The sequence below is a fragment of the Diadema setosum genome, chromosome 15, assembly GCF_964275005.1.
Source record: "Diadema setosum chromosome 15, eeDiaSeto1, whole genome shotgun sequence".
Lineage (NCBI taxonomy): Eukaryota > Metazoa > Echinodermata > Echinoidea > Diadematoida > Diadematidae > Diadema > Diadema setosum.
The window spans coordinates 36,301,054-36,445,232 of record NC_092699.1 but is presented as its reverse complement, the minus strand read 5'-3'; the positions used below and the strand labels follow the sequence as shown (position 1 = coordinate 36,445,232).

The following is a 144,179-nucleotide window of genomic DNA, read 5'->3' as shown; positions in this document are numbered from 1 at the left end:
TTATCTATATCAAACAGTTTTTCTAAGGTCGTTGAGAAACATTTTCATACATTTTTATCTTACCCTTTATAATTGGTTTGTTCATAATGTCACAAGGGCGTTGCCCACGGAAGACTACCATGACTACAACACAGTGCCCGATGACTCCTGAAATACTTTTCAACCAAATCAGTTTAATTTGTAGTTTATCTTGTCAAATCAGAAAACAAAGCAAGTGAAAAAAGACAAAAAGAACAAAAGATATATTCCCAAATACCTGATACTCTACACCACAGACCCGCACACACTACAAAAGCTATACGGTGAACCCGGACTAAGGACAACTAATTAATTGGTAAAATACTTCAAACTAAGCGAGGAGCGTTTCTATAGCACAAATACAGTAGGGCCCGACGACGGTTGCGTGCACGTTTGGCGAGGTCGAAGAGGTCGTCGCGGGCGCGTTGTGTCCAGTGAGATGCAGTACTCTGCGGAGTCCCCCTGTGAGGGTACCGGTCCAACCACGGTGTCTACCGGAGTGCGTCACGCCGGCCTTATGGGAAGCGGGATCCGTGACGTCCGGGGCGGTGATGTGGCGTTCGGAGGTTGTATATCAGCGGAGACACGGTGTTGCGACACGGATTGTCGCCCCTACACGGATTGTCGCCTCCTGCTCGGGGCTACAATCCGTGACGGGCGTTGGCGGCACGGCTTGTCGCCCCCTACACGGATTGTCGCCCGCCCTCGAAGCACGTTTTGCTGGGTAATATCGTTCTGGACATAATCATTGAAATACTAACACATAACTTACATGGCTATATCCATGCAAACATGCCATGTAAAAAGTCATGGTAAGGTTTCAAGGAAGTGTGTATGTGCGCGTGCACATGATAATTTAGTGTCCGTTTGTGCGTGCGTGTGTGTGTGTGTGTGTGTGTGTGTGTCATGGAAGAATGTGTTTATTATGTCAGTTTTTTGCGTATGCGTTTTCTAGCTGCGCGTGGGGAGGGATACCTAGTAAGCTGTTGCTGGCATAAATGTTGATATTGATTTTATCAGCAGCTTTGAATTTGATGAGTTTGTTTGGCAGATTTTTATAATTATGAATTCGGAGTGGAGCTTGCGTGCGGGCAGATGCTGCTTTTCTGCATACGGTCCATTATGTCTTATTTATCAACATTGGGAAATCGTTTCATCAGGAAGGAATGTGGTATCGGTTCGGGTGTGCGTCGGTATGTGGGAAGGGGGTTACATTTCGTTATTGCAAAAGTTTGTTACTCTGAAGGCTCATTCGTCCGAAGGCTCATTCGTCCGAAGGCTCATTATTCCGAAGGTTCGTTATTCCGAATTTCATTTTTGGATCAACGAACCTCTAGGTATAGGGAATTGTGTGTTTCGGATATTAAAATGAAGCCTCGGAAAAAACGAAACTTCGGAATAACGGAACCTTCGTGTGTGTGTGTGTGTGTGTGTGTGTGTGTGTGTGTGTGTGTATGTATTTGGGTTGGTGAATGTGGGCGTGGGATGATTTAGGTTTTGTTTAATCAGGGGTTGGTGGGTTGGGGATTGGATTTGAAGAAGGATAGTTATAAATGGTATGACAGATGTTGGTAGGATTTAATATTTAGGATAGATGTAGGCCCTAGATTTGTTTCGGATGGGGAGGGGAGGGGGTGGTCGGGTTTTTTATGACTGATTTCATTCTAGATTCATGTAATGTATTTGTGTGTTTTTTTTTTATGTATATGCCCTTGTAAGTAAGAAGGTGTTACATGATCCAAACCAATGTATTCAAGGAATATAGGTTTGGTAGGGCCCTACATGTCAAAACTTTCTCGTGAAGAAATTGTTAGTAGGGTTGGTCTATAATCGAGTTATCTATGTTGAAGTGAGATTATTTGTGGTATAAATTGACAAATGGATTTGTTTCTGTTTCGAATTGCTATTTGTAACTTTTTTTTCATGTTACACCCAGAATGAGTCGATTTATGAATGATTTGAATGAAATCAATGAATATCAAGGAAAAAAGTGTTGAGTTGGTTTATTTGCATTATGAGGATTTGTTGAGTGTTTGTTGGTGTTTGTTTGTACAGGGAGGTGTCTCACCTCCCTGGTTTGTATTACGTATGTATTAGCGGTGTGCAATGGCAGTTCGTTTGTGCTAAAATCAACTAACGATTGACAAATTTTTTACGGCGTGTGGAAATTATTCGCTCATGCATAAAGCATGCCAAACCTATTCTGGGACAAAGAATAGTGGTATGGACGTTCTAGTTTATAAGACTGATGGAAGAAAATGACTGCAGTGAAAAATGAACAAAGACAAATAACATTTGGGGAGGGTACCTCCCTCGTATGTATTTTCTCTCGGTCTCTCTCTCGCCTACCCTGCCTCACCGCTGATATTGGTTCACACACCCATACTATTTTTAGATCAACGCTGGTGTGAATTTTTTAAACACGTGCTCATACACTCTGAAGGCGTTTGTATTGCCACAGTAGCGCCGCTATATTCCACATACACACGTAAGCATACAGGCACACGTATACACACAGACAAACAAACCACTACCACTGTGACCACCACACAGGCACAGTTTCTACATATTGTGTTATTATACTCCAAACACACACACACATACACATAAATTACCAGTCATACCCATCCCACCAAAGCTTAACACCGGAGGAACCACCCCGAGCCCGGGGCGACAATCTGTGACGGGGCGACAATCCGTGTCGCAACATTTTTTTTGCCAACACGGATTGTCGCCTTCGAGGTCAAAAACTGGGAACTGCACAAGCGTCACGGATTGTCGCCAGGCGACGATCCGTGTAGGGGGCGACAATCCGTGCCGCCAGCGCCCGTCACGGATTGTCGCCCCGAGCAGGAGGCGACAATCCGTGTAGGGGCGACAATCCGTGTCGCAACACACGGGCTGCCGGTCCGGCGGCGTCACCTTTTACGACAGATGCGTCCGGAACTGGCGTCCCCTATGCGGTTGTACAAATACAATTAATTCCGTCAAAAATCTATCCCACTATCATAATATTTATGCGTGCCGGGTCATTACTACTCGCCACAGAGCTTCTGGCAGACGGCGGTCATTTCATAATGCTCAGTTTACACAATTGCTGTAAAACAGCCGTCTACATATAACAATTATAATTATATCTCCCTACTCCTCACCTCTTTATCCACCCTTAAACACAAAAGCATAGTTATTTTATCCAGTTGTGTGCACATAAACAACGGCCTCAGTTTTGGGACAAATACAAAAATTATACTACAAAATCCAATGCGAGTGTCTTACGCGACATACTTCCTGAGTATCTTCCTATACAAAACAATATACTGGAATTTAGTGCGTGTCTGCGCACCGTGCACCTTGTATACAATAAATAATATCTTTCTGCGCACTTCCTATGACATAGTGATGCTTCCTTAACGACATCATAACCTCTTATCATTAACAAGGTATCACTAACAGTGCCCTCCATTACTCCCAAATTTATATCCACTTAAAAGAAAAATATACGCACTGACCAATAATTACATTCAGAACAAAGTTTATAACGCTGTTATTCATCTCTTACTGTTCAGGGGCCGCGGAACCGGAGGGGGGGGGGGGGCTGGGGGGCTGCAGCCCCCCCCCCCCCCCACACACACACATTTTGGATCGTGAAAAAAACAAGAAAAGAAAAAAAAGATCGCTTTATCCTGATTTTAAACACGCAAAAACTCCGTCGAGTGGGAGGGGGCATCCCCCTCCCACACCCTCCCCCTCTACCTCAGTAGACTTTGTACATACACATAGATGATGTACACGCGGAATAAGAGCTAAATGCCGTGATTTTGCTAGTAACACCTTCCTGAAAAAAAGTCCAAATTATTTCCAGAAATATATACATATATTTGTTGGTTTTTTTTTGGGGGGGGGGTGGGGGAGCTAGAAAAAAATCCAAGTATTGCACCAAAAGTTTGCACCAGATCGCTGAATTTCAGGTCTGAAAATGTAAAATCACCTTCGTGTGGGAGGAGAAATATCCCTTTTGTATATACACCCTCGTGAGCATGCCTTTTCTGTTTGATTGCTTAAAGGGAAGATAAACCCCAAGAGCAATGTGGATTGAGTGAAAGCAGCAACATTAGTAGAACACATCAGTGAAAGTTTGAAGAAAATCGGACAATCGATGCAAAAGTTATGAATTTTTAAAGTTTTGGTGTTGGAACCGCTGGACGAGGAGACTACTAGAGGTTATGACGTATGAGTGGACAACAATACCAAGAAAATATAAAGAAAATTCTACAAAAATCCATTTTTCATGAAAATTACAAATTCCATCAACTTGATATTGACATATGTTAGGGGTAGCAATTATTCCCCCTGCTTTCTGAAAGACGTTGGTCCATTGCTCTTTCATAATTCTAGAAAAGTGAATTTTTGTTGAATTTCCTTTATATTTTCTTTGTATTGTTGTCCACTCATACGTCATATCCTCTAGTAGTCTCCTCATCCAGCGGTTTCAACACCAAAACTTTAAGAATTCATAACTTTTGCATCGATTGTCCGATTTTCCTCAAACTTTCACTGATGTGTTCTACTAATGTTGCTGCTTTCACTCAATCCACATTGCTTTTTGGGTTTACCTTCCCTTTAACAGACAACGTTTATGAAATTAATTGTAACAATAGATTAATACAAGAAGTTTATATAACAAATTGTACCACTTTATAGACAAATTGTTCAATAATAATCCACATCAAAATATCCTGCTACCTTAAACAAGTGGGGCCGTTTCTAGTCGATAAAAGACGGAAAAAATGCATCATATTGCACCATTTACAACATAAAAATGCAAAAAGTTCTCACCGTGGGAGGGGGAACACCCCCTCCCACACCCTCCCCCCCCCCCCCCGTTCCCTCCGCTCGCATAGTAACCACCGCCCTCCCAATATCACAAGATCATTATTGAGGCTACGCCGCGGTGCATCTAAGCGGGGGGTTTCAAGTCGATAAAAGACGCAAAAAGATGCATCAAATTGCACCACTTACAACATCAAAATGCAAAAAGTTCTCCCCGTGGGAGGGGGAACATCCCCCTCCCACACCTTCCCCCCCCCCCCCTTCCCTCCGCTCGCTCGGGTTCGGTCGCTTGGCTTCCTCGCATAGTAACCGTCACCCTCCAAAGATCACAAGATCATTACTAGTATGCAGGCTACGCCGGTGCGTCTAAGCGGGGGGGGGGGGGGGGGGGGGGTTGACCTTGATACACCCACCACCCACCTCCGGCTGCGCAGCCCCCCCCCCCCCCAAAAAAAAAAAAAAAAAAAAAAAAAAAAAACTGAAAAACGTTCCGCGGCCCCTGCTGTTCAGTACATTTGACTTGTATACTCACTTCCTAACCATTACTACTAACTGGATACACTTTGCTTCAGAGTGCTTACTCTAAACCACAACCATTAATTAGTGAAATAATAAACTGTGTCACCACTTACGGATATACTGAAGTTTGCTCGTGTTGGTCCGGGGATGCACAGTGAGAAGCCTTCTGATGAGACTAGCCTTCTGATGAGACTAGCCTGCCAGCCTGGATTGCTTTCCAGTGAGAAGTCCTCGGCTCCTCTCTTTAATGTCTCTCTCACTCTCTCTCTCGTGCACAGCTCTGCCCCGTCCACATGGAGGAGCGCTGCTGTCTCCACCACTCCTCTCAAATTATCTGCTGTAGACTGCCCAGATTTAGTGTTTGGACCTTCGACAACACCTCGGTCAGCTTACCGTGCCAAAATTTCATCCAGTCCCCAGGCCAAATTCCCCCCATATCCCAGCAACCCAATAACATTTACATCAGTCCCGTAGGGTGGGATTTCACGGAGCACGCGAACGATTTGCGAAGGACGCGAATGACAAAATCCAACATTCGGAAAAGTTTTTCTCCGAATGTTTTCCGACAATGAAGCCGAAAAACTGTTCTTGCGCAATTTGTGCGAAGTTTCCACGACGTATGTGCGAATGTCGTGTGTACCATTGCTAAAGTACAGCATGTTACGTACACGAAGAACACGCGACGGAAATGCGAACAACGAAAAATTGTCAATAATCATGGGAGAAAATGTACCCAAGGAGAGGTGGAAGCTGTCTTGAGTTGAATTTTTTCTTTCCTCTATTTCTCCTTTCTTTTTCTCTCATTTCTCTATCGTGTGCTGGCCTACATTTTTTTTTTTTCCCAGGACATATCTCCGCTAGTAAAGCCTTTGATCATTTTTTTTTTTTTTTGCAGTTCCTCCAACAAGAAATCTTTATAGTTCAAATGAAATTTTACATACTTTAGATTAATTTTAAGTGTATTCTACGATTTTTTTTTGTATATTTAAACATTTATTTCTCTTTGCTAGTCTTTAATTTCTTTTGTTACTATAGTTGTTAATAATTGTTTGATGTTTAGATGTATGTTACGATTTTTATTTGTAGAAAACGTATAGGTCATACATCCCCCAAACGTGCGCTAAACGTTCGCGAGAATGTCTCAAAAGGTACGCGAACAGTTTGCGATTACGTCGTAAAATGATCGGAAAAACTTCGCAGATTTCGCGTAACATACGCGAGACATCCTCCAAAGTTTCGGAGTCTGTTTAGGGTTTCACGAACATTTTGCGAACATCGCGCGTGTCTTGCGAAGGTCTTGCGCATATGACGAGGCTTTAAAGACACTTTCGAGAACAATTCACGAGCAAATCACGACCAAGTGTGCGGAAAAGGTTCGCAAAAAATTTCAAACTTTTTTGAAATTCTCGCCGAAGTAAAAACGACATTCGCGAACAATTGACGACGCTTCCGAACCCTCACGTTCGTTTGGCGATCTTTTGAAGACTAAAATACGAATGCTGGATTTTGCTATTCGCGTCCTTCGCAAATCGTTCGCGTGCTCCGTGAAATCCCACCCTTAAGGTGCGATCACACATCGCCGGTTTAGATGGCGGTTCATGGCGGTTCTCAAACCGCCGTGAACCGTGTCCCAATGATGGCGGAAAGCACTTTGACTACGTTCTCAACACGTTTTGAACACGGAGCAAACGCGGATTGACGCGGTAGTAACACGTATCGTCCCGGAAGGTGGAGGAGTCCATACCAAGCCCATGTAGTTGGATGCAATCAGAGCCCTTTCACTTGTCCTCAATGGGTTTCAACAAGGAGCGTTTTGCTTTATTAGGTATATAAACACAATTTGAGTGATGCAACAAGCAATTATCTTCAAGTTTCAACGTGACTTTTCTCTTTCTCTTTTAATCTTTAAAATATCCGAATTAACTGTCATTAAAAAGACATACATATCAAAGCAGAATCCAAAATAGTTTCCAAAGTTTCCTGATCATTTGTAGGTTTATTTATCAAGTGATGTACAAGTACTTGCTTGTTTCAACATCTCTCTTTTTTTAATTCTTTGTTAATCAAGTTTTTCACATAATTATTTCGCGTGTTGAATTTAAGATCTTGTTGCTTGTTTATCCATGTTTTCACAAAATTGCTCCTTCTTATATCTTTCACAGCTTCTTGTGAAATATGAGCCTAGGAGAGTTCCTAAATTGTAAGGGGAATCTTTATGTGATACCCTCGATCCATTACGACAAACTAATATGGCAAACGTGGTTTATGCCGCCCCAGAACTGTGGAACAGCATCCCAAGTGATAGAACATGCAAGTTCCATCAATAAGTCAAAAATGTTTTTAAATACTTAACTGTTAAAATAGTAACATAGTGATTGTAGATGATGATTTATGCAGCATGTTACTGTTTCTGAAATTACCTTTTCCTGTTTATCTTTTTGTTCCCCCTCTAAAGCGCATAGAGACCTTGCCAAAGGTATTATGCGCTATATAAGAACGGTAATGATGATAATATAATAATAATATCTTTAATAACAGTCAATAAAAAGACATATTATGTACATTATACATTATCAAAGAAGCATATACAGTATTATGTGTATAGTTTCCTCTTTACTTACAGGTTCATGTAACATAATAATGGTGTTTGTTTTTTCAAGTTTCAACATTGCTTTTCCCTCTACTCTCTTAAGTTTCAACATATCTGTATCAACATGCAGTCTTACAAAAATGGCATACATAATCACGAAAGCAGAACCCAACATATTTACATAAGTCTTCTGTGTGTAACACGTTGCTGGCCATCTTAAAAGCTGTTAAGTTTTGACTGAACTTACCTTTTAATGTAAATGATGTACTATTCAACATACCTAACAACTTTTTGAACATTAAACTTTATTTGTTACTGTATATGTGTTAAAGAAGTAAGGAAACTGTAGCATTCAATATATTTGCCCGATCTTGCATTATGGGTTCATCTTTGCGTTTATCTCCATTTTTTATTGCTCCACCACGAAGTGTCGCCGGAGCCATTATTCTCTTTTAAGTTCATTGTTTCTTTTCGCTTGAAAATTATGGCGGTGTTAACACGGTATTATCACGGATCTTGCGGTGCAAAGACGGAGGATGCCGTTCTTAACACGATGAACGGCGATGTGAACACGGTCCATTTCAAACCGCCAAGACCGCCACGAAAAATTAAACATGTTTAATTTTTCTGGCGGTTCCCCGCGGTTCCCGGCGGTTCTCGGGGTTCATGGCGGATGGGTGACGGATGACCACGGTTTGTGTACGGTGTAAACACGGTCTTTGGCGGAGCACGGCGATTTGCTGAACCGCCATGAACCGCCATCTAAACCGGCGATGTGTGATTGCACCTTTAGCATTTTACCTCTCACCTACTGCTTCCCCGGTGCAAGCCATTCCAGCCTGCTCGGCACAGGTGTGCCGCCCGCACAAACAACATGCCAATCTCGTGGAATCAGGGCACGAGTGACACCTAATCAATTTGATATTTAGAAGCAAACATTCTGCTGAGTATGCTATTGTTCAAGTATTAGATAAGGTAATAGAATGTTGGCGGATCTTGCGGTCTGTCGTGCCAATCGTGTTACTTGTTAAGCTAGGCTGACACTTGCACGACTTTTTGCCACGATTTTGTCGTGGCAAGTCGTGCCATTTTGGGGCACGAACTGGGAGGCTCCCGCACTGTTCACGACTAGTTCACGCATAGTTCACGACGAGTTCACGAATAGTTTACGAATGCGTGCCCATCAGTGTCCACATTTACACGAACTGGCACGACGAGTTCACGCATAGTTTGCGCATAGTTTGCGCATAGTTTACGCACTTCCCGCATTGGCACGACGAGTTTGCGCAATTCGGACGGTGTCGTGCCGACTTGGGCACGCCATATAAGAAAGGGGCCTCCCCAACCCCTGGTCATTTTTGGATTGGCTGTGGAAGAGACAACATGCTAAATGCCAGAGACACAATCATTGCAGAGAAGAGAAGATGTATATACCTGGCAGCTGCTCTAGGGCCGTTCTCCGAAAAAATGTACAATTACAGTTGTTCAAATGACAAATATTCAACATCAGAGATTTCATTCATGTTTTATCAATTCAAAAAGTTTGATTCGTTAGGAGTACAAAACAATCAATGGGTGATTTTTGAAAGCTCATATTTTTTCTACAAACATTTCCAAACGCAGAATGCTCTTTTACATGTTAGCACCATATATCAGCTACGTTACCAGAGGTACACTGCAAAAAGTCCGGTGTTAAATAGTGAACACCGAGCTGGTGTTAAATTTTCGGTGCTCATTTATGGTGTTAAATTAACACCCCCGGGTGTCATTTCCAAATTTTAAACTGTTTTTTGAAGAGTTTCTTAGTAACTGCACTTCTTGTTGATTTTTAATTTAAACAAGACGATCAAGAATTTTACATTAAAATACTAGATTTTTGAAAAAATGTGAAAATAATTTTACACCAAAGTAACACCAGCTGGTGTGGTCCCTTATTGAAGCTGGACTGGTGTTAAACCATTGATATTAACACCAACAAGTATCAAATCAACACCATGTGGTGTCATTTTTTAATTAACACCAGTACAGTGTCAAAATAACACCAGGTACAGTGTCAAATTAACACCACGAAGTGTCAGGTGAACACTTTTCAACACCATCACAGTGCATTTTTAACACCTGTGGGTGTGGTCCTTTATTGAAGTTTGATCGGTGTTAGATTTAACACCCGTGGTGTTAAATCTAACACCCATGTTTTTACAGTGTAACATCTTAGAAAATCGTTGATTGTCTGATTATTTCTCCCTTTCAAATTACAATGCTTATGTAAAACTACAAGCTTAAACATAAACAAACATCATGAAAACATTTTGGAGTCAGCCGTGATCTAATGTGGAATAAAAATGATCCTGATTTATAAAGTGAAGGCTAAATAAAAAGCAAGAAAATAAATATATTTCGACTTAAGATATGTTACGCTAATTTAACTTCGTACCTGCATTTGAATGATAATTATCAATAATCTCATTGATTATGTATGAAACATCATGAATAAGTGTTGCACTTCTCATAAATAGCAAATACCAGGTAACATCTCTGCCAGATTAAATACATTCTGGATCGGAAGAAGAACGGTGTGTGGAAACATATCTGACGCATCAAAAGTTCCGTTATAGCATACGTTTCAGACCAAACACCAATCATGCCAATAAATTCATTTTAACTTGTAAGAACATCACAATGTGACTATTTTCGTTAAGATACCGCACTTCTAATCGTAAAAAAAAAAAAATGATTTCGTCATAGGTAGAAGATTAGATAACCCTTCGACAAAACTTTGAATGATACGTTAAATACGAGAACCAAACAAACACAAATCCACAATACTTTTTATCTGATATTAGTTCCGAAATTTTGTAATGACATGGAAGAGGTAAAGATGAAGTTGGAAAAGATTTCTATGCTCATGATACACACAAATTCAATTTTCCTTAGTTTGTTCCTGTCCGTAATAAATTAGGTCTCACGAATCGACAAACGATGGTAACGTATCTGACAAAGCATTTATGTTTATTGACACATTTAACTACCGATTTACATCAAACCCAGATCACTCAATCATGTGATTAAAAGAAACCTGATGCAAAACACTATAGACGTCATTAATCCTATAGTCATTTTCAGAGCATTATGCAACCAAGAAGTGCTCTTGACTTTAACCATAATACTGAGCGCATTTTAATAAAATGCGCTCAGTTTTCTTCAGTCTTCTTATATGTAGATAAGATGCAAAATTATAATGAACAAAGGTACAGAGCGTTCATGTAGCCTCGTTTGCTGTGAAGTTGACAGCATAAGGTGGGTACCAGACTTCAGCCCCTAAAAGTCCTAAGTTGATTTCTACAGACAAAAATTCATTGTGGTATACAAAACGCTCACACACACACACACACACACACACAAAAAAATCTCAACAAAGCAGAAATAAAATGGATTTCTAACATATATCTGACGGCACTTTTTGTAAATGCCATAATTCTAAGGGATTATATTATGGTTCTGTTGTAGATTAGGATTCAGTTTTTAACCTTTTGCAAGATAATCAAAATCCACTTATTCTATACCTACGAAAAGTTTATTTGATGAAAATCGGTTTAGAAATGACTGAGATGTCCATAATAAAGTAAAAGGTAGATGTTCAAATAAAAGTAGATCAGCCATTACATTTTGTTATTACCTCTTTCTTTTACTTTATTTTGGATATCTTGGCCACTTCAAAACCGATCTTTCATTAAATAAACTTTTAATTCCTTTTAGAACTGCATGTTTTCTTATCAAGTCGTATATAGAGCACAATGTCAATCGGTTAAATCCGCGCACAAAAGCGCGTCGCGCTTAATTTTGCTGCACGATACATTTCATTGGTAACGTATCTGACATGTTTGATGGTAACGTATCTGATGGGCCGTTACCGTTCTCATACTATTATTTACAAAAATATTTATTTTCTTGAGCAATTTCTGTTTTGTGATTAATTATACCTTAAGTTTTCAAAAGTACCGGAGCTTTGCTTTCATATAACAGCATACTTTTTTCTAAATGACGCAAATTTTAAGTAATATCAACTCATCGTAGCATTAGGTTTCTCACAGTTTCCACGGCAACGCTGCGACGCGCACCAATTCTTGAACATGTCGTTAACTCGACGTGAGCTGTTTATGAACTATTCGTGACAGTCGTGGCATGATGGCGCGCACTGCCACGCACTGGCACGCATCCTCCTGCATCGTCCCGACGAGTTCACGACGAGTTCACGAACAGTTTACGCATAGTTCAAGACCCGGTCGCGAAATTTTGTCGTGACCAAAATTTTGAACGTTTGAAAATTCTCGTCCCGACATGGCACGTAATTACGACGGGTTTACGCACACTTCACGCCAGTTTACGACTACTTTGCGCACTGCCACAGAATCGTGCAAGTGTCAGCCTAGCTTAATAGACAAGTTTTGGACGTTTCAAAACTTGTCTAAGATCAACGTGATTGCCACGACTGACCTCAAGATCTACGACAAGATCCACGACTACTCCACGATTAAGACCACAATTTCAAAAGTGGAGCAAATTGTGATAGACATACACAAAAATTCTGCGATGAGTTAATAATGGTCTGTCATGGCGTTCCAAACGGATCGCCCGAAGTAATAGGAACGTCGCATTTGATAGACTTCGCAGCCTATCAGATTCCAGATCAATCTAATCTCCAAGCACACCAGCTCAATATGCGCTCATATTGACATAACAATATGCCTCAGTAAATGTTAGTCCTCTGCGTTATGTACAATATGTCAGTGTAATTCAACACCAGAAAGGGCACTTGAATATTTGGTATTGTGGAGATTTACAAAGCTGTAGGCCTACATACTTCACGATGGCTCTGATGAATAATATGTCGTGCTTTTCCAAAAGTGCAGAGGTAAACAATATTAGCAAATACAACTATAATGTTTATTATGCATACTATGAATAATTCCTTCTCCCTGTATAACTTAAAGGTCATATCCCCCTTGCAAAACGTCACGAAATTAAATTTGCATGGTTGAAGAATTGTGTCTTCACCTCAGAGTTCGTTAAAAAAATGAAAAACTAACCTAATATCAATCGAGAATCCCCTTCCCTTTTGTACCGAAACGGTTGGATTTTTCTCCCCTGGTGGAATATATTCAATAAGTCTATATAGGAAATCTATAGTATTGCTTTCCCCTCATTCAAATAGAAGTTTACAGTCTTATCATTCTGAGGAAAGGTCTGAATTGCCTGCCTCTGCAATAGTTTTGAAAGGAATCTAATTTCAGGATTGCAAAAGGGGCAAACGAACTGACGACAAACAAATGCCACTCGTAGGTGCAGTGTTGACATAATGATACGTATTGATATAATCATTTTCGAGTGATTACCGTCCTAATCTGAGCAAGACTAGTATAAAGGACAAGGGTTATTTCTTCTTCTTTTTTTAATCTACAGTCGCTACAGTAGTACACTTTCACTCATTCATTCAGTTGTCATTCATGTCTCTATACATTTCTTTTTATCGGCAATTTTTCTTGAATATGATCATATAGGATTATTGGGCATTTTATTCGTCAAGTAAGTTTTTTTCCCCCTAATGACCCATTAAATCGTTATTTGTGGCTATTTATTTGCGTAAATGCGTATCAATGAATAAGTATAAGTTGACAGAGATGGTTTTAATAGCATGGATTTGAATCTGAATAGGATTACATCGGTCAGGTGCAAAACAAAACGGTACCAAATAAGAAGTGCCGATCACTTGTGGCTGGCGAACCAACCAAAGTGTATGGATAGGCCACGTCGATGCATGGCAGCACGGTGAAATACACATAAAACGTGATAAATTAGATGAAGGGGATTGAAAATCACGGCGCTCAATATTAATTCATGATCGCGATGATGGTCTTGTAATGTCTTGAATTATCGTAGAATTTACGAAAATTCACAACTCAACCAATTATCAAATTATGTGTTTTTGCAATGGAAGGCCACCCTATCCTCAAATTGACTTTAATAACAGAGTAAAATCAAGCAACCAAGCAAGCAAAATGAAATATACGTAGGTCTATATATCTTTTTAAATACGTACAATTTTCAAAATTTTTCTATCCTACTTTGCAATTAGGCCTACCCATGTAAAGTATATTGGGAAAATATCAGCTATTAAATCCTCATTATTTTGGACAAGCAATAAAACGCGCTAGCTTGAAAAAAAGACAAGCAAGGAATTGTGCATTGTTCGATAAGAACGCTAAAGTACATGCGGCTTTACTCATTCTAAACAATTCTGATATTTGGTGGATCGTTCTCTATCCATCAAAATCCCTTTAACCTTTCTGTAATCATGATCAAACTCTTATATGCATCAAAATCACTGTGCGTGCTGGAGTGACCTATATACTGAAGAATGTTCAATGATAATAGCATTAATGACGGTTTAATTGCTGCAACGCTATATTCCCCACACTCTTTATACGAAGCTACACTAAGAATAATGTGTTACGTATCAATTATATCGATTATTTTATTACATTAATGAGTCCGCCTTCTGTATGGTCCCATGTGACATGTAAAGTCAGATTGCAAAACGTAATCTTGCTTGAGTAATAAGTGGCATCGAGTAAAGTAGTCTAGATCTATATCACTATTGCCTTCAGAATTCGTTATCGTTATAGACTAGACTATGTCACATTGTACCAATCTGATAAACACTTGTATCGAACGATATCTAAAATCGCACGCAAGCTTTCTGGAGAGTCTTCCTGATCACACTAGCCCGAATTCACGAAGACGGTACAAATGAAACCATGGTTTAAACCATGGTTTCATTTGTACCACCTTCGTGAATTCGGGCCTTTATGTTTAAAACTTAGCCGAGTATCTGCTTCTGGTGTATAAATTACTTACAGTCTGATAGCAGGTCTACACTGTACTTGTTGGCCAGACACACGTATATTTCGCGTTGATATCTTATGAGGTGCTCTTCTGTCCTTTCTTTGCTGGGTCTAACGCAGGCAGGGACGATAAAAACTTCGATCTTAGAGGAAATATTTGATTATGAAGAACATCCTATCCAATCCAATCCTTTCCTATGCAATCCCGGCCTATATCCAGCTATATCCAGCCACAATATCCAGGCCTATCCAATCCTAACACTGCAGTGCGAAGCCCCTGTGATATCCATGAACGAAATTTGCGCAAAATAACACTCCGTCTATTTGAGGTATCCAAGAGTTTGTCCGGCGAGAGCGTCTGCGCTGTAGAATTCTATAAAGGTTGTAATATCTGGTGTTCATACCGCATTTCAGCTCCACCACTTCAAACACTCCTTTGAAGTAATTACGTCCACCAACTCTGCTACACTTGCTATGAATGTATTGTCTACTATTGATGAATCCGACGTCAGAGCACTGTAACTTTTGGCGGCCATAACGGGGGGGGGGGGGGGGGGGGGCTTCCAAAGCAGAACAAAAACACTTTCAATTTGGATATACAATGAGCCAGATGCGTTGCTATGTCAGTGCGCAAATTATCTTTTGTTCGGCATAATTGAAGCCCAAAGTTAGATACATGTATTACCATAAAAAACAGCACCTAAACCGAATTGGTCTATATAGAAACTCTCAGGTTTTGTTTTCCCCATTTATAATACACATGCGGAGAAGCCCCAGGGGTAACTATCATGTACTGGAATTCATATCAGTATCTTTTCGCTTTTGTTGTGAAGAGATACCAAGTTCTTTGCATGTCAAAATGTTATTGGCAATGATCACACCTTAACCCTAACTAGGCGGGGGGGGGGGGGGGGGGGGCCTCCCCCCCCCCCCCCCGACGTTCCGCGCGTTTAACGTGAAAAGGTATCGCCGTACCGTTTCATGACTTTTTTCTTACGAGTCTCCCGCATCTTTTGACACCAAATTTGCGATGCCCGGGCGCGCGGTTTCGAAGTTGCGCATTATTGTACGTGCATGTCAGACCAAAAATTGCTCAAAAACGTGAATTCGTGTACAATTTCAATGCAAACTGTGCGTACAGGCAAATTTCATAAAAGCATAATTATTTTGGGGTTTCATTGATTAAAATCAATTAATATATTTTCCTGTTCGAAACAATGTCGCGGACAAGTTTCATCTAAAAAACAATGAAAAACATAAAGTCGAAAAAACAAAGAAATACACAAGAAATTAAAAAAAAACAGTAAAATACTGACGAAATTTTTTCTGGTGGCGCAATTTTTTGTCTTATGTTTGCTCAAGACACTAAAAAGAATATTTACACAAAAATGTGCCCATTTTAAGCTTTATTTACTGATTTATACCTAACTGTCTGATTTCATGCATCATTATGCATAAATTAGCATAATTGAGCATAAATATTTTTTTTTAATTCAACTTCGTGGTACTTTAGATTACGTCATAGGCAATGTGTGTGCCAATTTTCGTCGCAATCGCACGGTCGACGGCCGAGATCTGGAGGGGGGGGGGCCTGAGAGCCCCCCCCCCCCCCCCGGCCCTATTATCTACCTAAATAGCCCGGCCTAGTTAGGGTTAAAGGACACAATGATTTTACAGTTCACACCACATTGTATCCTACAGGAGATAGGCTGTATGTGGGGAAATTTGGTTGTTCAATCCTTCAAAAAGGGTAATATCAAAGAGATGTTGTGAAATTCGACGTCCTACAAACACAAACACTAAAAAGAAAAAAGAAAAATTATAGAGGCTTGTGAAATTATCACTCTTACACTTGTGAGAGCTGAAAACTTGTACCTAATTCAGGACTTTTTTGTTAATCGTCGTCATTTAATGAAGTATAGGCTCTATATTCGCGATATAATTCCCAGTAACTTTGGACAGTTGCAATATTAGTCAAAAAAAAAAATACAAGCAATCAGCACTTGAAAGCTAAGAGCAGAGCAACCAGTGATCAACGTCGCAGCTGATGCCTTCATATAATTCACTCGTTCTTGTGGTACAACAAGGGAGGTGAACATCCCTGTTACTAGCAAGAAATTGTGGTTTTTACCCACTGCAGAAACACGTCTAGTGTCAAGTAAACCCATGTTGTAATTACTACTGCGAGCAGCTGTTAACACGAAATGTAAACACAATTATCAATAGGCCCTAAGTGCCAGCGTAACTGTAACGCCGTTTGATACAACGTCTAAACACAACGCACACGTCGCAAGTGTTGGCAGTTCGACAGCTATGTCAACATGTGCCATTTGTCAACAGCATTTGCTAGTGAATGTAACAGGGAATGAGCTAATTTTGATACCGGTGATATATTCAAATGAATGGCTACTTTCCTCCGAAATCTCACTTTTGAATATGCCAATGGCTGAAATCCGATTGTAATTGCTTTGTCAGGAAAGCCTCTGACAAGTTTTCGCCTTGTTTTTGTCATTGAATTACAATGACAGTCTCCTTGATCACCTCCTTTAACTTGCTAATACTGTTGAGACGAATCTATCACTGTTTTGTAGCAACAAAGGTGTTTGGAAAATTTCTTATATATTTTGATTAGATGAAACCTCTACCATACTAATACGATCAAATTTTACTCTATTTCTTTTTTTAGGCCAAATTGAACAAGGTGTGAAATGATACCTGTGTGTTAGTATCCCCTTAGTTAAGCCGTGGCTGTGGCCAGTTTTGATGAATCTTCTTCCAATAATTGCACTGGAGCGAATCCCCATAGATTGTGGGTCCTTCCCATGTGGCCAACTCATTCCACAATGACTGACGCTGACCATTAAAGTGAGAATACAGTACATACAGTACAGTAATCTGTTGCAGACACACCCGTTGTGCCTCTACGCCACAGGATGCAATGAACATCAACCTCCAACAACTTCTTCTATAGACAGGAAATGTATAATTTTCCAATATTGTTTAAACCGTATCATTGCAATTATACATTGACTCATTGCCAGAATGACAATGGCCCATCCACTTGCAGCATGTGGCTTATCCGACCCCCAACTCTGCAGAAGAATTTGCTATGTCATTTATATTTGTATATTTTCTTTTTTTTCTCTCCCTTTTTCGGTCATTTGTTGTACCCGTGCTCCTCATCTCAATCTGTAGCTCGATTGAATCTACGCTCGACAAGCATGCTTTTAAGTAGGTTCCTTCATATATAATTATATATATATATATATATTATATGAAGAGTTTGTTTGCAAAAACCGATAAGTCCATATTTGCCAAATGGAGATATTTGCCATTAAAGGTGAAGAAAAATAAAGAGAATAATAAGAAAATTTTTGCTTCTTTTGACCATAACTTCAAAAATATAGCTTTATATGTAGTGATCAATATATCATTTAAAAGGTATTATTTTGTACTTCATGACAGAGATCGTACTTCAAAATCTACAAAAATGGACTTATTGGTTTTTGCAAACAAACCCTTGATATATATATATATATATATATATATATATATATATATATATATATATATATATAGCATTCATTCTCAGATTCCAACTTTCATACATCGACCACTATAAGTTTTATATGTTTGCAATATTCTGTATATCTCCCAGCTGGTTATCATGTATTTCATTTTGTGATATTAGCTGGATATCATGTATTATTTAACTTTGTTATTTGATATATTTTTCATCGAGAAATATGAAAATAGAATTGAAATTAAAATTGGACAATCCCTAAAGTAGGTTCAAAGCTCTCGAGAGTGAGAAGGACATGTTTGACTCCACTCCGAGTCAAAACACTCGTCTTGTGTATACAAGCAAAGTTGAATGTGCATCTTGCTGTCTCGTGGTCAGCATGTGTGTATTCAAGACTGCATGCAGTAAGTGAGCACCCTCATCACGATGGCTATGGGGATGCTTTTTAAAGCACAATGTATCGAAAAAGAGAAGATGAGAAGAAGATATAAGAATAAACTATGAGAAGATACGATACAAACGTAAGCTTGAGCATTATCGAGGCAAAATCGTCTTATTCAACAGCGACATCAACAACAAAACCAACATAATTCCTTACACTTCCTCTTCTCTTCTTCCTCACTTCCTCATCTCTCCTTCAAGAGATCTTCGCTTTCCAAGCGCCGGGTTGGTAGCTTTCAGTCTTCCTTCAAACCAGGGACAACTTTAGCCGAATGCAAGGAGTGTTTAACCTCATCCCAGCGAGCAAGCTTGTCTACTATGATTCTACCTGTTTTGTGGATCGCGTGAACATCAAGCAGTCACGAATTTCCGCCAAGGGAAATGACGCACTTTTCTTTTCTTTAGTTTTTTCTTTCTATTTCTGCCTGTAACATTTTCGCGTTGAGTTGACTGTTAATTAATTGCCGGATCTAAACTCTGGAACTAATTTCCGCAAATATCCCGGCAGTTTGGCCTTAATTTTTATCAAACTTTGGGATGTACTGCTGCAGCTATGAGTCCACTTTTTCTCTCGCAAGGGGTACAAGTTTTTTTTTTTCTGTTGACGTGTTGGTTCTTGTGTCTGTGTATGTGTGTGTTTGTGTGTGTGTGCGTGTGTGTGTGTGAATGTTATTAGTACTGCTAATATATCCACATATATATGCACATATATAACTCACCCGTTTGTGTCTGGTTTACAAAATTTACGTTATTTAGAAATTAGAGACAGACATCAGAAAATTGACATTCCCGAAAAAAAGTTTGAGAGCTATTTTCATGATGCCTAGAAGTTCAAAGCTTATTGGAGAGCTCAGAGAATTTCAATTTAAATCACTTCATGGAGGGATATTTATGCTAAGGAGCACTTTTTTAAAAATTGGTTTTGTTGCTGATAACTTATCTTCTTTTTGTAGTTAAATTTCAGAAACTTACTCGCATTCATTTTGGAATTGCATTAAAATTAAAGAATTTTGGCAGGATATGATGGAGTATTGTGACATAGCAGAATTAAGAAGCGTACTTTGGCAAAATTATACACATGGGCATAGAAAGAAATTATCATATGCTGTAATATGGTTATTTTGATAACCAAATTTATTACTAGTATATATAAGCATGGGCGTAAATCCCGGGGGGGATGGGGGGGATATATCCCCCCCTGAAATGGAGGAGGGGGGGATGGCCTGTACAATCATCCCCCCTGAATTTTGAGGGGAAAAAATGAGGAAGCAGAAATGTGATTGCATCAATTTTGGCATATTGCATGACGTTTGTACGCCGGCCTTCAGACAGGTAACAGAGCTGAACAGTTTGTAGGAAAATGTATAATTTTCTCAAGCGCTCGCTCGCTTCGCTCGCTCGCGAAGAAAGTAACATCGACATACACTGTAAGGTATGGCTCAGGCGTTGACAACGTCAAATAGTATAGGTCTACATGTAAACATGCCATGACGCGATTAACTGGGGACCATCTGCAAAATATGTACGAAAACACACAAACAAACAATAACAACAACTTTATCGCCATAATTGAATCCCCTCCATTTCCTGAATCATTCCTGAGAAACGACAGTGACTGATGACTCAGTCAGGATACATCTATGGGTATACCAAGGAAAGATCAGGGACGTCGAATCTATGGGGGGGGGGGGGGGGGCAAAGGGGCATTTGCCCCGCCCCAAAGGAAGTGTTTAGACAGACAAATCATTTATCCCCCAAGCAATTCCCGAGATAAGGACAAATCTCGAACTTTCTTAATGGAAAATTGTCCAAATATCGCCAGAACTATGCACCAGATCGTTACATTGCAATCATGAACATGCAAAAGGTCCGCTATACAGGATAAGGGATAAACTTTGTACACATAGACGTATATTCCCTAATTTATCAAAGAGTGTGCAGCAGATCTTTCACTTAACAAAAGCAACCTAATATGTATAGAGGCGTCGATGGGGGGGGGGGATGATTCTCAAATAAAAGTGGGACAAACAAAAGCGAAAAATATAGCTACAAACGGCAGTTTTTTTTTGAGTGTAAAATGTTAAAATTTTAAAGCTCGCTCGCTCGCATTTAACCGCTATCATATGCCATTCTCCTGATGTTGCCGCCAGTGATTGACAGCAGGTGCACCCGGTGCGCCCCCCTTAATTTCCAAATTAAACGACAGTTTTTAGGACTGGAAAATGTCAAAATTTTCAAGCTCACTCGCTTCGCTCGCTAGCATTTAATCAGTATGCCATTCTCCTGATGTTGCTGCCAGTAATTGCCGGCAGTTGCGCCCGGTGTGCCCCCTTAATTTCCAAAGCGAAAAAATACAGCCACAAACGGCAGTCTTTGGACTGTAAAATGTCAACATTTTCAAGCTCGCTCGCTCCGCTCGCTCGCATTTAACCGCTGTGCCATTCTCCTGATGTTGCTGCCAGTAATTGCCGGCAGTTGCACTCGGTGTGCCCCCTAAATTTCCAAAGCGAAAAAGTATAGCTACAAACGGCAGTTTTTAGACTGTAAAATGTCAAAATTTTCAAGCTCGCTCGCTCCGCTCGCTCGCATTTAATCGCTATGCCATTCTCCTGATGTTGCTGCCAGTGATTGTGAGCAGGTGCGCCCCCCTTAATTTGCAAAGCGAAAAATATAGCTACAAACGGCAGTTTGGGGACTGTAAAATGTCAAATTTTTGAAGCTCGCTCGCTTCGCTCGCTCGCATTTAATTATTATTCCATTCTCCTGATGTTGCTGCCAGTGATTGCCAGCAGTTTTCGCCCGGTGCGCCCCCTTAATTTCCAAAGCGAAAAATATAGCTACAAACGGCAGTTTGGGGACTGTAAAATGTCAAATTTTTGAAGCTCGCTCGCTTCGCTCGCTCGCATTTAATCATTATGCCATTCTCCTGATGTTGCTGCCAGTAATTGCCAGCAGTTTTCGCCCGGTGCGCCCCCACCCCTTAATTTCCAAAGCGAAAAAATACTAGTACAGCCACAAAGGACATGTGGGACTGTAAAATATCAAAATTTTCAAGCTCACTCGCTTCGCTCGCTCGCATTTAATCGTTATGCCATTCTGATGTTGCTGCCCGATTGCCGGCAGTTGCGCCCGGTGTGCTCCCATAATTTCCAAAGCGAAAAAATACAGCCACAAACGGCAGTCTTTGGACTGTAAAGTGTCAAAATTTTCAAGCTCGCTCGCCCCGCTCGCTCGCATTTAACTGCTATGCCATTCTCCTGATGTTGCTGCCAGTAATTGCCAGCAGTTGCGCCTGATGCGGCCCCCCTTAATTTCCAAAGCGAAAAAGTATAGCTACAAACGGCAGTTTTTAGACTGAAATATGTCAAAATTTTCAACGCAAAGAGATTTCGCCGTAGGAGGGGGAAACCCCCTACCATACCCTCCCCCCTCGCTTGATTCGTTCCCTCACATAACCGCTCCTCCTAAGATCAAATCCTGTCTACGCCGATGATAGGCCCCATTAATAGGCCTTCACAGTGATGTCGCACAGCAAGAGCTGAAATACCACGATTTTGTCATTCAATAATATATTGTGAATATTTCATTTTCTTATTGTTTTTTTAAAGAAAAGAAAACAAAATTTTCACCACAAGTGAGCACCAGATCGCTGAATTTCAGGTCTGAAAATGCAAAATCTTCCTCGTGTGGGAGAAGGATACCCCCCCCCCCCCCTCATACACACCCTTCCCCCGTTCGGTCGTTCCTCTCCCTCTCACAGATATTTCCGAAAAAAAAATGTTTTCATACTTTTAAGGTCTGATTTTCCGCCGAAAGTCGTCTGACAAGCAAAAAAAAAAAAAAAAAAGCAACAAGAACAAAAAGTCTTTATGTTGTTGGTGCTACTTTTCTCCCACTTTATATTTCATGCAAAAGAGTGGGACATCCGATCCCTGTAAAGTGTGTGTGGGGGGGGGGGAGGGGGGAGGGGGGAGGGGGGCACAAAGCTTCTCCCCCCCCCCCCCAAAAAAAAAAAAAAAAAAAGGCTGCGCCGGTCCGGTTATGGGCTTGTAATCGTGGTGATGGTGACCATCCCCCCACTCCTCAGTATGGATTTACGCCGTTGTATATAAGGCACGGTCACAATTAAGTTTACCGTCATTGGTGGAATAAAGAATATATTAGGTACATTAATATTGTTAGGGAAAAAAATCTCCATTACAAGAAATAAATCAGGTTTACATTTATTGAAATGGGAGTCTTTTGAACATTACACGTAATAATTTTCATTCCCCCAGGTGTTTTTGTGTAACATTTTTTTTCCTCATAACGGCGATACCTTTGATCTCTTTCTGACAGGTATAGGTCTTTAGGTAGTTTTAATAATTTCTCTTCTCTATTCTTTTCTATCATAACAGGGGCGATATTTGAGTGGTAAAATAGTAAAATTGTAATAGGTAGGGTGGAAAGGAAAGGATGAATAATCATGTATGGGCGGAGTGGGGTTTCCTTTTCTTTTTTGTTTTAGTTTTTCTCTCTTTTTTTTTTTTTGGGGGGGGGGTAGTGTAAAGTAAAGCAGTATATGGTTAGGAAGGGTAGTGAGGTTAGTTAAGGGGTTGGGTTTTATTAAGATATGATATACCTCCATTTTTCGGTCATTGCTGTATTGTTCCCATTTTAGTTGTTATATTGAAACATGGAAATGTATAATCATTTCAGTTATCTTTAAAAGGATTATTCCCTTAGATTTGTACAGAAATACCAAAGAGAATTGATGTATTTTGTATGATTTGATTGGAAATGAATAAATATCATGTGCATATACAGTGCGTATAAAAAAAAGGTAATCAACTTTGGAGGGCTACAATTTTATAATTGTCAGCTGTGGAGAGCGGAATGTTAGTTGCGAGGAAAGGGGAACTCTTCCTCTTTCCATTGATACCTAACTATGTTGACAAATGTCATGCATGACTGAGCACATGAACTTTAAAGACAACAATGACAACTTGCCCTTTTTCCAAGTTAGCGTGTTATTGTGAAACAACAATGCATGTTTCACTGCATGGATGAGATCTGTCACTGAAAGTGGTCAAATCATCAGGCCAGCCTGCATGACTGCAGGTTCGTGTTTAGGACTTCTTCTAACCTTTTATGTTTCATGCCCTTCAACATGGCCATGTTGATAACTTTTTCCTTTCCATAAAAGGTAAACCATTATCCATTTTTCTCTCTTCATATTCAAGACATGGTTTGTTGCTGCCAGCTGTGTTTTGAATATGAACAGACATACACAGGCCTCTGTGGGAGTGACCATGTTATCGGACAGGTGGCCATGTTAACGATTATGGACCATGTAGCAGAAACCCTAAGCACAAACCATAAACACAAACCTACATTCGTACAGGCTTGCCTACATGGCCACTTTCATTGACGATCTCATCCATGCAGTGAAACATGCATTGTTCCTTCACAATAACACGCAAACTTGGAAAAAGTGCAATTTGTCATTGTTGTCTTTAAAGTTCATGTGCTCAGTCATGCATGACATTTGTCAACATAATGAGGTATTAATGGAAAGAGAAAGAGTCCTCCTTTCCTCTCAATTAACATTGCACTCTCCATATCTGACAATTATAAAATTGTATCACTCCAAAGTTCGATTACTTTTTTTATACACCCTGAATATATATATATATATATACACATATATATATATATATATATATATAAACACAGTATGTCCCCCCCCCCAAAAAAAAAACAAACAAACAAATAATAATAAATAAATAAATAAATACAACGGGACCCTCCGCAATGATATCTTTAAAAATAGTAAATCAATCTAAATACAAATTCAGGGTATGAAACTATAACTCATTGCCCACATCTTACAGAAAACCCCATTCGATTTGCTTCAGTGTTCAAAGAGAAATGAGGAATTTTGTAGAGGATGTCGGGAATCTCTTCCCTCCAAGTTCTGTCTATTATTCACACACAAGAGCACTGAATTGCTAAAATTGGAAGAATCAGACTCATGACATGCTTTACAACAATCCACATTTCTCTGTGACTACTTAACCAAATTGAATGGGGTTTTCTGCAAAATAGAGCTAAAATGTTATATTTTAAGACCCTGAAGTAGCATTTAGACAGGTCGATCATATTGGGTGTTATCAAATAGAAAATCTGATTGTAATTTTTGGGGGACATACTGCAGTATCTCAACAACAAAAAATTACAATCAGATTTTCGCATTGATAACACCCAATATGATTTATTTTTTTAAAATGCTACTTCAGGGTCTTAAGATATTACATTATTAGCTCTATTTTGCAGAAATCCTCATTCGATTTGGTTAAGCGATCACAGAGAAATGTGGATTATTGTAAAGCATATGTCATGAGTCTGATTCTTCCAAGTTTAGCACTTCGATGATCTTGTGTGTGAATAATCAACGATAATAGACAGAACATGGAGGGAAGAGGTTCCCGACATCCTCTACAAAATTCCGTATATCTTTTTGACCACTGAAGCAAATCGAATGGGGTTTTCTGTAAGATGTGGGCAATGAGTTATAGCTCCATACCCTGAATTTGTATTTAGATTGATTCACTATTTTTAAAGATATCGTTGCGGAGGGCCCCCTTGTAATTTTTTTTTTTTTTTTTTTGGCTTCAGTGGTCAAAGAGAAATGAGGAATTTTGTAGAGCATGTCAGGAATCTCTTCCCTCCAAGTTATGTCTGTTGTGTTCACACACAACACAAGAGCATCGAAGTGCTAAATTTGGAAAAATCAGACTCATGGCATTTTTTACAACAATCCACATTTCTCTGTGACCGCCTAACCAAACTGAATGGGGTTTTCTGCAAAATAGAGCCAAGATGTTGTATTTTAAGACCCTGAAGTAGCATTTAGACAATTTAATGGGTGTTATCAATGCGAAAATCTGATTGTAATTTTTTGGGGGGACATACTGTACACGTGCGAGACAGCTGTTCCTGTTATTGTCCCACACACACACACAAAAAAAGAATATCAGGACCATTTAGTTAGCGTTGCAAATCTACAGCTCTCCATCGAGGCAATCCGTAGCATTTTATAATAATGATGTGGTTGTTGTTGTTGTTTTGTGGTTTGTTTGGGTTTGTTTGTTTTTTTGTTGTTGTTTTTTTTTTTTTTTGTCTAGGGTAGAATTTTCATCGCGTATGTGTATTGTATACAATGAAAAAAAGTAACAGTGTAACCCTCGGCATGCCATAATTCATTTCTTGTGCATAAATGTTTGTGTGTAAAATTTGTGCACATTTGATTCATTTGCATAGAAAGGATTAAAAAACGTGACTTTTCTTGATTCAGTCAAAGAACAAACTCGGAACCGCCGCGCAGCCAGTCCTACCATGTGATTAAAGTTCTTGGAAAAGATCTTTTTTCGGACGATGTCCCTCTCGACCACTGTCGACCCAGGTATATCTCCAAGTGACTTTCTATATACTAGCCGTGTTGAGGTAGGCATAATAATAATAATAATAATAATAATAATAATAATAATAATAATGATAATAATAATAATAATAATAATAATAATAATAATAATAATAATAATAATAATAATAATAATAATAACAATAATAATGTCTTATTTACCCAGGGTAGCCTTTTTAGTGTTGCCACTGCTCTGACCAGAGGGCCCTGCCATTACTATTACCCTAGCGTTGCCAGATACCCATTTATACACCTGGGTCGAGAGGGACATCGTGGATAAAAACATCTTGTCCAAGGACGTAAGCACTAGGCGGGATTCGAACTCGGGTCCTTCGGTCGGGAGTCGGGAGTCTTATCCACTACGCCACAGCGCCCTCTATCAAACAGATACGTCATCAATATCAAAAAAAGTGCAATTTTCTACTCTGCAGTCAGAAAGAACATATAGTGTTCGCAGTGTGACACACAATGTGAAACACAGTGTGAACATATCTCTTCATATTGTTAAATTCGAGCGTTTTAACAATGTGAGCACATTGTGAATCATCTTCTTCTTGCGTAAGAGGCAGCGGCAGCTAAGTAATTGTCTCACTTGTTCTAGCCGAGTTACAGTCTCCTCCGGGGTAGGGTGTGTTAAGTCAGGGAGGTGCTAGGTTAGGTCCATGTTTTCAGGTGGTCGGAGGTCAGGACACTCACTCAACATGACATGTCCTGGTGCACCACACTGGCAGGTTGCTGACGAGCGTGAATCATCAATTCACTGTGTGAACACTGTGAGAAATCATCTTGTTCATCAGTGTTCATGCGCATGTGCCACTGTTAAATTTAAAGGGGATGGTTAGTACCCGATCAGTGGGAATCAGTGGGAATGCTGAGGGATGATTGTTCCAATCCTTGTGGGATTCATTTAAGAGTACATTATATATCTACTGTTGTGTGAAAATTATTTGCTTCAGAACGGTCTCATATTCAAGTAATGTGCTTAATGCCCCGTCACTGACCAGGCACGCTAACCTGGAAACAGACCATTCTGAAGCAAATACTAATTTTCACACAATAGCAGATATATAATGTACTCTTAATGAATCCCACAAGGGTTGGAACAATCAACCTCCGGCATTCCCACTGATTCCCACTAATCAGTTACTAGCCATCCCCTTATGAGCGTTTTCACATAACCGACTAATATTGTGTGAACGTGTTTGTGAACACGCTGTGGGACACTGTATTATCTCCAGCAGGTGTGAATAAGAAAGAGAGAATGACGTTACTTAAACTGCTGAAGAAAATCTACATACATACGTAAGCGTGAATACAGTACACGCACACTGACAGTCACGCACGCACGCACGCGCGAACACACAACCATATAATTTATGTGTTTATACGTATGTGTATGATATACATACGGTAGGTAATTTTGTCTGACTGTGACAACAAAAAACAAATCACTGTTACCCAAAGCGTCTCTTCCACCAATAATGCTTTGTATTTTTGCATCGATTCAAGTGCTGAACTCATCGTCAAGATTATTCCAGACTATACAAAAATTGTTCGTAGAGATTTTTCATCAAAATTTGATGATAACCTAAAAAAGTTCGTCTATCATCTACTCGGTTGTTTATAGGGGATATGTCATAACCATTCTAGAATTTAATTGGAAACGCAATGAAAAGTCTCGAGAAGCGTTATTCTTGCTTTAGGAGATAGGCCTACATGTTAATTCCGGCTTTGTTGTAATTCGAAAACATAAAAGTTTGGCAAAGAATGGCTACATGCGTTACTTTAATCAAACAGCATTGTGATGCAACATGGCAATTCCATATGCAATGGAATACACATGGAACACAAAGAAAGAAATGCATTCACTTAATTACACACTGTATACCTATACCAGAACATTCACCACCAATGGTAACAAGAATTTTAAACTGAGTTGCCCGTAAATGTAACAGCATTTCAGTAAAACAAGTTTCTAACATATCATTCATGTTCTTATTACAATAATACGTCAAGAGTTCTACAGAAGAAGAATAGAATAGAGATATAATTATGTCTTAATCTATCTTCAGTATAAAGGTTATATGACTGTGTGTATTTTAATATTTAGATCTGCCCTTTTTGTATTTAGAGGTACGTTGTATTCTTATTTAGTGGATAAGTTTGCACAATCATGTTTTTTTATCGGTTATGGTATATAACAAATAGTGATCTCTTTAAGCCACAACCTGTTTACTAGGTCGTACTCGAACTAATCAAAATACTTACAATCCTTTCCCTCCGTATAAGTAATAATGCAGTAACGTTTTATCAACTATCAACCTGCTATACATAATAAATATACACTCTTAATATTTTCAAGGAGGTTCAAGAGAACGGAATCACAACTGTCGTATTTCCTTTAAGTCAAGTTCGATGCCGCCACTCGGAAGTATTTGAAGCATGTGGCAAAATGGATCTGCTGCGCAGATAGGAAGACAGATTGACTCATGTCTCATCGCATAACCTGTCTTTGTGATGGTAATTACTTTTTCGCCATCCCTATTAGTAAAAGATAGGTGATATAATTATAATGGTAAAGACACGGGGATGCGCGAACAGAAATCGCGCAAAAAATAACGAAATGAAGATGAAAATTACTCGACTGGCCGTGCCCGGACACTAATCTGATTATCTATTAATAAAGAATTATACTCGAAAAGTGATAAAAACCTGCTTTCCGGAAGGGTACAGTTTTAAACACTTTCACATGATACAGCTCTGATTTACACTTTTGCACATATTTTGACCTTTGTTTAATGTGCTTTGTCATTAAGCGAGATTTCGTGTCATTTAATAGATAAACAAGCAAAATATAGCCAACATAAGTTAACGTTCAAAATGAATCTCGATTGCTCAGCACGACGGCGGCATCAAACCCCGTCATCAAAGGTACAGACGCACTTGTGGATTTTTGTTTTGTTTTTGTACATCAATAGAAAAGTGACAACTGTTTGAATAATTACAGCCAGTTAGAACTCCATCTTCCAAACCTCCTTGATATTTCTAATCTTCGTATAATTGTATACATTACAGATTAAGGAAATTGCACCGAACAATTTGTCCTGATTTTTATGAGCGTCCCTTTCAATTATCGTTGTTAAATAAGAAGTATAATCGTTCCAAACAGCTCAAGTTGGAAAAGAAAGTAGGCTTGCAGGCTCTATTTGATTATAGGTTCATCTGGCGTACTAATAGTACGTCAACCTGTAAGACGTACGAACGGTACCATTTGAATTCAAGTTGCTCTTTGAACTGACCAATACTGCCGGCCGTGATACACTTCCAAATGATTTCCAAAATGTCTCATCATGTGATACATTAATCGATAGTGTCATGTATAGATTTTTGGAATTTATTGTGGTCCTTGTGCAAGTAAACCGGAAAAACCGTGAAAAATCCGAGACATACACTAAACAATGATGATGGCAAAGGAGGCCTGCGTATTCCAGTAATGTTGCAATATAATTCCATTACAATACCACCTACTTAACAATTTTACCAATCTATGTATGCTTTCTTCGTTTGTTGTATATACTTCCTTGAGCACCTAATCATGCATTCTTATGTGAAGCTGCTATGCCATCAGCCTCGTTCATTGTGATTTGTTATGGATTTTGTAAACATTTTTATTCCTCAAAGTAATCACTGTGAATTACGGAACCCTGTATATCCACCGTAACCACTTTATAGATGTTCAAATGCAATCTGAAAATTGATTATCTGAAAGTCTGAAAATCATCTGAAGTCTGAAAAATTATCTGAAAGTCTCCTTTAAGTTCATAATTTGTACTTGACAACGAACGCCGCGCACAGGGAAGCAGCCAACGCGCAGGCTGCGGCGGAAATGACCACAGTGGACTGGGTGCCGGTGATACTGACCAGTGGACCCATCAACACAGACACGAGCACTTGAGCTGAAAAAGTAGTTGTATTGAGAATACCAACGTCAGTGCCCTGCCCCCGCCGCAAGCCGCCCAGTGGGTGTGTAAACTGCAAGAGGAATGAGTAAACTTTGTCAAGATGTGTACAAACGAGTGGGAGACTGCCGTCCCATCTACAAGTGCCTGGGTTTGGCTCAGGATGGGAAATATTATACACTGTATATATATATATATATATATATATATGTATATATATATATGTATATATATATATATATATGTATGTATATGTATATATATATATATATATATATATGTATATATATATATATATATATATATATATATATATATATATATACATTGCAAATTACAGTGGACTCCCGTTGTAACGAAGTAATCGGGACTTGCAAATGATAAAATTATATCGAGTAGATAATACTGCGACCTGAATTTTTACTTCGTTGGAACCGGAATTTCGTTATGACCGTGCACTGTATAATCTCTCTCCAATTTGTTGTTGTTGTTATTTTTTTAAGATCGAAAGAAGAGAGAGAGCACACTGAATTCCTTCCATGAGCTCGAAAGCCTAAGGACATAAGACAAATTCATCTCGTAGTGATCAAGCATTTCTTTTTTATTTCGTTGAAAGTGCAGCTAAGAATTGAAAATAGATATGTGAGTTTCACCGGGGAGCCGGGATAAATGAATAGTAATGATAATAATAAAAATAATAAAGGATATTTATATTTACATACGTAATTCAAAAATAACATGCATTGTTCAAAAGATGACTTTTGAACCTGACCTCAAACTTATTAATTGTAGCTGCTTACCTTATAGGCGACGTGAATAATACTATTTGGGCCATATCCGAAAATATATTTGCTATCAGGGTAGATGATCGTGTTTACTGTTTTGTATGATAAGGTCCCGCTCAGGCAATGAGAGAAAACTTTCACATTCACTGCTGTAGAAACGCATTGTTATAGTCGGATTGATGGATCGATATGATGTTTTGACTTTGCATCTTTTTATGTTAAATCTTTCCCTCGTCAAGGTTTTTTCTTTCTTTTAATGAACAATAGTAGACAAATACAATCTTAACACGTGGAGTAAGCCTACCTCTTTATCCGTATGGTAAATTGCCAGAATGTCGTACGGGATAGTCGTTATGGCAACGAAAATGAAAGAAGTTGAACCACACAGGATCAGCACGGCAACGTAGAACTTGGTTAGAATAGCCATGCTGCCCATGCACACAGCGAAGATGGCGGGCCACGAGACGTATATGGTTTTCATACTCATGAACTTGGACGCCGGAATCGAGAAGACTAAGGTGAGAATGAAAAAAAAAAAATAATAATTTACATTACAACGATTAGGTGGAGAAAATTTTTGAAGTGAATTTATGATGACAAGATACATAATGCGTTCAAAAGTCGATTGCAAAATGTACTATAGCTAGCCCATATATTGAGTTTTTTTTTTCTTTAATCAGGCGTATTCACTGTGTTTTGGACTTGGGCATGGGACGTCTTTCGTCACCTTGGTTCAGCAAGATTTCGGATTGATCCCTTCATTTGACATCTATATGTTCCTGTATTGCACTTGAGATCTGAATTTACGTGCTGCAGTGTTGATCTGTATGGTGCTGAACTTTGATTATATACCTTTATAGATAAGAGGAACACTTGACGTTATACACGTAAGCATGCATTTTTAATCTAATCCGGTGTTGTTGTTTGGTTTTTTTTTTTTCTCACATATGACTTCACGTGTCACTCTTTCCGGCACGAAAGATAGTATTCAGATGACGATATTGCCTGGTAAAAAATTTCCTCTCTTTGTCAAACACTTTCTTTCCTATTTTTATGATTATTTTTTAGACCTTATTCCACAAAATAAACTCGGAGGCTTTTGTTTTCTCGTAATTCCTGTCAGACTTAACCCGTTGAAGACTAGTCTTGAGTATAATCAGGCAGATGTCTATGGGAAATGTGTGTTGTAGCAAAATCAGCCCGTTCTCAAGGTGTTAGGTAAATCGCGTTATTATTACATGTACTATAATGAGATGATTTTGCGGTTAAAATTCAGTTTATTTTTGTCGTCTTCAAGAGTTCGGTCAGTCTACACTTGCATCTTCAACGAGCCACAGCGAGTCTTCAAAAAAAAAAAAAATGATAACTCAATCAATCTTGTCCCGCCCGACAAAAGCTGATGCTTACTTGTATACTGCTTTGTGATATATATATATATATATATATATATATATATATATATATATATATATATATATTGTATATATATATATATATATCACCGACGGGACAAATAGGCGTCCACTCGGTATTTAAGTAAATACAAAAGAAATATAAATATTAAAGTGGGAGAGCAATTTTCTAAATCCGTTGTTCAAATAAGAAGACTGGGGGAGAAAGAACGACGCATTATTAGCAATTCTTTTAGATTGAATATCAAATTTATTCTTTTTTTTTTTAGAAATTCTGAATAACAATTACAAAATAATATATTTTGGAATACAAGAATACAAAGAATGAAATTAAAATCTAAACTTAAAACAACGCAACACTGTGTTCAAGGTAGAGAGCTAAACCATCTCCATCGTGATCCAGGCGTTAAAACAGGAGACAGACAACAAAGTCCTTTTGACAAACTCCGTGATGGCGAGAGTATGCCTCAGCCACCGATATTAACTGGTGTTAAATGTGGTTTAATTATCCACAAAACAGACGAGAGTGCGGGGTGTCCGGTAACGTTGGACTCGGATCAGCTCAGTGGAAAAAAGCGTTCTTTTGTTATGATTTCTTCCATGACAACAACAAACAATTGCGCATGCGCATTAACAAAAATACACAGAAATAAGCAGTAGTAAAGGGGGCACACGTGTTGAAATATTTTGTATCATAACACTCACCCGCGCTTTAAAATTATTGTTGTCCTCAACAATAAGTGAAATTAGACCAAAATGAATTAGATGAACAAAATTATTACATTAATGTGACAAACATACTAGCCTGCATTAGACACTGAGGTGGAGTGCTCGCTTCCATAGCGTTGTGGTTTCCTCCTCGTTCTTGTTGAGCCTCGACATTTTTCTAGAATCTGCGCCGCTTCCTCGACCGCAAGTTCCTCTTCCTCGTCATCACTTGAGAACGTGCAGGCAGTAAGAAGATTTCGATGGACCGTTTTGCAATTGCCTTCGTCGTTACGTATGACATAAACGTCCTGTTGTGGCATTCTACTTTCTACAGTCCATGGAGTTGCCAGCCACCTGTCTGCGAGTTTCTGCCTACCAATAATGGCTTTATTGGCTAATAAAACTCTGTCGCCTTTGCAAAACGGTGCTTCTCTCGCTGCAGTGTCGTAGATCCCTTTCATTTTCTTGCGGGCAGTGTCCGCTTGTTTCTCGGCAGCGCGATAAGCTTCCCGTAGCGTGTTGTGTAGATCGCCAACATAGGCTGATACTTCCTGGGGCTCGTCTTCATCAACATCGTCGTTTCCAGCCATGAGATTGAGAGGAATGCGAGGCTCACGCCCAAACATCAGGAAGAATGGCGAGTAACCGGTACATGAATGCCTTGTGGAATTGTAGGCATGTGTCATTGACTCCACATATTCTTTCCAGTTAGGCTTCTGTGAAGGTTCTAGTGTTCCAAGCATGTTTAGGAGAGTTCCGTTGAACCTCTCAGTCATTCCATTCCCCTGGGGATTATATGGAGTGGTTCTGCTCTTCTCCATGCCAAGGACTTCGCAAAGTTCCTTAATTACAGCTGCCTCGAAACACCTGCCCTGGTCGCTGTGAATGCGTTCTGGTATGCCATAATGTACAATGTACCTACTCCAAAGTGTCTTTGCAATAGTTGATGCCGTCTGATCCCTGGTGGGGTAGGCTTGTGCGTGTCGGGTGAAGTGATCAGTTATCACCAAGATGTTTTCTAGTCCACCTCTTGACGACTCCACGCTTAGGAAATCAAGGCAAACCAGTTCAAGTGGTCTCGTACTCTTGATCGGCATCAGTGGGGCTCTCGATTTGCATTCCTTAGTCTTCCTGACAGTGCATCGTCGACATCGTGAGATATATTGTTGGACAACAGATTTCATACCTGGATAGAAGAATCTGTCTTGCATGAGAGCCAGTGTCCGCTCAACACCAAGGTGGCCCATATCTCGGTGTGCTCTATGCAGTGTCTTCTTCCTCATGCCCTTCGGCAGAACCAACAGCTTGCGGTCATCCGGTCTGACATACCATAGTACTCCCTCTTCACAAATCTCTAGACGATTCCAATGACGAACCAGCATCCTCACAGGGACCTTTTCCTCCTTCAGTTCTCGTGATTTGGGTTTGTTGTGCGTCTGAAGCAGCTCAATGACGCGCTGTATAGTCGTATCTTGTCTTTGACATTGGGCGATTTCACAGAGGGACATGCCTGGAACCACCGTTGAAGCCTCTTCCTCTGCATCACGCACTTCCATGGCATTGACTTGAACAACTTTTACTGGCGACGGGTCCTCTTCTGTGCGAGTGGTTCCTGAACAAGAGAGATCCAGCGTCCTTCTAACATCCTCTGACGAGAGTCTTGAAAGACTGTCAGCATTATCATTTGACTTTCCTGGTCGGTACTTGATGTCGAGGTTACATTGAGTCAGATCATTCACCCAGCGTTGACCGTGCGCATCGAGGTGTGCCTTTCCGAGCACATACGTTAGAGGATTATTGTCTGTCACTGCAGTCACCTTCCTACCAAGAACGTAGTCTCGAAACTTCACGGTTGCCGCCCAATGTAGCGCTTTGAATTCCAGCTTGTGTGCTGGATACCTTGCCTCTCCGGGTGATAAGCTTCTGCTGGCGTAAGCAATCACTCGCTCCTTCCCGTCCTGCTCCTGCGCTAAGACTGCTCCTAGACCAGATATGGATGCATCAGTCTGTAGAATAAAAGGCAGTTCAAAGTCAGGGTATGCAAGAATTGGAGCCGATATCAATGTCTCCTTCAGACATTGAAACGCTTCTTGACATTGCGGGGTCCAGACATCTGCTACGGCTGATCGTTTGCCTGGTTTCACCTTGCTTCCAACCAGAGCGAACAATGGATTAGCCTTCTTCGCATAATCTCGAATGAAGCGTCTATAGTATCCTGTAAAGCCGAGGAAACTTCTGACTTCCTTCTTCGTCTTGGGAATAGGCCAGTCTTTCACGGCTGCGATCTTTTCCTGGTCGGTAGCTACGCCTTCCTCTGAAACGACATGCCCGAGGTACTTCACTTCTTTCCTTAGAAAGTGACATTTACTTGGTTTCAGTTTGAGGCCATGCTGCCGCAACCGGGTGAAGACCTGCTCCAGTCTTTTCAAATGTTCCTCCAGAGTAGAACTAAAGATGATTACATCATCTAGGTATATCAATAACTCGCTGAGATGCATGTCACCGAATACCGTATTCATCAAACGCTGAAAAGTCGCTGGAGCGTTCATCAGTCCAAAAGGCATTCTTGTGTATTCATACAGTCCCATTGGAGTAGTAAAGGCCGTCTTCTGTCGGTCCTTTTGTGCCACTTGGACTTGGAGATATCCAGACATCAGATCAAGGCTTGTGAAGTATTTAGCTTTTTGCAGCGCATCCAGGGATTCGTCAATTCTGGGGAGGGGAAAGGCATCGCGAACTGTACGGGTATTCAACTTCCTGTAATCCACACAGAGCCGAATTCTACCGTCTTTCTTCCTGACGATAACGATCGGCGATGCAAAGGGACTTTTACTTGGTTTGATGATCCCGGCTGCTTGAAGCTCCTTCAAATGGTCGTTCACTTCACTGAAGTCAGATGGGGAAATTCGTCTGTAAGGCATACGAAAGGGGGTTGGGTCAATGAGAGGGATGTCATGTACAATTGTGTCAGTACATCCAAAGTCTTCCGGGCCCTTGGAAAAGACATCTTCGTTTCTCTGCAACAGTTCCTCCAGTGCCTTCATTTCGGGAGGCGTCAGCTCACCAGTCGGTAGGTTCAAATCAGGAATCTGTGTCTTGACTTCTTGACTGAAAATATTCACCAATATCTCTTGAGGGGAGGCATAGTCTTCCAACTCAGTTTGTTTGCCATCAGCTTCATTTTGGATCTCCGGCATTTGAGTTACGATTTCTAACTTCCCAAGTGGTGTATTTCTGTTCAAAGTCATTGTGTTTGCAGACATGTTAGACACTGTTACCGTCACCTTCTCGTTTTCGACAGGAGAGAATGTAGCATCTACTTTGATACCGTGCGAATCATAGCCTTCGACCAGAGCCATAAAACTGCGCCCACGTGTGCATTCTGGAGTACTGGCCCTGATTTCCATGCGCTGTCCTGGATTTATTGTTAGCGGTTTCTTTCCCTCAAACCGTATATCTCCAACGTATCCAGTCTCGTCAGCAAGATCAAGGCCATCACAGTTCAATACCTGGAACGCCAAGAAGTAGGGAGTCGACATCTCCTTTACTTTTGCCATGAAGTCCTTTCCGTACATCGTGTGAATTCTGTCACGGGATGCACGTAGAGCATTGGTGCCTAACAAGCAAGATACTTGTCCATCCTGTCCAATTCCTGGGACTACCAAAGCCGGCACTGATTTCACTTCAGTCCCGAGCATTTGAATGTCTAATAGGATGATACCGTCATGAGGAATGTCTTGACCTCCGGCTCCTTCTATTCTTACAGGACTTAACTGGATTTCTTGCTTCTGGAGGTGGGGGTTGCTTAAGACAAAGTCTTTTGTGATCGTCGTTACCTGAGAACCAGTGTCTAAAATAGCCGTACACGGTTGACCACAAATCATCACCGTAGTACTGTTCACTGGTCCTATTAACGATTCACCATGGCCATGCTTCACCTTTCCTCCTTTAGGGCTGCGTTGCTCATATACTCCTACACCCACAGATTGCCCTTCATCTGTGGGTCGTCCTAGTTTGACTGCGTATGAAGGGTTGGGCAGGAGCTGGCGATGTGCCCAGGTTGTCTGCATCGGTAACAGATCAACAGTTGTCGGCGGGTCCGTCTTTCTCCTTTGTTAACGTGTTCCTTCTCTTGAAGCCGCTGTTCAAGACTCTTGATGTGACGGTGCTGTTCCTCTATCGTTTGATGGAACAGGTCCATCTGTCTCTCCTGAGTAACGGCCAGCTCGTTCACCATCTTCACAACTGTATCCAGATCTTGGGTGTTTCCCTCTTTCCCTTCCTTCGGCCTGGTCTGCTGTCTGTACACTTGGGCAGAGGCAAGTTTCTCTTCCGCACCGATGACCCGTAATTCTTTCCGAAGCTCCCGGAATGACATGTCTCTTGGCCTCATTGGTGCCAGACAGGCTCTCACCTTCTGATCGCGTAAGCCGTACATGAACTGTGTGGTCAGCATAGCGTCACGGACCGACTCTCCACAGAGGGCTGCCTGGTCACCACGATCTCGTGCAGTCCTTAGTTTGGCCTCTAAAGCTACTGCATACTCCGACGGCGTCTCATTGGCTTGTTGCGTGCGTGAGTAGAAGCTTGCCATGGGTGATGATGTGACATCACTATCCCCATACTCATCGAGCAGTTCTCTGAATGCCCTCTCGGCCGACAGTTCTCCTCCCTGAAGCTCTAGATTCAGGACCAGGTCACGAGCCCTACCACCCGTGTGTCTGACGACTTCGTTAAAACTCGCGCGGGGAGAAATGTTTCCTCTAGAATCAAGAAGGTAACGCATGTCACGCACCCAGTCATCAACACTCATACCCCCTTTACCCGTGAACACATTAACACTCTTCAACTGCTGTGATACAAGGAGCGTCGGGGTAGAGTAGCGTCCATGATGAACTTCTGGTGCAGGCATCGGGTCGAATCCGGCCAGCTGTAGGGGTGATAGCCTTGCTGTCGTCATGCTGGGTGCACGTTGAGAAACGGGGGTGTCACATGGTGATTCACACGGCGTGATGGGAGACAGATGTGGTGGTCCTGGTGTATCCATCGTGGTCAGGTAGTCCTCGGTCCACAGTCCACAGTGTTGCGTTGGTTTTGTTTAAATTTTTATGAATTTAGTTATGATATCGCTAAAACACAAATTGCGGTGATCGTTCTTTCATTCAATCTTCCCGGGTTTCGGCACCAAAAATTATGTCACCGACGGGACAAATAGGCGTCCACTCGGTATTTAAGTAAATACAAAGGAAATATAAATATTAAAGTGGGAGAGCAATTTTCTAAATCCGTTGTTCAAATAAGAAGACTGGGGGAGAAAGAACGACGCATTATTAGCAATTCTTTAGATTGAATATCAAATTTATTCTTTTTTTTTAGAAATTCTGAATAACAATTACAAAATAATATATTTTGGAATACAAGAATACAAAGAATGAAATTAAAATCTAAACTTAAAACAACGCAACACTGTGTTCAAGGTAGAGAGCTAAACCATCTCCATCGTGATCCAGGCGTTAAAACAGGAGACAGACAACAAAGTCCTTTTGACAAACTCCGTGATGGCGAGAGTATGCCTCAGCCACCGATATTAACTGGTGTTAAATGTGGTTTAATTATCCACAAAACAGACGAGAGTGCGGGGTGTCCGGTAACGTTGGACTCGGATCAGCTCAGTGGAAAAAAACGTTCTTTTGTTATGATTTCTTCCATGACAACAACAAACAATTGCGCATGCGCATTAACAAAAATACACAGAAATAAGCAGTAGTAAAGGGGGCACACGTGTTGAAATATTTTGTATCATAACATATATATACATATATGAATAATATATATATATATATATATATGTATATGAATAATGTATATATAAATTAATATATATATATATATATATATATATATATATATATTTTTTTTTTTTTTTTTGCTTCTGGTCTTTGCCAGCTGTTATTGCTCATGATTCTTACTTGAAAGCAATGCTGTGCCGAATCCGAAGAAGCAGAGTCCCCAGCAAGCCGTGCGAATACCTCCCTCATACTGTTCGTTGAGTGTCTTGTTTGTAGACTGCAGTATAGGGTGCCCTGTATTACGTTAGATATTGAATCGATCAATCTCATTTTTTGTTTTCATGAATGAGCTCGGACAGTTGTGACGTCAGAATGCATTCTACCCGCAGACGCATCTCACTATCAAGGTATGGAAAAAGTGGCCGGTGAAAAAAAAAAATAAATAAAATAAAAAGTTTTGGAGTAAGCACGTGCAATAATAATAATTCTCCAAGGCCTTCGATACGATAAATCATGAAATTTTATTATATAAATTGTCTCATTATGGAATACGGGGGAAGGCCTTGGAGTGGTTCAGGAGTTACCTACAAAATCGAAAACAATACGTATCTTTGAATGAGAGGACTCAAATCTGGAATTTATTAAATGTGGCGTCCCACAGGGTAGCTTATTAGGACCTCTACTTTTTATTATTTATATTAATGACTTTTGTAGATCATCTGATATTCTCTCATTTATACTTTTTGCTGATGATTCCACTGTTTTCTTTTCTCACCGAAATCCAAATACTCTCGTACTCATTGTTAATTCCGAATTGAAAAAAGTTACTCAGTGGATAAGAGCAAATAAATTATCACTTAATCTACAGAAAACTAAGTATATGCTTTTTAGCAATTCCATAGAAGCTTTGCGCACAAATATCATTTTTAATAACACTCTGCTAGAACGTGTATCTCATATAAAATTCCTTGGTATTATAGTGGACGATAAACTTTCATGGAGACCCGCACATTATTAACATTAGTACAATAATTTCACGTAATATTGGTATCATAAATAGACTCAAGTCTCATATTCCAATGCCCTCTTTGTTGACCTTGTATTTTTCTCTAATTTTACCGTACCTTAATTACGGACTCCTAGCATGGGGTAGTGCCCATCAAACTTTACTAGATAAATTACTGTTACTGCAAAAAAAAAAAAAAAAAAAAAGGCACTTCGTATTATTTGCGGCGTCCCACCACGTTCCCATTCAGACCCATTGTTTACTAAATATAAGATTTTGAAAATTAAAGATTTATATTTTTTTTTCAGCTTGGTCAGTTTATGTTTAATTACAATGTAAATGCACTTCCCAGTATTTTTAATTCAATGTTTCCACGGAACCAGTTTTTTTCATACTTATCCCACAAGGCAATCTAATGAGTTTCATTTGCCCCTCCTGAGAACTTTATTAGCTCAGAGTACATTTATATAAACCGGTCCTAGATTTTGGAATTCATTAAGCTGTGAAATAAAAAATTCCCCTTCTTTGCATTCTTTTAAGCGCAAGTTGAAATCATTTCTCTTAAGTCCTCTCTGATATATTTCTTTATTAGTTAGATCTCATCAACCTCAGGATTCATCATCCATCCACCAATCTTTCGATCACTGGCTTCATTATTGCGTAATAGATTACGTGTTTTATTATGTAATAGCCATCAAATCCTTGCACATACAGCTGCGTCCAGTACCAGCCCTCTGAAGCACATTTTCAATCACCCCCTGTTCCATTTCCCTAGTTCAGCGTGTAGGCATTCTCTCTTTTTTCTTTTCCTTTCTCTCTCTCTCCATTCTTTCCGTCTTTTTTGTGAAGTCGTGTCATGTCTTTTGTATTTCTCCTGTCTTGTTCTGTTCTGTCGTAGTGTGATAAGTATTTGTAAATAAGTAATTCATAAGTTTGTTCATTTTTTGAGTGGTTCACAACATACAAGCTTGCTTTTTAGTGGACCTCTCAGTTCTTTTTTTTTCTCAACTGAAGCATAACTTTGTACTTTTTTTTCCAGTATGTGTTCTTTCGTTTATCTGTATCATTTATCTTTTGCAAAGTCGAATGTTTATGTTTATGATGTAATTCCAAATTCATTATGCGTTATGTTTTGTTGGAAAAAGAAGAATGAAAAATAAATGAATTGAATTGAATTGAATTGAATTATAATAATAATAGTAATAATAATAATTAGCATCTTTACCGCGCTTAATACATGGTTTCTAAGCGCCTTACACATATGATAATCATATCGAAACATAATCTTGCATATCATTCAACATAACTACAAACTCTACAATAATTTACATTACTTAATATAATACACACAAAAATAGAAAAAAAGGGTAACATAGAGAAACTATAAAGTACATTACATACACTATAGGCCCTATATGAAAGTGGAAAGGGAACGGGAGGGATAGAAACAATTTAGAAACAATCCAAGAATTATTCAGCTAAAACAAGATGCGAACATAATGACTTCAGAATGCTTTGTAAATGTGTGGATTCCGCTGATCGGATCCTTTATAGTGGAAGATCTTTTCAGAAAGATGGTGTTACAAAAATGAAAGCCTTTCATCCTCAAGTTGAATACTGTGAACAATACTGCCAATACTGAACCGATTATACAAGTACGTCAACATGACTCGACAATGAAATGTATAAGGTTTCATTGCTCTGTACATCTCAAAGTATTTGTGAATCAGTGACTCAGCCATCAGTGATCACACACTTTTTCTAAAATATCATTTTATATCATATTTTTATGTAAAACCGTGTATAATGCAGTGCTTAGTTGACAACACGCTAAAATGTTGGAAGCAGGTTAGGAGTTACTTGAGTAACGCTCGTTAAGGTGAGATTATAAAAAATAAATCAATACAGAAATAATATAAAACAAAAAACAACGACGTGGAATCACGGAGATTAGTCATTTGTCGCTGAACAATAATTTCACGACTGAAATGAAGTGATTACGTTAAAAAGGATCCATTAGAAATAAGTGTCAGAAAAAAAATTAACATCTTAAAGGGAACGCAAACCCAAAGAGCAATGTTGATTGAGTGAAAGCAGCAACATTATATAGAACATATCAGTGAAAGTTTGAGGAAAATCGGACAATCGATGCAATAGTTATATACAAATTTTTAAAGTTTTGGTGTTGGAACCGCTGGATGAAGAGACTACTAGAGGTTATCACGTATGAGTGGACAACAATATGAAGAAAATATAAAGAAAATTCCACAAAAATTCGCTTTTCATGGAAATTACAAATGCCATCAACTTGATACTGACATATGTTAAGGGTAACAATATTATTCAAGTGTCAAGTGCTCTTTCACAATGCTATAGCATTAGCCTTTAGCATAATCTACGTGTTCATGCCATCTTCCACTCTTTTCAACTGCTTCGTTTAGTGTATAATACTTTAATCCTTTAAATTACCAGTCTGATTTCAGGTCCGTAATTATATAAACTTATGGTTGCAGTTATTAAGGTTCCTCGTCCGTCAAATGAGAGAAAAGAAAATCGTCATTCCGAAGGTTCGTTATACATTATATTATTTTCGGACTATCAAACCTCGGAATATCGAACCTTATTAATGATTTCGGGTTAACGTACCTTTAGGATAACGAACCGTATTTCATTTTTGGACGAACGAACAAGGTATAATACCACTGGTAAAAAGAGATGGTACAATGTTGGTTGAGAGGGAAATTGAGGTTTCCATTTTTATTTTATTTATTTTTTTTTTTTGCAAGATGACGAGAAAACTCTTATGAAATATGAAACAGCTTGTCATTTTAAGAGGGATTCAAAATTTATTTAGTGAAAATTGTTTTGAAATAGCTGAGACATTCAAAACAATGCAAACCTATAGAAGGCGGGACACACTTTTTATGAGGATCGCTTTGTTATACTTTGTTTTTGGATAACTCGGCCATTTCAAAATCAATTTTTATGTAATAAACTTGGAATTCCTCTTAGAATCGTATGCTCTGTAACATTTCATGAGTGGTTTCTTATTATCTCGCAAAAAGTTCAAAGCTCAAACATCATCTCAACCAATACTATACCGTCCCTTAAACATATCCTCATTCCATCCCCCCTCCCCTCCCCGGCCACCCCCTGCTGATGAGGTATCGAGGCTCACCGTGGGACACGGCCTGGGCGAAGAAGTTGGTAAAGAAGAGCGAGATGATGGTGAAAGCCATCCAACCGAAGAAATGTGAGATGCACAGGTAGAGCAAGGCACTTGGCATGTTGAGGACCGACTTGAGACCGTGGACCAGCCGGGACGGTTCCTCCCTCATGTTTATCGTCACAGAACTGTGCATGATTAACAAGGTCTACTATCATGATAATAATAATGATGATGATGATGATAATTATGATAATAGCAACGATAGGGATAATGCTGCAAGTGATTAAAAGCTCTTTTACCGTGATATGATGAGGAACCGAAAAAGGTAAGGGGCGGAGGCGGTACAGACGAAATTAGATTAGGTACTGCATTAGACCAAGAAAAAAAGTAGAAGAAAAGGTACAAGAAAAAAGGATTTGAAAGTTTGAGGACGGGGTATGCCGACAACTGGAACGAAAGGATGAATGAAAAATATGATGTGTGCCATAGGAAACAAAACAATGACTCACATAATATAGTAAGGTTCTATTAAAGCACGTCAGCAACTACGCATATCGAAGTCAAGATGTAAGAAATAAGATTTTACTACTGTTGAAAACGTCATATATACGCATATTATATTCATCTCAAATTCAATAAAATCTAGATTATTAACGCTACTATACTTCACGCACAACAAATGCCATTACAAAGTTCAGGGGCCCGTTGCATAAAAGTTACTATTATGGTAACTTTGCCATCCAATGGTAACTTCCATGCAATTCTTGATTTTGATTGGCTGTTGAGTATTGTTACCATGGTAGTTACCATTGGATGGCAAAGTTACTACAATTGTAACTTTTATGCAACAGGCCCCAGAACTCACTGAAAACGCCATTTTCATTGTCCCAATTCATTCTTACCCCACCCTCCATCACTCACCATGATATGGTACTTTGGTTACCGTTGTCATTCGATCCGTACGTGTGCAGTAGCGTCTCCTCGCCTTGCTTGAGCGTGTGCGACTCCTCGTCCGTAATCGACTTCGAAGGCGATTTCGTCGTCGTTGTCGGCTCTTCTGGAATGCTCGTGATGGTAAGCACGATGCAGATGAGGCATACGAGGATGTTGATTACCAGAAGAACGTCGTAGTCGCTTCCAAATATGTCGCCCAGAGCGGTGTTCATCCAGTCTATGGCGCAGGCCAAATAGCCGAAGCCACATCCAAGACCTTTACACAACGATTAGCAGACAACAATATACAACAACAATCAGTCCACAATGACGGAAGCTTATACATGACCGTACACTTTGTTATATAGGGATGGCATAGTCTTAGTTGAGATAGGGATCGGGATGTTATCTTTTTGCGAGATGATTAGAAACCACTAATATGAAATATTACAGAGCGTACCATTTTAAGAGGATTTTTTTTTTAATGAAAATCGGTTTTCAAATGGTTGATATACCCAAAGTCAAAATAAATCAACGTGTTTCTAATAAAATGAACATGTGACCTATCTTTTATTAGGACCTCGTTGTGTTTGGATATTTCAGTCATTTCAAAACAAGCTTAGTGTTGTATTACACACAATTGCAAGCTTACATTATACTGATCGGAAGCTTACACCATGCAAAGGGGAATTCAAAAACAGGTTAAAGTTAGTCTGGAAAAAAAAAAAGAGTGAAATGATCATGAAAGGCACAACAGTGAAAATTTGATAAAAAACCGGAGCATTAAAGCATAAAAATTGCTTTCAAAGAATTTTTATACGACAGTTCTTAAAAAGTTGATATGAATATATGTAAATGAGTGTGCTGATGATGCTCATCTTACAATTTTCCGTTGATCATGTATAGGCCTACCCCATAATGTTGAAAGTTTAATACTTCTGGTCCTAAAGTATAAACATAATGTTTTTCCAGGTTGAATAACTTCAAAGTAATGATCAGTCAGATATATCAGGATTCGAGACTGGGGCATAATTGCGTTTGTTAAAAAAAAAAAAAAACAACTGGAAATTTCAAGATTTCATACATGTACTCCATGCAAATTGTGAGGACGACATCTTCTATTTACTATTTGCAGATTATTCATCATTATGTTCATACATTTTATTGACTTTTCAAGAACAGTTTCGTGAAAATTAGTGAAACTTCATACTTTCATAATTTCCTTTAATCCGATTTCGATCATGCTTTCAATGTTGCGGTTGTAAGATTTTACTCTTTTCTTTTTTATAAAGTAGCATTTACTTGTCCCGGATTCCCCTTTTAATGGGAAGCTGATATGATACTTAATATTATGACGGTGAGTGCACAGCACACACGCTTGTGAAAATAATTGTTCAGAGGCACTAACTTGAAATCACGATGTCATATTTGCTGCAAATGTAATTCAAAGATGTAAATGTCTTGATATTCATTGTATTATGTACAATAACGTGCACAAAATGGTGCAATGTCTTAACTCACTTGAACGGTGGCTTTGCAGAAGCAGACTGTTTTATGATAAAAATAGTGTCTCATTCATGCACTATTACAATGGAAAGTCAACCAAATTATACGTTGTTCTCTAAATATGTGATAAGTAACTTCCTAAGAGTCCTTAAATGTTCTAAAAATCAAGTGGTAATGACTTTAATCGACTGATATGCAGTTACACAATTGTTATAACTTTAAATGCTCTACTTTTTGGATAAGAGAATAATTTGTCATAGCTGCATGTCAGATACTTATATTAGTTTATGTTTATGAGTGACGTAATGAAAAAAGTTGTGAAGATGAATGCTCGTAAGTCTTATTTTCTTGAACTGTGTGTAGGCCTACTTGAAAAGCATGTTTATTTAAGATAATGATAATTGTCATGGCATTTGTCAATGGTTACATAAGCTAGTAATGTATAGTGATCATTATAGTTTGATGTAAAAGGTAAAAATAAGCAGACAAACATAAGTACCACTTATAATAGTGAAAGGTCGAAGTCCATGTTCAAAAGTCATAAGGTTGAAGAAAAATGCTATTACTTCAGCTCTTGATATCTAACGATACTGCAATGTATTACTCGGACGGCTAGGTAGAGTTCAATGCGCAACTAATTGCATCAAAATGTCACAGAGTAAGGTCAAAGGTCGAGATCAAAAGTCACTGTACTTTGTACACTTCTGGCCATGAAAGTTATAATTTCGATATGTGAATGGTAAAGGTCAAAGCTTAGTGCTCTGATTGACAGACAATGTATTTACACGTAAGGAAAGATCGTCCCAAGTCATTTCCAGGTCACACTTGCTTGGGTAACATCTCCTCCAACTGTGTAATAAAACAGAAAATATGCATACGTATTCCTACGGACGAATAGACATACACAGATACTTGTATACATATCAAGATTGATATCACAGATGACAATCAGTAGTAAAAAAAAAAAAGAGAGAGAGAGAGAGAAATGCTCGCTTTCAGCTTCCCCTTTACACAGGTAGACTCAAGTAAAACATTTCTAGGTGACATTTAACCATCAAAAAAATTCAGCTTCTATTGGGTAAAAAAAAACCTGATACTGAATAATTTTATGAAAATCTAAAGAAATCTCAGAAATTCATAAAAATACGGAACAATTCAAGGTACTTCTTCATGACAATGGAAAGGTCATATATCATACTCGTAGCGGTACAGGAGAGGGCACAAAAGTGGAGGCATCCAGATTCTCTGCGCATGGCAGTCAGTGAGCTCTATACACACATGCACGCGCGCGCGCACACACTCACACACACACACACACACATATATATATATATATATGTATATATATATATATATATATACATATGTATACATATACATGTATACATGTATACATATGTATATACATATGTATATATATATATATATATATATATATATATACATATATATATATATATATATATATATATATATATATATAAATTATATAAAGATACTTGAGAAAAGGCGGCGTGACGCTCGAAAATTTGTGTGTAGAAATAAACCGTCGGTGAATACAGCATGAACTTTGTTCCAGTTTTGTTACTTATCTTGCCAACACGTGGACAACCTAATCAACATACTATATATATATATATATATATATATATATATATATATATATATATATATATATATATATATATACATATACTTAGTATTACATGTATATATATATATATATATATATATATATATATATATAATGTATGCGTGTATTATTACTTATATTCGCGTCTGTGTATGTTTACTGAAACTGCTGAATATGTGTTCATTCACAATTCATTATTTCATTTGAAAAAAAAAAAGCTAGTTTACGAAAAACGACACATCGCTGACCACCGCCACGCATGTACAACGGTTTTCCATAGTAGCAGGCGCGCGCTCCCGGACCTCCCCAGCATCCAAACCAAACCAAACCCCAAATAGAAAGCGTACCTCCGATCACGGCCCTGATAAGATTACCACGTTCGACGTCCTCCAGATTGCAGACATCGAGGAGATAGGCTCGAGACACGGTCCCCGTGAGAAAGGCGGATAGGTCAACGAGGACAATGCCGATGAGCGTAAAGGCGAGGGCGAGTCCATTGTTTTCTAAAGAGGAAAGGAAATGGATTGGATGACGATTTCAGTTGATTTGATTTGATTTGATTTGATTTATTTCCGCATTCAATCAGATACAAATTGAATACAAATTTCAAAAGCACAAAGACAAAAATAACAAGTGCAGTGAAATAAAACGATAACAGCACACACAAATCGATACACACAAGCAATTGCATTGAGCAGTATCCATACACAGAAACATAAAATGAAGAGTTTGTTTGCAAAAACCGATAAGTCCATTTTTTGAAGATTTTGAAGTACGGTCTCTGTCATACAGTAAAAAAAAAAATAATACCTTTTAAATGATATATTGGTCACTACATACAAAGGTACATTTTTGAAGTTATGGTCAAAAGAAGCAAAAATTTTCTTATTGTTCTGTATATTTTTCTTGACCTTTAATCGCAAATATCTCCATTTGGCAAATATGGACTTATCGGTTTTTGCGAACAAACTCTTCAAATAAAATATACAGGTTTTTTTCAGTAAATAACGGATAATTCAATGCAGGAGACCGCCATCGTAAGCGATTGAGCTTGAAATGGATGGGGCCTCCGATTAAAGACTGGCGGTTTCTGATTCTCATGATTAACCGAGAACTGATGCATCCCTCATCCCTGTGTAATACCAGGGAACTTCCGGCCCGTCATGGTATTATGCTCTGTACAACTTGTTAATGGTATTACCAAACTCGGGCAAGGAAAACGTCAATAAATAAGTTGGCTGAGGTGCTACACTGATCAAACTATACAACAGTTTACACTGTACTAGTATTCATAGTTCAAGTTTTTCAAGATGATTAACCTTCTCACGTCAAAAAAAAAAAAAATAAAAAATGAACAGAATTCGAAGAAAGTAATTCAATTCAATTCGATTCAAAACGCCCCTTGTAGCACATCGTCTTACGCGCTTAATGCACACATGCACTGTTGGCATGTCTTACCTTTTTTTCTAATTTGCTTTCGTGTTTGCTTGTGTGTGCTTGTGTGTGCGTGTGTGTGTGTGTGTGTGTGTGTGTGTGTGTGCGTGTGTGTGCGTGTGTGCGTGTGTGTTTGAGAGAGATAGAGAGTGAAAAATTTTCTTGCTTGTATGGCTTTCTTTTAAACTTTCGTCTTGACGGAAGGAGTTCAGAATATTTACACCATTGGTATACCACTATTTTCTCCGTATCATACAAAATGTTCCTGTATCCTTTATACATAGCCACATTCTTTGAATATCATCATCACAAACTCGGTATACGATGGCTCGAGTAGTGTTAAATTTAGCGGTAAGGTTTCTCTTTCTTTGTTTGTTGCTTGCTTGCTTGCTTGCCACTTGGCTTGTTATCCCCAGCTTGTTGTAACAAAAAGAGCAGCGCGTGGACTAGCATGTTTCAATAGAGGGTCTGTCCATTAGCTTCTGCCGATACCTGACCAGATTTCTGCTTGATTAGACTCGCAGTGTAAAGAATATTCAATTACAGAAGGGTAATCAGTCCGTTTGCTGGTACATCGTAAGCTTTAATTCCAGAAGGTGGTAACACCCGACCAGCAGAAATGCAAAAAAAAAAAAAAAAAAAAAAAAAAAAAAGTCTCATCAGGTTAGGAGACAAGATAAAGGATGTTTAAAGGAGATGGCTAGTAACTGATCAGTGGCAATCAATGGGAATGCTGGAAGATGATTGTTCCAATCCTTGTGGGATTCATTTAAGAGTACATTATATATCTATTGTTGTGTGAAAATTTTGCTTCAGAATGGTCTCATATTCAAGTAATGTGCAGTTAATCGCTAACGATCGCCCCGTCACTGTACAGGCATGGTAACCTGGAAACATTAAACTGCACATAACTTGATTATGAGACCATTCTGAAGCAACTTCGGTACGGTCATCGTTGGATTTATTAAGACTAATGTCAAATTTGGACCATGATAAAGAAAATGAAAATTCAATTCCACAAGCTTCCTTTTTCATTATTTCAACAAAATACGCCTTTAATCCTTCCACCTCCAACTAATAAAGAATTGAAGGGTAAAATCATCGCTCTCGTACACAGCCTCCGGCATAATAATGTCCGGAGTAAGCCGATTGATTTTTCATTATGCTGGAAATTAAGATATATTGAATTTGGATTCATTTCATGTTATTGTTGGAAAGACGTAAAGGAGGCAAAGGACTTCTAATACTACCAAACAATACTATCAGATTTTGTTGTTGTTATTTTTTTTTTATCTGTTTCTTTCTAGGATTGGAGATTGGGAATGACTGCGTTTCTAAACGATTGAATTGAGATCAAGGAGACACAAACATGGAGAGTATCATACCAGTGATAAAATTTACTGGTACCATCATGCTAAACCCACCATTCCTCAGCTACTACTGTAGCCGTTCATCGCTGGTAGGTAAGCAATGTAAACCTATCAATCATGGTATCTGTCGTCTTAAAGTGACTCCAATAAAAGCTGTTAACTGCTTTCGTGTTCTTTGATGACCGAAATCAATAAGTGTCAGAATTGCATTGTCATCCATCTTGTGATAATCTACGTCTTGTTTATCTTTCTCTGTCGCCTTCATTGCTCTCCCTCTTAAATACCTTGTATGAGTATTTATTATGATTATGATATTCTCCTTCTTATTCTATTGCTTAAGAAATGTTGGTCCGATGAATGGAGGTCAAAATAAAATTTGGCGATTACATTGACAGCTCTGCTTGTCAATTCGAACTTCAGAGGTAATGGATCTCACTGCATTTCATTGCATTCCATTCCATTTCAATCCCATCAATACATTCTACCATAATTCAGTCAGACATAAATCATAAAACCAACATCTTTCCATTCGAACATCCGCAGGATAAACCTATAAATAAATGCAAAAACGCAAAGAAAAACCCGCATTTAAAAATGGCTTAATTTCGTTTGTGATAACAACTATGCGCAATACAGAAAACTCCGAAAATTGAACTTGAATCTTAAATTTTGAATTTGAAATTCAATTTGAAATTTTGTATTTGAATTCGAAATTGAAAAAAAAAATCTGATCTTGAATTTGAATTTGACATTAAAGGGATCTTATAGTTTAGGTTGAGACCTAATTTCGGGTTTCTAACATTTTTTTGTGTGTGTGTGTGTGTGTGTGAGATAATGAAAAACTTCTTTTGAAATATGAAAGAGCATGTAATTCTATGAGGAATTCAACGTTTATTTGATGAAAATTGGTTTTCAAATGGCTGAGATATCCAAACAGGAGCAACTCTAATAAAGTGTGGAACCCACACTTTATCGCGATCGCTTTATTTTACTTTGTTTTTGGATGTTTAAGTTATTCCAAACCCGATTTTCATCAAATAATTTTTGAATTCCTCTTAAAATGGTATTCGCTATACTATATCATAAGTGTTTTCTTGGTATCTTGCAAAAAGTTAAAAACCCAATTCTAAACTCCACCAATACTGTACCATCCCTTTAATATGTAATTTTGTAATTCCCATAGTATTCTGCTCTCCCTGTCCTCTTGACTATTAAAGGATTATCACACACTCACGCGTAATTAATATTAATCCATCCCCTTCTTTATTTCACACACATACACACGTGGACACACATAATACGTATCATACATTCCCACATAATAAGTACATGCAGTTAAGTATAATTTTGCTCCCTCGTTTATTTCACGCAAGCAGGCTCACCACGCACACACATATTCACACATAAATCTGTCGAAATAACCCTCCATGCATGGACCACCTCTAAAAATACCGTTGATATAAACAGTTGGTACAGAATACAGATTACTAGATTTTGGCAATAATGGGAGAGTTGACACCAATTAATTCAACTCTCAGATGAATATGTATTATGTATCATACTGATAGGTGTGCCATGGCAGGTGAATGAGAGAGGAGGGTCTTATATCTCTAGATCCTCAGAGACTTAGCATCATTCGAAATTCAGAAAATAAGGGATTAAAGTGTCAATGCAAAGAAAATTAAATGTAATCTTCGTGATAGTATAAGATACAACATCAAAAATTAATATCATTCTATTATTCTTTTCTGATTCGACTTAAGCGAAAAATAAAAAAATGAAAATAAAAGAATGAAAATAAATAAATCAAGAGGTTTACCGATGTGCTTAACCGTTAGATACAGTGCGCATCCCACCAGTATCAAGATGTTGAAGACGAAGAGAAAGGGTCGTCTTTTGCCCCAGGAGCTGATGAAATTGTCGCTCGCCGATCCGATCGGCGTGCTGATGAGGCTGCCGAGAATCGGTCCCACCGTCCACACGATGCCGTAGAGCTCGAAGGGCAGGCCGAGGAGGAGGAGAAGCGGGGACCCCAACGCCGTCTCGCAACTGAAAGCGAAGTCGACGGCGAACTGCTGGCTGCTCAGCTTGATGAGCTGGAGGAAAGTTCGAGGTGGTCTCTGCTCAGCGGACGTTGTTCGGGAGTCCTCCCGGTTGGGCGTGGCGTCGTCTTTCCCCCTGTCCGTCGAGTTCGGACGAATTTCTTCGGCTTTATCGTCATGTTTCGAGAAATTCTCCTCTGTATCCGTCGGTATTGGCACTTCTTCCTCTTCGATCAGACGCAGTTTTCCCTCCATGCTCGACGGGAGATGACGTGAACATAATTCACATCAAGTGAGAAACTTTACCAGACTCTTATCGAGATATTTCTGACCTCGAGGCACCTAATCACTCCGTAGTGCTCTAGTCAGACGTTATTGTCCGTCCCGGTCCATGCTGCATCTTTCTCCTTCATCTGAGCGTTATAATTTGCCAGCAGAACGCTCTAATAAGCAGCCTTCCTATGTCCCTGCAAACTAAGGTCCAAGCAAAACATTAATCTTATTGTTTAACAATATGCGAAGGATACGGGGTACCTACGACAATGCCAAAGCAACTTTGTCCATCAAATCCTGTATCAATGTTATATGGGGAGGACAAGGGCGGATAATATCAGAATGATCCCTGCCAAATGTTGCTGTTGCCAAGTACCCGCTCTTGGGGAAAAAAATTCGGACGGACGGCCATATCGATGTCAAATGATCAAGCTTCTCTTCTACAACCCTGGTCACGGGCAGACGATAAACACAAACACGGGGTCGTACTATAGTACAATACTCACGCACACCGTACAATGGCGTCGCTACACACATTGGTCAACTGGATCATAAAAAGTATACTATTAACAACATAAACAACATTTGAATGTGTCGATCGAAAACACACATACACGCATGATGCGCCCGTATTCTCATTATGCAGTGTACCAGTACCAATACAACTGGGCTTATATACAATGTCCAGCAGATGAAAAAGCATGCATAAATGGCAATCATGAATAGGTCCATTTCTAGCGAGATAGTTAGAAGCCCCTTATGAAACTTTAGAGAGCATGCAAGTCTAAGAGGAATTCAAACTTTTACTTGATAAAGATTTGGTTTTGAAATGGCTGTAGGCCTAATGTCAAAAAACAAAGTAAAACAAAGTGGTTCAATAAAAATGTTTCATGAGAGGTCAGGTTTCTCATCTCTTTAAAAAAATGCTGGGGACCTGAAGCCCCATCTCAACCAAAACTATTATACCACCCCTTTTAGTGTAAAAACAGAAATATTCATATGTATCAAGTTTGTATCAAGATATTTGGGTTTAAAACAGTTAAAAAGATAGAAAAGAAGATAACTGAAATATGCGATAATTCTCCAATTTATCTTCCAAAGTATTCATTGTCATGTAATGAGCGCATATTATCATTTAAAATATCTTACCTCTTTATGTTCTGACGACTTTGAAAATGGCGTTCATTTGTGTTTGCATTCAAACTCTTTATTTTTTTATGATAATTTGATTCTTTATTTGAATTTCATTCGATATCAGGCCCATGTTAACAATGAAATTGATATGAACAAAAATAAGCATCTGTGTTCTCTCTTTTGCTGCTAAATCATTTTTTTAACATACTGCAAAATGTATTTTGGCTGTTGTTGTTGTTGTTGTTGTTGGGTGTTTTTGTTTTTGCAAATCATACCATGTTTAAGGAAATGTGTATAAATGACATAAAATTCTCATTGCATGACTCTCAGAAAATGCTATCTTGATCAATTTAAAGGGATCATACAGTTTTGGTTGAGACCTAATTTCATGTTTCTGTGTATAACATTTTTTGGTGAAATAATGAGAAACCTCGTATGAAATATGAAAGAGCATGTAATTCTATGAGGAATTCAACATTTATTTGATGAAAATTAGTTTTGAAATGGCTGAGATATTTAAAAAAGAGTGATTCTAATAAAGTGTGGGACCCACACTTTATTACGATCGTTTTGTTTTACTTTGTTTTTGGATGTTTCAGTCATTCCAAACCCGATTTTCATCAAAGAAACTTTGAATTCCTCTTAAAATGGTATGCCCGGTTCTATATCATAAGTGTTTCCTTGAGATCTCACAAAAAGTTAAAAGCCCAATTCTCATCTCAACTAATACTGTACCATCCCTTTAATCAAACCAATCTATGTCTGCCTCTATTGCGCTGCTGAACCACCTTTTTTTAGATACATTAATTTTTGCAGAGCATACCCTATAATTTTATACAAAAATCGTATTAAATTCTGCATAACTCTTAGAGAAAAAGAAAACTATCTCGATGAACATGATACGTAAACTCTTCTACACTCCCTTGAGAATACATCATTTCCCAACACCTATCTAGTAAACTAAGCAACAACAACAAAAAAAAAAATATTTTTTAAACCTATTTTTACCTGTGCGTAATCGCTTTGATTTATACACACACTCGCGCGCGTGAGCACATACACACACACACACACACACACACGCACACAGACACACACATACATAATATACAAACATACATGTACAGTGTATACTAATGTCCGTGTCTAATTAGACCCAAATTGGCCGGGTGGGACAATATCTGAATAATTATTTTTAAATTTCCAACATTTCTAGCTACAGGAGTTCGCCAGCTTGTAGTGTGTGAAGGGGTTGTTTTGACTATGTGGGTACATTATTAGCCACATTATAGCCTGGAAGGAGGGGGGGGGGGGGGGATAGAGTTCCTCCCAAACACAATGTCATGTTTGGCCCAGGAACGTGAAGACGCATAAAATGAACATCTCTAGTGACGACAATGACTCTTGTAAGCTTTCTTTTGAAACACTTTATCTATCCAGTCCATTATGCGGACCACACAATGAATTAATATGTGTGCCTATCATTGATATTGATATTTTTTTTTCTTTTAATTAAAAAGGGGAGTTAATACATTGACATTGATTGGACAAAATATCCATTATATAATGACGAGGTCCAAATTTGTTTTCATTAAGTAACAACAACAGAAGTATTAGTAAAGATATTATGAGATTGTTATGAAAAAATTGGTGCGAAACTCTTTGAACCCTGTCAATGTCCGTGTCTGCAAGCAGCGAAATTGTAGTCAAAATATCTGAGGGATTTGTTGTTGTTGTTGTTTTATAAGTATTACAAATCAAATCTAAAACATCTTAGCACTTGAGCAAGATCGAAAGCGTTAGACGATACTTAGAGTGAACTCTGGGAGTGTCAACACAATTGAAAATTTTCGCAATTTAACCAGGGCAAGGCTACAAAGAAAACACGACGTAGTAACTACAACTAACTGTCTTGTCTGACAAACCATCACGCGTCCCACAAACAGGCCTGTTCATCAAGAGAGGGCGCCATAAAGTAAAGTCATGCCTAGCCTCTCGGAGAAAGAAGTACATTATTGTACACTTGTACACTGGAAGACTCCACGGGTGCAACGACGGTGTGTAAAGAGTAAGGAACAGGTGGCTGCAAAAGTTTACACTTCAGTCCAATAAGCACAGTTTCTTTCTTTCATCACCATCTACGGGGTGGGGAGGGGGTGGGGTAAGGGTTGCTCTCACACAAGTTACCCTGTCATTCCGCGCTTCCGAACGCCAGCGTTCCCCCTCTCAAAAATGGATTCTTAGGGCGTTATGTATCAAACCTTAAAGGGATGTAATGCAGTATTGGTAGGGATGAGAATTGGGCTTTTTAACTATTTGTAAGATACCCCCCCCCCCTTCCCCCCCCCCAAAAAAATAAGATATTACAGAGCATACCATTTTAAGAGGAATTCAAAGTTTATTTGATGAAAATCGGGTTTGGAATGACTGAAACATCTAAAAACAGAGTAAAACAAAGCCATCGTAATATAGTGTGGGTCCAACACTTTATTAGAATCGCTCTTTTTTGGATATCTCAACCATTTCAAAACCAATTTTCATCAAATAAACGGTTGAATTCTTCAAAGAATTACATGCTCTTTCATATTTCACAAGAGGTTTCTCATTATCTCGCCAAAAAAATGTTAGAAACCTGAAATTAGATATCAAACGAAACTATACGATCCCTTGAACAGAGTTTTTTTCCGTATACATGACCTAATAACCTGAATGGGCTTCACCTCCCCCCCCCCAAAAAAAAAAAATGCTTTTTGCATTAGTTGGAATTCATAGCAAAAAGTAATAAATCTGCTTTGTTGAAATACGATAAGAAATTAGATTTTAATGAACAGAATCTGTGAGATGCTGTATTTTAATTGTATTCAATCTACAACACATTATAAAATAGCGATCGACCTCCATAACTTTCTTTTAATGTTTTTCTAACTTATCTCCCTGAATGTCGAGCATTTGCCAATGTGGAATTACATGGACCCCAGCCTGAATGGCAGAAATAACACTGAAAGTAACTTTTGTTTTGTTTTTGTTTGTTGTTGTTGTTGTTTTTTTTTTTTTTGGGGGGGGGGGTTGTGTGTGTGTTTTTTGTTTGTTTGTTTGTTTTTTGCTGTTGCTGTTGCTGTCGAAAACGTCGACACCGTATATCCTAATATGACCTATAGGCCTACCATGCCGTATAAAGGTACATACGTAAAACAGATCGATTCCGTTCGACTCCACTAAGTTGCTTTTTTTTGGGGGGGGGGGGGGGGGAGGGGAGGAGTGCGTAGCAAGTCACGTGGGAGTGACCCCCCCCCCCCCATTCCTCACTTGTGTTATTATCAAAAACTTGGCGGAGTTTCAAACATGACTTTCAAATTCATTTTGTTTAAAATATATTCCTTTGAGTTCGTACAAAACACTTTTGGCATGTTTGTATTCAAATCAATCCGTAGTTATCATTATCTGATTATGTTCCAGTCTTCCTCTTCCCACCTCCCTGCTCTTACACTTTTCTCTACGTAACGCAGCTAACATTGTTAAATATATATACATGTATATATATATAGGGGTCGATGCAATACAATGCACTGTTTCATGTCTTGATATTGACCTATCTCTAATTTCATGTAACATAATCTGTGTTCACTTTATCTCTGTCGCATAGACCTACACTATTTATTTTTATTGTATTTGTATGGTACATTTGATCGTCTAAGTGTATAATGTAGGCCTATATAGTACTCATCTGAAATGTTAATCTGAATTCATGTAACTCTCTATTTCATCTGCAACCTGTATATTAAATTGTTTTGTATATTCTTATTTAGGGACAGAAATTTCGAAAGAATGAAATAGGAATCCAAATGACAAAAGAAAAAAAAAATATATATAAATAGAAAAGAAAAATAGAAAAATCAATAACTAACGGCTGCAGTTTAGCAAGGAGTTGAAACGGTCCCGCCCCGACCTTTCTATTGTCGGGAACAATGATAATGCCTATCGACTGAATCATCTGTGTAATAGTGCTAGTGGGCTAGCCCGTTATTCGAGAGTGCTATTGTTTGGACGGAGTACCGCCTCTCAGCGATACAACACCTACAATCCAGGCTACATAATTGTCGTGATGAAAATTTCAGAATGCGGTCACTAACCCCTGATTTAACATCTGTAGGATTCTGGGAGAAGTATACAGTTCTTGTAAATTCGATGATGACTTTTTGGGTTTCTCTTGTCCGTTATAAAATAGGAAACGATTTTACGCGTCGCTAAATTCTACACTATCGGCGTATTAATACTAAGGTCGGGTGGGTTGCCCCGAGCTAGCTAGCCTAGTGGGCGGCGTTTGATACCATCCAAGTCAATTCCACGCAAGAATAGGCTAATTCAATTCGGTAAACAGAATCTCCTCAACGCGGTAAGTGTGTATGGAGCTGTAGCAGACCGTAACGGTATTAGCTTCATCTTTGTATAGAAAACACGTTAGTGGATGAATTAAATCTCTCCGATGGCAGATGAAATTTGACGATGTTTTGATGGAGGACGATTAAAAGTCAACCCAGCACCATGTCGAAACTTCGGAGCATAGCTGCGGTAAGAGCACAGACGACGTGAAAAGATCAAAATATTCCCAGCGATTGCTGTGCTGACATTTAATCCCCACACGTTCAGAATCATGTTGTAGAGTGTAGGACCCTACTTCAAAAGACAACATTCATAGAGAGTAGACTGTACTGTAAAATCCCGTAGCATAGCATTTTTGTCATCAGTCAAGCTTCAGAATAACATCCCAGAACACTGGTTAAGATTTCAGTGATTCCATGCGTTAGTCAGTAACTTTGAATCAACCATTTATGAGTATTTTGTGCCTAACAAGCAGACCCTAAAGGGCCTATATGATTTTTTTTTTTTTTTTTTTTTTGACGACAAGGCTGCGTAGAATGGCACTTTTAATTGGCAGTGCATCTACAATGAATGTCAACAATGAATGACATTAAGTAGGCTAGGCCAGTTCACCTATCGCTGGTACCACTGACCAGTTTATACATAGTGTAAATCTAAATGTTTATTTCCCAAAATATTATTGTAACATCATCTGCATACATAGAGCATATTTGATTAATGAAGATGTTTGTACAAGGTTTGGTACTCTCCTGATTTGGAGGTGATGATGGAATTAAAAATAAATGTGGATATTTCGACCAAATTCCGAAATAATTGATTTTTATGTTACCTTTCATTCTGTCGATGTCTCGACTCTGTCCTCCACTTTAGGACAAGCAGGAACTGGATGAGATCAACAGCCGGCTTGCCAAAAATGGCGTTGCTGGAACGGCCAGTTCCGAGGAGAAGCTTCGCTCCCTCTGGAGGCTGTACCAGCAGGCAGAGGCAGACGTCAAGTCTGCCACAGACAGTATGGACCAGCTGCAGAAGAAACAAGCTGAAGAAATGAAGGAGGTACATGTATGAAAAATCATGATTTTCAGCTTAATGCATGTGTAGCGCCCGCCCGGGGAGGGGGGCGTGTCTGAATAGACAAGAGAAGATAAGACACTGTGTCAAGCTTGGATGCGTGGTACAACAGAGTTATTTTATTCTATATCTCTACTTCAACAACTAATAATCATATATCAAAATGGAAAATGTATATTTACAAATGAATATTTTACAGAACAAACACTATAAAATGTACTGATGAATGTCTCATCATAACTTGCAACGCTTCATGATACGAATTGTATCGATTATACCATAATAACGACAACAGTAACAATAACCACTCCTTATAACCCGAAACACTTCATACTTTAAAACACTATTAACATATCTATCAATCCTTCGATATATCAGTCCATCATTCCTTGGAATGAGTTTTTCATAATTCTTGAAACTAATTCAACCAAAACTCATTCTTAACTCTCAGATTACCTTTGTAATCCTTTTGCCTTTAAAAACAACCATAACAAAATTAATATTAAATTCACTAAATACAAATGTAAAGTCTATAACATCTTAACTAATCAACCATTATATTCATGCCTTCAAAATAACCTTGTTATCTTGCATGAGTAAACCTGACATCTAATATGTATTTCACCATGACTAAATTGTCATGAAATAATATACTAAAACATATTCTTCTTTCAATCTTTAACTCTCTTTTTACTTTCAGCAACTCAATGAATATAACTACAAGAATGTTAGCATTATCATCCCTATAATTTCTACTCAATGATTTACTATCTTTAATCTCTAAGACTGCAGGTCATTCCTTGAAATAATAATATTTCACTCTCAGTCTTCATTATTAACACATAATCATTTGCTCTGCAAATGCATTTCTTCATGTATTCTAGAAGCTATCATAACTTCGCATAACATGACTAAACGCTGAAGGTATAAACTGTACCTTGCCATTACTTCTAACTCTCATGACTTTAAATAAAATATATATTAACCTTGCCCTTCTGAGGCCAGACATACGCTATTCACTATAGCATTTATATATACAAGCACTACAAGGTGACAATAAACTAGACATACACAATGTAACCAACTACAACACTACAGCGTTCCCACACTCTGGTAGGGGCTTAATCCTAGAACTAAACAAATCACAAACTACCCAAACTTCCTGCCTCAGCACTGAACACAGCATCTCAGCTACTTTTATTCAAGGCTGGTAATACACTACATCATGCAGTCTCTTCTCTTTCAGGTGAGGAGAAGAGTGGGGAAATCTCCTCATAAAGCACAAACTAAAACAAAGAGACTGGCTGACTGTTCAGCACCGTTTTCTCAATGAATGGAGTAGAGGGACAGAGTTAGGGAGAGAGAGAGAGAGAGAGAGAGAGAGACAAAGCAAAAGAGGGGAGAGAGAACTAAAGCAGGCAGTTACACTAGTCTATGTTCAGACCCTTTTTGCTGAAAATTCACTAGCCATTGGGTTCACCCTGTAATACACTATATTTACATTTCTTAATAATTTAAAGATGAACAGGTAACATACTGTAACTCCAAATGCATCCTCAAAGCAGTAAGTCACATCAATGTTATATCACCATACCTTTTGTACATATAAAAATACTCCAAGTAGGTCTAGATTGTGAGACTAACCTCTTACTGGGAGAAGTTCTCATAAAGTTTCTTATCAGCATTGTTTCTCACCCCTGAAGCTTTCTGGTCAGTTCTTTGTTCTAGTGTGAATCATGGGGGTGCGTTGGCACTCTTTTCATTACACTCCTTCAATACTCTATGTACTACCCTGTGCTGGGTGTGTTCATACTCAAGGAAGGTATATACAATTCTACTGCTGCATGCGTAACAGCACTGCTTCTGACCCAACGTGTATCAAACTATCTTGGATCACACACTATATACATAGTACATTGCCGATATACATTCTCAACTCATTCATCACCTCACATGTGTCTGACATCATACAATTATCTATCATGTCACACATACACAACCAATAAGTAAATATTTAAGGTACATGTATATATCATAAAACATTAAGTCTCATCTTCTTGGCAGATGAATATTATGACATATTATCTTGGTTGAGATGGAACATTCTTGTTTCACCAACTTCTCGAAAACTTAGATGGAGAGTGACATGGAGCTTTCATTCACTCAAGTTTCTTATTACAGAACATAAAATCATTGCATTCTGTTCACAAAAGCATCTCATACAGTTAAAGCTCTCATTATATTTCTCAAAACATGTTTGGTTCAATAATCATTCTGAGAGAATAACTATTAAAAGTATGAAAACGGTATTTCTTACCTGAATAGACAAGAGAAGATAAGACACTGTGTCAAGCTTGGATGCGTGGTACAACAGAGTGAAGAACCAAGCCAACATCCAAGCTGGTTGGGCTTTTCTTATCTCTCTTCCAAGAAAGGGGCTGGGCCACTCTCCAAATGGGGAGGGGCAGCATCTCACTTTGAGGGACAAATAGCTATTTACCTTCATGGTCACTTGCCATTAGGACATAGGGGAACAATATAGTAACAACAAAAAAATAGGGGGGGGGGGCAATTCTGTGGGGCTCCACACCTTCCCCTCCAAAAACAAAATGTCCCCTGGACCATTTTAAACTTTTCCTGTAATCATCTAAACAATTTGGGCATTCGCGAAGAGATGCGTGTGTGAACGTCATTGCACTGATCAACACATATTTTCATCGTTCCTGTCTTTATAACATATCAGCATTACACTCTACAGCATCATGATAATTGTATCATTACTGAATAACTGATGCAATATGCTGGATATCAGTGTCTCCATATTTAACTGTTCAAGAACGCTGTTTCAAAAAAAAAATCTTTAGTTGTGCTCCTCGACACTAACTTGCAGAGGATATCATGTAATTTTCTTCCTCACAGTGTGCCAAAATTATATACACAAAGCACCATTAATTTGATCTTTGGTGCATTTTGCTGCATTACATCAAATTCAATATCCTACCAATTTCAAACTATCATTTCTTTCATGTTGAATCTATCCCTTGAAATATGAATCTAACAGTTTCTCCAGCGCTAAATGCAGTTTTGATCACGTGTGTGCTGGCATGGCAGGTCCTGACATCTCCCAGGGAAAGTGATGTGGCTGGAAGTCCTGCAGATCTCCTGGTCCCAGCGGTGGCCAATGGTAGTGAGGTCTGGAGTACGCCGGTAAACCTTGCGTCCAGGGCTGGGGTACAGGTGACGTCCGCTGCTGCTGATGTGGGGCAGGTGGTCGTGGCCCGGGTTGTAGCGACGGTTGAGGCAGTAGTTGCGTTGGTGGTTGCGGTGGTGGTTGCAGTGACTGGTGGATGGGGAATTGTGGAGGTGGGTATGGAGTGGGTGGAAACGGTGGTGGCGTTGAATGGTAGTGTTGAACCGGCGGCCGAAGTGGTGGGAAGAAGCTTGTACAGTTCGTAGGATATGGAGTATTTGACGTCACATTCTTCTCCTGGTGACCAGTTACCATGGCTACATTCTGATTTTCTGCGTCAGGATGTATGACAGGCTGACCTAGAGTATCGTAGGTGAAGGTTGTTGGTGTTCTCCTTCTTCTTGAACTCCTTCGTAGAACAGCCCCTTCACTTTGCGGTTCCGTGGTATCTTGCACATCCTGTGATGCATCACCATGACCTAGGTGTTGTGTCAGTGGAGCTCCCACATTGGAATCATTTTGGTCAGCTGAGTCAACTTCAAAATCTTGGGTACCCAAGTTCACTTGTGACTGGCTGGAATTATCTTCTACGATTTCTACACCTTCTACCTCTGAGTCATCACTAGAGTGGTTAGGCTCATCTGCCAGGTTGGGTGCCCTGTAGTGTCTTGCTGCCCAATAATAACTTTCTTCATCGGAGCTTGATGGGTCAGTCATTGGAGTAGGGTGCTGTTGCTGCTTACGCCTAACAGGGGGTCTCTGTCTGGGCTGACGAGCTTCATGCTGAACCTGTGGAGCTGCAGGCAGGGAGTCACATGGCATCAGATGATTCCTATGGAGGGTCCGTGTACGTCCCTTCCCACTCTCTGGTGCAACAATGTATACTGGGATGGCATCATTACTCTGTTTGATGACTTTGTAAATATCATCCTCCCAGTATGGCTGAAGCTTACCAGGTCCTCCTGGTGGTGCTAAGCTCCTAACCAGCACTCTGTCTCCCTTCCTTAGAACTGAACTGCAGGCTCTTTGGTCATAGTATTTCTTCCTTCGGTCAGCTGCTTGGTGTATCTTGGAAGATGCCAAACGGTATGCTTGTTCCATCTGTTGACGCCACTTCTCTGCATACTCTTGGTGGCTCACAGCAGGCTTTCCATCTTCCGTTGTCTCTAAGCCGAAAGCGACATCAACCGGCAGTCGGGGCGATCTTCCGAATAGAAGGAAGAATGGCGAGTACCCTGTAGTAGCGTGCTTTGTGCAGTTGTACGCATGCACAACTTTTGGCAGGTGGTCCTTCCAGCGAGAACGCTGTGCGGTAGTGAGGGTCCTCAGCATTCCTAACAGCGTCCGGTTGAAACGTTCCACCTGTCCGTTTCCTTCAGGGTGGTAGGGGGTAGTATGGGACCTGGCTATGCTGCTGTGCTGACAGAGCCTCTCGAACAGCCTGTTTTCAAATTCTCGTCCCTGATCATGATGTATCCTCTGTGGATATCCAAACCTAAGGATAAAATCATTAAACAGGCAGTCTGCTGCTGTCTTGGCGGATTTATTTTTGGTAGCGTAGGCTTGAGCAAATCTTGTGTAGTGATCCATGATCACAAGAATGTACTCATGTCCACCTACGCTCTGCTCAAGATGGAGGAAGTCTAGTGATACCAGCTCGAACGGTTGAGTTGTTATGATTGGGGTCAGGGGTGCTGTTGTTTTGTGAGGGGGTTTTCGTTGTTTCAGGCAGTGGCAAACTGAGGTTGTGTAGCGCTCTATGTCCCTCTGCATATGTGGCCAGTAGAAGCGCTCCCTAGCGAGGCTTGTGACCCTTTCTGCACCCTGGTGACCCATTTCATCATGCAGCTGCTCCAGTACAAACTGATGAAACTTGGCTGGCAGCACCAATTGGGTGTAGGTCCGGGTCTTCCTGTACAATAGGCCATCTTCCCCAATCTGGAGTTGATTCCACTCATGGAGTAGTGACTTGGAAGCCTGACTAAAGGTTGACCGTTCTGTTTTGGAGGGAAAGACGCCCATTTCCTTGTTCCTTTTTATCGGGGATATCACCTCGTCTTCCTCCTGGGCCCTCTTGATGTCTTCTTTAGTCCAATTTCTTGTCACATCAGCTACTCTCTCGCTATCCTCGGCCAGTTTCACTGCATCAACACCAAGCGTAATGAAAGCTGCATTACAGTGAGCATACTCTGGGCAAACAGCTGACTTGATAGCTAGGATGCATGGTTGGTTCACCTCCTCAGTGCAGTCTTGTCTGTACTGCTCCAGATTCGAGGGAATACGAGAGAGTGTGTCTGCAACGCGATTGGTCTTTCCAGGCAGGTAGCGGATAGTGAACCGGAAGTCGGCTAACTCAGCTACCCACCTCTGTCCTGTTGCATTCAACTTGGCTGTAGACATGACGTATGTGAGCGGGTTATTGTCGGTAAAGATGGTGAAGTGCTTGGCGTAAGACAAGTAGTCCCGGAAATGGTCTGTGACAGCCCACTTCAGTGCCAAGAACTCCAATTTACCGCTGTGGAGATGATAGTTCTGCTCAGCTGGAGAGAGTGTCCTTGAGCCATACCCTATAACACGCTCCTTGCCGCTCTGAATCTGAGTGAGGACCGCACCTAGGCCATCTTGGGAAGCATCAGTATAGAGACAGAAAGGCTCATCGAAGTCTGGATAAGCCATTATCTCAGGTGAGGACAGGGTGTTGATTAGTCCCTCCAGTCCCTCCTGGTGACTTGCTTCCCACTTGATAGGTTGAGTAGATGGAACGGTGTTTCCCTTCTTTCCTTGCTTGTGAGACTTTTGCTGTGGTGGTGTGTCTGGTGAACCCTTGAGAAGTTCGTAGAGTGGCTTGGCCCTCTGGGAGAAACTTGGAATGTACTTCCTGAAGTATCCGATGAGGCCGAGCACTTGACGAACATCTCCTACAGTCCTCGGAACTTTCTCTACCAGGGCCTGTAGGGCATCTGTATCCTTTGGGTCAGGGGCATGTCCTTCAGCAGATACAATCCTACCCAGGTACTTAACTTTCCGCTGGAATAGGGTGCATTTGCTGGGCTTCAATTTAATGCCATGTTGTTGCACTCTTCTCAGGACTTGGCGGATGTGGTCGACATGCTCTTCAAAGGTGCGGCTATACACCAGGATGTCATCCAGATAGACTACACAGCATTCATGCGCTAATCCCTCGAGGCATCTCTCCATGTAGCGCTGGTATACTGCAGGGGCATTTTTGAGGCCAAAGGGTATTCTTTTCCACTCATAAAGACCCCAGGGTGTTACGAATGCGGTGACATGCTGGCTATCTGGGTGAACAAACCCCTGGTGGTATGCCTTTCCTTGGTCCAAGGCGGAGAACCACTCACTCCCACCAAGGCCATCCAAGACATCCTGTATCCTCGGGATTGGTTGGCGATCGTCGATGGTTTTCTTGTTCAGGCCTCTGTAATCAATACAGAGGCGCAGGCTACCATCCTTCTTGCGGACACAGATGATGGGAGACGCATATGACGATGATGACCTGGTGATCCATCCCCTCTCGATCAAGTCCCGGAGATACTCTTTCACCTCGGCATAGAGTGGTCTTGGGATGGAAACATATGTCCTGTTTACCGGGGTGTCATCCCTCAATGGGATCTTCATTTGGAGGTCCTCCACACGTCCTGCATCTTTGTCATCCTTAGCGAAGGCTCCTCTTTCTTCCCGTAACATCTGAAGGACATATTTCTTTTGGGCAGGGGAAAGCTCAGACAGGTCCATGGAGTTGAACAGGTCAGCATTTGGGTCTGTTGATGCTTGCTCTCTCGGGTCTGTCATCTCTTGGCTGGGTCGGACATCAGTGGAGAGGGACTGGACTTGGTGCAGTCTGCCTAGAACTGTTCGTGCTCCAAGTGTTATCTTGTGCTTTGTGGGATTGTTGATCGGAAGGATGACTCTGCTACACTTCCCCTTCTTTACTCTTAGGAGGCAGTCTTCAACTTCCAATCCATCCATTCTTTCACTGTCTGATGCCTGGAACAAAACATCTAAGGGCTTGTCAGGGACTTGAACATGTACTTGGCAGATCACACCTACCGTTTCCTTTGGAGGGATGACTATGCTTCTTTTCCCATTCTTGACCATGGCAATCCCATCATCATCACTGTCATTGAGTAAGGAGAGAAGTCCTTTGGCAGAACGTCGCTCCATTCCAAGGGAAGCACACAATGCAGACACCTTTACTCCTTGTGTGTCTGATGCATTTGCCCTTGTCACTTCTTCAATCACATTGAATCCGATGATGGGTGTCTCGATGGGGTCTGGAGTAACAAGTGTGGGCACCTCGATGATGTCCTCTCTTGAGTCAATGAGGCTGAAGTGCATCTTTATCCAACCTGTGAATGGGATTTCCACACCATTTGCTGCTTTCAGGTTGAGTCCTTGGTCCAGCAGATCACTCACAGGATGAAGCTTCAGGTGGGGTAGGTTGTCGTTCTTCCATCTTTCTGAAACAATCGTCACCTGGGCACCAGTGTCCCAAAGAGCTTCAGTTTCTCTGCCACTTAGGAAGCACCTGATAGTACACCTTTCACCCACCAGCTTTGAAACTTTGGCTGCACGTGATCTTGGTACTGGACGTTGCTGAAACTTACTAGTTATTGAGGCGGTGGTAGCTGTTGGCTGGGGCTGTTGCTGGGGAACCCGTTGCCCCTCCCGGATGCCCCGCTGGCGTTTCCCGGCTGTCCCTGGCGGTACCGGCATCTACGCTGGAAGTGCTCACTGCTCCCACAGCGAAAGCAGTGTTGGCATTGGTCTCCACAGCCCTGTGATCTGCAGCTCTGGCATCCCCATTCCCTTTGCTGGTGTCTCTGCTGCATCTGGAGTGGTGGAGTCTGAAGCTGCTGTGATGGTCTTGCTGGTGTGATCGCAGCAATCTCTGTTCTGATGAGTTGCTGCAGAGTCTCTTTTAGGTTGTCAATGTTGAAGGTGGTTGTAGGTTGGGTAGGTGGGTCTTTGGGCTTTTTGGCGGCGACTTGGGAGGTGGAGACTTCACTAACCTTGGCCCTCCTGGCTGTGCACTGCTTCTCCTGCCTCTCCATCTCGTTATTGGCGGCAACGTTCAGCCGCTCCAGAAGGACTTCATCGCTGGTGTGGACGTTTTGCAGTAGGGGTTTCAGGTCACTCTTGATGGCGTCAGAAGTGATACCTGTCAACAGAGAGTGTAGAAACATACCTTGCACTAATGTCCCGTCATATCGGAAGGTGGCGTCTGCTTCCTTTGATGCAAACAAAATCTTTTGTCGCAGTGCCAGCATCCTCAGCAGAAATTCTTGGGGCGTCTCCTTCTGGCCTTGGACTGCCCTTGTTAAGTCGTGATACAGTTCTGTTGCTTCTTTTTCCCTGTAGTGGCTGCGAAGCAGTCGCCTCAGAACTGGTAAATCAAGATCTGGTTTGGACTCCAGGTAGGCGCGAAGAGGTAAACCAGGAACCATGGATCCTATGATTGCGTCTACAATCTCTTCTTCCCCATACCCCCGAGTCAGTCCGCGGTCTATTTGGTGGACGAGGCTGGAAAACGACAGCTTATCCTTCTGCCCAGCCTCACCGATCTGCCCTTTGATCTTAAACTCTCGTCGGAACTGGTCATGGATCACTGATGCTTTCTTGGTCGGGATGGTGAGCTCCACCTCAGGCAGGGTCTTGACCTTTTCCTCCTCAGGTAAGGTCTTGACCGTCTCCATCTCAGGTGGTGCTTCAGCTTTTCCTCCAGTCATCTTCCTGATGCTTATCCCGATGCTCTGGAGCAACTCCATCCCACCATCCGTCATCCCCTCCACCTCATCACTGCAAAGGAAAAAAGTGACCACACGCAACACACCCAATTTTCCTTTCTTAGCAACTACTGTTACCTGCTCTTCTGGGATGCCGCACACGGTTGCAACTTGCTTCAGCTGCTCTTCTGTCAGTGTAGGCAGAGTGGCGAGGATTTCCGTCGAGAGTTCATCCATCCTGGATCCAGATTCGTGTAGGTTAAGGACGACAAATCAGCATCACGAGCTCCTTTTCTGAGTTTGCCGTCCTGGCAGGGTCGCCAGATTTGTAGCGCCCGCCCGGGGAGGGGGGCGTGTCTGAATAGACAAGAGAAGATAAGACACTGTGTCAAGCTTGGATGCGTGGTACAACAGAGTTATTTTATTCTATATCTCTACTTCAACAACTAATAATCATATATCAAAATGGAAAATGTATATTTACAAATGAATATTTTACAGAACAAACACTATAAAATGTACTGATGAATGTCTCATCATAACTTGCAACGCTTCATGATACGAATTGTATCGATTATACCATAATAACGACAACAGTAACAATAACCACTCCTTATAACCCGAAACACTTCATACTTTAAAACACTATTAACATATCTATCAATCCTTCGATATATCAGTCCATCATTCCTTGGAATGAGTTTTTCATAATTCTTGAAACTAATTCAACCAAAACTCATTCTTAACTCTCAGATTACCTTTGTAATCCTTTTGCCTTTAAAAACAACCATAACAAAATTAATATTAAATTCACTAAATACAAATGTAAAGTCTATAACATCTTAACTAATCAACCATTATATTCATGCCTTCAAAATAACCTTGTTATCTTGCATGAGTAAACCTGACATCTAATATGTATTTCACCATGACTAAATTGTCATGAAATAATATACTAAAACATATTCTTCTTTCAATCTTTAACTCTCTTTTTACTTTCAGCAACTCAATGAATATAACTACAAGAATGTTAGCATTATCATCCCTATAATTTCTACTCAATGATTTACTATCTTTAATCTCTAAGACTGCAGGTCATTCCTTGAAATAATAATATTTCACTCTCAGTCTTCATTATTAACACATAATCATTTGCTCTGCAAATGCATTTCTTCATGTATTCTAGAAGCTATCATAACTTCGCATAACATGACTAAACGCTGAAGGTATAAACTGTACCTTGCCATTACTTCTAACTCTCATGACTTTAAATAAAATATATATTAACCTTGCCCTTCTGAGGCCAGACATACGCTATTCACTATAGCATTTATATATACAAGCACTACAAGGTGACAATAAACTAGACATACACAATGTAACCAACTACAACACTACAGCGTTCCCACACTCTGGTAGGGGCTTAATCCTAGAACTAAACAAATCACAAACTACCCAAACTTCCTGCCTCAGCACTGAACACAGCATCTCAGCTACTTTTATTCAAGGCTGGTAATACACTACATCATGCAGTCTCTTCTCTTTCAGGTGAGGAGAAGAGTGGGGAAATCTCCTCATAAAGCACAAACTAAAACAAAGAGACTGGCTGACTGTTCAGCACCGTTTTCTCAATGAATGGAGTAGAGGGACAGAGTTAGGGAGAGAGAGAGAGAGAGAGAGAGAGAGACAAAGCAAAAGAGGGGAGAGAGAACTAAAGCAGGCAGTTACACTAGTCTATGTTCAGACCCTTTTTGCTGAAAATTCACTAGCCATTGGGTTCACCCTGTAATACACTATATTTACATTTCTTAATAATTTAAAGATGAACAGGTAACATACTGTAACTCCAAATGCATCCTCAAAGCAGTAAGTCACATCAATGTTATATCACCATACCTTTTGTACATATAAAAATACTCCAAGTAGGTCTAGATTGTGAGACTAACCTCTTACTGGGAGAAGTTCTCATAAAGTTTCTTATCAGCATTGTTTCTCACCCCTGAAGCTTTCTGGTCAGTTCTTTGTTCTAGTGTGAATCATGGGGGTGCGTTGGCACTCTTTTCATTACACTCCTTCAATACTCTATGTACTACCCTGTGCTGGGTGTGTTCATACTCAAGGAAGGTATATACAATTCTACTGCTGCATGCGTAACAGCACTGCTTCTGACCCAACGTGTATCAAACTATCTTGGATCACACACTATATACATAGTACATTGCCGATATACATTCTCAACTCATTCATCACCTCACATGTGTCTGACATCATACAATTATCTATCATGTCACACATACACAACCAATAAGTAAATATTTAAGGTACATGTATATATCATAAAACATTAAGTCTCATCTTCTTGGCAGATGAATATTATGACATATTATCTTGGTTGAGATGGAACATTCTTGTTTCACCAACTTCTCGAAAACTTAGATGGAGAGTGACATGGAGCTTTCATTCACTCAAGTTTCTTATTACAGAACATAAAATCATTGCATTCTGTTCACAAAAGCATCTCATACAGTTAAAGCTCTCATTATATTTCTCAAAACATGTTTGGTTCAATAATCATTCTGAGAGAATAACTATTAAAAGTATGAAAACGGTATTTCTTACCTGAATAGACAAGAGAAGATAAGACACTGTGTCAAGCTTGGATGCGTGGTACAACAGAGTGAAGAACCAAGCCAACATCCAAGCTGGTTGGGCTTTTCTTATCTCTCTTCCAAGAAAGGGGCTGGGCCACTCTCCAAATGGGGAGGGGCAGCATCTCACTTTGAGGGACAAATAGCTATTTACCTTCATGGTCACTTGCCATTAGGACATAGGGGAACAATATAGTAACAACAAAAAAATAGGGGGGGGGGCAATTCTGTGGGGCTCCACACATGGATACAAATTAATGATGTATTAGAATGTGATTATTATTAATGATAATGTAGCATAAAATCTGACCAAATAGTCAGCTGTACTATACAGTACATACAACATATACCTGATATTCTGATATTCCCTCCCTCTTTTCTTTTCTTCTTATGTGCTTGTCCAGCTTACATTACCCATTTTTCTTTAAACTTCTTTTCTCTCTTCCTGTTTGTGTGTTTTTAATGAGCGTTTAATGTGATTATGTAATACACTAATAGTCTATATTCAGCTGTTGTTTGTTACCTACTTACAGTATGTATGTAGATATGTTGTACCAATACTTGTTTCCAATAATTTTGTTTATCCCCATTATTAGTGTTCAATATTTTTTTTTATTTTTCTATTTTTCTATTTTTTTGCTGTTGGTAAGAGAGACTTTCTAACACAAGCTTTGCTTTCCAAGGTTTCCTCATCTTTTTTTTTTTTTTTTTTTAATTCACTTCAGTACAAAAATGTTACAATTGCTGTGTTGACTGAAAGAAGATAAAATGAATCGAATGAAATGATGAATATTTTTACCATATTACAGTCAGTGTATAGTACTCAAGGCACTTTGCCGCATCTATTTCCTCATCACTGCACAAAACTGTAGTCTTTAAAAAAGACATGCACACACTCCTGCAGAAAAAAGATTGTCAGCTGTACTATGCATTTTTAGTACGTAGAAGTTGTTTGGTGTTCAAACTGTATGGTGCTATGTTGGCTTGAAGGAGAATATTCTTTTACATGTATTCTCTTCCTCATTATCTAGGTATGGTGTGGTATCATTAATGATGTCTTCTTCTGTTCAATAATTTCAATTTGTTTCCAAAATCCTTGCATGAGTTTCATAATCATAAGATTATGATAGTGTTCTCATCGATGTGTATTGTAACAGTGCTTTAAATTTCTATTTTGTTACAGACTCTGCCAACTGAAGGAATAGCCTTTGCAACTAAGTCATGTAGCAGTTAGCAAATTTATGTTCGAGACTAGAAAGAGATACAAACTCATTCTGTGTGCTGAACAGAGGAACTCTATCTTTACCTCCGCCAAGGAAGGAGGATGTTAATTGATCATATATCGGTGTTGGTTTGTCTGTTTGTAAAATGACTCAGAAAGTTGTAAACTTAATATATGAATGAAACTTGCCGGAAAAGTTAAAATAACATTTCAAGGATCAGGTGATTAAATTTTGGTAGTGATCTGGGAATTTTTATGGAATTTTGAAGGATTTTTTTTTTTCTTTTGGCATATACGACTGTAAGGTCAATGAACTTGGGAGTTCTAGCAGCACGTACTGGAGGTTTACATGTATTATAAAGTACGTGCTTGGCAAGGCGCCACGCAACTAGAAGCTGATGACATAAACAAAGGCTTCAGGTATTAGAAAATTGTATGCGTGCATGGATGGGTGGAAATGAGTTGCTAGCTCTGTGGAGGATCTGCGCTGTCCGAGTGCTTTTCTAGTAGATATTTTGTTTTTTAATTGTGCAGTTTATTTCCCATTGATTCCTATTGCAGGTTGAGCTCTATGTGGAGAATGTACGGAAGCTGGCAGAGGAGCGGGAGTCACTTACCCAAGAGTTTGAAGCCGAGAACGAACAACTGACGAGAGAGAATGAACAATTGATGATGGAGAAGGAGCGAGTGAACAAAGAAATTCAACAAATGCTGCAGCAGGTTAGTGACTCTTCATAGCTCATAGATCAAGTTCCAGTACTCTTCTTGTGTAAGTTGTGTCGATGGTTAGTGATATGTTGTTTTACCCTGGAGGGGAAGTTACGAGAGCATTAATGTTGCTATTAACAACATTGATAAAAGCACTTTGATGAAAACAGAGTAAGTGCAGTCAAAACATAATGAGAAGATGGAATGTATAATTGTTTGACTGTCACAAAAAAAAAAGAAAAGAAATCACAGTGCCGTACTTGACTAATTCTAGCTTCCTTAAATTGCCAACAAAAAAATAAGTTCAGGTGTAAGTTTCTTCAGTTTGTCTCCCTCTACAAATTAAATTTGTTAAGATCGCAACTGCTGATCTGTAAATTAACAAACATGTCGGAAAAAAGGAACCAGTGGGACTCGAACCTGTCATCTACTGCTTTCCGGGCAGCGACACTACCACCAGGCTGTCCCTGGTTGCCGGCAGTGACACGATGAACATGGAACAAATACCCAAGCTCCGAGATTCCGACATTGTTATGTTAAGTAGTCCAAGGCGGACAAGGCATATGATAATGAAAGAAGAATATTATTCAGAGGGGTGAAGGTTCAGGTGTAAGTTTCTTCAGTTTGTCTCCCTCTACAAATTAAATTTGTTAAGATCGCAACTGCTGATCTGTAAATTAACAAACATGTCGGAAAAAAGGAACCAGTGGGACTCGAACCTGTCATCTACTGCTTTCCGGGCAGCGACACTACCACCAGGCTGTCCCTGGTTGCCGGCAGTGACACGATGAACATGGAACAAATACCCAAGCTCCGAGATTCCGACATTGTTATGTTAAGTAGTCCAAGGCGGACAAGGCATATGATAATGAAAGAAGAATATTATTCAGAGGGGTGAAGGTTCAGGTGTAAGTTTCTTCAGTTTGTCTCCCTCTACAAATTAAATTTGTTAAGATCGCAACTGCTGATCTGTAAATTAACAAACATGTCGGAAAAAAGGAACCAGTGGGACTCGAACCTGTCATCTACTGCTTTCCGGGCAGCGACACTACCACCAGGCTGTCCCTGGTTGCCGGCAGTGACACGATGAACATGGAACAAATACCCAAGCTCCGAGATTCCGACATTGTTATGTTAAGTAGTCCAAGGCGGACAAGGCATATGATAATGAAAGAAGAATATTATTCAGAGGGGTGAAGGTTCAGGTGTAAGTTTCTTCAGTTTGTCTCCCTCTACAAATTAAATTTGTTAAGATCGCAACTGCTGATCTGTAAATTAACAAACATGTCGGAAAAAAGGAACCAGTGGGACTCGAACCTGTCATCTACTGCTTTCCGGGCAGCGACACTACCACCAGGCTGTCCCTGGTTGCCGGCAGTGACACGATGAACATGGAACAAATACCCAAGCTCCGAGATTCCGACATTGTTATGTTAAGTAGTCCAAGGCGGACAAGGCATATGATAATGAAAGAAGAATATTATTCAGAGGGGTGAAGGTTCAGGTGTAAGTTTCTTCAGTTTGTCTCCCTCTACAAATTAAATTTGTTAAGATCGCAACTGCTGATCTGTAAATTAACAAACATGTCGGAAAAAAGGAACCAGTGGGACTCGAACCTGTCATCTACTGCTTTCCGGGCAGCGACACTACCACCAGGCTGTCCCTGGTTGCCGGCAGTGACACGATGAACATGGGACAAATACCCAAGCTCCGAGATTCCGACATTGTTATGTTAAGTAGTCCAAGGCGGACAAGGCATATGATAATGAAAGAAGAATATTATTCAGAGGGGTGAAGGTTCAGGTGTAAGTTTCTTCAGTTTGTCTCCCTCTACAAATTAAATTTGTTAAGATCGCAACTGCTGATCTGTAAATTAACAAACATGTCGGAAAAAAGGAACCAGTGGGACTCGAACCTGTCATCTACTGCTTTCCGGGCAGCGACACTACCACCAGGCTGTCCCTGGTTGCCGGCAGTGACACGATGAACATGGAACAAATACCCAAGCTCCGAGATTCCGACATTGTTATGTTAAGTAGTCCAAGGCGGACAAGGCATATGATAATGAAAGAAGAATATTATTCAGAGGGGTGAAGGTTCAGGTGTAAGTTTCTTCAGTTTGTCTCCCTCTACAAATTAAATTTGTTAAGATCGCAACTGCTGATCTGTAAATTAACAAACATGTCGGAAAAAAGGAACCAGTGGGACTCGAACCTGTCATCTACTGCTTTCCGGGCAGCGACACTACCACCAGGCTGTCCCTGGTTGCCGGCAGTGACACGATGAACATGGAACAAATACCCAAGCTCCGAGATTCCGACATTGTTATGTTAAGTAGTCCAAGGCGGACAAGGCATATGATAATGAAAGAAGAATATTATTCAGAGGGGTGAAGGTTCAGGTGTAAGTTTCTTCAGTTTGTCTCCCTCTACAAATTAAATTTGTTAAGATAACATAACAATGTCGGAATCTCGGAGCTTGGGTATTTGTTCCATGTTCATCGTGTCACTGCCGGCAACCAGGGACAGCCTGGTGGTAGTGTCGCTGCCCGGAAAGCAGTAGATGACAGGTTCGAGTCCCACTGGTTCCTTTTTTCCGACATGTTTGTTAATTTACAGATCAGCAGTTGCGATCTTAACAAATTTAATTTGTAGAGGGAGACAAACTGAAGAAACTTACACCTGAACCTTCACCCCTCTGAATAATATTCTTCTTTCATTATCATATGCCTTGTCCGCCTTGGACTACTTAACATAACAATGTCGGAATCTCGGAGCTTGGGTATTTGTTCCATGTTCATCGTGTCACTGCCGGCAACCAGGGACAGCCTGGTGGTAGTGTCGCTGCCCGGAAAGCAGTAGATGACAGGTTCGAGTCCCACTGGTTCCTTTTTTTCCGACATGTTTGTTAATTTACAGATCAGCAGTTGCGATCTTAACAAATTTAATTTGTAGAGGGAGACAAACTGAAGAAACTTACACCTGAACCTTCACCCCTCTGAATAATATTCTTCTTTCATTATTAAAAAAATAAGTACTGTAAAGCATTTAAGGACGTTCCTCAGTTAAAGTGAAATCCATGTCATTTTCTTGAAACTTTCCATACCGTAACTTTGACCCGTCCGAAGCCCAAATATGTAAATAAAACCATATGTTCATGTGCTTGTTTTTCTTCTACGGGACTTTGAAGAATATGACTAATCTGCCGTCCTGTATCAAAATGATAGCGTTACATGATCAAGATCATGATTGACAACAAAATCTGTAATGACAAACGTAAATCCCCATAATTCTTTCAAAATCCACGTTATTTTCTCCAAATTTGCAAGAATTGCAGAAAACGGTACTCAAAATGAGGAAAAGGTTTTAAAGTCAGGGTTTACACTCTCATTCTTCAGCAAGCAGCGCCCTCACGCGGCAGAAAACACCGAAATCTCTCAAATCCTTCTCATCGACGTTTTCTGTTAGGGGTGAGCAAAAGGACAACGTTCATAAAACTTACGCTGTACATTCAAAACCCATGTCAATTTCACGAAACTTTACCAAATTGTAGACAGAGGCTTACTTATTCCAGAAAAACAATCAAAAGTGGGGGTTCATGTGCTCGTTTTTGTGCTAGCAGCGCCCCTATGCGACATATATCATCGTAAGTCCCCAAAATCTGCTCAGGAACCTGATGCAGGGATGCCCTGACAGGGTGGGTTCATAAAACTTATGCTGTACATTCAAAACCCATGTCAAATTCATGAAAATTGACCAAATTGTAGAAAAAGGCTCACTAATACCAGAAAAACAATCAAAAGTGGGGGTTCATGTGCTCGTTTTTGTGCTAGCAGCGCCCCCATGCGACATAATACTATAGTACGACCCCAAAATCTGGTCAGGAACCTACGCATGGAGACGCCCTGGCAGGGTGGGTTCATAAATCTCATGCTGTACATTCAAAACCCATGTCAATTTCACGAAACTTCACCAAATTGTAGAAGAAGACTTACTTATTCCAGAAAAATAATTAAAAGTGGGGGTTCATGTGCTCGTTTTTGTGCTAGCAGCGCCCTCATGCGACATATAACTATCGTACGACCCCAAAATCTGGTTATGAACCTATGTAGGGATGCCCTGACAAGATGAGTTCCTTAGGCTTATGCTGTTCATTCAAAACCCATGTCAATTTCACCAAACTTGACCAAATTGTAGACGAAAGCTTACTAATTCCAGAAAAACAATAAAAAGTGGGGGTTCATGTCCTAATTTTTGTGCTGGCAGCATCCCCAGATGATAGAAATCACCTCACCGGACCCCAAAATCTGGTTATAAACCTCTCGTGGGTGTCCTGATTATAGGTAGGGTTCGTGAATGTCATGCTGTACATTCAAAACCCATGTCAATTTTACGAAACTTTATGAAATTGTAGAAGAAGGGTTACTTAATGCAGAAGAATTGTAAAAATGGGGGGTTCATGTGCTCGTTTTAGTGCTAGCAGAGCCTCCTTGCGACGGAAATCATCGTAAGACCCCCAAATCTAGTCAGGAACCAATACAGAGATATAACCTGCTAGGATGCATGAATCTCATGCGGTTTACTCGAAACCCCATTTTCTTTAAAGAAAAAAAAAACCAAAAAAAAAAAAACATGTCACAATTGCAGTGATATGGTGAAAGATATTCAGAAAGAAAGGTCCATGTGCGTTTTTGTTATCATTTCCCTTCCACAGCCAAAATGATATCATGTGGATGCAAGCGTGGAAAACTCCATATTATTGATATGCACGCTTGTTTGTTTGTTTTACCCACTTGCTGTAACCATGTACAAAAAGTGATAATGGAGGAAGAAGAATAAATATAAGGAAATGGGAGTTTTGGTATTAGTCTGACGGTCCTCCAAATGAAAAACAAATCTTAATACAATGACGTTGATTGTAGATTGCATGTGTTGGTTGTTGCAGTGGTTGGTAAAGTGCGTGTTGTAAGCTATGGAGAAGTACCTCCCCCCCCCCCCCCCCCCCCGAAAAAAAAAAAATGATTCTCCTTTTGTTACACCAGATTTGGTAATTAAAAAAAAATAATATATGAATGGTGAAAGTGATGAATAGTCTTGTTTGATAACACTTTCGTGACCTTGTATTTTGTAACCAAAAATAAAAAAAAAACCAATATTTTGTATTACTAGTAATGACAAGTTTAGATCTGATTTAGATTTTAACAGACACTCAGATTGTTTTAGCTGCTAGACCTAAAGATGAAATGTGTGTCATATATGCTTGTTTTGTTGTTGTTGTTGTTATTGTTGTTGTTGTTGTTGTTGTTGTTGTTGTTGTTGTTGTTGTTGTTGTTGTTGTTGTTGTTGTTGTTTTAACACCTAGTCCAATAGACTAGTGAGTCTTACACCCCGACTAGGGCCTATTATAGGCCCTTGGTACCTTAGCACTCGACTTTACCATGTTGATGACCGGATAATGAACTTCATGTCACAAAACAGATCTATGGATTGAAAATGGAAACAGCTCTGTTCCACTTCCAAGCTTCGCGATTCCGTCAATCAGTGTTGTGCTATACAATGACCATGTATATGCGGCTTGGACCGCTGAACTTTGCGTGGTGGTATGTACAGATTGTAACGCGTACAGTCGGCACGCGAGCTGAGCGAGGCCGCCCAGCGCGGCTGCCCGGCGCGGCCGCGGTGGGGAGCTGTCGGGTATCCGTACGTACACATACCACACTCTAGCTCGATCTACTAGCAGCTGCTCAGCTCAGCTAGCTCAGCTGCTCATCACTCGTGCGTGCGCTTCTACACTCTTTGTTACGTCACTGACACCTGCGCAGCTAGGATGCGCACAAACTCAACTGAGGAACGTCCTTAACCCTATAAAGCCCAAGCTATTTTGACCCCTTCCAGGCCCAAGGGGGGGCACATTGTGCCCCCCTATATAACTTCTTTATTATATGATGTATGACCGTCATATTTGGCACATGGGTAGAGCAACTCATACTCTACAAGACCCAACATTTGAAATTTCCCAAGGTCATCCACTGAGGGCGCTATTAACCAAAATACAAAGAAATACATAGGAAATATGCTAAAATCATGTTTTTCTTTTTATTTCTTTATCCCAAGTATATATGTTTTTATTTCATATCAATCATTTTCATATTTAACACAAAGGAAAAGCAAGTCAACCTTCACTATTTGTTACTGTTGAAATTTCTCAAGGTCAACATGTGGGGGCGCTATTCAATACAATATAAAGAAATATATGAAACCTATGATGTATTGCTTGGAATGGGTACATATATTGGTATCATATTCCATATTTTCAAAATATTGAAATTTTGAGTTTGCAGATTGATAATATGATGAAGAAATGATATTACAGGCAAAGCTTGTGTGAAGATAACACAAAATAAAAGGGTAGTCTTTGGAAAATGTTGTATTTTCGATTATTTCTATTATGTCTATTGTTTGATGCCTATGTCATATAAAAAATAAAGGAAATAATAAGAAGACCATTTCAGGGTAATTCACAACCATAATAACTTCACATTTTGGTCCTTCAGCAAATAATAGCCAAGAAAACCCCCATTTCATCCATTATTATATTGTTAACTGAAATTTGAACAGAAAATCATGCAAAATCTGACGAACATGGTTGTCAGTTTACGGTTGCCATGGCAACCCGCAATATCGGACATAGCTAAATTATATATCAAAATGTTCGCAATAAGATTTTAGGAAAAGTCACCAAATTTGGTTGAAATCGAGTAAAAGGTGTAGGAGTGGCAAACGAAAATATGGTAGGGGGGGGCACAATGTGCCCCCCCTTGGGCTTTATAGGGTTAATATATTTGCGGCGTGAAATTTTCGCGAATTGGAGCCGAACTTTTTTTTTGCAGCATGAAATTTTCACGAATTGCCACTGGCATTTAATGCATAGTATAGATGAGAGCTTTCATGTGCATTTTAATTTCGCGAATCCTGGCGCTTGCGAATTCCTGAAATTAAAATGCACACGAACATTCCTAATTTTACAATAACAGATTTTAGGTGACACACTGAGGAACACGACACAAGGCATCTTAATACTTTTAAAAGTGCCTGTTTTCAAGCTTCATGACTCAACATGATTATCTATAGCCATCATGAGTATTACAGCACTACTAAGATTTACTGAGTTGCGTTTCACTCACAAATTTCACTGATCAAATACTCTTATAATGATAATAATAATAATAATAATTGTTTTGGATATAAACTCCAAATTTTATTGTCCAAGAAGGGAAATTCTTTTTGCCCAATTGATCGTGGGCCCGGCAGCCACTGAGCAGCGCCAGATCGACGTTGCTCTAACCTTTTCAACTGTTGAACGGCAAACAAGGTAGCAGCAACTCCCATCTTTTAACGTCTTTTGGTATGACGCGGCCGGGGTTTGAACCCACGACCTCCCGATTGTGAGGGCAGCCGCTCTACTCACTGAGCCAACACATCGGTATCATGTGATTTTTTTTTCTTTTTGTTAGCAAGATTTAACTCATCTACAAATTACACAACCTGATCCTAGTCTTGCTGCTTGTTCACCTAAGTGTCATCTACTACTAGTGTGCAAAAGTAGTTAATGTGGCGGAGAGATGCTATTCCTTGAGTGCAACTGACAATGTATGCATATTTTTATTTATATCATAAGATTTAATCCTTTCTTCTTTATTTTTTTTTGACAGTAATGAGCAAACTCCTAAGAACATGTTGCTTGCAAAGTGTTGCAACTTTAGAATTTATTACTTTGATTTTAAGGAAATAGATTATATATTTTTTGCCTTCACTTTGTTAGAAAAGGGATCAGAAGATGATGTCCTTTTAACTTACAAGTGTACTCTTTAACAGTCATGAAATTACATGTCTAGGACTAATGTTTAAGTTTGCACATTGTCTGCTTCTGTTGATCTGCAACCAAACCATTGACGTTGATTGATGTATGATGCATAGACACATACTCCACCATGCGTGAGGCTCCTTGTTTGCAAAAGCATTCAAGTACATACAAGTAATACATTCTGGGTGTGACCCACAGTTGTAATGATCCCTCTGACCCCCCCCCCCCCCCCCCATACACACACGCACACACATGCCCGCGCTCAGAAGCAACACAGACTCCCACGTTTTCTTGTTTGCTTTCCCCCTTGGACAGTTTGTCTCTGAGCATTTTGCGTACTTGGGAGGTGTGAAAGTATAATGTAATCATCCAATGATTTGTTTGAAATTGTATTGTAAATTTCAAAGTAGACACTGTCTCGTTCACAAGTCTAATACAATATTAATTGTAATTTTAGGCTGCATCTGCTGGTATTATGTGGCTACTCAAGACTCTTGGCAAGATTTTCTTTGAAGGGGCATAGTCCCGGTAGTGTAGAGGGCGCTGTTGATGATACTGCCGATCACCGTCAGCATTGATACGAAGGTTAACGCAGTTGAGCTGTCATCAAGAGTAAAGTGCGTAGGTGTTGCTAAGTAACGTTGCCTTTGTTGTCTTCTTTGCGCATCGCGCAGTCTGTAGTAATGCCAGGGTGCGTGCATGTGTGCTTGTTATTATGACATCACAAAAGACTCCTCAGCCGAATCATGAGCCGAACTGTGATCCGACCACTGACTACAGTGAATCGGACTTCTTCGGACTCGGGAAAGTGGGCCAAAGCGTAAGCGCCAAAGAGAAGTCGATAGCGTAGGTCTCTATAGGAAACTTGCGCCGTGCGCCCGCGTACACATTTGACTAAAACACCGGGACCATGCACCTTTAATAATTATCTAACACACAATTTTTTGATGTGTCAAATGCAATTTTGTACTTTCTGTGTCTTACAAGCTGTAGTATTTTGTTTTGTTTTAAATTTCTTAAACATGAGTGACTAAAGCAGAACATGAATGATTTGAGTGACCTCAAAGGTGTAACCTATCTATATGTACTAAGTTACAAAAATTAAAAGATTTTGAGATTGGCTTGCGATGTATTTCTTTCATGTGCAGTGTTCTAACAAGAAATCATGGTCACACCAAGGAGGTTTTATACATGGAGTTCCAACTGGCTGTAATTATTCAAACAGTTGTCAGATCTCTATTGATGTACAAAGGAATTCCACAGGTGCACTTGTGCCTTTGATGATCGACGTTTCTTGCCGCCGTCTTGCTGAGCATTCTGAAGATTAATTTTGAACGTTATCATAATGTTGGCCATATTTTGCTTATCTATTTATCAAATGAAATGAAATTTCAATTAATGATTAAGCATGTAGAACAAAAGACAATTCGGTCCAGAAATTTGCGCAAAAGTGTAAATCAGAGCTATATCATGTGAAAATGTTTAAAACATGAAAATGTTTAAAACTGTACAATCCTAGAAAGCTGGTTTTATCACTTTTCCGCTTAGTTTCCGCAAATGAAACTAATATGGAATAATCTTCAAGTATAATTCTTTATTGATAGATATATCAGATTAGTGACCAGGTATGACCAGTGGAGTATTTTTCATCTTTATTTCAGCATTTTTTGCTCAATTTCTATTCGCGCATCCTCATGTCTGTACCAACTACCTTTTATAAGGAGGGATAGCGAAAAGTAATTACCATCACAAAGAAATATCTTCCTTTGAAAGTGGCTAGTGATTATGCAATAAGACACGAGTCAATTGTCTTCCTATCTGCGCGGCAGATCCTGTTTGGCACATGCTTCAAATATTTTTGAGCGGCGGCTTCGAACATCTAGTAAAGGAAATAAGACGGTTGTGACTCCATTCTCTAGAAACTCCTTGGTCACACCTGCAGATGTACGTGTAAAAGCATTTTGATGTGATTTCTGAAAAAGAGATTTGTAAAATCAAATGAGAATGAAACCCAAAATATGTGACAGAGGAAATGTAGTGATATTAGTCAGACACATCACTGAAAGGTTGAGGAAAATTGGACACTTCATTATTAAAAAAGTTATAAAAAAAAATGAATTTTTAAAGTTTTAAAGTGCTGTCACCAAGAAGACTTGGCTACAACACTTTTTGATGTCACATTAGAAAAACGATATTAAAAAGGGAAAAATCCACATTATTCTCTTTTCTAGCACATGTGATAAAAGAGCACTTGACTTATATCTCAATATTGCAATGAAAGCACCTCTGCATGGTTACATTTTAAATTGAATCTAGGTAAATTGAATTCTGATGGGTAAAGAGATAACATTGGACCCATCAAACTTGTGAATGTAGATCTATGGCAATGCTTACACGGTATGAGATGTGATACACCATGTAGCTATGTGGAAGCGGAATGGAAAGTGTCTGGCAGAGCTGACGTGACCTGACATTTTCATGATCATAAATGTCTATTTTGAAGCTAGCTGTAGAATAGAAAGTTTTTTTGTTTTTTTTTTTACCTCCTCCAAGGAAGGAGGTTATGTTTTCATCATTGGCATTGTTTGTAATGTTAGTTTGTTTGTCTGTCTGTGTATAAAATGACTCAAAAGAGTTGAGAACAGATTTGGACGAAACTTACAGGAAAGGTGGAGAATGACACAAGGAACAGATTGATTAAATTTTGGTAGTGATCTGGGAATTTTTATGGATTTTCTGTATTAAGGATTTTCGATACTTTGGCTGATAGGAGCAACTTTGGCAGGTAGGAGCAATACTCGATGAACTTGGGAGTTCAAGCTGTGTATTTGTGAGGATTGCATGCACACATTAAAGTGCGTGCTTTGCTCCGGTGATGCGCCATGCAGCTGATGACCTTACAAAAGGCTTCTATATTGGGAAATCAGGTGATTGTCAGCATGCATGTGTTATGGATGAGTGGAAATCACTGATCTCATTCGGAGAACAAGATCAGTGACCAGTGGAAATAAGCTGCTTGGCAGAGGTCTGCTCTCTCAGAGTGTTTCTCTAGTTTAAAAAGGGATTTTTTGCCTAGTCTGATGTACAGTGCAGTACAATGTGTACATGGGTAGTATGCAATTATTGTGTTCTCTAGCTTTCCATTGAATACAGAGCAAGTGCTTTAATAGTACACATACACAGTCTTACCCCCCCCCCTTTTTTACGATGATCTATGAGTGATTTGCGACATTCTGCATTTAAGAATAATCAGCAGGCATCAATTTGCCCAGGGCGAGATGAAAGATAAACAGTGTCGGTGTGTGTGTGATGTGATTATAGTTCATGCAGGCTCTCTATAAAGGATGCCTTTGACGTAATCTTGTCCTCCGTAAAACATCATTTTCAGCGATATTTTAATTGACAATCAGCGGGTCGATATACCAGCTATTCCTATTCAAGAGAATTTCACAATGGCAGGTGTTAAAACAGAAATTTAACGATCAAAAGCTTCAATTATATACAACTGTACATGTAGTTCGGGGTGCTCTCTGGTATTTTCCCCTTTTATTGTCACCTGAAATGTCTTTTGTTGGGAGCAGATGCTGTGTATTGAATTGCTAAAGATGAAGAGGAACCGTCCAGCTGAAAATGGGAGCAATAAAAGGGTGATCAGTACAGACGCCTCTCTCTCCTTTCTCGCAAAGGCTCAAGTCCAGTTCACACATACCCAATGTTAATGATTTTATTGCAACACGACGCAAAAAACTGTTAATTATTGTGTGTGGATACAGAATAATCGTCATCTCTTGCGATACGAATATCAGTCCAGCTTGATTTTTGTTTTGTTTATGCCTCCGCCACGAAGTGGTGCCGGAGGCATTATGTTTTCGGGTTGTCCGTCCGTCCTTCTGTCCGTAATCAATTTTGTGGACAGCATAACTAATAAACCGTTTGAGGTATCTTAATAAAATTTGGCATGTATAGATGATGTATGAGTAGGTGAAGTTGTGCCTATCAACTTTTAGGTGCACATGCTCAAGGTCAAAGGTCGAAAGGTCAAGGTCAAATGCTCAAAATTTCACTATTTCCCCCATATCCGTGCAATGCCTGTTAAAGGTATTTTCTTGAAACTTAGTGTGTCTATGAACTACCAAATAAAAATTCTCCAGAGAGAGTTTTGGGTCTCGAGGTCAAAGGTCAAGGGTCAAAGGTCAAGTCAAAATGTTTAAATTTCATGTTTTTCTCCATATCTCGCAAATGGTTCAAGGTATCTTCGTGGAACTTAATGCATGTACCGACAGGCAGTGATTATCTAGGGAAGTTGGGGGTCATGGATCAAATGTCATGGGGTCAAAGGTCAAGGTCAACTCCTCAAAATGTCACTACTTCCCCCATATAACCTATGCAGTGCCTGAAGGATTTTTCTTGAAACTTATATAATGCATGTAATACCCAACATATTCTGTGGGAAGTTTCTTGCCAAAAGGTCAAAGGTCAAGTGAAAGGGCTAAATTGCACTTTTTCCTCCATATCTCGAAAGAAACTTATAATGCATGTTCTACCCACAAGTGGTAACAGTGATTCTGTTTGGAGCTTTGAGGTCAAAGGTCAGGTTTAGATAATAATATTTTACCATTTAATACTGAAATTACACTTTTTCTCCATACATGTACCTTTCAATGCATAAACTTATAAAAGGGTCAAAAGTCAAATAAAAATCCTCAATTCCCCAAATACCTGCACTCTGACATTTTAATCATTCATCCAATTGAACCTAGTTCAAGGAAAGTGAACTTTCAGCACAGTTGTGCTATTCAACCTGTCATTTTCATATTTTGCCAATTATGTGAAACTGTCATCACACATTGTCAAGACATTGTACTATAGACCTATTAGGAGAACCATGCATTATGGTGGAGGCATACCAGTCGCCGTAGCGACATTTCTAGTTGAAAACTTTTGCAATAAGTTTCTCTGTGGGCATGTCTGAACGGCACGAGGAAGAAACCTTAAAGGAAACCTCCGGATGATTTTCAGATTTTTACATTTGAACAACTATAAATTAGTTATACTGAGTACAGAGTTTCAGAATTTGTGATAATTGGGATGAAGAATAAGAATATTTTCAAAATTTAGAACAAATTGCAATGAACAAGGATAATGACATGGCAGAGTCACCATAAGAATGCATGAGTTGGGGCTCAAGGAAGCAGAACAAAAGAAGAAGGCATGCATAGATTATACACAGGTGAACTCGCAAGCAAGCGGTATTGTAATGGAATTACACTGCTACATTTCTTAAATATGTGAACCTCCTATGTCATCATCCTTGTTCAGTGTAATTTGTTTTTAAAAGGTTTTTCAAAGTATTGTTTCTCTGCTCAAGAACCACAATAAATTCCAAAAATCTATACATGGAGTTGTCGATTTATGTACTACATGATGTGAAATTATGAAAATCGTCTGGAATGTCCCTTTAACAATCTTTTTAATCCCATAGAATGTAACATGAGATCTGCATACTGTGGTGTCCAAGCTCTTTACACTTTGCTATTAATACAAAATTGTACATGCACAGTCTGGAAATTGTTAATAAAGCACCTTATTTGCAGCCAAGTGATTTTGTTAACATTTTTCTTTTACCACAATGTGAATATTAGTGGCAAATGAAATCAAGATTTGTATTGTAATTATGCAAAAGCCGGTTTAAAACTCCTTTGTGTGAACGCGGCTTCTCTTGTTCAGTTTTAAAGACTGCCCCACCTCCTTTGTGTACTTGGTAGTACTGCACGTTTGAATTTTCATTCGAACCCATTTGTTCAAGTTAATTTTGTCAGATGAGATAATTCTGCATAAAAGTGCTTTCTGATACTTAGTTTGCAGTTTCCCACTGTTACAATTTGTATCTTATCTTATGCATCAAATTAATCTGTTAAAAGTTGTGTAGACTTTTTAGCAATTCGTCTGGTGAGAATGAGAAGGGAGTTAAGTTGTCTTGAACACTGTGGGTTTAGTGGCAACTTAACACCCTCATCATTCTCAACAGACAAATTTTTGTGTAGTCACAAACTTTATAGCCAAAGTATATGAACGATGCAAAGATTTTCTTCTAGTCATTAGGTGATGTCATCATCACCATCACTTCATCTGACTAAAATGAAGATACAGTAATCATTGCAACTGATTGACAAATTGCCCTGCATGGATGTAAATAAGCACTGAATTGATCAGTGTTTTAGTAGGAGCCATGATAAAAGAAATCATGGAAGAGATAATTGTGACCGTGCACCTCAAAACGAACATAAAGTCGCACACACTGATTTTGCGTGAGGACTGAAAATAAGTGAAATAGGTCAACCCAGCCGAACTTGACTTTTTCATATTTTCTGAAAGAGTGGGTCCTCTTTTACATTATGCTAAATTTGGTATCATAAAACGGGCAGGAAAGTGTGTTTTTTTAGCAGTTTATCTCGAAGATTTTTGGTAGAACAATGTGATTAGGTATGTCTTTAGAATCCCTTTTTCATTTCTGAAAAACCTTGTCCACACTCTTCACTTTCAACTCTAATAACTTTTGAAAGGATAATGCTACTGCTTTGAAAGTTGGCATTAATTATGGACAGAATGTGTTAATGAGGCATGCTTGATTTCAGGTTAATCTGATAATCCCTTCATTGTTGTTACTCTGGTGGTTTACTTCCTGTTTTTTGTCCCATTCATCGCACAGCCAGCACGGTTTGGTAAGCGCTTGAATAGACACTGTACTTCAGAGCCTCTTTTCTCAGTTCACACTTTTCCTGAGTTTGTGCTTTCTTTCCAATATTTAGATACATTGTAGGTTAGGAGAGTCCATTTGATTTGAGTTATACATCATTTTAAAGCTTAAAGTCTGCTCTTTCAGAATATGGTCTTAACTGAAAATTCATGTCTGGCGACTTTTTGTTTGTTTTGAGGTGCAGGGTCACAATTGTTGTTTTGTGTCAGTGTCAGTGTCAGGTTAAAATACAAGATTTCTCTAAATATAACTTTCTCTTTCCCCTTTGGAGGAAGAATTACTTGCATATGATATACATATGGGAGTTTTACAGCTTTGTCTGTTCCACGTCACTTTCTTGAATATGTTGTATGGAAGCTCTTCCATACACAAAGTGTATACCGTCTCCCGCTGAGTTTGTTCTGAGCAAGTTCAGAATCGTCCCTGTCGGGAGATTTGAATGTCAAAGGTCAATATCCCCCACCAAGAGTCGGCACATCATGGTAGTGGTACATGTAGTACCCTCATCACATCGCATCGTCCACCTACCCCAACGGGAGCGCCAGGTGTTGACACTCTACATTGTATCAGTGTTAGTTCTTGAGTACAACATATACCATCATTATTTTCTCTCCATCCATCCCCCACCACCACCCCCTGTCTTTCTCTTGGTTTTTCCTCAAATTTCTATTTTGTAGGTTACTTTTTCTCCACTCCATTATTCTCAAATGTCTGTTTCATTGTGTTCTCCCATTCTCTCTCTCCCTTTTTTGTCATATCCTTTATCTCTATACTACACCCTCTCATCCCCATCCCTCTATCCTCATGCTTTACCCCCCCCCCTTCCCCCTTCTCCTCCTCCTCCTCTTGTGCTTGTTGTTGTCTTTTCCCCAGCTTTCAGTCTTATTCTCTCACTATGGCTTGCTGCCTGTTGGCGTGTCTGTCTATTTCTTGCTTTTATCCTTTTTTTTTTCTGAATCTTCCCTGTCTTTGCCACATGTACAATTGCAGCAGTGCTACAATAGTGTATCCATGCTCTGACTGAGTGAACCTAGCAAAACTCACACAGACTGTGTGTGTACATGTACATCTTCTGTCTCAAGCTTTACCTCTTTCTCTATTCAAGACCTCCATCTTCCTAGTCGGTTCTTCCTCCATCCAAATATCAAGAAGTTTTGCTGCCAGCGTGAACAGACGACAAGGGGTTATAGATTGGGTTAAGAAGAATGCAATTTGATATCATCTTTTACAATTTTGTACTCTGTGCCCATGATGCAGAAGATGTTTACTGTGTGATATAAATAGAAAAAACAACAGCAAAAGTCTTGAACCTACACCACAATTACTAGCTATATTTCCAAGCCTTGCCGTTGACCATGACCTCAATTCTGCTATCTGTGCTTCCTTTTTTTTTTACTTTGTTCCCAACCGAAGTGAACCTTTGCCAGCATGGCATGATTTTCTTGAATGAAAATGGACAGACTGTTTTAGTCTCCATTTTCAGACAGTAATAGATTAAGTATCAAAAAGGGACTCCTCTCCCATTTCAAGTTGTTGTTTTTTAAAGCATTTTAGCCCTCTGTGGACTATTTTATTGTCTCAATGTCAACATTTTACAACTCATAATCTTCAGCCATAATCCCATTTTTTGTTTACATTTCTCTCATTATCATTTACACTTATAAACAAATGTTGGAGTGACTGCCACTTTAATTTAAACTTGTTAGTGTCTGATACAGAATATGTACAATCTCTCATCTGCATGATGCTCAATAATTTGTTTTTCTTCATGAACTTAACCTGGGAAATTTGTCATTTAACTTTTGTACAAAAAGGTGTTGCTGAATCAAAATCACAACACAGTTTAATCTCTGCTCTTTAAAGCCAAAAATATTTTTTTTTTCTAGATTAAACACTATCTGTGCTGTAGAACCTAGTTCATTAATCAATTTTTCTGTTTCATTCCAGATTGACTTACTAATCTCACATTCATGAAAAATTAATATCTTCCAACTCTTCTAACAAAATAAACATATTTTATCATTACTATTTTCATGTTAAACAGGTGCTCTAAAAATTACTCTAAAAATTAAAATCTACCTATCTGAATCATTTAAATTTTCAAGCAGCCAGGTGCTCACTCCATTGATGTCTACAATGTACTTGTTTAGCATTGTACTTGTTAAAGCTTCATGTGTTGCAATTTCTTTCTCTCTCCCTCTTTTTTTTTCAAACATTATATCTATCTATAGATGCTTTTCAAGGTCAGTTGCACATTCATTTCATTGACTTCTCATTTTTCTCCCATGCACTGTCTTTTATTATCAAAGTCCTGGCATGCTTACATGCATCCTTGACAATGCTCATCCCTAACATTTCCCACCTGCACTGTGGCTATTTCAGGCTTTCTCTTCCTGTCTTTAGTACAAGTCTGTCCCCTCCCCCCACCCTTCCCCCTTTCTCTCCCTCCCCTTCTCTCCCTCCCCCATCTCTCTCTCTCTCTCTCTCTCTCTCTGTCTGTCTCTTTGTTCTGTCTCCCTGTCTTTCTGTTTCTCTGGTCAATTCTTTTTGGTACAAACATCCCTCCTGCTCTTTCTCTCTCCTTTTGTCTTGCTGTCAGTCTGTCTGTGCATACATTGTACCTTTGAATGTGTACAATCCCTGTCTGTCAGTCAGTCGGTCTATCTGTCTAGATGCACTTCTGTCTCTCTCTGTCTTTGTCTCTCCGTTAAACCAGAGTGGTGGGAGGAGATCTCTACCCACTTCCCTGCTTAGAGGGTGTGTACAGTTCTGGTCGAGGTGAGGATTTAGCTTTTAACGTTTTGCGAGATATTCAGAAACCACTCTATGAGATGTCAAAGAGCATGCAGTTCTAAGGGGTATCAAAAGTTTATTCGATGAAAATCGGTTTTGAAATGGCTGAGATATCCAAAAACAAGGTGAAACAAAGAGATCCTAATAAAGTTGTGGCATGTCGCCTTTTATTATTAGCACTTTTTTGGATATCTCAGCCATTTGAAAACCAATTTTCATCAAATAAACGTTGAATCCGTCTTAAAATTACATGCTCTTTCATATTTCACAAGAGGCTTTTCATTATCTCACTTAGGAATGTTCAAAACATGAATCCCCACTTCAACCAGTACTGTACAGTCCCTTTAAAGCCCGAGGTTATCATATGCAGATGAAAAATAAAAAAAAAACCTGCTTTTATAATGTTTCAAAATAGTTCTAAAATGTGAGTTATGGAGCAAAAATAACCAACAAGAAAATGTTACTCAATAATAACTGTTTAACAACTGATAAAATAAGTGATATTTCCTTTCTATTTGTGGCTGTATATTGCAAAACTTTCATGCAGTATGGTGTTTTGTGATAAACTAATATGCATCAAATGTGATAATCCTAACATACAATGTATTTTTAAACCACCACTCCCAGTGATATAATGACAGTGGCTTGAAACTTCCTTCGGTGCTCCAACTTTCCTTCCATTCCTTCTGCTTTCCTTAATCTGTCAGTCTGTCTGTCTGTCTGTATGTTTACATCTTTTTTCCTCTCTATCTATCTCTGTCGGTTTTAATCTACCTCAGTCTGTCTGTCTGTCTGTCTATATCTCTCCCTCCTCTCTCACCCTGTCTCCCCTATCTATTCATAATCCTTCCCTCTTTTCTTTCCTTAGGACTGTTCATCTGAGCACTCCTCTCTCTCTCTCTCTCTCTCTTTCACTCTCTCTCCATTTCTCTCCCTTTCTCTCCCTCTTTCCCCTTCAATCATTATCTGTCTTTATAATCTGTTTGTCTGCCTGTCTGTCTCTCTCACTCTCTGGGATGAATTTACAATTACTTTTAATGACATCTCAAATGGCATTGTTGAGTGAAGTAATCAAATTTTATTTTTTTTTTTTAGAAATATCACACTGCTTGTTTGGTACAGTTGTATTTTAAGTTTACCATTTTCATGTTTCAAGGAACTTATCAATCTCAATATGTGAAACATATACATATTTTTCTCGATATATTATTTGGTGATCAGTGATTTTTCAACAAATATGTCAGATGTTAAGATCAGGTTGTATTGCTGTTGACTGTAGGGCAGACCTGTGTGGGAATACTAGCCCTGATAGTATTATGATGATATTAGCTTTTTGACTTTATTCCTTTTTTACCTTTGAACAGTAGAGCTTATTTCATGACAAAAGCCTTGATAGCACTTAATTAAGAGCACTGGACATAAAATATCCATCTAGCGGAAACTACAAATTGAGTAAGTGGGTGGGCATTGACTGTTACCACGGCTACAGATTTGAGGGCCAATTTTGCATCAACTGTGAGGAAATGTTGCAGGCATCCATCAATAAAGACGGTGAGCTGCGACCACAAGGTCTGGCTGCTGGCGCAAACAGGAAGACTGGCAACGACGGCTCCCGAGAATTGCTCGGTCATTCATGTTGAATGTCATCGAGTCAAGGCAGCATTGTGAGGGACTGTGTCGCGCCTTGGGGGCAAGCTGGCGTGCGGGGTATGTCACCGTGGTGAGGCAGTACGCGAGAGCTTCGCTTTCCGTTTGCTCATCTCGGTGTTATTAATTCATTGTATTTGATTGCCGTGAGATGTGCTGCAAAGGCAGCATTTGGATTGCCCTGCTCGCTCATTCACGTTTAATGTGGAGGAGGAACGATAACATTGTGTCAGTTCGATATTGACTGTCTGGCCGTAGGGCCTGCTGGTAAGTGAGGTGTGTTTAGATGGAGTGATGAGACCTATATCTGCCTCTGATCTATTTACTGACTTACATGTATGTACTGCTTCAAGCATCAATTTGATGAAATCGGTAGGCTGTGTTGGTGCGACCAAAGCATAGGGATTTCCTAGTACTCTTCTGTTATAAGAGTCAAGAAGATTTGTCAAATGTACTCTCAATGGAGCAGCTGTCTCGGCATGATGCTTTTGTAGCTGGGGCGACTTCTGTTGGTCCATTCCTTTTCTCAATTCTAAAATACTTACAGTTGTAATGGTCATCTTTCTATAGGTTTTTATGGGAAGCAATTTTGACAGTGAGTAGAGAATGTGTACCTTGAGTGAGATCTCCTGAGTTTTTGTGTGTCTTTTGGACTGGTGTGTACATGGCACTGTGTTAATCATTTTATCACCCATTAGACTAATTACACAATGCAGCGTGTTCGTAGGTGTGTGTATGCCGCACATGGTAGAAATGACTGTTTATGGAGCATTTACTATGACAATGTCTATAGAGATGACAACAGTGCACTGAAATATTTTGTACACTATGCATGTACCATGATTTCAATACAATGATATGAAAGGCATGACAGATTTCGGAATTGTTTTTTGGTCTCAAAATTCACAGATACACTTCGAAATTTGTATGCAGTGAATACAATGTAAATTTGCTTAAACATCTTATTGAAATGTAGTGTTTTCTTAGCTGCACAAGTACAACAAATACTGCGCTTGAAAACATTTTCCGTGTAGAATATGATTTAAAACCACAGTATCTTGCCAAGATTTGTCTCTGCCATTCTGCATATTGTGACACTGAATTATCTTCCTCCAGAATGATTGTACACTAAGGGATATTTAAAAATGCTATCACATTTCTATAATTAATGGAAGGTCATGATACACATTGATATGTGTTTCCTTGTGTCATACAACATAAATGTAGATAGTAATCAACACTTTTGAGTATTTAAAGTTAATCATTCAGAAAGTTCATGCTTAAAAGATCAGTTTTAAGTTTAGATTTTGCTCCTTTTGGATACTTTATTTGATTTATAAATATCATTCAGTGGGGAGTTCTACTCTTATTTCACAATAGAATGTTGTCTTTTGACCTTTAATCTGCTGTGAATTATGATTTAAGATAATTGAAATTATATTGTCCTTTGCTTTTTGCGTCAGACTTTTACTTGTTATCCCAGTTGCTGAAATTTTTGTAAGGGGTTGTCAACCAGCACAGTCTTTTGTACCTTTGCTTTTTACTCATGTATTGCTTTCTGTGTAATTTGAATTTCAGCTGTCTCACTATATAAAAGATGTTCAAAATCAATTTCTTCATGGAAAGGGAATTTGTTTCTCCATGACATACTGTACATTATCATTCCAAATGAAAATGTTTGAAAATTAAGACAATTGAATATGATCTTGTTTGCATGAGTTATAGAAATAACAATTTTGTTTTTTATTCATAATGTTCTTCTGGTTTTTGACAGTGTCATTCATGAAATTTTAGGAGTTTTGGTACAGGTAAATGTACTCTTCAGTGGATAAAATATTCCACATATACACTGGATATTTATCTCTCTCTTCTCCCCCCCCCCCCCTTTCTGTCTCTGTCTGTCCAAACAGGAGGGCTTTACTGACCTGGCCAAAGGGACTGCAAGCGAAGCCATTGCCTACTTCCTGGTCGAGAGGACGCGACTGTCGGGAGACGTCGCGGCAGCACGGAGGAAATCTCTGACCGATGAAACAGTGAAAACCAAAAGCGAACAGGTGTGGCTTTGAACTAACAATCTCACCAACCATTGATTGAATCTTCCCACAGATGATAGGGTTAGAGGATGCAAGCCTTGGAATGGTTTCTCCACCTTGAATAGGGTTTGTTAAATGCCCGCATAGCCATCTGTTTACAATTCTATCCTTTTCGATCCCATTTTCTTTGCTCTGTATTAAACTTGCCAAGCCACCTCATTAGCATTCATTACACTTATTCTTCCACCAAACAAAGAAACAAGCGAATGCAACAGTTCCAACAAATGACTAAACAAACCAAACAAATGGAAAGACAAAAAAACCCCACAAAATCTTGACCATTATGTAAGGCAGGGTTCAACACTAACTTTTTGCTCTGGAGGCCCATTCGGGCCACTAAAATTTGTAAATTATCTAAAAATTTTGGTGGCCCAAAATACACAGCAGCATAACAATCCAAATGCAATCTTACATGTAAATGTGCAATCAAGCCACCAAAAGATAGCCTTTTTGGAAATTTGGTGGCCCAACATAAAATCTTAGTGGCCCTGGGCCACAGGCCTGACCACCACTTATGTCATTCCTTAAAGGTTATTGATATTTGACCCAGATGTAACATTGGTCCGTATACTAACTAGGCTGTTGGAACAAAAAGAATTTGAAAGATTATGTAATTACTGGTCATTGCAAGATGGTTTCTGGACACCTACATGTATCAGTGAACAAAGCAAGAGATAGCCAGCAGATGTATTGATCAGTAATTCAAGTGCAGCAAAGATCAGCGTTATTTTACATACGTACAAAGTTACCATGGTATTAACCTGTTGAGGACATGGTGAAATACCAATCGTAATTTGTTGGCATTATTCTCGTTAGCAAAACAAATTTATATTTTGTGTCAAGTTTGAATTACTACACGAAATACCACTGTTTCGCAACATATTTTTGTGATGCATTTCGTAGTGTATGTGCAGCCACATTTACGAATTGCTGCACAACATACCATTGTACTAAGTATTTCACTATGAATATTATGTACCTACATTTGTACTTACACTGTTTATACACAGCTCTTTATTTAATGATATTGCCATCATTGTCTGTCATCATTATGATCTTTGTCATCGCTGCAGGAACAAAAATCTCTGCTCTCCAAATTGGAGCTCCAGAAGGAGCGGTTGGAGCAGGAGAGCCGTCAGCAGATCCAGCGGGTCAAGGAGCTAGAGCTGGAGGCTAGGATGCTCAAGGGAAGGCTGGAGAAGGAGAAGGAGACCCACCTCAAGGAGGTGGAAAGGGTCCAGAAGAAGGCAGGTCAGTGACCCACCTCAATTGCAGCTTCCTCAGTAGGACCAGCTTTCTAGGCCCCATTTTGTAAAAGTTATTGGGTGGTGAGTTGGCTCAGTCAGTAGCATGTCTGCCTCACAATCCTATTAAGGACCTGGGCTCAAACCCGAGTCTGGACTAAGCAATGTTGTGTGTAAGCATACCGTCCCCTCGAGTAAGAGGCAAAACACTCTGTCTCTCGGATAGGACATAAAATGGAGGTCCCGTGTATGAGAGAGTCACAACTCATGCACGTAAAAGATACCGCGTCATTCATTCATCGCAAAGAGCAGGGTGTTTAACCCGGTGAAGTGGTCAAGCCTCACATCCAACTGGACCCCATGGAAGACAGCTTAGCATACATATGTAGCTGAATATGGGCTATCCAGCCATCTTCTCAGATGGAAAAATGAACAACTAACAAACTGTGATAGCAACTCTAATTGCAATTTCAAATGTCCTTGTAACAACAAAAATTCTGCTTCCTGATCAGCTGTTGCTGCAAGAACTGCTATCCTAAATTCTTTTTGGTGAAATGGGGCCCGTATGTAGTTTGGCTCTGTAATTATCAGTGTCATTCTGTGGCCAAATTTTCATTTTTTTCATGGGCCCCCAGTCATCACTGCATCATAAGGAAAAGTGACCATTCGTCACTGCTTCATTGTTGTAACAGACAGAAGGACATCTGTTCTGACAATTCATATTTGATAAAAACTTTTGCCAACATTCAAGTTGGCTTGAATGCATGGTGTTAAATCACACAAATGGAAGGGAGATTCCCTGAAATCTGACAATAAAAGAAAAGTTTTGGAGTATACTATTGTCCCAATTTCACCAAACGGTGTTAGCTGTCACAATCACACGCTTGAAATATTGAGATGTTAATGTCATTCCCCACACATGACTCCCACTGGCTTGCTTTCAAATTCTCCCCATATTTTTATTCTAAGTGAATTGGCAAAATAAGAAATAAAATCTTCACAGCTGACAATTTATGGAATGTCATGATCCAGCAATGATGATATAAAAAAAAAGAAAGCAAAGTTACAAAATTTTGGAAAGAAAAGAATAATACCAGGTAAGCATTGTATGGATATGCATTTCTAAGCGTGCGTTATTACCTCAGTACCAGAACAACAGTGTAAATACCACTGATGAGGCTACCCTGGGAAAAGAAGACTAAATAAGTGAATGAATAAATAAAACTAAATCCTATCGCAGAAAGCTGGGAAAGCCTCTACACGTACTTGAGTCAAGCTTGTAGGTCATTCCAATGAATACGTTGTCATTCACATCGGCAATGTTAATATGACACTACCTGCGTATACAATGTGAGGGTAGGGAGACTGGCCAGGTGTCTAAATTTATTTTATTTCTTTTTACTGGCTGTAGATCCCCGTTCAAGGCCCAGTGCGACCTTTGCATATAATGCCACAATACACTCATCTTTGTAGATCTCCACATAGAGGATCATTTGATTTGTATGAGAGTGACACACAAAGACAAATGCGAAAGTTGTCGCTTCTACTTCTGCTACTAGAGTATCTTCAGAATTCTTTGTTTTGTTAGTACCCTCTCCGCAAGCTTCGACCATGTAGTTCTTTTATATTTCATATGTAAACTTAAAGTTAAGCGTTCATGTTGAATTTGTTCTTTTTCCCATGTTGAACCAAATGGAATGATATCCCTGCCACTGTCTACCAGTCATCATTGGAATCATTTAAAACTTCTCTTTAAAAACTCGTATATCTGTTTAATATGTCATTTAAAAAAAAAAAAAAACGGTTTCACATACTTTTCCCTTTTTTCTCTCTCTTTTCTTTTCCTTAAAGTCCAAAAGCGCCATGAGCATCTCTTTGATGGATTCTTGCACTATAGAAGTGTACACTATGATTATTTCATTATTGAATTTAATACCTACTTCTTACACAGAGCAGCGTGGTCAGTCCTGAACATGCTCTGGAAAGTGGGCAAAAGCCAGTGACACCTTATGGTTCTTCGGGGATGACAAGTAGAAGCCATCCATAGTCACTGGCCACAAAATCGGTGTCATACAACAAATATAAAGAATTATATGGACTGCTGCAAATGATTTGTGACCAACTAGAGCATCAATTCATGGCCAGAGTTGTACAAACAATGTTCAGTCCTATAATACACTAGGTAGTCCTATTGGTCACATATGTATAGGTACAGCTGTAGTATATCTAGCAGTGTTTTTACTTTTGAGAATTTAGTCAACCAATATTCCTGAAATGGTTGCTTCCTATTAAACGTATGCTTTGAGCATCACTTCAAAGGTGGGCATTGCTAACTTTTTTTCTTGCAGAGGGGCAGTATGTCTTTCTTACTGTATAAGCTTGTATTTTCACGTAGAGATATTTTTGTGAATAAGGAGGTCACGGACATTTTCGCGAGATGTTGTTTTCGCGATTTTGACACCAACGCTATGATACATGTAAGTGCACCAATGCTTGTCAGTTCAAGATATTTTCGCCTGTTGTTAAATTCGCAATCCAACAGTGATTTGCAAAATTTGCAAGAATTAAACCCTCGTGAAAATAACAGCTCATACAGTATTCCAACAATGTGGTTCTTGATCTTGAATTCAACCACTTGCACAGGTGCCCAATTTACCCAATTTGCAACAGTTATGTTCATGATTTATATGGAATATACAGTGATTTGCGTATCAGGGCAATTACCCCCCCGTTAAGTTTTGGTTTATAGTGATACGGTCGGAGTAAAGATTAGGGTTGGGGATAGGTTAAGGGTTGAAGTTAATTTGTCTAGGGGATAATTGCCCTAACGTTAGAACCAGTGATCTGGTGCTTGCATATTCCTAAATCATAAATCTATTGCATACAATGTCGTTCAAATGAAATTTGAATTTTCCTGTGTCATCTTTTCTTTCTTTTTTTTTTTCAGATGAGAAGCTAAAGAGTACTAGTTCTGGAGACCAGGAATCAGCCCAGCTGAGGGAGGCCAAGCGTAAGCTGGACCAGGAACTGTCTACCATGAAGTACAGACTGAAGACCAGTGAGGAAGAGAAGGAAAAAGTAGACCAAAAGGTCAGTGACCCCTGATCATGTCTCATTTGTAAAAGGTCAATGACACCCCCCCCCCCCCCCTGTTAATGTATCCTCTGCAGAAAAGGGACTACCTCACATGTGTGTGGAAACAGCTGAGTGCAACATGTCTTGCATGGTTTGAGAGAGAGATATACACAAGAGAAAACAAAAACAAAACAGGAAAAAGAAGACATCCTGTAAGTTGCTCCAAATGAAATGCTACCCTTGTACAGTGTTACATCCAAGTGTTCTACATTGTAGCCATAGTTTTTTGGTTTAAATCATGGCAATGGATACAAAGGAAGCAAGGACACAGAGGCAATTTTTTTTTTTCTGACGATATGTCAAGGTTTATACCAGCAAACATATTTCCATGGAGACAATGAAAAGAACTCATTGATTGTCTGTATTTTCAAACTCTGCAATATATCAATTGGTTTAAATAAATAAATCCCACCTCTTAACAGATATTTAAACATACAAATGGCAAACATCAGTGAGGGCATTAAATAAGGATTGCCGGCAAAAATACCTTTGGAACAGTCTCACACCCCTGAGGCAATAGCAGAGGGTGTTTGGACTGTTTTGCAATTGGCCAAGCCTATCTCACTGGGTGGTAGAAGGTTTCACGGTGCGCCACATATTTTTTTCTAGAGTAAGTGTGTGGCCCTGAAAAGGGCCTACCCAATCCCTTATTGGGATTGGATAGGCCCTTTTTTCAGGGCCACACACTTACCCTAGAAAGAATACGTGGTGCACTGTGAAACCTTCTACCACCCAACGTTCTACCACCATGGAAGCCTTCAAAGATTCCTATCACACTATTCAATGCCCAAAGAATATTTGCTTTATAAAATGCTGAAGCAAGTCCTTGTCAATAAATCACCCTCATTGCAAGTGAATGAAATGATGAAATTGTGCATGGCCCCCATTGCGATGTGAAAGTGTTAAATGACTGGTCATTATACTTTACTAATGATTGGTCATATCCAAATATGTGTTGCATTAGGCAAAATAAATACCTGGTCATGTGTACGCTCTCAACCAATTATTTGATTAGGATTTCCTTCATCAGTTTATCAAGTTTAATACTCTGCGTTGCATGCTGCCACTGGCAGGGTACATTGTACAGTATACAATACAGCTATGTAAACATGATTTGGTCAGAAATAAGGCACTTGAGCTGACATCATACTGTATTTCAGTATGAATTGTTGCTTGAGTTGCAAGCCACTGCTGGTGAAGTGTGTTTGAGAATCCTATCATAAGGAAGGTCATAAGATTCCCCCAAAAATGGATCCAAGAAACTTGTTTGCAGAACAGCTCTGAATTTTGAAAGAAATTTGCATACTTTAAAGGTAGGGAATCCCATTTGCATGCCTTAAATGAAGAGTTGTATAAACACAGTGGTATGTTGAAGAGAGTATCATTTTAGAAACTCCCATAAAGTATTGAAAGTGGAAGGTAACATTTAGTACATTTTTATTGACCGTTAGATTTTGAATTGAATTTTTTTCGGGGCTCACCGTAAATTCCAGTACATTACTAGGCTACCTTTGCAGACCCATGCACTGCATGTGTGTCCATCATGTATATTTTGTGAATAAAGTTCATCAAAACTTACAAATATTTCTGTAATACATTCTTGCCACACACTCTATATGTTATTACATCAGCTCTTATACTTTTAGATTTGTGTTTATAGAAAAAAAAATACAGAAGACTGCAACAAAAAGGCTTAAGTGTGGCTGACACACAGAACTACTGAGTAGTTGAGTTTTGTGCATTATTCAAATTGTAGATAACTGTTGACTTCCAAATTTCTAAGCAGTGGCCTAAACAAGTCCACTGAGGTTCATATTTAATGTTTTGCTGCATTTTAGGAGTTCTGTAAAAGGTATCCCCTACCTTTAAGTAACCTATTTGTACTACATTAACCTGTTCCGTACGGAAACATGGTGGCCTGCGTATTAAAGTCTATGGGCATTTCAGAATTCAGTATAGAAGGGGTTAAGAAGACAATAATATTTGTTTGAATCATTCTGACTTGTATTTAACTAGCAGAATATTAAGACTGCAACCTTACAGATGAACAAAAGAATCATGACAAATTCTCATTCTCACTCTCTCTCTCAAAATCTTTGTATGGAAGTGTCAAACATTCGGATGACAGCCTCATCCAAAAGCCCTAGACTTTAAAAGACGAGCTTTCTAATGATGCAAACAACCCCATTCAGTCAATCACCTCCCCTTTGCTCATCCCACAGCGATTACACCTTCTAATTGTCAGCCAACCTTGCCCATGGGGGAAAGGGGGGGGGGGGAGGGGAGAGGGGTTAACTGAAAGGCTGCACTTTTGTATTGACCATTTCCAGTGCCCACGTCAATTCGCTGTCCCATAATAGACCTTTTATGAATGGGAGACCCCTCTCTTGTTGGGCTGTTATTGATTGGTCAGACTATGGAATGTAATAAAATCAGGCCTTTGTTGGTGTTGTTGGCGGTGGTGTGGTCCATTCTTGTTATACATGGTACGTTTGAATTGGAACAAGAGCAACAGTTTTTCTGCCAGTGTTTGGCTGATTTGCTATGTTGGAGATCGCAGTCAATGCTTCATTGAGACGAGAATAACATCTATTGACATCGCCTGGAATGTCCCAGTACTAATTGATGTTCCCCAGTGGATTGCTGAAGTCAGAATAGGGATGCTGTGAGAGCCTGCTTTACTTTAAGGAACTCAAATTTTGCCGGGGAATGTGAGCAGGCATTGCAAAATTGAGCAGTGCATCTGGAATTGATTCTCCCCATTGGAATATGCATGTCTACATACGTATGCGACAGAACCACCTGAATGGAATCTGTAGAATCAAGCATCAACTGGACTTGATAAAAACAACTACTACATCAACAGTACTGATAAGTTTTGGATATCCTCAATGGTCTGACTCAAGTATTGAGTTCACATCTGATTTCTAGAACTGGTATTTTTATATCTGGAGTGTGACAAAGTTCCCTTCGCCATCTTCCAAGGCCCAGCTGAGCGTGCAAAACAGGGAGTAAAAATCTCACCTCTAGATCACAGTTTGATGAGGCTGATCTTGTTTGGGATTGCACCTTGATTGCATGCAAGAAGGTCACTTGTACGGTGATACAACCATTTTTGTGATCTATTCCCAAGGGAGTTTCAGTCGCACAGTATTCAGAGAATTGCCACAATGGAGCCCTACAGAGGTGGTCCACAGGTAAGGTTGTTAAAAAGTGTAAGATTTTGGTGTGGTTCCTGTACAAGAGCATACAATTGTACTTCCCACATCTGATGTAATCCAGAGCCATGAACTTGGAAACCATGCCCTCGCAGAAGTAATAATCATCTAGGTCTAGAAGCATAATTGTTTTTGGGTTTTCCATCCACTCTATACCTCTGGCTTTCAGCACCAATCTTGTTATGTTTCCTCTTATCTTTTATACCCATTGCGATAGAACGAAAAAGAGAGATGCATTTTGTTGTATTAGAGAGAAAGAGAGAGAGGGAAAGAGAGAAAATGGGAATGATACAATGTACAATGTAACTCCATCACAAGTTTTTCCTCAGTTCAGTGGTGTTTGACAGTGTGACTTCTGTCTGGATATCTCTACAACACTTGCCGCTTTGAAGTCTTTGAGATTTGCTATAAATTCATATTGACATGCTTCAGTTTTTGCAAGTCCAGATCACCTTCTTCTGTTCATGTGCAATTTTGAGTCATACAGTACATGATTGAATTTGTGTTCATATGGTGTCTTGCTCAGTGCTTGTAACCACACAGACATCGACAGATGAATGTGATGGATTTTAACTCCAGATATCACTAATACTTTTAGCAATTTTGAAGTTGTGTAAAGTGTTACTGGCATTTGACTTTGAGATAATGTCTTACAGTGCAGATAGAGGTAATTAGCCCTAACAAACTCACAGTCTTGTCAATGACATTGATGTACGAGAGCTTACATAGACCTGCAAAAAAAAAAAAAAAAAATGTTTCCCCCAAACTTTGTCATTAACTGACAAAGCCAGTGGCAGGGTGCCAGTGGCATTGGTACTGAAGGATTAAACTGCTCATCCACCTCCTCTCAGGATTGTCCTTTCAATGTTAATCCATACTGCCCTTAATAAACCAACTGGAACAAAAGTGTCTTGAAGCTATAACTACCAATGAATAAAGATTACCTACTGTACATGTAATCCCTCTAGTCTCTGTTGTGTCAATGTGGCCATTCTGTCGAACCAGGGAGCACCTCCCTGGTCGAACCAAGCCATTGTTATCCCTGAATGGATATTCCAACCTACAACCAGGTCAAGTCTAGTCATAAGGGATTATGTAACAGTGCTTTAATATATTATTAAAAGAATCATGGCTATTTATAGCTGAATGCCCAAGGTGCTTTGTAGTGATACTGAGAGTTTGATGGGGGAAGGCTTTCAAATGAGTTCTGATGCTTGAATTTCAAGTACAGGGGGCCTTAATAGGGAAACCACCATGGAAATTAATTTGCCAGAGACAGGTAGTGGTGGCTGCTGTTGTTTGTCTGTTTGTTTTTTTTTTAATCAAGCAATCTTGATGTAGGATCTCATTGATCAGCAGCTATTGACAGGCTTGCAATACAAGCTACAATGTATGAATATAGTTTCTCAGTGAAGCTACGTAGTACATTAAGTACCTGTTGGTGATGATGTACATTATGTACAGTTGTCATGTACATACCCACTAATTGTCCAGACAAGACTTGTGATGTTGGACTTAAAATATTCCATTCTTATATTTCAGTCTATACCGAAACTACAATGTAGAACATAAACTATTGCACTGTTTTCAGAAAAATGTGAGCATTTATGCAGGAGAGTAGTACAAGCTGACTATAGCAGTACCATAGCAGTAGAACATCACCTATTGTAAGCTTCACTGCCAGCGGACCTGATCCACGTTAGTCTGCAATGCTCCGGTCAATCAAAAACAGCATTTAGATACATACATGTACAATGTAGTATAGATAGCAGCAGAGAGAAAAAAAGAATTATGTAATGTGTCCACTATGAGCCCCTCTATATACGCAGCCTGACATGATTCTATTGGCTTACAATGTATTCTACATACCATGTAGCAAATGCTGTCATGGCAGAACTATATTACACATTTTAGTCATTCGTGATATAAGAGGAATAGTCTGAGTCAACCAAATGCCTTTGGAAATGGACCACATGGTGCAAATGCTTACATTGTAAATTTTAGAAGCTCAGAACTTGGTCTGAAATCCTTTTTCAGGTCCTTGCTAAAAAGTTTCCAAATGTGTGCACAAGAAAAGCAAGGGGTGCAAATAATCATGAAGAAAATGATTTACATTTGTATGTGATTAAATATACGGGAACACTTTGAGAGCATTCTTGTAAGAATCGTTTGAATCACTGAACTTGGACTGAATAAGAGATTGCGCCCAAAGATTCATTTCATTGCAGGGTAACAGGCGAGTGTCTTAACCTGTTTTAGACTTACAGTGTGCATAGTCTCAAGTATACATGGGCAGGTGTCTATGAGAAATTATGGCAAAATCATCCTCAACAGGCACTGTGATTGGTCTCCTTCCTTGAAGCTGACTCAATCCAGGGCTGTGTGTCTGAGATGTATACTGCCCTCTGTTGGGCAACTTTACCATCCGGCATAATTATGACTCAATGCACACTTAACACTCTGTGCTCCGAACAATTGAAGAGTCCTCGATAATGGAGTGGCCTCCGTTCATCAGCCAGCTACAGAGAGAAACTAGGCCTGTGTGACAATCGCAGCTGAGTGGTTGTTGTGGTTACCGCACACAATGAATGCGAATTTGCTCTCTACTCCAGTTACACTGTACACATCACTTTGGAGTATGGCGAATGGGAACCTAAGTGCATAGTACAACGCATAGCACTGCATAGTACCATTAGCTGCACCAGTATACAGTGGGCATCATACAACATGACAGTAAAAAAAAATATATGAGATAAACCTAGCTCATTGTAATCTGTAATAGATAAATAGTAATAATACTAATATTATTCAATAATGATGATAATAGAAAATGTTTCACTCATAAATTATGATTACTATTATGGCTAATATTATTAAATGCTAACTATTATTATTATTATTATTATTAGTAGTAGTAGTAGTAGTAGTAGTAGTAGTAGTAGTAGTAGTAGTAGTATTATCACTATTATTATTATTAATCATTTCAATTTGTTTCTTAAAAATGCTTTGCATTTTAATCATATTGTTCTCAGTAGTATGGACACTGAATAACAGCACGAAAACTAATGTCACTGTGAGCTGTGTTACACACTGTTATTGATAGCATACCAAGGTACTGTATTCTTAATACATTGATTAGGTCTTTGCTCTATTCAAATACAATTTAAGCACTTTAATTGCGATGACATTTTTACGTACAGTATTGCTTGCACATGTATCAAAGCGGACAGTGTACCATGTAGTGTCATCTGCTATTTGTATCAGTTGTACAGTTCCAGTTGAGCGGTTGCCCAATTGTTCAGGAGCACAACATGGTTTGCGAATTCAATGGAAGAACACGTCCCTCTTTCAAAAGTCAGTACCCCTCGCAGACTCTACTTTGTTGTCTGCTTACTTTTTTTTTTCATATTTTCAAATACAGAGTGACGTTTAAATGCATCTGAACTACGAATTGTGGTTAGCATCAGTGCTTGAATGCCAGTGGTTGCTGGAAATTTCAGTTTCAGGTTAACGTTTCCCAGGAAAACATAAATGATATTCAAGGACCTTGATGGTGGTGGAATATAAGGATACAAAGCCAAGGAAAATGGAAAAAGAAGACGAGGTAAATACTACTGTTTTGGAGGTAGAATACAATGTGTAAACTTGTATTGATTGCTAAGATTTAACAATCCTTTTTTGTGATGCTTTCTCATTTTAGTCCTACATATTGATTGCGATCTTTGTGACTGGCTTTTAGAGAACACATGGGTTTGTCCATGTGTACCATGCCTGTTTTCTATAATAATACATCAACCCTTTGAAAAAGAAAAGATGAAATCAATAAAGTCAATCATATTCATTTCAAGGTATATCTTTGTACTCACTTCAACCTCAACACACACCCTTTGGTTTCAAATCATTTATGAATGTTTTGAACTGCAGAAAGATATTTGTGAAGATGAGTACAGCAAACCATGTATGGCACACAGGCAAGATTCAAACAGTGTTATAGTGTAAAAGTTGCAGACCAACATGTTGGCAAATTGAACCTATTTGATCAGAATTTCATTCAAATTAGGCCCTGATACATTTGCATTTCATACTCGGTCATCAAAATTAACTCTTTTATGCTGTAAACCTCTCTTATAATCAGAGTCCCCTTTGACCATGTAGTTTACATACTGTGCATCATTTGTTTACTGATATTAATAACATTCGGAGAACTAAAAAATTTTGTTTTATAGCAGGTTTGTTCCTTATTAAATTGCATTTTATCATAGAGCAGACACGCATATTATTGTATGATGTGAATAAAGTGGAAAGGATCCACGATCAATACTATAAGATTTGCAGACTGATAAAAATGAAGAATTGGAAAAAATCAATATTGATTCAGGCTCAAAATAGAGCGGAAGAGTATAAAAGATGGTACGCTGCTGCTAATTTGCTTTAATCAGCAACCTGTGATAACCTAGTACATTCTGTATCTGATAAAATTTTTCCATGGATGTGCTCAATTTCTTTTCTTCTTTTTTTTTGCCATCAATAAATAAGTTAGTGTGATACAGAATTAGTATGGATTTTCTTTTCTACTAATCCCTCGATCTCTAGCTGTTATTTGACAGGTTGGAGTTCATATGCATGAGATGTATAGAAAAACAAAGGCTGTGACCACAGGCATCAGAGACTCTGGCCTACAATGTAGCTTTTTGTTTCACATGTACCAAGAGTGCTTAATTTGAAACACAAATTGTTATGACACATCACTTGAATCGTGTTTCAAACTTAGCATTCTTGGCATGTGACTGCAAACTGGAATCATGGAGGGTGATTTGAATCGTAATTCTAATCTTGTTACAAATGACGGTCCAAAGTAGTTTTCTGATCACGTTTTGCCAGAATTAAGCAGCAAAGGGATGACCATGTGAATGTAATTGACCTTCAATTGCATTTTTAGGGTGGAGCTTACAGTGACCTTCCAACTACTTCCGCAGAAAGACTACACTCCTCAGACGCTTCCAGTGCAGTCAAAGAGCTGGCTACTTATTCCTCAAGAATGATTGATGGCTACCCAGAAAGAAAGAAGCCAAAACTCCCCTCCTCCTCTGAAATTCAAAACCACAGAATCCACAAAGCCGTCCTTGGTCGTATGAATAAATGATGATTCGAATCGTAATTGCACTCGTGTTAAACTTTGTAATTCAGCATTTAAATTATGCACTCTCGGTGCGTGTGAAAGCAAGGCAACTCTCCTACATCTTGTACTGTGAGGCCATTTTCTCAAAATCTCCAGCTCTCTCACTAGAGACTACTCTTTCCTGCTCTAGCTGTAAACAGTATTCAACTGAACAAGGTGTGCGATGATACTGAACTCCACAAACACAAATTTAACCACTTGCGACATTGTCAGGTAGTCTTGATTCGCGAAAATTAGACATGCTAAATGCACGGATGGCATATACATACGTATTTACTTCTTTTTTTCTCTCTCTCTCTTTCATAGGCTTGTAATGTACAATGTACATTGTACCAGTACACTACATAGGATACTTTACATTGTACTTCATGGGCACAGTGATTAAAGTGGTATCTGATGGGGAAATTAATTTTAGTACCTAGGTGTCTGGGGTGGTCTAGATGTACAATGTGATGATTGAACGTCTATTGTATTTAGCAAAGACAGTACTTGTTAAACCACACTAATGGGGTGTATTGTATGTAGGACAAGCCCACTTTATCATTAGTTTCAAGCCATTAAACGTGATGTTGTCATACCTGTACCTCCCTCATTATCCTGGCAGCTTGAATGTACAGGTACTGTAGTGTATAAATTTTTGATCAATAGTTGGGTGTAGTGATGGCAGATCGATATGCCAGTATAAAGCCTGTATTGGCATCTACAGTGTATATTAAAGCAAGGGTCATTTTGCTGAGGAAATTCATCTAATTGGAATGTAAGCACTGAAAAAGTTCATTTTTGCACAATTGGCAGCTGCAAACAGATTGTACATTTGTTAGCGGGATAGCACAATCGCTTCTGCAGTAAGATCAGATAAAATTTGTAGATCCTTAGCAAGCAACAGTCTCAGCACAAGGTAAATTTTGGACTGATTGAATTATGAAAAAGTGAACCTTTATACAGCAAGGGGCCTCAAAAAAGAAATGGAATTCCAAGGGAGGCAGCCTACCACTTAAGATGAATCAATCAAGGTTCCCCTCTCCAGATGTAGTCCTTTATCACAAAGCTAGGGACAGATATTCAAGTTGAGTATCTGAACTCGGTTTTTCGTTTTTCGTTTTCTTTTTTGCCTTCAACAACAAGATTTGAAACAGGTTGTCTAATCATCTATCCCCAAACCAGGAAGACATACTGTTATGGTTAAATTGTTCCACTCTGATCCAAGGTTAAAGTGGTATGCTCAGAGGCTTTGTCTCTATAGCAACCAACTTTCATCCTATCCCAGCCACCCTGGAAGAGGCTCCATTGTCATCCATTGTTGGGTGATAGCCGTCAAACTGCTAGCATGGGGATTAAATTAAGCTACTTTTAAAAGGGATAAGGATTACATCCAGGCAGGGCAAAGAACCTTCTTTCAAGGGACTTGCTTGTGCAGTAGGAGTGAGCATGGGCTTTGCTTTTTATGCTTCCCCCCAATGTAATTCTCAGAGAAATAAAGAGAAGTTGGACTCTCTTCCCCTTTTATTGAGGGAGAGGAGTCCTACCAGGTCTTGTGCCAGTCTGGTCTGTTTATTTAGCAGCTTTGTAGCACTCACTGTGTTTGAGGGCACAACAAAAGCAATCTCATGGAATGCTTAATTGGAGTTTGGACTCTGAAAGTGCATAGAGTGCATTTCACATTGAGTTCTTTTACAAGAGAGGGGTAGATGTGTATAGACCGAAGTCCGTGCTATGCCCTGCCCTCTGTTATTGTAGGAGACATGCTTTCTACCTTGCAGTCCCTCTACCGTACCTTGCAGTCCCTCCAGTCAAAATCTTTTGAGAGAAATGTCAAGAGCTGATTGCACTGACAGGGCTTGCTTTGCAGTTCTTCACTGCTGAACTATTGTGGATTGTGGACCAACATGTGTGTTTCATTAGTCTACCTCTCTGGGAAATGATACTTGGATTTATTCTGTATCAGGAATTCATATCTTGAGAGACAAACCACGTAAGTAAGCACTTTCACAGTGCAACGTGTTCACCTTTACGCAGTAGTTTGATGTACTGTTTAGATTGGGAACCAGTGAAAGTTGACGAATCACTCCAAAAATATGTATCGTGATACTCCCCTCAACAAACTTTAGTCTCCGGAGTTTTATTGATTGGCATACTTCCTAATGAGCAAGAAACTGACATTGTGATGACCTAGGCTGCATCAGATTCTTTCACCTCAAAGTCACAAAAGTTGTGATTTGGTACATCAAATGTTGATTGACCAAGTTTGATACAGTTGATAGTTCAGAAGAGCTGTGAATATGAAGTAATGATGGCAGTGTTCTTGTTAATAGCCGGTAACCGGTTATTTTTACTGGCTGTGGCTTCATTAAAAAAAAAAAAAAACAATTGAAAAAAAAAGAACAAGAAAAAATATATAAAAATAACAAAAATAAAGAAAAAATAGTTTCAATTTGAAACTGAAACTGCACACGCGCGCAGTGCACACTGACATGAAAGTTATTGTCCACACTAAAATGCATTGAATGTCAGAAGCAACTCGCGAAAAATTTCATGACGTAAAAAAGGCCGACGACTCCAATTTGCGGAAACTTTGTGCCGCGAAAATATTGTGTTTTACAGTATGACTATGTTGTGTGGCTTGCTGCACATGTACAACATTCATATGAGTAGTGAAGTGGTCTGTGTTAAAGCATAATAACCAGCCGGTTTATGATGCATAAGAACAGAAGGTGTGGTATCTTAAGTCTTTGTTGCAAGCGAGGGCCATTGAAGCTCCTGGAGCATAATCAGTCAAGGATTGCACACATCCATGTATCTAGCTGCTCTCCTTTAGATGATTTCAAGCTTTAATATGGATCATGTTTGTAGTGCATATGGGTCCCAGACAGGAGCAGCATATTCCAGGATTGGTTGCACATTGTGTGAAGTAAGCCAGCATTTTAAGCTTTCCAGATATCATTCGAGATTTCTCCTGAGGAAGGCAAAGGCCTTTGATTAGTCTTTGAGCTTGTTTCTTCAAGATGTCCCAGCTCTGAGGAGACAGTCGTGCTCAAGTACTTGGCAAAGCTTCAGTGATTTTTAAACCTTATTGTGCTGTGTTCATTGATTGGCAAGCATTTAACTGGAGTGCTTCCTTTGCCAAATGATGCAGTTTCTGGAAACTTAGTGCCAATGCGAAAAGGGATTACTTAATCCCTTTAATCCCTTAATCCTTTTTGTGTCACCATGACCTTTCCGTGGTAGACTGAGGCACATTGCTACACCTGACTGGACTTGCATGCTAACTTTTACACATATGTATACATGTAGAGCAAGTATGGATGGTTATTGAAGATTGCTGAAGCTTGGCATTTCAAGCCATGGATGGATTATCTGGGCAAGTGAAGAGTTAAATGATTCAACTGCCTCCTTGATATACCAAACTCACTTGAGGAAATTCTATCAGTTTTTTGATCGATTGCAAAATTATATGCAGTGCACCTGCACACTAAAACAAAAATGTTCCATAGGCCACCAAGCTGATGAGAAATTATGAGATTTTGGTCACAGTGTCCCTTGAAAAAGAGCAGAAATGTTCCAAATTTGGTGTCTCGGAAGTAGCAGTCCACTGTAGGGATTTTAATAGTGTGACTCACACAGGGAACATCTGCATTGTACACTGACCAAAATTCAAACCATTAGATCAACATTTTAAGAGGTGCTGCTTTGGCAGTTTTAATGACAAGTTTGGTGTCAGAAGCGAGAGGAGATTGTAAAGCGCAAGTATATCTATCGGTACAGGAGAATACATTTGACCTTTGAAGATATCTCCTTGCCATCTACGGTATCAGTACTGGGTTGTAGGTATTTTGTCAATTTCTCTCCAATCTTCCCTCACCCATCCCTGACAGAGAAAGGGGGAGGGGGACTGGGTTGGGAGAGAAACAAGGTAACGGGTCAGGAGTACATGTCTGGAGGAACTTTATATTACAGTGCGGTTATACAGATGTGCCAAATGTTTCATAGTTCACTGTGACTTGTCTCTTTCCTTCTTTAGTTTGGTACCCAGAATTTGCACATTGTTTGTCCTCTCTGGGTCATTTCAGCCCCTGAGGTCATTTTAGATCATTTGACCTGGGGTATTGATTATAGTAGTGTGCACTTTCACTCCACAACTCTGTGATATCATCAGCCAAACTCTCACTGACCGAATCTAGCCAACCCAGTGGAGTAGGAGAACATTCATTGAGAATCAAGAATCAATGACCGGGAAACTTTTTATTAAGTGAAGACAGACTCCAGAACATTGGTTTGTTTTCCCAGTACTTGTCAATCACCTGTTTACCTAATGCCACCCTAAATGACGCAATTCTTCTGCTTGATTGGACATGTGAAACAAAAATCGAGGAACCGGAGCAGTGAAAGAGGGAGGCGTTGCAATTGTGTTTCGTTTTCTCGGGAGACAGAATCGGGAGGCCGTGACGTTTTTCGGCGTGCTCCTCTTGCTCATTGTTGTCGCTGTGGGCAATCATCGTGGCGTTGTTTGTTTTCGGTGCGCTCCAGTGAGCGGGCGGAATCAATATCCGCCGCCCATAGGTCGGCTCTCTCTCTCTCTCCCGAGAGGAATTCTGGTGATTTGTTCTCCTCCGTCGCATGTCATGAGGATGTGATGCGGCACTGATGCCTCTTCATCATTTGTGAGGAAGTATACAAACGGAAGATGTAGGTACAACTATGCTTGTGGTGTACTGGAAACTGTTCTTGAGGAGAACATTAGCATTTTGTGTTTGGGGACGTACTGAATTCCTTCACCCTCTCCTAGTCCCCTGAGCTGAGATCAAGCTACCACGCTGGAGGGGATATTACTTTGACTGATTGCATGGATGAGAGGATGTTTCTCCATGTTGGTTTTAGCATGATGCATCTCATTATGTAGGGTATGGAGTTTACAATGCATTTGCAACATTTGAGTAGTAAAAGCTTGTGTGTTACTGTACACGCTTACTTGCTGCTTCTCTACAAATGATAGGGCTGGCAGTATTAAGTTGAATATAATGTCATTCAAATACTTCATGTGGTTCATACTGATTAATTTCTGTTTTGTTATTTGTTTTGATTTTTTCTGATAACTCCATAAAGGCTAGGAAATTAGCTTTTCAGTGGTAATCATGTGCACTAGACAATGTACATTGCACAAAATTAGCATAACTCACTGCTATCAAAATGAAACAATCAGGAATATTAAATGGGTTAGTCAAATACCGGTTAGTGATTGGCTAAACACAGTCACGTGATAGAGGAACATTGGTTATGTTTGCCCATGGGAGAACATTTTTGTAATGTTCTCCCATGGGAAAACATTTTCACGTAACAAATGACAGAAGGACCCGCACACAGTGAATTTGGCTCTGCGTGAGCGAACGAGTGCGTTGTGCTGGTGGTTGACATAAGAATTTGACTATTAAACCCATATAATATAACAGATGATAACTTTTGTTGTCGGGAACATGTACCAAACGTTCCACCCTCAGGGTTTGAAATGCTATTTTGGGAGGCTATAAGTCCCTTGACTTCGTCTCAGGACTTATAACGAGCTCCCTCAAAAACATTTCAAACCCTTCGGGTGGAACATTCGGTATGTTCCCTCCCCCGCCAGTCATCATCTACAGTGTATTCCAGCAAATGGTGCAAGTTTTATCCTTGTACACTGTTTTTTATCCTTGCATGCAAATCAGTCATTCTTTGCCTGGGACTTGAATATGTGTACATTTGTATCAGCCATTATAATCACCAAAAAATTTGTGAAAAAAAAAAACTTGTGTGAAATCATCACTAAAGGCTGGTATGTCCACTACAGGTCCGAGAGCTGACCGAAAGCTTAGAGGCGGAGAGAAAGCGACGGTCATCATACGAGGGCACTATCATCAAATTGAAACACCTTCTGGATGCAAACAGAAAGACTATTTCATCTCTTGAGGTAAGTTACAAATTTAAAGGAAACTCAAACCCAAATCTGTTATGAAAGGAAACCCAAACCCAAAGAGCAATGTGGATTGAGTGAAGAAGCAACATTAGTAGAACACATTAGGGAAAGTTTGAGGGAAATCGGACAATTGATGCAAAATATATATGAATTTTTAAAGTTTTCATGTCGGAACCGCTGGATTAGGAGACTACTTGAGGTTATGATGTGTGGACAACAATATAAAGAAAATATAAAGGGAATTCCACAAAAATTAATTTTTCATGAAAATTACACATTTCATCAACTTGATACTGACATACAGCAAGGGTAGCAATTATTCCCCTGCTTTCTGAAAGCGGTTTAATAGTCAAGTGCTCTTTCATTATGCTAGAAAAGTGAATTTTTGGGGCAATCAATACAAAATGCTTTTACTTGAAGGGACATTTTGAGGAGAAAGAAAATATGAATAGTCATGAATATAGTAAATATCATGTTCCAGGTTCAGTATTTGCCTTGAAGTTTGATATTCCTGCAACAGAATTTTGTTTTTCATCTACTCATGATACCCATGTTACCAATGATATCATGAAGATCTTTACCAAGGAACAAGAATGAGAAATTTCAAGAGGGAGGGTGTAGGGTTGTTTGGCGTGGGGCGAAAGTTATTTGTAGTTTGTCCTTAGCTGTCACGGCGCCTGCCCCGTACTGAAAGGATGGGATCAATAGGCCTTTACACTAGATGCTTGTACGACTCCGAAGCCCACTTCAACCCACCCTTTAGTAGGGAGGATTCATACTATTGTCACTCCTTGCTGGCCGCGGCGGCCTTGATTGATCTTAATCCCCTTCCAGGGACGCGGAGAAGGAGGAGTGGTCTGGAGTTTTAGTTGAGAAATGTCAGCTACAGTTTTTACTATCAATAGCTGGATGGTGTAGCGAAGTTTGAAAAGAAAAAAGAATTGCTGTCTAGTCTGATCTGATTTGACAATACTGAATAATTAGGGGACTTTCCTCTCATCATGCCATGAGAAGCCACAATAATAATTTGCAAAGGAGAAAAAAAATAGAGGAAGAATAATTGATTTTGTTATAACATGTGCCTGTTTACAGAGACAATGTAGGCACATGGAATACTTGTAAAGTGTTTTTTTCAGCCTCCAATGTACCAAGCAAATGTCCAGAAGGAGAACAATACCAAACCATTAGAGTTTTCCCCACATCATTCCATGAGAAGCCACAATGCTAAATTTGCAAAGAAAGAAAGTGGAAGAATAATTGATTTTGTTTGATAAAAACATGTGCCTGTTCATAGAGACAACACAGAGTAGGCACATGAAATACTATAAAGTGTTTCTTTTAGCCTCCAATGTACCAAACAAATGTCCAAAAGGAGAACAATACCAAACCATTAGAGGTTTCCCTACATCATTCCATGAGAAACCACAATGCTAAATTTGCAAAGATATAAAGAAGAAGAATAATTGATTTTGTTTTAGAAAAAACATGTGACAACACAGTATCCGCACATGAAAGAATAAAATGTTTCTTTTAGTGTCCAGTGTTTGAAACAAAAGTATAAACAAGAACAATATTGAACCATCAGAAGACTTTTCCCCTCATCATTCCGCGAGAAGCCACAATCATGTTAAATTTGCAAAGGGAAAAAAGAGAAAGACTGGTTGATTTTGTGTAAACTTGTGCCTCCTGTTTGAAGAGACAACACAGTATCGGCAGATGGAATAATAACAGGAAAAATAGTGAACCATTAGAAGATTTCTTTGGTATCATTCCTTGAGAAGCCACACTAATTTTGCAAAAAAAAAAAAACAGAAGCAGTAAAGAAAAATTGATTTGTTGAAACATGTGAGCACTGGCTAGTAAAGACAACACGGAGTATAGGCACATGACATAACTGAGCGTTTCTTTGAGTGTCCAGTGTATAAGAGAGTCTAACCAAGAGTCTACAGATGGGAACAATTATTATAAATGAAAGCTCCTAATTGGCAAAATAAAGTCAAAAGATTGTGCAGACTGAAAAGTCACTGCAGCATGTAGGAAATAGACCAGTTTTCTGACTTTCAAATTTTGTGTCACACGCAGTTGCTCATGGCAACCAGAGTATCAAGTCAAGCATCCAAACTGGACTTTAGGTATTGAATCATATTCTATAGGAAATGACCAATGAAATTCATTGTTGAGAGCAAACCATACATCGTCAACTTAAATTACAGACTACTGTAAAACAATTGTTCGCGTGCATGTGAATTTCGTGAGAGCCAAGATTCGCGAAATTAGAATGTAAACGCGAAAGTTCTTGTCTGTACACTGTAGTACGCATTGACTGTTTAGAGGCAACTCGCAAAAATTTCATGCCGCGTAAAAGCATGAGTGTGTAGACATACTTTTAATACAGGACAGATACGAGTAATATACGCTTTAGGTCTACTGCAGTGGTTATGAATTTCTTCTTCCTTTTTTTTTTTTTTTTTTTTGTCGCCATGCTCTATTGGAATGTATTTGAGGTTTTCCTTCATCAGTATCAAATCTCAACATTTGCAGGCCGCATTATGCACAGACACTATCAGTGACATAAACATAATCACACCTGTTGTGGTAATTTAAGTAGCTGGCGGTATTTGAAACCGCCAGCATCTCACACCCCTTTGGGATATCAAGAAGTGAAAGTCACTGCCCCATTGTTCTCAGACAATGCCCCCTCTTGGCAGGCCAGGGGGGCTTGTAAAATGAAGCCTTGCGTCACGCACCTCTGGCCTTCTTAATAAGTCCAAATTATGAGCGACTGTAGTCAGAACATATTGATACACACAGACACACATGGTTAACATACCCACACACAGACACATATAGTACATAATTATACACACCAACACACATACATTGTAAGTATACACACACACACACACACACACACACACACACATACACACAAGGAGAAATTTTCTGAGTGTTTCTTTAATACTCCATTAAATTCCATAGCTAGTGCAGCGTATCCATTGGTTGAAAATAACCATCCTATTGTGCGTAAAGCCAGTGTTTATGTCCAGTCAATCCAAATTCACAATACAATTCTGTCCAAAAATAGCCGGGCAGTGCTATTCCTCTCAGTTCAGCAAAAGGTGATATATTGTCTGTGAGAGGAATACTGTACCTTCGTTCAAACAAGTGATCCCTGCGTGAGTGTGAGGGAGAATCTATACTAATCCTCATCAGCTGAGCTCGATCGTGAGTTCTCTGTGCAAATATAAAACCTGATTGAGTGAGCTACAATGTAGGTGTGAGAAAAGTCATCACCCATTGTGTCTTTCATTCGTGGCTGCTGATGCGTTCGCCACAGTCCTGTCTGTGTGAATGCTACACTTTCCGTGCTTTGTTTTACAGGGGACACCTGTACACTTATTCCTCACTGTCTGACTGGGCATCACATTTGTAAGCTGTACTGTGCGTTATTATCAATGTATGTCTTTGAGTCTTCTTATGTGCATTGTACATGATGACGTATCTCTTCGCATACAGTGATTATTATGTTATTTTGTTGATTTGTTTTGATTACAGGTATATCCTTTCTGTTGGTATACACTCTGCAGTGTATGTCTATCATTGAAAGAAGCTACTGAATGTTAGACTCTGCTCCCATATTCAAATATCAGGTAGATTTTTTCTATTGTTTAAATCTATCAGGAATGGAGCTTGCTTAAGATTGAATCTCAATTTTCCTATTGATAATATATCAATATCAAATAGCAATTGCTGTTAATGAAAATCTTCCTAAACATTTAAATGCATATTGACTGTTTAGAGATTTCTTGGCATTGCTGCAAGTTTTATGCATATAACTGCAGGTGTTATACTCTTTTTTTTTTTGTGTTTTGTTGTAAAATCAGGGGGATAAGTTGTCGTTGGCCGAACAGAAGAAGTCACTAGAGAGGAAAGTTGACACTCTCCAGAAAGATGTGGAGTCTTTTCAGAGGAAGGAAGGGACTACAGTAAAACCACAGGTGAGCTGGTTGGGGTGAAGATGCCAAAGTGATTGTTAACCCTTACAGACTCCTAGCCAAATGCAATATCTCATGTTGTACAATGGATATATTGGGAACTGTCCCCTGTGAGTTAATCTACAGGCCTTGTATGCTGCAATATGCCTGCCAATTAATCAGCACAGCCTGCCAGTGTACTCGTGTCCTGAAATGAAGCTTCTTTGTTTGAGACTTCCGGTGATTTCTAGTTTTCCTTGTTATGTGTTTGTTTATGTTTATGTTTTTGTTTTTTGTATGCTTTTTTTTTGGGGGGGGGGGGGAAGGGGAAGGGGGTTGCCATTTATTCTTGTCATTTCGCGATAACACTGCTGTGGGATTATGCACCAGCCCAGTAATTGTAAAGGAGGAAGTTTATCGTAATTTGTGTGAGAAATTTGTTGTGCTCGACCTAGATGAAGATGAATACAGTATTCATCGCATAATCGGGACAGGTTGGGAGTAGCAAACACGGCCCCTTTAAGCGGGGTGCCCGATTTCGCGATGAGCACTCACCATACACTAACGGCATACAACATGTACATTATGTAAGTGCACACACACACACACATGCATACTGACGTACTGTACATGTACATGAATACACAACCACGCTACCCCTCGGCGCGACCCTCTAGCTGTCCCTGCGCTGCATTCTCGCAATGTGATGTAGAGTAATCGCAACCGGGTTCTTCTGTCGCCTCTCTTCGAACACAAAATATGTGGATTAAAAGCTAGCACTTTCTTAAACATTCGTAGAATTCTTGGACACGTAGGGCGTTCTGTATAAATACATATCCACAACCATGGGAAATGATTACCCAGAACTGATGTGGGAACGTCAATGAAAAGTCATTCAATCATTCAATCATCACGGCTTGATTGTTTACTTGCCGCGATCACTGCACTGTACATGTGTTGTAGCGATCGGGCTCGCCATATATACACACGTACAGAAAAGCGAAGGCAGGCAGCGAGTTGAAATGTACGTGTACTGGATGGACGGAGGTCAAAACACACCAGTCCGAAGCTTGCTTTGTAAGTTTGATGTAAACGACAACTGATAGGGAATCTTTGAAATATTGTTGTGGTATTTTGGTAGATTTTTTGTGTAAAATATCAACAAAATCAAAGATCGCTTGAAGAAAAATTGTCCCGTTTATCAGAGGTCCCCGCCCGATTATCCAGTGAAAATAACGTGCATTGGAAATGTTTCTGGGAAGCGTATGTCATTTAAGCGAGGTTCCCGATTATCAGATGCCCGATTATGCGATGAATACTGTATTATGTGTTTTTAATTTTGCGGAATCAAAATATAAGATAGTGCTACATAATTATACAAGCAAAAAAAAAAAAAAAAAAACTTTGTATGCTTTTGATTCATTTGATTGTTTTTTTCATTGACAACAAACATCATGCTTACCTGCAAATGTGAGGTGTTGTTGAAGGTCAGGATTTTATGAAATCTACCCCAAACAGGAGCCAGTTTCCCAAAGCGGAGGAGGAGGAAGCGGAGGAGGTATCGGAGGAGGCGGAGGTATCGGAGGAGGCGGAGGAGACCTGACCACCATCAGACTACAGAGGGAGCTAAAACAGCTCCAGCAGCACAACGAGACGTGCGTCAGCCGTCTGGAGGAGGCCATGATCTCCCTGGAGCAGGAGAAGCTCAAGTGCCGTGAGCTGGAGCGCAAGCTCTCCACCACCGAGGAGAAGTGGGAGCTGGTCGTCAAGCGCTACCGTGACAATGAGAGGCAGCTGAACAGCAAGGTGCAGTACAAGTAGTAGTGTTCACACTCCTGCAATGAACAGAAAATGTTGATGTATATGTTTGGTTTTGTGTTTGTTTGTTGTTGTTTTTTTGTTAGCACTTTCTAGTAGGATTATTGTACACACTGGGTACAACCTACCATGCAATGTGAAACTGAATATTATTCTGGAAATACAGTACTGGAGTTTACACTCACGTTCACACTCTTTTTTTTTTTTGTAAGCAAATTAATGATTTACCATTATTCCTCACCATCCGGCACTTTGGGGATGCAGGTACAATTGTACCTTTGTGTAAGTTTATAATAGTGCTAGGGTACCTGCAGGGAACATTTTATGTGGAGGCATTCACACTAGTGCAATGTTGTAATTATAACAACACAGAGACTTCACATTCACACATGGTGGATTAAAGGTACAATTTACCATTTGCAGATGAAACAAAAACCCAGCATTAGTGCTTCAAAGTAGTTTCAAAATGTGACTTAGGAATAGAAGCAACCAATGTAAAAATTTTAATCAGTATAATCAATGTTAAGTATTGTTAAATATACAAAATGTGAACAATAGTTATAATGAAATTGTTTCCAGACTAAACCGTCTATATTTATGGTTTATTGAAAAGAGTGATATCTCCTTATACTTTAGGTTTTATTGCAAAATTTTTATATGGTAGAATGATTTGTGATACAACTGGACCTACACATATGCATCAAATGCGATAACTCTTACAACTAGTAACATTTTTTAAATCCTTGCTCGTAATGGTAAACAACTTTCTAAAATCATACAGAATATTAGACAGTAAGATGAATTGCCAGTGGTAGTGTATGTTCAACCCATAATGTCAACCGTCATCATCATACAAGTAGGGGATAATCTCCAATCCATGAGAGAAATTCTGTCCAGGCCCAAACTGACCAGGGAAAGAATGGACACTGTGATTACATTCAATCCTTTAGACGGAAAACTATTTGATATTTTTGAAGATTGATTTAGAGGCAACTCCTCACAAGTCTTTTCTTACTTATTTTTGCAGCTTGATACCCTCAGTGACGAACTGAATGGCTCCAAGACTCAGCTGTCTACAAGCCAGCTGGAGGTATTGCGGCTGCAAGCAGAAAATAAAAGAGTGAGTGAGCATTTGAAATTGTTTCTTTCTTTGCATGTGGGTATGGCACAATATCATGTAGTTACAGCCTGTAGCATTAAATGTGGATGATACACAATATAAATCATTTGATGGCATTTAGAGTTGGTAGTATAAATAACCACTGTCTGTCCTATTGCAATATAAAGTGTACTGAATGCCTATTGCAGGGTGTTATCACCTACACTAACAGTAGTGTATACCTGTTGACTCTTTGTGCTATCTGGTTATTAGACAATAAGTGCAGACAAGATTCCTTGCAGTTGTAGATATTTGCTTGAAAAAAATTACACTCGCATGTCACTAAGGAAGCAACAGGCAAAAAAAAAACCCAACAAAACAAAACAAAACAATGCAATGTGCACTGATGTATATTGCCATTCATATCGCAAAAAGGGCTTGGGCTCATTCATGTATGCACAGACATTGTATGTGTATGAGACTGATTTACTCAACGACAGGTGTTCTATTAGCCCATTTGCAATATTGTTTCATCGAGGCTGAAAGCTAATAGGTTGTACACGGAATTGCATTAGCCATGGATATGAGCTTGGATGGAGCACGCCAGAACGGAGCCATTTGGTATGTCAAACAAGTTGTAGAAGTGAGATTTTGCTTCGTATTCAAGCATTCATGAATAATTGTACACACAGACTTAGTATTAAAGCTGTAATGATGCTGGTGAATATTACATGGTATCATTTCAAACAATGAGAAACAATGTTGTAAGTGCGCTATTTTGTATTTCATGCTGTATTATACATCATTGTATGTGTGTCTGAAATGCCTGTGGTACTGTATACGCCATACATTTCGTAAGCCTAATTCGTTACGAACTGGGACTTTCCAATGATTTCGGGAATGGTTCTATTTGCGACCATGGAGTACAGTGATGAATAGAGAAACGAACGAATGTGCGCCGCATTCATGTTGGGATCAGAGTTAATATTTTTGTGTGCTGTTCACTCCGTGAATAGCAGCCGACTCATGAAATTCACAAAATGTATGGCATGTACCGTATGCACGATATGTATCCTTAGTGCTGGTCTGTCAAAAGATTACTTTTAATGGAGTCTGAGTACCAGGTAATATCCCTTTCATAAACCCAATGCAAATAATATCTGTTGTATTTGGTCATAAAATCGGAGTGGGACCAGAATAATCCTCACTTTTTCGATACTGCGGTTATCCACACAATATCCCCATCATGACCAGACCCTTGTACACGATGTAGTTTGTGAACAGAATTCCACAACAGTGCAAATTATTTCCAACTTGCGGTCAAAAGGTCACCTTTTTCGCGCATGCATCATCAGAGGGGCGTGCACAGTTGCCCTGTCGATTACCCGTCTTTTTTTTTAGATCACTCATGAGAAAATGATGTGACTTATTTACAGATTTTGTGAATGCAGTTTTTATTGAATTGAGTATAGAACACTATTCTTACGTGAGTAATAGAGAGATGCATTGGTGAAAGGGGTATACATGGCGTAAGTTGTAATTGTCAGAAACATACAGTTGTATGCCAACTTACCGACCAAGTTGAAGAGCTAATCTAGATATCCTCCCTCCACAGACATCACGGGCCTCTACTACCCCTGGTCCCAATCGAGTAAGGAGAACCATCCTCTTAAAGAGAAACTCTGCTTCATCTTCAAGCTGACTTTTAGAGTAAAATGGAATAAAAAAGACTGGCAAAAATTTTATTAGAGCCTGATAAGACATCCATAAAGTTTCTGATACTTGTCACTATATTATGTTGATGGCGTCGTTCCCTCACTAGTCTACAGTTACACACAAATCTTTTTTTTTTTAATTGTTTCACATGAATTTAAAGAAGTAAAAGTCACCTCCTAAGGGTATCATAGTCCTCTAGAGGTGTATTAATTCGTCTTTTTAAAGCAAAAAGAAATTGCTAAATCCTTGACAAAATAACCATAATTGAGTTTACTTTTTAGGCAAATATAATGTATCAATCCCAAGATGATATCATAACTTCCTCTCAATTGCAAAATATGTGATTTGACCAATAACACTATGCTCTAATGCAAACAAGACTTCAAAATTCCATAACTCTCTGATTTTTGGTGCGATACCACTGATAAAGCTCTGGTAATGTTGATTTTAGACACTTTTTTGAACAACATCAAAGCTTGAGTATGGAGTGTAGTTTCCCTTTAATTCATTAGCATGCACTATGTCACATTTTGTTTTCTCTCTCATGCTGTGGCGTTGCAGTTTTGGGAGAGGGTTTAGGGACTGCAAATTGCTCTTGACATCTCTGTGGCGTTGCCTAGCAACGAGAGTGCGTACCTGCAGTTTGAGTGATGGTGGAGAATGCATCACTTGTTCTGAGGCAAGAATCTCTGGATCTATGCTGTTAGGGTGTCTATTGCATGGCAGATGAAGCACTCTCATCATCATTGGGTGATATACAGTAGGCTGTTTCATCATTGCCATTACACATTTCTCCTGGACTTTAGGAACATTTCCTACCTTCAGTTTGTAGTGGGATTTCTTTTCCCTTTATCTTTTGGTGTGTGCGATATGTACTGTATGTGTGCTTGTGTGTATACGTACATGTTTGTTTCTTTGTACAATATTTTTATGTACAGTGTGCCATGTACATGTATGTGCAGAGCATGTACATGTATGTGCAGAGCACTTTGCTTTCAATTTCTGGGGCATTCTGACGAGATTGACTTGATAGCCCCTATTCAGCTGCACTAGCTGGTCTTCAGTTGGGTCCAACTGGGTGTGAGGTGGGACCACTTCACCGGGTTATGCACCCTGATATTTGCAATGATTGAATGAAGTTGAATGAATGAGTTTAGGAGAGCATTCCACAGAATGAACTCAGTGTAGGAAAAACAACTTTCTCCAATATGATATAGAGACTTCCATAGAGTGAATGGCATGGCTGACATTCAATCTGAGTGTGTGAAAAGACACTGTCTGACAATGAGTACAACTTGGGTAGTATGTGTGCACAGTACAAGTGTGGAGTATTTTCGCACCCTTCATGCAATGTGAAACAAATGTGCAAACTATCAAAACATGCGAGTTCATTTTATTATGTTTATAACTCTATTCTCCTTCTCCACCTCCCTCCTTCTCATCTTCTTCTTCTTTCCCCACCTTCTTTTCTTCCTCCTGCTCCTCTCTCTCTCTGTCTCCTCCTCTTCTTTCTCCTCTTCCTTCTACTCCACACCTATTCCTTCTCCTCCCCCTCCTCCTTCTCTTACACACCTCCTCTTCCTCCTCCTTCCTCCTCCTCTCCTTCTCTTCTTCTTTACCATCCTCCTCCTCTTCTTCTTCTTCTTCCTCATCCTTTGCATCCTCCTCTACTTCCTCCTTTTCTACTCCTTCATATCTCCTCATCTTCCTTTTCCTTTTCTTGTCCTCCTCCTCCTCCACCTCCTCTGCTACCACCACCATCACCACCACCATCACCATCACCATTATCGCCACTGCCACTCCATTCTCCAGGTCCTGAACAGCTCCCTGACTGAGAAGGACAAGGCACGGGAGCAGCTCCATCTGGAGCAGAGCCTGCTGAACAAAGAGGTAGAGCGCCACCGCGAGACTATCGGGGAACTGGAGGGCCTGGTGGAGGGACTCAAGAAGGACCGAGACGTCCTGGCCCACGAGCTCCAGGTGATGATCAGCAAAGAGCAGAAACACAAGGAGTGGGCTGGCTCCCTGGAGCTGGCTGAGAGGGAGAACAGGGAGCTAAGAGACAAGGTGAGTCTCCTTTTATAATAACTGTGACTAACCCCTTTAAGTACCAATACAGTTCTGTTTTGTCTCATTTTCCATCTGAGAAGATGTCTGGGTAACCCATATTCAGCTGCCCTAGCTGGTTTTCCCTGGGGTCCAATTGGATGTGAGGCGAGACCACTTCACTGGGTGTGCATACACGTGTACTAGTCTTTGCGATGAATGAATGAAGCGGGATCTTTTACATATACACTGTATATATGCATAAGGTGTGACTATCTCTCACACGGAACCTCCATTTTTACATGTCCTATCCAAAATACAGTGTTTTGTCTCTTACTAGAAGTACACATGTATCACAGTATGATTACACACTACATTGCTCAGCTAGACTCGGGAATCGAATCTGGATCTTTTCCATTGGGAGGCAGACGCGCTACTGCACCTCCTGAGCCAAATCACCTTTGTAAAGATTTTTTTTTTTTAGTGTTCTGGGTCTCTTGTTTTTTTTGTTTTTCCATATGTCAACCTCTACCAGTTAGCAGTATATATCACACCAGTACTTTGTTGGGTAGGGTGATGTGGTATTGGTATGAAGTAGGCTTAGAAGAGCACACATTTTAACACACCCTTTTCTCACACACAGATAGATACTCAGATGCACACGCATAATAATGGTTTACAGATGTTTTAGCTGCTACAAGTTTAATTTGTTCAGTGCTGCAATTCATGAATGAGGTGTCTTTTTTTTTTCTTTGTTTTTCTTTTCAGTAGATCTGCAGAAGATGTACATTTGTGACCGGCGACAACGGTTTCAGGCAAAAGTCGGGAATTTTGAAAATTCATTTTTTCACTGAATCACATTGCCCATTTCCTAAGCTTTGCATTGATATAAAACACTTGTATTCTTCGGCACCATAAGTGGGCATAGAAAAAGAAATAAAATACACTTTTTAAGTTGGTAGCCTGACAAAATTGCGAGAAAACAGGCTTTGAAGATTCACCTCTTTCTCAAAGACAATGTCCGAGCGGCGATGCGAGGGGAGAATCACCCATCCGTACGATGGTGCCAATTGATGTTAAGCTCCGCCTCTAGCAACCACATCGCCTTCTGATTGGCTCACTGAGAGATTCAAATTTCCCGGGCACCTTCCTCGGAGCTCAGCGTATGGAGCCGAAAAACAATGCGTTTCGCTCGGGTTTGTTTACCAGTACGTCCTTCAAGATGGCGAATACTATTACACGTATGGTGTACATGCACATGTGTATGGTGAACGCATTGCTCAATGGCATCCAGACGCCATGACCGTGTGCATGTAACAGGAGCGGTGGCGAATCCACACATTTACAAATCGCGTTTTCATTCTACAGTAGTTGATTTGTCTTTATCATTTGCGACCCTTTTGAAGGCAGAAAATTGCTAGTGCTGGCAAGGGTCACGCTACCTGTTTGTTTTGCTTTTACAAGACATGCATATGTTGCTTTTTTCGGTGGTGCTAATTAAGTAAAAAAAAAACACAAACAAACAAACAAACACGACTCGTTAGTTTGGTGCGAACTTGACGTGTGTACTTGAATATAATTGGTCACATGTGACCGCTCCTTTCCTCTCATCTACCTTCCATTGAGTCAGTCTGCTGTCATAATTTTTACTACCTGTACAAGTAGACAAATTTGAGAATATTTAGTTTTCTTTTCACACGATTATGTTATGCTACATGATATTTGTTTCACTTCCGTTATCGAACATTGCGGTAGAATAGTTTGGATAGAAAGCCAAACGAAGAGCACGCACTACAGAGCGAGCGTCTATAAACCACTATACCAAGAACAATGGAGCATGTAATCGTGCACGCGTGGACAAAGCATTCCCCAAACGTTGCAACTGGTGTCTCCGAAATCCGGATTATGTAAATGTGTGCGACGCACCAGCCAATCGCGTGCGAGACCCTGCGCCGTAGCAACGCTGGGGATATTGGCGCGGCGTTCGAAAGAAGCTCGAAACTGACGAGTGCGATCCAACATAGGGTGCTTAAAATTCCATTTTCGATAGGAAAAACTTAGTCTTATGTAATGAAATTTAGTGTAGATGTAGAAAACATATCAAGGATTCGATTTCTGCAAAAAACCTAAATCGACAAAAATAATGGTCAAAATCTTTGTACCCCACCTAGGAGGGAATTTGCTCTTGCGACTTTTGCCTGAAACCGTTGTCGCGGGTCACATTTGGTACACAAATAAATATGTACTGTATGCCTTAACAACTTTTACACAGAATAGGGAGGCAGGTTAACCGTGGTATTGGAATTTGGGCAAAGGCTTTCTAGTTTAGGGCAAACAGGTTGTCATGGTTGCCCTGCCTGTTGAGTCAAACAGTCTTTATACACATGAAATATAGACATGAAGTGCAATCACATGTAATTTTTCCTTTTGAATAAGAAAGCAGGAGCTAGCTACACTCGTTTCTCTGTAATCACTTACCCCTGGCTATGGCACCTTAGCTTCGCGTCGTCCAGCACCTGCCCACACTATTCACAGACTGAGATATCGGGTCCACTGGGCAGTGATGACGGTGTTCAAGTTCTGATGGAAAGATGAAATGAGACAGGGGGAGAGAGAGAGAGAAAAGGAGAGAGCATATGTGTGAGCTTATATGGAGAGAGAGAGCATAAAAGAGCAAGAGAGAGCAAGAAAGAAATGGAGAGAGACAGAAAGAGAGAGAGAGGGAGAATATATGAACTCTTGCAAAAAGAAAGTGTCATTTACTCATGTTAGGATTAATAGATAATACATACTGTACCTTGTTTATAGATAATACCTTGTAAGAGACTGCTATAGAAAATTGAGCAGTTGTAGAAAACGTACAGTGTACTTCATATCAAGTCAATTGTAATGATGCAAATTAATGCCAAAATGTTTAAATGACTTTGTATTGCTTATTTTGACACAAAGGAAATCTATGGAAATTCAGAAAGATTTTAATATAAATGAAAGTGGTTATCATGATCTACTTGCCATGAATAACTGACACCAAACTATCACTGACAAGTTGATTAGAATTAACCACCTGTGGAGTTGAAGAAATTATTGCGATTGAAGTGTCGAAATGTATCTCCTGAGTGCTTCATGATGCCAGATGAGAAGTTTGTTAAATTAATTGAGAATGTGCGATGTAATGTACAATGAGAAACTCAAATGGATGGTGAAAAGCAGCATTTTTCTTTTCTGTAAGAAAGAGAAAGACAAGCGAGACACGTTTCTCAGCGTAGACAGAAATATAATATGTCCAGTGGTTGTAAAAGGTGTGAAAGACAAGAAATAGGAATGAGGTAAAGATGCGGTGTAAAGAATGGTATATGAGGAATGGAAGACTTGATTGAAGTGTGAGCGTGTGGAAGAGCATTTATAGAAATAGGAAACAAAGAAAGGATGTATTATGGCAAGAGAGCAAAGTGACACCTCCCCATAGTCGTCGAACGCAAGCATGGAGAGAGCGCAGGTGGTCCACAGCGACTATTCCTGCTTGACGCGGAAGAAAAATCTCTCGCTCGTGCATGCTATCCCCAAAAGGAGGCGTTCCATTATTTTGTGCATCAACAATCGGCAGGAAAAGGGGACAGGTGCGCCCACATGCACAAAGGTGGAGGGGGGGGGGGGTGGTGGGAGGAGGGGATGGGGAGGCAGAATCAACTTGTTCTTACCGTCGACATTTGCCGAGGGTACATCCAACGAACTGAGAGGTGGCATGCATTTGCTGTGCATTGGCTTTGAAATTGCAGTTTTATCGTCATTAGATGGCATATCAGATACTTGTAATAGCAGCCAAAGGAGTGTCATACCTGCCCACAGCTAGACGAGGCATCCGCAATGTGATCACCGCACCAGTCGAGGTAGTTGGGATATATCTCGCCTGCGTCCAGCTCCAAGGGACCATCCCTCCTTCGTGGTAGTTTTGTGCCTTGGACAAGCAATCACGGCCGGAGTTGGCGAGTGATAGTGAGAAACTGAAGTGCCGGATACCGGTGTTTCCTGAGCAGAAGATGGTTTTAAATGCTGGTGAATGCTAGTGTCAGGCATCTACGACTCCTCAGCTCCAAAGCAGGACAGGCTTCTTGGGCAGCTCGTAAATTTGATCTTTTTTCATGCTGCAGTTAATCATTAATGCATATCTGCATTGTTTATCTCTTGAATATTGGCATTTTAAAATTCTTTATGGTATTTTTTTTTTGGGGGGGGGGAACTGGGGATATGGTTCCTATGGTAACTCATCCACATACACCTGCTCCTTGTAAATCATTTACCAGTATTTCTACTCAAGAAGGGAGTGTTTAGAGACAAAGCTTACACTGTATAGTGAATATCCTCTGGATGTACATGTTCTTGTGTTGTATGCTGGGTTGTTCTGATCCTTTACACAAAAAAGTGACTGGTTGCAGTTTGGAAGACAAAATAATTGTGTATGTATACCATGTACTTTGATTCTCTTCGTGATGTATGTAATGAGTTGTATTTTATGTATTCCATTTCAAATAGCAATGGTATCTTTGCACATAATTACATATCGTCTGTTGAGAATGAGAAGGGCGTTAAGTTATCTTGAACACTATGGGTTTTGTGACAACTTAACGCCCTTATCATTCTCAACCGACGATATATACATTTATGTGTAGATACCTTGTGTGTCGAAGGATAGTTTATATGTTTTAACAAAAATCACATGTCAAAGATTTAGTCTTTCTCTCGGCAAAGTTGGTTAAACTTTGGGATGAAATATGATTCTCTATCCAAAGGAGGAGAACTGTATTTTCACACTCGAAGAGATGTTGCATTGTATGCACCACATATTTAGCAAGTCTAATTTTTCTTGAATCGTTACTTTACAATTTTTTGTGAGTGGTTAGATTTGTGATTGTGGAGTACGGTAATGAATGGAAAAATGTATGCATGCACATCACATTCATGTCGGGTTTAGAGTCAATATTTTTGCCTGTCTTTAAATTAGCAAGTAGCACCCAACTTGCAAAATACGCCAAAATAAAAATCTTGCAAATATTCAGCATTTACAGAATACATTAGTTTTGTTGTTTATAATGCATCATATTTTTACATTCAAAATTTCATGCAAGAATCTCGTATTATATTTCCATTCTGTCTAGAATGTACATTTCAAAATGTAGTGTGCTCTGTAGTTGTTCATTTCCACCAGCTTCCTCGGATGTTCACTCCACAATTATTGTGGCTGTCCTGTCAAATACTTCTTGATTCCTTTACAGACAGGATTAACCTTTGCGTCATCACGAACTACATCACCTTCACCAGCGATACAAGCAGTGAGGATATACGCAGGCTTTTTTTCCCTTTTTCTTTCATTCTCTTTTTGTCTTTGTATACCATCATTCATCATCATACATGTGTGTAGCCTCCATTCCAGTCTTGCATGACATTTTGTTGGGTTGTGTGGGTCACGCCATAGCAAGCTCTTGATTTCTCTCATACTTCCCTAGTAAACACGTACCTATGGTTGGGACCACTTTATAAAGATGTTCAATTTGCAGATATTTGAAGTTGCAATATCTGTTGGTTACTGCAGCAACAACTTTTTCAATGTGTTCAACTGATTGCCTTTTCTGTCGCTGCTGTCAAAGTAACTGTACTTATTTCAATCAACAGTTATTGCAAACATCCTCTAAAAATGGGTCCTTGATGTAAGACTATACATTAGTATCACATTTTGTTTCCGTTGAGCAACCTGTCATCAGATTTTATGCATTATTCTTCTGTTAGAGCATGCTTCCATATTTTGCATTATTTTATGTATGTATTTCACTTGTAATTTTTACAGTTGGATTAGAACTTATTGTACTTCAAACTTCAAAAGCTTGAGAATTAGAGCCATTTTTTTTTAATGAAGGCAAGCTCAGCAACAAAGGAACAACTTGATCCTGCTATTGTTTTTTAGACTGATTCCAGCTTTAACCCTTTCAACTCATTGACTTTGAAGTGACACTGATGTCATGTATATTAAAGAAGTGTTAGTCATATAATCAGCAGACTTGGATTAAATATATCTGTGGCAACAAGCAGTAGAAATGACTTACAATCACTTCTTGACATTTTGAATTCTAATTTTTCATAGGCCCTGGACAGCTACACCTGTATTCTAAATACAACACAGGTGGAAGAATTTATCTTTCCCGACATTCTGTGTCTGCGCAGAATTGTGAATCTACCACACTACATGTATTTTCTCCATAAGTATCAGATCTCTTAGCTTCTTCACACATACCATTTAGTCATTTTATCATTATATCACATCAGTATTTCACATTGATAGTGCACTCATTTTTGTATTTGTGGTTGGTAGCCCTTGATTTTTTTTCTCTATTTATAGCACTTGTATACCAGTATATGTAATCATACTTTTCCATTCACTCAGTATTACATTCACTTTATGATAATCTTGTGATATATGACTGCGATATACACTCTACATGCTGGTGATATGTGTATATATTTTGCTTTCCTGTTTTCTTTCTACATCTAACTCCCTCTCTCCCTCTCTTTGTTTGTTTGTTGTAATGTCTGTCACTGTCTGTCTCTGGCATGCTTGTGAGGCTGATGAATATTTTTTAGGAAACCAAGTGTTACAACAAAACAGAGAAAAGGAAACCTGTAATTACAGTAGGCCTACCTAAAAAAGGGGACATTGTTAAATGGCTAGAAGTATGTAGACAAGCACATTGTTCTGAAGACCAATGGTCTTGCAATCTAACACTGATGTGAACATATTTCACATTGGAACAAGGAAAACTAAAGATCATACAGTGTGTACTCCAATATTCCCATATGTACGTGGGTTGTTGGCATCCATGATGAATGTTACAATGTTTTTCCGATATATTTGTTGTACCGATATGCTTTAGCCATTTGATGTAATAACGCCAGATTCAAACAATTACACCAAAATCAAGTGATGATAACATTTTTGTTATATTTATGATGATCTTATCTTTTGTTTTCAATAATTAATTTTCATCTCAGCTTCTTAACAGATGCATTCTATCATGACCTGCCCCTTACTTTCTTTCAGCATGTTTTATTTTGCTGGTTTGAGGGTTAACAATGATCTCAGCATGGCTTGGTACACTGTGGCAAATAATCAGTTCACTTGTGCAATGTGGAACTTGTATTTATGTGCCTTGAGTGTATGCTGTAGTGATGATCAATGTATCAAGTCATCATGAAGTGCATTAGAGTGACATACAAGCTAGAGTAGTTTTTCTTTTGACTTAGACGTATGTCATATATACACATCGATGTAGACCTTTAAACTTAGTCTCCATGGGCAAAGTGCTGTATATTAAAAACAAATGGCTGTCTAAACGTAAACTTTCAAGTGATAGAAAATTTCATCAATAATATTACCTTTGAAAAGACAGCAGAAATGAAAGCACAGCTGCCAGCATGCATAATGTATGAACATACACACTCTATTACTGTCTTAGTTATTGCATTGCAAGGTTTACGTATCTTTCATCCAGAGGAAATACATTTTTGCTTTAACTGCTTCTTTTTTCACCCCTCTTTGTGATATCAGCTGGAGTCTAGTCTTGGAAAGCACAACTTTCTGGAGCAGGAACTGGAATTGGAGAAGAGAAAAGTGAAAGGTAAAATATAAGAAGAATGGGTCCTGTTTTTATACTACCACTGAGACATTACAGTAGAAATCTGTGTGATTGCTCTTGAGTCATTATTCATTCAGCCCTGCATTTAACCCGTTGAGGACGAGTCCCGAATATACTTGGCCAGGTGCCTATGGGAAATGTGTGTTGTAGCAAAATCAGCCCATCCTCGGTGGGTTAATATTGTGTTTGTGTTGTATTGTAGTAAACAGTACTACAGATATATTTAATCTGATTCATACATCACAGATAGGATGTAGTCGTCTGTTTTCTACCATCTGCCACCTGCACTTTCATACTGAGTAGAAGGCATATACAATGAGCATACCACAGGTGTATGTTTGCATCTAGGCTTCCTACAATAGCAACATACATGATTTTTTTTTTTTTTTTTGGCCGTTTTGTGAGGATATTTGTTTGAACAATTTACCATTTAAATACATTGTTATTTGCCTCCTGTGTGAAACACTTTGGAGAGTAAATCAAAGGGCTAATTGTGTAATATGAGAAATGCCTTTCTACATTTTCAGATGACTGTTGATATGTTGGCAAGAGTATATGTACTGATACTCATGTGTTGTTCATACTCACATACAAATGCGCACATGATTTCTGTAAACCATCTATGATGTGCTACAATGTGCTAAGTAAATTTTAGAAACTTTTATCAAAGATTATTGAAATGGAATTAGTTATAATCTTCCTCTGGTGTGCTCATCTGTTGCTACATTGAGTATCTTTCCAATTCCTGCCGCAGATTTGCTTGCTCAGCTAGAGGTAGCCAAGCAGAAGCTTCAGACGGCCGAACAGACGGCAGAGGGTCTGCAAGAGCAGCTGGGGAGGAAGTCCGTAGAACTCTTCAGACAAGCTGGTAGTGCTAGGGAAGGACAGGTGGGTACAGTATATCATGAGTTGAATAAGATGCTCCAGTCCTTAATCTTCAAGTTTTGTCCTCTTTCCCCAACTGTTTTGTATTTATCTCTCTTGCTACTTCTCCTCCTTCATTTTCTACCATTCTATGTTTTTGTTTGTGTTCTGTTTCAGTTTCTGATTTTGTGTGGTTGTGTTATTCCTTTTTTTATTGTTTTTTTTTTTGGGGGGGGTGGAGGTAGATAGTGGGCAAATTTTCCTTTTATTTCTGAAGTTAAGGACTTGAAATGTTAGTTGATACATTGTATGTCTGTGGTCATTACCTTATTCAGCTGATCACAAACTTGAGCTGAACTTTCTTCGCGAGTCTGAGATGAGTATTAATACCTCACTTTCACCAAATTGCCCAGAATCGCATCTAAATTTTTCTTGAGAGGAAACAGAAAGGAAAAGACAATCTTTGGAAATTGCTCACGGTGAAGGTATTTTTGGAATTGCTATAATTCATCTTTATAATCATCAATACCATCTTTGTATCCATGATAATCATCACCATCATCACCAACATCATTGATGTCATCATCACCATTGTTATCATCTTTGCCATCATCACCATTACCACCATTATTACTATTGCTGTCATCATCCCCATCATCAATCGTGTCATCATTATCAACATCACTATCATCAGTCGTGTCATCATTATCAACATCACCATCATCAGTCCTGTCATCATTATCAACATCACCATCATCAGTCGTGTCATCATTATCAACATCACCATCATCAATCGTGCCATCATTATCAACATCACCATCATCAGTCGTGTCATCATTATCAACATCACCATCATCAGTCCTGTCATCATTATCAACATCACCATCATCAGTCGTGTCATCATTATCAACATCACCATCATCAATCGTGTCATCATTATCAATATCACCATCATCAGTCGTGTCATCATTATCAGCATCACCATCATCAGTCGTGTCATCATTATCTACATCACTATCATCAGTCGTGTCATCATTATCAACATCACCATCATCAATCGTGTCATCATTATCAACATCACCATCATCACCATTATGATCAACATCATCACTATTGTCATCGTCACCATCATCATCATCGTTATGATCATTAACATATCCATCATCATATCATTATCATCATAACCATCATCATATCATCATCGATCACAACCACCACCACCACAACCATCATCATCCCAATCATCATCGTTATTATTACCATTTGATGTTGTCGTACTTCCATTGACAGTCCAAGATGGAGAGTGAGTTGCAGACACTTAAGACTGAGCTGGAGCGGGAGAAGGCCCTCGCTAGCCGGGACAAAGTTGACCTCAACCGGTCCCTGGACCGGGAAGAGAGGCGGATTCAGGACCTTCATGAGCAAATCCAGAGCAAGAACGAGGTAATGTGCAGAACCAGTGGACACTCCCCAAAAGATGGGTCATACTCACAAAAGTACTTCCCAGTGCATGTAGTTGTATGTGCAGTGATAAATATCAGCAGTACCTCTGTTAGGGAAAATAAGAAAAATAAGGGATGGCTTTACATACAGGTTGTTCCTGCAGACAAAATGCCTAATTCTGTACTCTGCACTGTCCCTCTCTTATGAAAACAGTCCAAGCCAGTGGCTCTGATACTCCATTTGTGTAATGATACTCAAATCTGTTACTATCCCCCTTCCATTCCACTATGATAACCATATCTACGTACTTCCCAACGTCCAGCCAGTCATTGACCTCTACGTACCTATACACCCCACCTCCAGTGAGTCACTGACTACTCACCCTTTCTGTACCAGGGACTGTGGACCGTGTGTGCAACGCTTTGAGGTTTTCTCTGCCAGTCAGTACTCAAAGCACGCAAAGGGTTAAACAATGTGTGAATTGCTGCTACAAAGTGACTTTGAGAAAAAACTTGCCATGACAGAGTATTATTGTATTGTCAGAATATCGGTAACTAGAGTAAGCTTTCTGGGTAAATCTAGAGCCACACAATAATGAATACATGCATAGTACCTTTTCCTCCCTCTATTATATAAACATTCATACAATGGTATGTCCCTATTCTTTTTTTCACAGGAGATTCTCCACCTGCGACGAGAAGTTGGGCAACTGTCTCTGGACAGCTCCAAGTCTGATGAGAAGGTTCAAGAGGAGACACGTCGGCGGGGAGACATTGAGTCTCGCAACAAGGTCCTGGAAGAAGAAATGACCAAGGTATGCATCCTATTTACAACATGAGAACTGGCTTTGGGGTGTGGCAAAATAAAATAAAACAAAAACTGTTTACTCATCTGGTGGTCTTCTTAGAGCTGACATTGCCTGTAAAGTCCCCTGCTCCCTAAAGCAACTCTTCTGCTCTGCCCAAACCAGGAAGTTTAAAGGGAGATTCTAAAATCTTTTTGTTTAATCAGTTTTCTGGTGTGTGTGATACGCAAAGCACTTTCAATCCAATACATTTGTAATAGCACTCTATAAAGATATGTTTTCATATATTGTTATAGATGTTATATTATGATTATAATCATGATTCTTATTATTACAATGATGATGATATTGATTATTATGATGATTATTATCATCATTATCATTATTATTTTTCATCATTCTAACTATTGTAATCATTAGTAATGACATTATCAACATTCTTGTCATCTTAATCAGGATCATTTGACTCACTGTACTGAGCACATTCCTTCCAAACAAGCACATACATACTTAGTATTTACTATTTTATATTGATACCTACATGTACTACAGATGTTGGCTTGTTTGTAAGTTAAACTGAACTTTTGATGTAAGACATGACAAATTTGTATTCACAAGTTTTGCACTGTTCATCATTAACATCAATTCTTACCCATCTCATTGGACTATGTATGATTCTACTAATCATAAATAATTATTACTATTACTATATGATTGCGTAACAGAGTACCTGGGAGAATTTCACTTCTATAGAGTTACTCCTATTTAGATTATCAGAGAGTATGAAGTTGTACAATTAAGAGAGAGATGCAAAAGATAACTCCAAGGGTGTGCTTAAAGAAAATAATAAGATGGGTGAATAAAACGAAACTCACAAAAAGCAGCAGTCTTATATCGGTGGAGGAGTTGCAATATCATGCACCAAAAGGGCAATCTTATATACAGTAGGTGGCGGGGTTGTGGTCTGCATACATGCATGTGTATCAAAACTTGTACATGTATGTACCCATACTTATTACCTAACCAGCTGTGGGGCCAGATGAAAAGCATGATGGATAGGCTGTCTGAGGCAGAGAAAGGCAAGCAGGATGCAGAGGCAGAACTGACCAGGGTAAGTCTGGGAGTGAGACTAACCTAGTATGCTGATGATGCCCGAATCCTGCCGCAGTCCCAAATGCTCCTTACATTTATAATATTATATGCATGTGTGGAAAAAAAAAATGAATTGAAAAATAATTAATAAATAATGTGTGATACCACAAACTGCAGCTGTACCATTTTGTTTAATTCAGGGTTATAAGGTTTTATTGTGTGTGCAAGAAAAATGCCTCATATAACAGTAAAATCTGCTAATTCTTTGTCGATATGTGTTGAGTTCTCCATATCAACTGTAATGCACTCATCACAGATTTTATAGGCCTGTGTTCACCTACATGTGTATATACCATTCAGCCTTTTATGTGTGATGTCACAGTGGAAATTTGTGCTTCAGAATGACAAAGCAACTGATTAACCGACAAACCTAACAATGTTGTGTATCATGGGGTCATACTATACATCATACTAATAAAATCAATTTTAGCAGGAGGGAAATGCCAGAATTTTGTATTCCACCAGCCAGTCATGCAAGTTATCGTTTCTTTCGGCACCAAACTTGGTGCTTTGTGTCAAAAAAAAAAGAAGAAGAAAAAAAAAAGGTGAACTTGTTCTAACATCTTTTTCAGATTTAAAAGATAACTTACGGATATGCCACATACTTCAGTATTGTTTCTTCATCTGATGTGGTATATCTACAGGGATGCAATCCATGCTTTTTTCTGTTTTCAAATTTGCAGAATTCCCTAGTTTTTCCCTGTTTTTTGAATGTTCACTGGTTTACTGACTGGTATGTGTATGATAAGTAAATATTGAGGTTGTAACACAGTTTACGGTTTACAGGTGTAGTACACTGTACATGTACATGCAGTTACTAGTGAGTGCTGCTTAGCTGTGTTATCAGCAGTTTATGTTGCAAAGAAGTGACTAAATTGTGGCTATTTTGATGTAACTATCTGCATCCGTAACAAATATTTCTAATTCTGCTATCCGTAACACCTTTGATGCAAAAATAGAAAGATAGATTTATACTGTACAATGTAATTAAAGGTTACCCTAATTTGTGCCCTACCCCTCCCCCCAAAAGAAAGACTCTCCCAAATATCCTTTGTGCCTAATAAATCAAACTAAAATAACACCCCTCCTCAATGGTCAATCCCTGTCACCCACACCCACAGCTGACCAATCAGTACCGGCATCAGGAGGCGGCCAAAGACCTCCACCAGGCAGAAACAATGGCGGTCACCACGACGCTGAGTAAAGTACAACAAAGGGCACAGGCCGCTGAGAGGAAGGTCATTACACTTTGTCCATTTCTGCCATGTATACGACATATGTGTATGTACCAGATACATGTCAAAGAACTAACAAACACATCCCACTACGCTGCATGCCAGATTCTATTGTGTGTTTTCATGCATGTTTGAATACTCACATTATCATCCTATGATGTGTAATTGCCTATCTACGTACAACAATGTATGTCATCACAGGCATGTGCTGTTTTTACATTGCATTAACAGCCCAAACGCACCCAACCCAAAAGCTACTCACAAGCACAAATGTTGTGGCGATTTCTAATGTTATATACAGTTCTGTATTATCCTGCATGCTACAAAAGTTTTAACCTGTTCATACAGCTGTAGATATTGTAGAAGCATACGTATGTGAAGCATTAACATTTTTGAATATCTATTCTCTGTTTGTATATCTTGTTATCATGCATTTGATAAGAACAAGGAGTTAGTGTCTGATAACTCCTTGATAAGAATAACTTTCATGGAGCAATGATAATAATCCAATTGACCTGTTGGTGTCATTTGAACAAAAAGTGCCTTAAAACACAATGATACAATGTATGTATGCATTGGTGCTGCTGTAATTCTCTGTATATTGCAGAAGACCTGTGGATTAAAAAAGAAGTTATAATCCACACAGTACAAAGTTGGTATTTGTTTCAGCTTTAAAGCGTGGACTGGCACCGTCAGTGGCAAGCTCCATACGTACGCTTGATCTGCTTTGGTCAGCATGATATCGTGACCTGCATATTTTCTGCTACCCTTTTGGCTGCTTCCTGTATTGTGATTTCTGTTTATAGTAGAACTGTATGTGTATTTATCATTTTGTTTTCAGCTGAGAGACTAATGTGCAATGGTCAGTGTATAATTTCTTGTTTCATGTGACAACTTGCTCACAGACCAGTCACAGATTTCCATCAAATGATTGGCTAATTTCATTATGTATGAGTGTAGATAATTTCTTCTGGTATTGCTAAAGTAAAAAACTAATTGAGAGCAAATAGCTTCATGGGATGCCTTCAATATCACCTTAGTAAAGCTAAAAATCACAGGATATTTGAACATCTCCATGTCCTTTTTTTTTTGTTCATGCTCAAATCTCCCCTTTCAGAAGTCATAACTAATATCTCACATCTTTCAGTAGCATTCTATTAAAGACCCTGTATTCTGTTGTCGTTGTTTGTAGATACCTGAATTACAGTCAGACCTGGACCAGACTGTGCTGAGGTTGCAGGCGACGGAATCACAGTTGAAGGAGTACGGCGCCCTCAAGGTTGAGCTGCAGGACAGGCGGGATGAGGTCACAAGATTGAAAGCACTGGGGCAAGATGACAAAATGCAAAAGTGAGTGGATCTTGGTAAATAGTGAACCAGAAGATACTTTGTTCATTTCGTTACATTTTTCAACATGTATCTGTTGCAAATGGAAGACAAACAATTATAGATTTATTGTATGAAATTAGATGAAAAAAAAACATAATCCTGTCTAAATCTTTTTTTGATATTGCATTCAAAAGCCTGTCAATATTGACCCACAAGCCATTATTGTTATTTTTTTATTCTTCATGCCCTGATGACATTACAAGGAAAGTATATGAAGAGATTTTTTATGCCTCCGCTACGAGGTGTCGCCGGAGGCATACTATTATGTTTTCAGGTTGTCCGTCCCTCCGTCTGTAATAAATTTTGTAGACAGTGTAACTAAAAAAAAAAAACGTTTGAGGTATCGTACTGAAACTTGGCATGTGTATACATGTACATGTATGTATGAGTGGGCTAAAAATGGGCCTATCAACTTTTAGGTTGCCATGCTAAAGGTCAAAATCTAGGTCAAATGCTCAAAATTTCACTATTTTTGTCTGTCTGCAGGTCTGTGATGTCACAGCAGATAGAGGACCTGAGGCTGCAGCTGAAGACAGGCAGGGCCTTGGAAGACCAGCTGAGGAAGGAGAATGTGGAGCTGAAGGACCAGCTCCTAGAGATTCAGGCTAGGCTGGCACAGGCTGAGGATACCAGTAGGAACGTCTCAGACAAGGTAACCTCTATACCCTTTGCATACACCTTTCACTTAGCTTTACAAATTTGTACCTTGCGATTTTGAAGTTGGTATACGTACACCTTGTACATGGTACTTTAACCCACTGAGGGCGGACTGATTTTGCTAGAACACATATTTGCCATAGATACATTGTGTACATGCCTCTTCCTCAGCGGGTTAAAATAGAAAACTTTTGTGTCATTGATTTGGGTAATGTCAATGAAAGTAACTGTAATCTTATGTTCTAACTTATATTTCAGTTTGTATACCTGAGATACAATGTATCAGTAGCTACAGGTACACTTTTACCCTGGATGTTCTTTACGGCATTTGGCAAATGTCTAGAAACTCTCTGTCAATAAACAAAGATTACTGCATGGTGACTAAAGCACAGTAAGATCAAGAGTTCGTTCTTTGATTTGTAACATTTTCGTACAATGTCATCTGGCATGCATTAGAACATCCCACAACATTAGTATGGCTACCGTGTAAGTACACCTAAAAGGATGAGATAATGTGGTAATAGTGATGACAACGATGATGATGTTGATGATAATAAGGATGATAGCAATAACATTAATGGTAGATGACCAAAAAAAAACCAGTTTGAATACCACTGGTTTTGTTTTTCCAACAAGTTCGTTCAAATTGTAAATCAGCAGTAGTGATCTTAAAATACAGATGGCATCATTTGAAAAATGTCTTGTACAATGCATCTTCTTCCCTTTGCATGCATAATCTCATTCCCTCAATGATAATAATGATAATGATGATGGTAGTCATCATCATCATCATGGAATATCATCATCATCATCATCATCATCATCATCATCATCATCATCATCATCATCATCATCATCATCATCATCATCATCATTATCAAGACAATCATACTTGTATAGTGCACAGGTCTGCCTTTCCAAGACCATATTGATTAGATATCTTTTTTGTGTGGAGGTTAATTTTTCATAAAGTCCAAACCATTGTCCAACGCTTTCCCCAGCACAACATGGCAGAGCAGAGCAGGAGTTCCCTCCTCCAGCAGCTGGGCAATCTCCAGGGGGAGAACGAGAATCTGCGACAGGAACTCCTCCGGGTCTCCAACCAGCTGGACGCCCAGCTCCGCAAGTACCAGGACCACAAGAACAACACCAAGACCAAGCTGCAGCAGGCTAGGTGAGGACCCAAGATTGGGGGTTGACCCTTTCACCACTTATGCACAGACACTTATAGGAGAATGAAACCCAAATAAACTGTATAAGCTGTTATTTTTTGCGAGGGTTTAATTTTCGTAAATTTGGCGAATCGCAGTTGGACCGCGAATTTAACAACACGTGAAAATGTCACCATACACTAAAGGTAGTAGTGCGCTTTTGAGGGCCTCTGTGTCAATTTGCGAAAACAACATCTTGCAAAAATGTCCTTGACCTTCTCACTCGCGAAAATATCTGTACGCGAAAAAAAACAGCATATACAGTATACCAGGGTAGACATGTGTGACTGTGAATCCAGAAATATCGATAAAACACGTCTCAATGAAATATGATGATTCATTTATCAAAAGTGCACATTCCTTCCATTTCTTACTGACTTGTTCAAGGTAATTTTAGTCCCCCTGCATTTTGAAAGAGGTAAGCCATATGCTCTTTCACTATGCAAGAAAAATTCAAATATGTTGAATTCTCTGTATGTTTCCTTTATATCACTGTCCTACTGTAGCATCACAAATCATAGTCTTCTCGTCCAGCAATGGCAGTACTGACACTAAAAAAATCTTGACTATTGAACAGCTGGTCTAATTTTCCGGAAACTTTACTGATCTGTTCTACCAATAATTGTACATTCTAACTCAATCCACATATTTGGCTTTTATTCTCCTTTAACTTGCTATTTAACGTCATTTCATGTAACTCTTTGTATCAAATGAATATAAGATAAATTTACGACAATAAAAAAAAAAGAAGAGAAGAAGATCAAAGAAATGCGGCGTGAGATACAAATTTGATGATTTGTTTTTTTGCGTGTGTGTGTGCTGCTATGACATTTAGTACTCCTTTCATCTTGTCCTCAATTATTTCAGAGAAATTTTCAACAAGCAAAAGTCGATGTTAACGGACAGCCTGATGAAGCTGCAGGAGGAACTGAACATGACAAAGACAGAGCTGCAGAAATCTGGCGACGACCGATCCAACATGGACAACAAGCACCAGACGTTACTCTCAGAGCACCGTGAAGTTCTCTCCAAGTAAGAGATAGAGCGCCCTCTACCCTCAAACTAGTAAAAATTTAAAGAAGAAAGTACTGTAAAAGTGGAAATTTTCATGCAACCAGAAGCTAACACCAAAATAAAAGCACACAAATGTTTTTGCACGCCACATGTTCCAATAGTTAAGGTTCTGATTCCACTGAATTAAAAACACGCAAAATTCATCTTACCCCATCGAGTGCGAAAAATTACTCACACAAAATACCCACTTTTACACTATTAGCCAAACAGGAGTTCGTTTTGCAGAGATAGTACTGGTAACTTGGCTCTAGTTCAGTGGTAATGCTGCTGCCTGGTAAGCAGTAGGTGATGTAGGTTCAAATCTCAGGCTAGTTCCTTCTTTTTTACTCGGTGTTCATAATAATACAGATCGGGCATACAATCTTATTCATGGAGAGTAACAGCAAAACAAAACAAAACAAAACAAACCAAAAAACAAAGCATCTATGGAAGAAGAAAGTGTCAATGAAACCTTCAACTGATGTGTTCTTTTTGAGTAAGTGCCCCCATCAAAGGAGCTTTGCAATGATAAAAACCTTGTTTGCGTTTACAATGCTGGATTGTCATAGAGTCTTTCATTAGTTGTAATGACATTGAGAATTTTATTCAGTACCTGAGCGGTTAACCTACAGTGTAACTTATATTCTTACCAAACTCATAAGGAATTTTACCTTAAAGTGGCAATGAAATAGCTTTTTCCACCATGGAAATACTAAGTGCTTGACCCATTGAAGGCAAGTCCCGAATATACTTCCTCAGGTGTCCAAGGGAAATATGTGTTACAAATGAGGTCATCTTCTACGGGTTAACCAGTTGAGGACGAGTCTGGAGTATACTCAGGCAGGTGTCTATAGGAAATGTGTGTTATGCCACATCAGTTTGTCCTCAACAGGTTAACAGACTCATAGGGGTTACTTGCTAAGCATGCTTCAAACAGCCACTGAGTGATACTCGAACATGTTGTCTACCCATCTACATCTAGGATGGCTGAGCTGGAGGAGTTGGTGAGGGACCAGAGCAGGGACATCGGGACCCAGGACTACCGGGTCAAGTTCCTTGAACGGGAGAACGCCATGCTTCAGGAGCGCATTGACACCCTCAGCAAGCAGAGAATGGCTCTGGAGAAACTCGTGCGGGAGTACCGGCTTGAAAAACAGAAAGATGTGAGTTTTGGGTTTTGTTTTTTTCAAAATATTTTATTATCATATTAAATGCTTTCGTTTTGCTGACCTCTTAATTTGATGGTTATTGTCGTTGGTATGATTCCTGGCCCTGGATTGTCCTAGGGAATTGAGGTCCCTGAGTATGAATCCTGACAAGTGTTTTGCCCTAGGACGAGATGTTTTTGCCCTCAATGTCCCTCTCAGCCCTGATGTAAAATGGGTTGTTCCATAACATTTGGTCCTGTGACAACTGCTCCCATGAAATATCTAATGATGCAAAGCAAAAAATGTATTCTACCCTCAAACATAACCCTAACCCTAATCCTCGCATCAAACTTAGCCTAAAACCCTATTATAAACAAAACCCTAACTCTAAAAATAAAGTCCTCGGATGAAATAAGACAAGAGCAATCGTTGCAGGAGAAAATGTCGTGTCACCAAAATGGGTAGATGGAAATATTTGGGTAATAGCATTGATGGGGCCCTGTGGTTGAGCAGTATTAACACAGAAGAGAGTAGTCATTCTGGGGAATAAGAACATAAAGTATTACAATATGATATTATTATCAAATATAATCGTGATTACATGTAGTCGATTTCTGCTGTGCTTCACAGGATATCAATCGATCGATAGGAGGCGTTCCAAGTACTCCTGGGTTTGGGATGATCTCCCAGCCCCTAGGAAGCTCAATGGGCTACATGCCATCAAAGACCTCCCCAAGCAGTGGTGTCGGCAACTCGCTGAGGTAAGAGGAATTAATCTGTATTGTCCTCAAATGTATCATGAATTGTCTCAGAAGATTTCACACGAAAGAGCTAATGATGGTAATAGAAAAAAAGAAAGCAAACAACAACAACAAACACAATCTATATTATTGTAGATTACCCATATCAAAGACTATTCTCTAGTTTGAATAGATTTGACTCACCCAGATGTACATGTAACTAAAAATGTATTCATATCTGTTATATCTTCTTATGCTCTCTCCTCTTTCAGCAACCTGTCCACTGCAGACCTGCCCAATGGTCACCATGACAGTCTGCTGGTCAAGACCGGTCAAACCAGTGGGCTGGACCTACATCCATCCGTGGGTCTGCCATTGCAGAGTCCAAGCAGTACATTCATCAGCAACAATGGAAGCATATGATCAAAGGCCTGTCACAGTCCCTCCCATAGACATCTGTGTTCAGATGCAGGGTAAAGCTTTATCAGATTAAATGTATTTAAACCGTAATTTGGAAGTTTCAGCCGCATACAATGTAGCTGAACAACTGAATATTGCCTATGCTATGTGCCTATGCAACATAATGCCAGTGTTGTGTTCATGTTTTGTGTTTAATGTGCAGTCCCTCAACAATCACATGCTTTTACCTACCCAGCCAACAGCTTACATAAACAAAATGCGTAATACACGGATACATTGTATTCGTGGGATGTGATTTATATTATTCTGAAACATCATGCACTGACGTGGCATACTCAAGGATACACTGATTGCACAGATTCATTGTTTCCCATGGAGTATGCTGAAACAGGCAAATTGCACTAAAGTCGTAGTGTGTCAGTTGTAAGACCTCACACCAGGCACAGTGTGCACTTAAGTCATAGTGTGTCAGTAGTACACCTGCCAGGTTCAATTTACGCTTAAGTTGTAGTGTGTGGTGCACGCTAAAGTCGTAGTGTGTCAGTAGTACACCAGGCATAGTGTGCCATACTAAAATGAAGTAGTAAGATATTCTTGCCCTGTGAATGAGAATGTGAACTGGAACTGGATGGAAGTTTGCCATATTTTGGCGGGAAAAAAAAAGAGAAACAGTCAGGAAGTGTGATTATAATAGGCCGTCTGTTTCTTTTTTATGCAGATATATCTTTTCAAATGACACGCGTCCGAAGCTTCATAGTATTTTTGCTTTACACTTGATCTTATGCAACACAATGATGCAAACTTTCAATATTTTTCAGTCATTTGTATGTCTTTTTTTTCATCCATCATTGTTCAAGTAAATCAGAGAGCAAGTTAAAAATTCATCCAGACATAATATTGCAAATATTCATAGACAATCAAGTAAAATGTACGTGTATGTGATGATGATGATACCAAAATTCCATATCATGCAGAATTACCTTCACATTTTAAACACTGATTTTATTACACACCAATCACATTCTACCGACCACTTTATTAAAAAAAAAAAAAAAACATGTGGTTTTCATTTAGAAAGACCAAAGAAGATTTTATATGCTGGATATACAATTGTACACCATGTATGCACTGAAATTGTATGTGTGCAAAACATGAAAAGCAGCTGTTTCCTAGAAGTACGTGATCCAATGAGTCCATGGGAATGAAATAAAGTATCCATATTGAGCTATTGTCAGTTATTGACGAAAGTGGGAAGAAAAATTTCAAAATTAGTCCTTTACAGACTGAATGTTGATAATGAGGGAAAATATATTGGAAGTGTCATATAATTTCTGCGTATCAGCATTCATACAGAGAGTTGCTGTACTATCTAGACCATGCCTGTAATAGAAATACAAATTTCTTTTGGGTCAACCCTTTTAAAGGTGATGTATATGAAGAACTTGATAGCTCACAA

At 39.3% G+C, this 144,179-nt stretch overlaps 2 protein-coding genes across 2 annotated transcripts; one reads left to right on the top strand and one right to left on the bottom strand.

Moving 5' to 3' along the window:
- Positions 1–43,063: 43,063 nt before the first annotated feature.
- On the bottom strand, positions 43,064–52,286 carry LOC140238724 (membrane-associated transporter protein-like). Its single transcript, XM_072318621.1, has 4 exons — positions 51,809–52,286; positions 47,533–47,688; positions 44,035–44,323; positions 43,064–43,298 (listed from the first exon to the last, which is right to left on the bottom strand). The coding sequence occupies exons 1-4, from the start codon at positions 52,284–52,286 to the stop codon at positions 43,064–43,066; spliced, it is 1,158 nt and encodes a 385-aa protein (XP_072174722.1).
- Positions 52,287–57,980: 5,694 nt separating this feature from the next.
- On the top strand, positions 57,981–143,015 carry LOC140238723 (uncharacterized). Its single transcript, XM_072318620.1, has 26 exons — positions 57,981–58,007; positions 58,689–58,871; positions 72,252–72,410; positions 93,369–93,512; positions 94,625–94,802; positions 97,743–97,885; positions 112,146–112,265; positions 116,156–116,269; positions 116,434–116,440; positions 117,834–118,051; positions 119,091–119,183; positions 122,691–122,949; positions 128,199–128,251; positions 130,519–130,588; positions 131,379–131,494; positions 132,761–132,913; positions 133,590–133,727; positions 134,746–134,829; positions 135,992–136,108; positions 137,298–137,455; positions 137,981–138,146; positions 139,153–139,325; positions 140,230–140,394; positions 141,398–141,578; positions 142,194–142,324; positions 142,576–143,015. Exons 1-26 carry the CDS (start codon positions 57,981–57,983, stop codon positions 142,724–142,726), a joined length of 3,501 nt encoding a protein of 1,166 aa, XP_072174721.1. The 3' UTR covers positions 142,727–143,015.
- Positions 143,016–144,179: the final 1,164 nt, after the last annotated feature.

Excerpts from the sequence above, each read along its gene's own strand:
- LOC140238723 (XM_072318620.1), top strand. The coding sequence starts at position 57,981 with ATGTCGAAACTTCGGAGCATAGCTGCG. Across the intron at positions 131,495-132,760 it reads GTAGTGCTAGGGAAGGACAG|TCCAAGATGGAGAGTGAGTT; the intron begins GTGGGTACAGTA and ends TTCCATTGACAG. Across the intron at positions 133,728-134,745 it reads TGGAAGAAGAAATGACCAAG|CTGTGGGGCCAGATGAAAAG; the intron begins GTATGCATCCTA and ends TTACCTAACCAG.
- LOC140238724 (XM_072318621.1), bottom strand. The coding sequence starts at position 52,286 with ATGGAGGGAAAACTGCGTCTGATCGAAGAGGAAGAAGTGCCAATACCG. Across the intron at positions 47,689-51,808 it reads TCTAACGGTTAAGCACATCG|AAAACAATGGACTCGCCCTC; the intron begins GTAAACCTCTTG and ends TTTCCTCTTTAG. Across the intron at positions 44,324-47,532 it reads TATCAGGGCCGTGATCGGAG|GTCTTGGATGTGGCTTCGGC; the intron begins GTACGCTTTCTA and ends CGTTGTGTAAAG.